We start from the raw sequence: 144179 nt of genomic DNA on the forward strand, positions 1-144179 counted from the left end.
TGGTTGTACTTCTTCCAAGAAAGATTTGTTCATTCTTTTGGCAGTCCATGGTATATTCAATATTCTTTGCCAACACCACAATTCAAAGGCGTCAATTCTTCTTTGGTCTTCCTTGTTCATTGTCCAGCTTTCACATGCATATGATGCAAATGAAAACACCGTGGCTTGGGTCAGGCGCACCTTAGTCTTCTGGGTGACATCTTTGGTCTTCAACACTTTAAAGAGATCCTTTGCAGCAGATTTACCCAATGCAATGCATCTTTTGATTTCTTGACTGCTGCTTCCATGGCTGTTGATTGTGGATCCAAGTAAAATGAAATCCTTGACAACTCCAATCTTTTCTCTGTTTATCATGATGTTGCTTATTGGTCCAGTTGTGAGGATTTTTGTTTTCTTTATGTTGAGGTGCAATTCATACTGAAGGCTTCATTAGTGCTTTAAGTCCTCTTCACTTTCAGCAAGGAAGGTTGTGTCATCTGCATAACACAGGTTGTTAATGAGTCTTCCTCTAATCCTGACGCCCTGTTCTTCTTCATATAGTCCAGCTTCTCGTATTATTTGCTCAGCATACAGATTGAACAGGTATGGTGAAAGAATACAACCCCGACGCATACCTTTCTTGACTTTAAGCCAATCAGTATCCCCTTGTTCTGCCCGAACAACTGCCTCTTGACCTATGTAAAGGTTGCTCATGAGCACAATTAAGTGTTCTGGAATTCCCATTCTTCGCAATGTTATCCATAATTTGTTATGATCCACACAGTCGAATACCTTTGCATAGTCAATAAAACACAGGTAAACATCCTTCTGGTATTCTCTGCTTTCAGCCAGGATCCATCTGACATCAGCAATGATATCCCTGGTTCCACGTCCTCTTCTGAAACCGGCCTGAATTTCTGGCAGTTCTTTGTCGATATAGTGCTGCAGCCGTTTTTGAATGATCTTCAGCAAAATTTTGCTTGCGTGTGATATTAATGATATTGTTCTATAATTTCCACATTCGGTTGGATCACCTTTCTTGGGAAAAGGCATAAATATGGATCTCTTCCAGTCAGTTGGCCAGGAAGCTGTCTTCCATATTTCTTGGCATAGATGAGTGAGCACCTCCAGCACTGCATCTGTTTGTTGAAACATCTCAATTGATATTCCATCAATTCCTGGAGCCTTGTTTTTTGCCAATGCCTTCAGAGCAGCTTAGACTTCTTCCTTTAGTACCATCAGTTCCTGATCATATGCCACCTCTTGAAATGGTTGAACATTGACTAATTCTTTTTTGTATAATGACTCTGTGTACTCCTTGCATCTTTTTTTGATGCTTCCTTCATCGTTTAATATTTTCCCCATAGAATTCTTTACTATTGTAACTCGAGGCTTGAATTTTTTCTTCAGTTCTTTCAGCTTGAGAAATGCTGAGCATGTTCTTCCCTTTTGGTTTTCCATCTCCAGCTCTTTGCACATGTCATTACAATACTTTGTCTTCTCGAGATGCCCTTTGGAATCTTCTGTTCAGTTCTTTTACTTCATCAATTCTTCCTTTTGCTTTAGCTGCTCGACGTTCGAGAGCGAGGTTCAGAGTCTCCTCTGACGTCCATCTTGGTCTTTTCTTTCTTTCCTGTCTTTTCAATGACCTCTTGCTTTCTTCACGGTTGATGTCCTTGATGTCATTCCACAACTCACCTGGTCTTCGGTCACTAGTGTTTAATGTGTCAAATCTATTCTTGAGATGGTCTGTAAATTCGGTTGGGATATACTCAGGGTCATATTTTGGCTCTCGTGGACTTGCTCTGATTTTCTTCAGTTTCATCTTGAACTTGCAGATGAGCAATGGACGGTCTGTTCCACAGTCAGCCCCTGGCCTTGTTCTGACTGATGATATTGAGCTTTTCCATCGTCTCTTTCCACAGACGTAGTCAATTTGATTTCTGTGTGTTCCATCTGGCGAGGTCCATGTATATAGTTGCCGTTTATGCTGGTGAAAGAAGGTTTTTGCAATGACGAAGTTGTTGATCTTGCAAAATTCTATCATTTGATCTCCGGCATTGTTTCTATCACCAAGGCCATATTTTCCAACTACTGATCCTTCTTCTTTGTTTCCAACTTTTGCATTCCAATCACCAGTAATTATCAATGCATCTTGATTGCATGTTCGATCAATTTCAGACTGTGGCAGCTGATAAAAATCTGCTCTTTCTTCATCTTTGGCCCTAGTGGTTGGTGCTTAAATTTGAATAATAGTCATATTAACTGGTCTTCCTTGTAGGTGTATGGATATTGTCCTATCACTGACAGTGTTGTACTTCAGTATAGATCTTGAAATGTTCTTTTTGATGATAAATGCAACACCATTCCTCTTCAAGTTGTCATTCCCAGCATAGTAGACTATATGATTGTCCAATTCAAAATGGCCAATACCAGTCCATTTCAGCTCACTAATGCCTAGGATATCGATGTTTATGCATTCCATTTCATTTTTGATGATTTCCAATTTTCCTAGATTCATACTTTGTACATTCAAGGTTCCGATTATTAATGGATCTTTGCAGCTGTTTCTTCTCATTTTGAGTCATGCCACCTCAGCAAATGAAGGTCCCAAAAGCTTTACTCCACCATCATTAAGGGCGACCCTACTTTGAGGAGTCAGCTCTTCCCCAGTCATCTTTTGACTGTCTTCCAACCTGGGGGACTCATTTCCAGCACTATATCAGACAGTGTCCCGCTGCTATTCATAAGGTTTTCACTGGCTAATGCTTTTCAGAAGTAGACTGCCAGGTCCTTCTTCCTGGTCTATCTTAGTCTGGAGGCTCAGCTGAAACCTGTCCTCTATGGGTGACCTTGCTGGTATCTGAATACCTGTGGCATAGCCTCCAGCATCACAGCAACATGCAAGCCCCCACAGTACGACAAACAGACAGACACGTGGGGGTTTCACAGTTTAGGAGGCTAGAAGTCTGAATTCCGTGCACTGGCACTAGGGTAAGGCTTTCTCTTTCTGTTGGTTTTGGGGGAAGGTCCTTATTCTTTGGCTCCTTGGTGATCTTCATGTGGCATGGAACCTATCTTCTCCTATCTCTGTTTTCTCATTTGCTCATTTAACCTATTTTATATCTCAAAAGAGATTGGTTTAAGACACATCCAACCCTAATACTGTTTCATTAACAAAACAAAGAAAACATATTCCCAAATGGGATTATAACCACAGTTGTAGGGGTTAGGATTTACAACACATATTTTTGGTGGACACAATTCAATCCATAACGTAATTCAATCTGCAGCACTATTCAATCCATAATCTTTAATTAGAGCTGACTATAAATGTTAATCACATCAACAAAATACTTGCAAAGCAAAATTTAGGTTAGTGTTTGACCAAAAAACTGGATACCATAGCCTAAGGAAGTTGACATATGTGATCATTAAGGTTGTGTGTCAAATTGGCTAGGCCATGATTCTCAGTGGTTTGGCAGTTATGATGTAGTTTGGTAGATGCATGATGATGTGGTCAGTTCCATGATGAGATTTGATATAATGTGATCACTTCCATGATGGGATCTGCTGAGAGTAGCCAATCAATTGAAAGGGAAAGTCCTTGGGGTGTGGCCTACACTGAATATAAGTGGACGTTTTTGGCAAAGCTCATGGGCTTTTGCTAGCTCTGGATCCCGCAGCTGGCTCCTGTTCATCTGACCTCTGGTTCTTGGAACTTGAGCTAGCAGTTCACCTGCAGTCTTGCCTGCCAATCTTGAGATTCATTGATCTTAGCAGCCTGTGAGTAAGAACCCTGGTCTTGGACTTGCTGATCTTGGGTTCACAGCACCTGTGGCTACGTGAATCACGAGAAGCTTCTATCCCAACCCATGGACTTGGGAGGTTCCAGCCTCTACAACCTCATGAACCATTTCCTTGGTATAGACCTCTGTCTATACATATTTATATGCTTTACCAGTTTTGCTTCTCTAGAGAACCTAGCCTAAGACAATATACAAAATTAATAATTGCAGTTATTCTGTGACTTTATTCTTCCTTATAAATTTTAGATTCAGTATTTCAAGTTTCATAAGAAATTCTTTTCGTTTGGAAATAAATTGAATTGATAGATTAATATGGAGAAACCCAGCATCTTCAAGAAAATTGCCATGTCTATTTTTTTATCTGGATATTTTTTCCATTTAGCCAAATATTCTTTTATATTCTTGAATAAAATTTCAGAATTTTTTCCGTATAGATTTTGCCTATGTGTTAGGTGCGTTACAAATGCTGCTGTTACTACTACTGTTGCTGCTTCTACTACACAAGTTGAACCAGGTCGCTTTAGGTAATTCACATGTATCATTTAACTTAGTCTTCACATCCATCCTCTGGGAAAAGTACCAATTATTATTCTCATTTTTCAGATGATAAAACTGAAGTCTAGAGAGATTGAGTAACTTTATCAATGTCATGATGCTAGTAATTGAAGGAGCTGACTTGCAACTCAATCAATCTGACTCCATGGCTTCTAGTCATTATGTAAAGCAGTTTCTGGCTTCCTAGTTACTTTATGGAAACCCTGGTCGTGTAGTGGTTAAGTGCTACGGCTGCTAACCAAAGGGTCGCTCCTTGGAAACTCTATGGGGCAGTTCTACTCTGTCCTATAGAGTCACTATGAGTCAGAATCAACTTGACGACACTGGGTGGGTTGGGGGTTACTTTACAGATTTTATGGCTCTTTTAAATAAATTATTTTATATACATTTTTTATTTGGCTATAGTTGATATATAGGAACATTATAAATTGTTTACAGTGGTTTGTATTCAGAAATCTCTCTGGACTCTCAAATTAGTTTTATTAGTTGGCAGTTGATTCTATGGGGTTTCTGTGCTAACAAACATATTGTAAGCAAGTAACAGCTGTTTTGACTTTTTCTTTCCAATTTGTCCACCTCTTTATTCTTTATCTTGTCGTATTGCAAAGGCTGGTATCTCTGGCACAATGTTGAATATTAGGATTGCTGATGGGAATTCTGATTATTCCTAATTTTATTTTGATTTTACCATTAAGTATGATATTAGATATATGCTGGATTCTCTTTGTTGGGCTATTCGAGTTTCTTTCTAGGTTATTTGCTAAGAGATTTTATTATGAATGGACGTGGAATTTTATTTAATGTCTTTTTGGTAGTTTTTTTCCGTTTCAATCTGTCAATGTGGCATTCAGCACAAATCAATTACCTGATGCCAAACTATTCTTGAATCTCTGGGATACATGCTACTTGCTTGCAATATCTTATATTTTAACACATTTTGGAAGTGATTCATAAAAATTTTATTTACTTTATGTGTAAATTTTATTTATTTTATATGTAATTCTATTTTCATACATGAAAAAGTTCTATTATCACTTTTTAAACCAGATTTTACATAAAGCTTATCCTTTATTCAAGACATGCTTTGGGAGTGTTTCTTCTATTTCCATTGTTCGGACCATTTTCTGTTACTTGAAAATTTAGTACAACATTATAATATCATCTATGCATGGCGACTTTCTTGGAGGGAGGTTTTTCTTTAATGTCTATTGGTGTATTTGGGTTTAAAATTTTTTTCTTTAGTGTATTTCTGAATTTTTTTAATTTTCAAGAAAATGGTCAATTTCAGTTGTAAAAAAATTAAAAAATAGTTTTTCTATTTTTTTACATATTTATTGACATAATATTATTCATTGGATTCCTTTTGGAGAAAATATAAAATGTGTCTTTAGTTATGATCTTTCATCTATTCTTAACATTATTTTTTTCTTACTTAGTTTTGCCAGAAGTTTATCTCTCAGTTTATTTTCAAATATCTAGTTTTATGTTTTGCTGCTCATATCCACTATTTTGTGTGTGTATGTGTGTGTTTTCTATTTTTGCTTCATTTTTGTATTTATTTCCTTTTTTCTATTTCTTTGAGTTTTTATTTTCTAGCTTTTTGAGTTGAATGCTTAGCTCATTTATTTTCTAAATTATTATTATTCTCAAAGGAGCCCTGGTGGTGCAGTGGTAAAACATTCAACTGCCAACCAAAAGGTCGGTGATTCGAAACCACCAGCAGCTTCGCAGGAGAAAGATGTAGCAGTCTGCTTCGGTAGAGATTTATAGCCTTGGAAACCTAGTAGGGTTGCTATGAGTCAGAATCAACTCAATGGCAGTGGCTTATTATTATTCTGTCATATGGAAATTTAAAAGTATACATTTATGTCTTTGTATTTCTTTATCTGCATTATGCAAGTTTCAGTACTGTTCAATACTATTTTAGTGTTAAGTTCTAATTATTTTATACTTTTTATTTTGTTTGTAGCTAATGAATTATTTAAAAGCATGTTTTTAGTTTTCTACAATAGCTCTTTTTGAATGAGGGTAATCTATATTTTAGGATACGATTCCCAATTTTATTGCATTATGATTAGAGAAAATGTATATATTAGTTTGGAATTTGTTGAGACTTTCTTTGTGGTTTAGTATTTATTCAATTAAAAGAATTACATGTGGCCTTGACAAATTTTTGTTAAAGTCATTATTCAAATCTACTCTGTCATTTTTTGTCTCCTTGAGAGAGTTAAGTTAAAAATATCCCACTATTTCTGTGGTACCCATTTTTCCTTGTGATTTTGTTATTTTTTGTTTTATTTGTTTTGAGGTTAGTTGTAAATTGTAGCTAAGCTCATGACTGCTATGTCTTCTTGATGGATTTGCCTTTTAATAACATAAACAGTTCCTCTTGGTATCTTTTATTGCTTTTTGCTTAAATTCTGTTTTGTCTGCTTGGAGTTTCTTTAGGTTATTTGCCTTTGTTTTTAATCTTTCTATGTCATTTTTATTTGTGGGACTCTAGTAAACATAGATCGCTTATAGCCTACTAATAATCATGAAAAATCATGTGTACATATGTAAAATTACAGCCATGATAAATGAATGTTATGACACCACAGGGAGATTTGACTCTGTCGAGGAAGTCAGGGAAGGCTTCCCTGAGGAAGTAATGAAGGAGCTGCCATCTAGCAAAAGAGAAGAATTTTAAAAGGTGAAATGAAGAGTGGAAGAAGAGCTTCTGGGAAAGGTTAAAAAAAAAACGTGCAAAATCTCTGGTGATAGAGAGCATGGTGTGCAGAGAAACTGCTGGAAGGCCAGTGTGGCTGGACTGTGGGTAAGGGGAGGAAGCATGCTGCGAGACAAAGCGGGAGAGGCAGAGGGCAAGAGTTACAGGGCGGGGTTGAGCATGCAAAAACATTTTGTCACCATTTCTGTAAAGAGCAAGGGAAAGCATTACATTGTTTCAGTTGTGGAAACAAGAAATGGTTGTGTGACTTCATCAGAATACGCTGTTTTGGAAAGATCCCTCTGGCTGCAATGGAGAGAAATTTGTTCATGGGGTGGAGATTGGGAGATCAGGTAACAGGCATTCAGTTAAGATGGTATTGCAGGGGTGTAGTCATACTATGGTGAGGTGGACTAGGTGATGGTGGTGGAAATGTGAAAAGGACAGGTGTAAACACTCAGAGGTAGACTCTAAAGGGTTTGGGGTCAGCTTGCTTAAGCCAGAAGTTGATTGGGTTCTTGCTAGCTTCCATCTTAAATGACAGTGGTCTCTTTGGTAGAATATTAGATTGGATTGAGAGAGTTGGATTGTAGTCTTGGGTCTGCTTATATCCTTGACAAAGACTTTGATGCTGCTTAAGTTCTCTGAACCCCAGGTTTCTCACAAGTGAGATTGTATTTAAGCTCTCAGAGGGCTAAACTCTTGTAGGGCAGAGCTCATTCCTGTCTTGTTCATTGACATAATCCCACGCCCAGCTCAGGGCCCTTCACAGATATTAAGTGTTTGAATATGTTAGAATTGCAGATAATTCTGCATCTAAAATGTATTACAAGAATCATTAGGGATGGATTTCTTAAAACACAGATGGGTTTTATTACTGAGGAATTGATAGTAACCATTTTTTTTTTTTTATTACGTAGTTTTCAACTATATCCTTTTGTCTCTGTAATTTCCAACACCAAGTTAAATTTTTGGTGTCATTAAACATTGTTTGATGTTGTATGAGTTCAGTTTGCATTTAATTCTATGTGTAGAAAAATCATGTTTCAGAGAAATCTGTGAATGTGAATAACTGAATGTCAAATGTCCCAAAGAAGTAAATTTGGACTAGGGACTATAAGAGTTAAATAGGTAGGCTTCCTTGCCCAGCAGTGAAAATTAGCAACTTTTTATTTAGGCATAATTTGGTGACATATGATGTTTGGCCTAAAATTGTATGCCCCTTTGTTTAAAAATATTTGAAAAGTATTTCTATGGAATATTTCAAATGCAGTATTTTGACATGATATGTCTAAGGTCATGTATATATAGAACCATCTAAAGATTAAGGGCCAAATCGTTTGCAAATAACCTGCAGATAATTGACTTTCTCTCATATTTGAATTGGAACTACTGTTACATTATTCTCCTTCTTTTTAGGATTATGCAAGTGGCTTCTATTCTGTTTGCCACACATGATAAAATGACCGCTGATAAAATGACCTAGCAAAAATGCTGACTGATAAGATGATTGCTTAACTTTCTGTCGTTAGGAAAATCCCTCTTTCTAAATATTCCAGTTCTTCAAGTTTCCATAATTCTTCAAGTTTCTCAGCTATAAACATGGGATTCACATTTCACATTCCTTTTTCCTTCATTCAGGTTTGACACTGTGTCCTTTAAAGTATCTCTTGTATGTGTCTGTATCTGCTTAGTCATACCTCCACCTTGTTTGGATTCACATCAGGCACTTTTTGTTATTGAAAACCTCGACAGAAGTTGACACTCACTGCCCCAGGCTTCACTTCTCCTCTTCCTCCTCCTCGATATTCTCCATTTCATAGACAAGGAATTGAGGACTGAGAGAGTGAGGAATTTTCCAAGGTCATACATTTAGTGAATTGCTAATCTATGATTCAAACCTGAACGGCCAGCCTCCAGGGCCTGCTTTACCAAATTTTCATGTTTTCTTCCCTTGTCATCCAACTTGTATTCCACTGTCCTGTCACTGTTTCTCATTGTGACCCCAACATAATCAATAAGTTGTAATGTCTCTTATCACTGCCTATCACATTGAATTTAAGCTCCACTGCAGCATTTTAAAGGTCCTCTCCAGTTTGGTGCCTACATGTTGCTGTTCGTCTTTGATTCATGGCAATTTTATGTGCAACAGAACAAAATGTTGCCCAGTCCTGTGCCTTCTACACCATCTCTGATGTGTTTGACCCCACTGTTGTGGCTGTTGTGTCAATACATCTCATTGAGGGTTTCCTTCATTTTCACAGTGTTGGTCTTTTCTGATGGTGTGTCGAAGTAAGCAAGATAAAGCCTTGCCATCCTCACTTCTGAGGAACATTCTGGGTGTATTTTTTTAAAGACTGATTTGTTCATTCTTCTGATGGTCCACAATGCCCACGTAGCCACTGTTTATTTCCTAAATGTCCCCAATAGATAATCTCTATTCCAGTGAGTCTAAACTTCTGTTGCCTTCCTGCTCCATTCCTCCACAGCACACAACTTACAGATTCCTTCCTCTCTGTCCTGCAGATTTCCTAAGTTGGATTCATCTAAGTCCTGCTTAACTGACAGATTTTGCTTGCCTTCTTTTAAAATTGTTGTTGTTAGGTGCTGTAGAATAGGTTCTGACTCATAGTGACCCTGTGTACAACAGAACAAAACACTGCCTGGTCAGGTGCTAGGCTCACAATAATTGCTATGTTCGAGCCGATGGTTGCAGCTACTGTGTCAATCCATCTCATGGAGGATCTTCTTTTTCATTGACCTTCTACCAAGAATGATGTCCTTCTCTATGGACCGGTCCATCCTGATTATATGTTCAAAGTATGAGAGACAAAGTCTCTCCACCCTCGCTTCTAAGGAGCATTCTGGCTGTACTTCCAAGACAAATTTGTTTGTTTTTCTGGCAGTCCATGGTATATTCAATATTCCTCATCAACACCATAATCCAAAGGCATCAATTCTTCTTTAGACTTCCTTATTCATTGTCCAGCTTTTGCATGCATATGAGGCAATTTAAAACATCATGGCTTCGGTCAGGCACACCTTAATCTTCAAAGTGACATCTTCGCTTCTTAATACTTTAAAGAGGTCTTTTGCAGCAGATTTGCCCAATGCAATACGTCATTTGATTTCTTGACTGCTGCTTCCATGGGCATTGATTGTGGATCCAAGTAAAATGAAATCCTTGACAACATCAATCTTTTCTCCATTTATCACGATGTTTCTTATTGGTCCAGTTGTGAGAATTTTTGTTTTCTTTATGTTGAGGTGGAATCCATACTGAAGGCTATAGGCTTTGATCTTCATCAATAGGTGCTTCAAGTCCTCTTCACTTTCAGCAAGAAAGGTTGTGTCATCTGCATATTGCAGGTTGTTAATGCATCTTCCTTCAATCCTGATACCCATTCTTCTTCATATAGCCTAGTTTCTGAGATTATTTGCTCAGCATACAGATTGGATAAGTATGGTAAAAGGATACAACCCTGATGTACATTTTTCCTGACTTTAAACCACACAGTATTCCCTTGTTCTGTTTGAATGACTGCCTCTTGATCTAGGTACAGGTTCCCCATGAGCACAATTAAGTGTTCTGGAATTATCATTCTTCTCAATGTTATCCATAATTTGTTATGATCCACACAGTCAAAGACTTTGCATAATCAATAAAACATAGGAAAACACCTTTCTGGTACTCTCTGCTTTCAGGCAAGATCCATCTAACATCAGCAATGATATCCCTGGTTCCACGTCCTCTTCTAAAAAAGGCTTGAACTTCTGACAGTTCCTTGTTGATTTACCGCTGCAACTGATTTCGAATGATCTTCAATAAAACTTTACTTGTGTATGATATTGATATTGTTTGATAATTTCTGCATTCTGTTGGATCACCTTTCTTTGGAATGGGCACAAATATGGATATCCTTCAGTCAGTTGGCCAGGAAGCTGTCTTTCATATTTCTCGACATATTCGAGTGAGCACTTCCAGCACTGCATCCATTTGTTGAAACATCTCAATTGGTATTCCATCAATTCCTGGAGCCTTTTTTTTGCCATTCCCTTCAGCACAGTTTGGACTTCTTCCTTCAGTACCATTGGTTCTTGATCACATGCTACCTCCTGAAATGATTGAATGTCAACCAACTATTTTTAGTACAGTGACTCTGTGTATTCCTTTTATCTTATTTTGATGCTTCCTGCATAGTTGAATATTTTCCCCATAGAATCCTTCAATATTGCAACTTGAGGTTTGAATTTTTTCTTCAGTTCTTTCAGCTGGAGGAGTGCCGACTGTGTTCTTCCCTTTTGGTTTTCTATCTCCAGATCTTTTCCCATTTAATTATAATGCTTTACTCTGTCTTCTTGAGCCTCCCTTTGAAATCTTCTATTCAGTTCTTTTACTTCATCTTCTCTTCTGTTTTCTTTAGCTATTCAACATCCAAAAGCAAGTTTCAGAATGTCTTCTTACCTCCGTTTTTGTCTTTTCTTTTTTTTCTGTCTTTTTGGATGACCTCTTGCTGTCTTCATGTATGATATCTTTGATATTATTCCACAGCTCATCTACTCTTGTCACTTGTGTTCAACGCATTACATCTATTCCTGAGATGGTCTCCAGATTCAGGTGGGATATACTTGAGGTTGTATTTTAGCTCTCGTGGACTTGCTCTAATTTTCTTGAACTTCAACTTGAACTTGCATATGAGCAATTGATGATTTGTTACACAGCCAGTCCCTGATCTTGTTCTGACTGATGATATTGAACTTTTCCATCTTTCCACAGATGCAGTTGATTTGATTCTTGTATTTTCTATCAGATGAAGACTACATGTATGGTTGCCATTTATGCTGTTGAAAAAAGGTATTTCCAATGAGGAATTCATTGGTCTTGTGCTTTATTCATCCCAACTCTTTTATATGCTTCATTACTTGAGTCTTACCACATAAATCAATATTGACAGAATACTAGGTATAGTTGTTTTTTTTTTCATACACGAGGAACAAGAGTACCAAGTGGTTTAGTGCCATTAACAAAATGAGGCATATCATACCAATATGGAGTTTGAATGGAAGACACTAAGCTTGCTGTGGACATGTTAGGCTTTGCCTATCTGTGGGGTACCTAAACTGAAATGTCCAGTAGGTAGGTAGTTGTATAGATCTGCAGATCTGGAGGGATGTGTAGACAGGAGATACTATTTCGGAATTCACCCTGTAGAATGGGCAGCACAGCCATGGAAGTGGCTGAGAGAGCCTAGGAGTATTTAGAAGTAGGGAAGGACCAAGGACTGGACCTTGGGTTTCACTGATGGTTTTCAGGGGAAGCTGGAGGAAGAGGGCCAGCAAAAGGGGCTTAGAAAGCAGACGTGCAGGGAGCTGTGCTGATGCAGGGAGCCCACAGAGGGCTTTTCACAGAGGTCCCCAAACAGCCATGTGGAAGGGAGCTCCGTGTTTCATGTGCCACCCTGTGTTACCGGTCCTTTATTTCCATGCATATGCCCTTGAATTTGCATATTCAGGACCATTCTTCCCTATTGCTGTTCTGCAGTGATAACCATGCTCCCATGGTTTTAGTATGACTTGGCCATACTTCTTCGGTTACAGAGGTTTAGATGGAACCCATGTAAATATCTAGTTGCATCTCCAAATGATAAATTGTGTAAACGATATGAAATTCACTTTAAACATTACAAGTGAAAGGAGTATGTGATCTAAAATGTCATGCTTTGGAGGAGCTGTATGAGCGAAATTCCTATAATCAATCATCCGAAGCAAACTATTATTTAGGAACTATTTGAAAATAGATAAGCTGAAAATATCTTATTTTAAGGACAAGGGAAAAGTGATGGCATATCGAAAATTACTTTTTTATCAACATATTGGGTATTCAGTTAAATTTAGTGTTATTTATGAATCAGAGCAAGTTAGAACTTAAAAATATCTCAAAATACAATAAATATTCGTGAGAACATATCTGACTTACACTTCTCTGAAAATACTAAAATTTCTCTGGAACTTAATGCACTATCAGTTAAAAACCAGAGAAGGATGTTTTTAACATTCAGAAGATTTGGTTTGCTGTTTTAGAATCTGGTGTAAAAAACAAGTTTTGATTGGCTCAACTTTTTTCATTACACATGACACACACACATACAAATATACGCAAGTTATATTGGAAGAATATATCGGGTGCCTGAAATTCTCATACAATATGGTTAGTTTGAAATCTAAAAATATGTGAGAGGTTTAAAATCCTAGAAGTTTATATCTGGAAGGGACATTAAAGGTCATGTTCATTACATAGAAGTGAGAAAACTGAGGCCCAGAGACTTTTTTTTTTGGTAAGATTTAGTAAATAACGATAATAACAAAAGTAGTGGTAATAACTGCTTCTTTTTGCATGATTACTACGTGACAGATAATGTTCTAAGTGTGTTAATACATTATTTTATTCAGCTCTTACTAGCAATATAATTTTTCCTGCTTTTTAGATGAAAAAACTGCACAAAGAGGTTAAATTATTTCCATGTCCCACTTTGGTAAAGCCAGCATAAAGTTCATGTCCTCCTTTTTGTGATTTATGAAACTCAGAATAAATAAATACTATGATTTATGATTAAAAATAATTCAAGAACATAGGAATAATGTTTCTTTGTTTCCAAAACACACTACTTTCCTTCCTAATGGCCCCCACCTGACCCTCAAACATGACTGGACCGTTGCCCTTGTAATCTGTTTTTCTTGTTGTTGTTAGGTGCTGTCGAGTTGGTTCCTGCTCATAACAACTGTTATGTGCGACAGAACGAAACACTGCCTGGCCCTGCCCAGTCCTCAAAATCACTGCTGTGTTTGAGCCCATTGTTGTAGCCACTGTGTCAATGCATCTCGTTGAGGGTCTTCCTCTTTTTCTTGGACCCTCTACCAAGGAAGATGTCCTTTTCCAGGGACTGGTCCCTCCTGATAACATGCCCAAAATGTGTGAGACAAAGCCTTACTATCCTCACTTCCAAGGAGCATTCTGGCTGTACTTCTTCCAAGACAGATTTATTCATTCTTCTGGCAGCCCGTGGTGCATTCAATATTCTTTGCCAACACCATAAATCAAATACATCAAGTCTTTTTTGGTCTTCCTTATTCATTGTCCAGCTTTCACATGCATATGAGGTGATTGAAAATACCATGACTTAGGTCAGGTGCACTTTAGTCCTCAAAATGACATCTTTGCTTTTTAACACTTCAAAGGGGTCTTTTGCAGCAGATTTGCCCCATGCAATGCCTCGTTTGATTTCTCAACTGTGGGTTCCGTGGCTGTTGATTGTGGATCCCAGTAAAATGAAATCCTTGACAACTTCAATATTTTCTTCTATTCTTAGGACTTCTGTTTTGGGAAGTTTGTCTCTTCAATCGATAAAACGGTATTGAACAGTCAAGCCAAACCAGTTGCCGTTAAGTTGATCCCGACTCATGGCGACCCCATGTGTGTCCGAATAGGGCTGTGCTTTGTAAGGTTTTCAGTTGCTGACTTTTCAGAAGTAGATCGCCAGACCTTTCTTCTGAACTGCCTCTGTGTGGATTCCAACTGCTAAATTTGAGGTTAGCAGCTGCGCACATTAACTATTTGTACCATTCAAGGACTCCATTGAGCATCCAGACATAATGATAAGTATTGTAAGCAATATGAAGTTAAAAAGACATGGCCTTACTCTCAGGAAGAACATACTCTGGTAGAGCAGATGAGTTTTCTACAGAGCCCGTGGTGTGGGAAGGACGTACGGGCAGGGCAAACTTGCAAGTGAATGCTCTGAGATGGGCGAGCCCAGGGTAGGTTTGGGGCCTGAGGTTTGCTGTCCAACTGAGTGCAGAGAACAGCGCAGGAGTAATGTGGAGGGAGGATAGGAACACCTTTCCTGTGTATACAGAGAGCTCCCGCATATTGTATAATAACGTATCATTTACTCGTCATAAGAACTTCATCAGGTAGAAAATACAGTGATTATTATTCAGTTTTCCACCACCATCTGTCAGTTTATTTTACTGTGGTGGCTTGTGTGTTGTTGTGATGCTGGAAGCTATGCCACTAGTATTTCAAATACCAGCAGGGTCCCTCATGGTGGACAGGTTTTAATGGTGCTTCCATACTATGGCAGATTAGGAGGAAAGGTCTGGGGATCTACTTCCAAAACTTAGCAAATGTAAACCTATGGATGACAACAGAGTATTGTTCAATACAGTGCTAGAAGATGAGCACCCTAGGTTGGAAGGCACTCAAGGTACACAGTGGCTACAAAAATGGACTAGAGTAAACCAATGATTGTGAAGATGCCCGGGCAAAATTTTGTTCTGTTGTACATGGGGTTGTCATGAGCCGGAGCTGATCTGATGGCAACTAACAGCAACAAAAGGAACCCTGACTAGGCAGTGCTTAAAGCACTTGACTACTAACCAAAAGATTAACAGTTTGAACCCACCAGTGGCTCAGTGGGAGAAAGATGTGGCAGTCTACTCCCACAGAGATTACAGCCTTGGAAATCCTATGATATGAATGAGATATGAAGAAGAACAGGGCATCAAGATTGGAGGAAGACTCATTAAAACCTGCATTATGCAGATGACACAACCTTGCTTGCTGAAAGTGAAAAGGACTTGACCCACTTATTAATGAAGATCAAAGACCACAGCCTTCAGTATGGATTATACCTCAACATAAGAAAACAAAAGTCCTCACAACTGGACCAATAAGCAAGATCATGATAAACGGAGAAAAGATTGAAGTTGTCAAGGATGTCATTTTACCTGGATCCACAATCAACAGCCATGGAAGCAGCAGTCAAGAAATCAAAAGATGCATTGCATTGGGCGAATCTGCTGTAAAGGAACCTCTTTAAAGTGTTGAAGAGCAAAGATGTCACCCTGAAGACTAAGGTGCGCCTGACCCAAGCCATGCTATTTTCAACCACATCATATGCATATAAGAGCTAGGCAATGAATAAGGAAGACCAAAGAAGAATTGATGTCTTTGAATTGTGGTGTTGGTAAAGAATATTGAATATACCATGGACTGCCAAAAGAATGTACAAATCTGTCTTGGAAGAAATACAATTAGGATGTTCCTTAGATGCAAGGATGGCAAGACTGAGTCCTACACACTTTGGACATGTTGTCAGGAGAGATCAGTCCCTGGAAAAGGACATCATGCTTGGTAAAGTACAGGGTGAGCGGAAAAGAAGAAGATCCTCAGTGAGGTGGATTGACACAGTGGCTGCAACAATGAGCTCAAGCATAACAATGATTGTAAGGATGGTGCCGGACCGGGCAGTGTTTGATTCTGTTGTGCATGGGGTCACTATGAGCAGAACCGACTCGATGGCACCTAACAACAAGAACAATAAAATTATTTATTTTTACATCAACCCAAGTTGAGTGTAGTGGAATTTGGGCTCAAACTCAAGCCTCCTTTCAATTCACCTCCCTGTCCCCAGATAATGCTGGGATCTGCCCTTGAATGCAAGACTAAGGTTTAATTAAGTAGGACATGGATGAACACAAAAAAGTTCCAGTGTATTAACTGTTGGGTTAGTCTCGTGTGGGTGGATGGAGAATGAAAAGGGGAAGACCAGGCCAGGAGGAACAAGGCCCTGAACTCTGGGATGACTGCGAAGATAGATATGAGGGCTGGGAGGCCAGAGAGCCTGTAGCAGAGTCAGAATGGACATAACCTGGCAATTGGCTGCCTATGAATTATGAAGAAGAGGAAGGAGTCGGAGGCATTTCCAGGATTTGAAACCTGGGTGACAGTGAGAGTGAGAGTGAGAGTTCCCTTAGCAGAAGTGCAGATGTGCGGGGTAGGATTTGGTTTCAGTTCTGGTTTAAATCTGAGTGTTAGGCTCTGATAACTCTTTCAGGCAGAGGTCTCCGGAAAAGGCCCCTGGAAAATGGTTAAGTGCTCACTACTAGCTGAAAAACTGGTGGTTCAAACCCACTCAGAGGCACTTTGAAACACATACCTGGTGATCTGCTTCTGAAAGGTCACAGCCTTGAAAACTCCACTGAGCAGTTCTACGTTGCACACATGGGATCACCAGGTGTTGGAATCAACTGCATGGCAACTAACAACAAAACTTGAGAGAGAGGTCCTAAGTAAGAATAAAAAATTGACAAATAAGTACAGTTCCTGTATTCAAAGGAGCAAGAAGTTGTTGTGTTACGTATAAGCCCTCAGGTCACCCTGGTGGACAGTTTTCAGCGGAACTTCCAGGCTAAGACAGATCAGGAAGAAAGGCTTGAAGATCTACTTCCAAATATTAGCCGATGAAAGCCTTATGAATCACAACAGAATATTGTCAAGATGCTGCAAGATGAGCCCCCGAGGTTGGAAGCCACTCAAAATACACAGTGGCTACAACAATGGACTCGAGCGGAGCAACATTTGTGATGAACCTTAGTAGGAGGAAATACGCATAGTGTGTTAGGATAGGTTAGATTATGCTGTACTAACATCAACCTTCCTATCTTAGTGACTGAAAAATAATCTAAGAAATGTTTCTCACTTATGCTACATGTCCATTGCAGGTGGCTGAGGGCTTTGCTTTGCATCTTCCTCTCTCCAAGATCTGGGCTGATGGAGCAGCTACACCAGACACATTACCAGTCATTATTGCAGATGAAAATAGCGTTGGAGTTTCTTGTCCTGCAAACAGATGCTTGGCCTGGAATGACACAAGCCACCCTGCCTTCAACTCGCAGGTCACAATCAGTCCTATGACCTAACCCAAAGACAAAGGTCAGGAAGTGCCGTTCTACTGTGTGTCCACAGGAGGGGGATGGAAACATTTGTTGAGCACCACTCAGAGCTAATGAGTATACACTGAAACACAACTATTTTATAATAGTTTTAAAAGTTTCATTGTAATGCAAATGCTATCTTTCTAGCTTAACATATACAGGAGATCTTTAAAATAAGGGTGTGATTGAGGAAAGTAAAATTAAACAGCATATTAATGATATTTGATAATAATAAACACAACAGAGTGTAATGTGCATGTGACCAATAAGCAGACTGATTGTGAAATATACTAGAATGAGCGATCATAATTCCTAAAGAAGCTCCTTAGAGTTGAGTACGCTGGGTTGGCACATTCATAATATCAGGAATGTGTTAATATGAATCAATCAATATCATTTTGGCCTTCCTATTGCCCCCACATTTACAAGCAATAGTGCATGGGCTTTGTCAGCAGACAGAACAGTGCACATACTATGCATATCTAGTTGAGCGACTTTGTAAATTACTGTCTTCTTTAAACCTCAGGTTCTCATCTGCTGTGAGGATTAAATGAGTCAATGCAATCAATGACCATATATATATTCTTCGCCAACATCATAATTTAAATGCATAAATTCTTCTTTGGTCTTTGCTTTCTAACACTTTAAAGAGATCTGTTGCAGCAGATGTGCCCAATGAATACATTCTTTGATTTCTTGACTGCTGCTTCCATGGTTGTTGATTGTGGATCCAAGCAAAATGAAGTCCTTGACAACCTCAATATTTTCATCATTTATCATGGTCCAGTTGTGAGGACTTTTTTTTTATGTTGAGGTGTAATCCATGCTGAAAGCTGTAGTCTTTGATCTTCATCAGTAAGTGCTTCAAGTTCTCTTCACTTTCACCAAATTTTCTGTATCCATCCATCCGTCCGTCCGTCCGTCCGTCCGTCCATCCGTCCGTCCATCCATCCACCCACCCATCCATCCACCCATCCATCCACCTAATCCACCTATCTATCTGAGATATGAGAACTGGTGGCACAGTGGTCAAGTGCTCGGCTGCTAACTGAAAGGTTAACAGTTTGAACCTACCAGCTGCTCTGCAGGAGAAAGATGTGATGGTCTGATTTCTGTAAAAGATCTACAGTTTTGGAAACTCTACGGGACAGTTCTATTCTGTCCTGTAGCGTTGCTATGAGTCAAAATTGATGGCAACGGGTTTATATATACATACATATACATATGTACATGCACACACTCACACACACACATATATATAATATTAATATACATGATATCCTGATGGGAAAAAAGGAATGACAATTTCTTATATTCCATGTTCTAATTTGTGTTTTTTTTTTTTTTTTAATTTGTGCCGCCTAATTTCATTGCACATCTCGTTTAAGTTTGACAAAGATGCGGGAAGCAGGTATGATCCCCACATTACAGAGAAGAAAATGGAGAGCGAAATGTACATTTAAAAAGTGTATGGAGATTGAAATTCCAATATCACTCAGGAACGCCTTCAAATGATTCACGCCTTCATAACCAGTCTGTTCTTCCTGATATAAGACTTAACATTTTTCCTCTGGCAGTGATGCCCTCCAGTTTGATCCTACACTGTTTCTGCAGTGAAAATATAGAATTGTTCCTATTTATTCTTATAGCTTCATATAGATTCTAAAAATAGCCTCCTGTAGAAGTACTGGAAAAACTTCCTCCCTTGGTCAACATTGTCCTGAAAGGCTAAACCAAGGGCCTAGTGATTCAGTCAAGTATTTAAGGTGAACTTAATTCAATTAAAAAAAAATTAAAAAAAAAATTCTGAATCAAATATGTTTGTTTTCAGTGATACCAAATACCTTTCATTCTGGAACCACTGAGTGTATAATATTTCACTCTGGTGTAAATTCCCACATTTTTTTTAAAAAGTAAAATAATGATTATATAAACATCAGGAGACCTTGGGCGGCACAAATGGTTAAGTGCTCAAACACTAGATAAAAGGTTGGTGGTTCAAACTCACCCAGAGGTGCCTAGGAAGACAGACCTAGTAATTTGTTTCCAAAAGGTCACGGCCTTGAATACCACATGGAGCAGTTCTACTCCACATGCATTGGGTCACCATGAATTAGAATCGACTCGACCGCAACTAACAACAACAACATACAAACATCAGTTCTTTTACCTTCTATGTTTAGTAAGATAAAGGTGGAAATAGCTCCAAAATTTTAATTTTGTGAATGTTTCTCTCAGATTTGGGGCCCATTTCCCCATCTCGTTTTTTCCATCTTCACTGAAGAAAAGGCAAAATGTCTCTCTTTTGCAACAACTGCTCCCCCCCTTCAGCATAACGTCAAATTCGTGATGTCAACCATCCATCACTTTGGCTCATACTTGATCATGAGACAGTCATAGTCCGATAAGCATTAATTTCTCAAACTTACTTGTTTTCATGAAGTCATATGAAGAGAAGTGAACTCTTCGATAGCTTTAATTTTTCTTGAAATTCAGCAGAACATTGTAGAAAGAAAGGAAAATGACTTTGAAGTCAAACAAGTCTGGGTTTGAATACTGGCTTTGCCACTTGTTACTGGTATCGATACGGGCAAATTTCATAAGGCCTTTGAAACTGTTTCTTCATTTATTAAGTGAAATAGTGATGCTTCCTAGCTTTGTGGTAAGGATTAAGTGAAATAGCATGTGTCAATTTCTTTGGCAAGTGGTGTCTAAATGTTGGTTGAATTTATGAATGAAACCAGTTGAGTTGGCTGGAAACAACTTTAGAGGCTATCCAAGATGGTAAATTAGAGAGGGACGGCAGTAGGGTAGACTAGAACCAAGCATGATAGCAAAGTTCTTAAATGTTCACAGGAAGAGGAGTCCCAGCTCCTGCAAATGACAAATCTCTGACAGTTGCAAAAGTCCCAGCTGTACCATCAAGCTTAATTTAGGCACAGATCAAATGCTATGGTGCGTGTATCCTCTTCCCAGCTGCTTTTGTCGTGGGCTGGGAAGAGTTATAGCTGTTGTATCTACACAGATCCCCTGCCTGTAACCTGTGAAGCATGGGGGTTGCTTTGTGAGTTACTTCATCTATGCTCAAGCTAATGAGGATATTTAGCACAGCCCTTAGCAATTTGTCAACACCTTGGAATTCTAGAACCATTTCCCAGGGCACTGAGTAAACATTTAAATGTTAGAGACAAAACAAGCTTCTCATTAAGAATAATGTTGTATGTTCTCTGCATGCTTTATTCTGCTATTTCTAAAATGAAGATGCTGTTCTTTTAAGTTGCTGATTTAGTAGAGAGTTGTAGGATATTTTTAGAATTGTTTTAAACAATTTCCTACTGGAGATTTTCTGGGGTCTTCTAGACATCTGTGGTGGGAAAGTCTTTTGCAAATTTACCAGCTCACATCTGTAATTTTACATTTTATTCACACAGAAAAGATTTAGAACATGACAAAATGTGAAAGAAAACAGAGAGGAAGTGAAATATTTTTAGGACATTCTGTTCATGTCATTATCTATTCTGGGTCAATGACACGAATGCATGGCCATAAACTTCATAGATGTCTTAGTGTTTATCGAACGTTAATTTCTTAGCTTTGAGAAATGTATGGTGGTTATGCGAGGTGTTAGCATTAGGGGGAGCTGGGTGAAGGACAGATATGTGTTATTTGGGAGCTCTGTATTATTTTTGTAAATTTTCTGTAAATCTGAAATTATTCTAAAAAGTTTTTCAAAACTTAAAAAATATCCACGGATGTAGCACTTAGGGTGGGATATCTAGTTTTATCCTTGTCTTCTACAGCTTTACATAATTTTCTTATAAAGTACAAAAGTAGGAGATGTATTTATTGAACACCTATTATGTGTTATTATAGGCACTTGGATATATCAATAAGTAAAACAGAAAAAATCCCTATCCCCATAGCACGGATAATAATATGGCATGGAGACTAACGATAAAGAGGGTATATAGAGTGAATGAATGAATTAAGTTAGAACATGGTAAGTGTTACAGGGAAAAAATCCAGAGCTGAGTGGCAGTGATCAGGGATGTCAGGCAGGGAGCATCAGGGTGTAGGCTATAACTTCCAGTGGGGTGGGCCTCATTGAGTAGGCAACGTTTTAGTCAAGGCCTGTAAAGGTGAAGAAGTTAGCTATGTGGAGGTCTGGGGTGAAACACATCCCTGGAAGAGGGAGAGGCAGCCCAAGACCCTGAGGTGGCCAACCTGCTGTGGAGAGGAAGAGCAAAGGGGCCAGAGCAGAGGGAGGAGGAAGGAGAATGAGGGCAGATGAGGTTTTCAGTCTATACGTGGTTATGTTTATTGACTTCACTTTAGCTCACAGTAAATACATTTGGCTCACATAGAAGGAAAGAGAAAGAACATTTATCAAACACCTACCATGTGCCAGGATTTTATGAGCATCATCTTACTTATTCTTCAAAGAAACCCATAAGATGGGAATAACAACTCCTAGTTTATAGGTGAAGAAGCTGAGGCTCAGATCGAGCAGTTTACCCAAGGTCACACAGCTAATAAATAATAGAGCCAAGGTTCTAGCATTTGTGTCTCAGTGTGGAACCCAGGGCTTGTCCATATTCTCCCCTCTGCTGAGCTGCCAACCCTCTGTCACCAATATCAAGCATGGCGGTTTTTTTTTTTTTTTTTTTTTAAATCTCTAAGATATTGCTACCGATTGTGGAATATTGAGGATTAGGAGCGTGTGGTCTTATAAATTACTTTCTTTTTATTTTCAAACATGTATCGACTCTGCAGCTTCTATATGGGTGAATGTGACATCTTGTGCCCCAATTGCTAACTCATTCTAGACAAGAAGAATCCATTTTATTGACAAATATGCTGGAATTTTGTACTTACATTGTAGTGTGAGTTTAGAGACTAGTAATTTCAGCATCCACAGGTTTTCATGGATGCCGAAATTGCCAGTCTATAAATTTATAGTCTTTAGCTCACACTACAACATAAGACAGAATCAGGAGTTACTGCTATTTCTTGATTTAAGGATCTTTTTAGCTTTAAAGAAGAGATGAGTTTGGATTTGTCATCTAACAAAAAATCCTTGCCAGGTCACACTAAAGCCCAGGAGTGATCTGGAGATGAGAAAAATCTTTTAGGTTAGATTTTAGAGGGGAACACTGCAAGTATCAGCGATTCAGTCTTCCACGGAAGGAACCCACAGGGCCTGAGGTCACATTTCTGTCGTTCACACTGAACATTTAGTTACTGAGCAGAAAAAGAAATGTTGAAATTTTGTCATCAAGTGTATGGAACAAAGTCAAGTCTTATAATTTAAAGAAAAATAACGATGTCAACAATAAAGTCATTTAATCGCTAATAAAATAGGAGGAATATAAGACAACTGTACTGTCCTTTGGATAAGGTCAGAAAGAAAATCTCTGAGAGAACACTAGACGTGACCCTAACTAAATAATGTTTAAATCTCAGAAGGGCCAGAGATTGGTCTAGACAAGATAAAATACTTATTTTAAAAAAAAAAAAATCAAGACTCTGCAGATGATTTAAGATTTTGATATAAGCAGTTTTTCTTGTAAAATTGTGTCTACGTTTACAAGCGACTACTGTGGGAAATACCCAGAATAAATATTAATGGTTCAGCACTTTTGATGACACAGTTTCAGATCTGTGGTTTGATAAGGTGGAAGATTCTGTTGCTTCTGTCTTGCAGGTGTCATCATTCGTAGTAGCGAGTGGAGATCTCCTTGTACGAAACGCCAGCATACAGAATGACATCCAACCTGCCAGCTGGAAAAAAATGATTAGGGGATAGAATTACAGCCTCCTTTTCCCCCACTTTCCAATTTTCAGCAGAGTTGTCACTACTCTCCTTTTCGATTTGTTTATTTGGACACAATCCTTTTTTTTTTTTTTTTGCTCAGTCAGTTGGTGCAACCATGGATCTGATCTGATGTTTTCTAATCCTTTTTTGTTGTCTATTTGTGATCAGCTCTATCATCCCATCTCTCAGTATGTGATAAGCAATGACAAAAGAAGGCCCTGTGCTAATCTCTCACAGCACTGTTCTATGGAGGGATGGAGTGAGCTGGTTATAGGGATAATGCTTTTTACAATGCCAGAAGTTTCAGAAGATATGCTTGTGATTCTGTGGCCTTTTCGCTCTTCTTCATTTCTCACAAAAACATGAGAGTAACTTAGCTCAGAACAATGGAACGAAAGAAAAATAAAAACATTAACTTTCTATGCTGAAGAATTATTATTCAAACCATATGAGTTCATTTCGGCATCTCCTTCCATCTTTCCAAGTGCCTGGAAGATGGGAAAGGGCCTGAGCTCTGTGGATATGGACATCGTACCCTTGAGCTTCTCTAGCACATTCTTAGTGCTGTCTTTCCGTCCTATTTTGGGCAAGAGCCTTAGTTCTGATCAAGCAGCATTACGAGGCAGTTGATCCAAAGGGTAGACAATTTCAGCATTCCTAGGCAGGATTTGCCAAATGTGATGAGTCAGCTGGTCTTCAGCTGGGCTATTGCTGGTTTAGCATTATTTTGAAATATTTTTAGCCATTTGTCATCTGTTTCTGATAACACCAGCTAAGGTGGCTTGCTGAAAGTCAAATGGGAACATGGACCCTGCTCAAGGCCAAGATTCTGAACACATGCAGAGAAATGCAATACAACTGCAAATTCTCAGTAGGTCGATTGCTTTTCTTTCCATGGCTCACTCCAGAGTGGATATTATTAAGGAAATTGCATGTATATTTAATGTTTTATTTTTTGTTGTTGAAAGCAATGTCATCAAGGGACTTAGATTTACAGTATTAGGCTCAAATTCTACTTCTTGAGTTACCTTTCTAGTTAGTTAAAGGCTTCTGAAATTCTATATATAATTACTATGTTTTCTGAATCCAATTCATCATTTCATAAAGTAGTCATTGTTGACTGTTTTAATAAATATTTTACTTTGCAAAATAATCTGTCCCTGGGTATTAAAAATAGATAATCACCATGTTAACTAATAAAAATGACTTTCTCCTATTGTTCCTTTTGAAGAAGTCACAGTTAAAGACAATATTTTGAAAAGGAAAAACTTTATTTCCTTAACTACATTCGTAATTGGAGTTTAGTCTTTGTTGGGTAAAAACAGTTCCTTAAAAGAATGGTGGCGCTATATCTACTTCCTTCTTTTTCATACACAGCAACAGAAGTCTGTAGTCTTGCCTCGAGAACTTTCTCGACGACTGTCTACCATCTTCCTTCTTTGTGGACCACAAATCATGTGGTCACACACTTAGAGAGAAAATTTGTCTGTACATTTAGAGTATGATGCAGCCGAAGATTGGAAGATAATCATTCTTCCTTCATTTTAAGAGTTGAACCACATTTCTTCTATATAATAAAGTCAATTTCTTCAGATAAAGTGAGCCATAAGTCATGTGGGAGACAGCCTATGTCTGTAAAAAACTTGAGCTTGTTGCCATATAGACCTGGGTTTAAATCTTTGTTCTGACATTTTCCAGCAGTGTTGCAAACATTTTTTTCACCTCCCAAGCTTCCATTTCCTTCTAATTAAAACTAAGATAATACTTTCTATTGTAAGCAGTAAGTGGTTTAAAGTATGTGACACACTTCATGCTGTGCTTTGTAGATGATGTTGTTGTTGTTAGGTGTCATCAAGTTGGTTCTGACTCACAGTGACCCTATGTACAACAGAATGAAACTCTGCCTGGTTCTGTACCATCCACACAATCATCGCTATGTTTGAAGTCATTGTGTCGATCCATCTCATTGAAGGGCTTCATCTTTTTCACTGGCCCTCTCCTTTACTAAGTATGATGTCCTTCTCCAGAGACTGATCCCTCCTGACAATATGTCCAAAGTATGTGTAATGCAGTCTCACCATCCTTGCTTCCAAGGAGCATTCTGGCTGTATTTCTTCCAAGACACATTTGTTTATTCTTCTGGTAGTCCATGGCATATTCAATAATCTTTGCCAATGCTATAATTCAAATGCATCATTCTTCTTTGGTCTTCCTTATTCATTGTTCAGCTTTCACATGCATATAGGGTGATTGAAAACACCATGGCTTGGGTCAGAAGCACCTTAGTCCTCAAAGTGACATCTTTGCTTTTCAACACTTTAAAGAAGTCTTTTGCAGCATTGTAGATAACAGACATCCCCAAATGATAACTGATTTTTGTGAAGAGTTGCTATAAATTGAATCCCAATACAGCCAGCTACTAGCCAAGTGGCCATGGGCAAGTTAGTTCATTTTTCTAAGCCTTAGTTTGCTGGCCCACTAATTTTATAATAATACAGCTGGTGTGGATTTTTGCCTATATAGTGCCTAGAATAGATAATTGGTATATGCTAATACCACTGTCTGTCATACTGCCGTGGCTTGTGTGTTGATATGGTGCTGGAAGCTATGCCACCAGTATTTCAAATAGCAGCAGAGTCACCCATGGTAGACAGGTTTCATCAGTGCTTCCAGACTATGACAGACTAGGACGAAAGACCTGGCAATCTACTTCTGAAAATTAGCCAGTAAACATTTATGGGTTACACCAGAACATTGTCTGACTCACTTCCTCTGGACATGTAGTCAGGAAGGATCAAATGCTGGAAGAAGACATCACGTTTGGTGAAGTGGAGGGCCAATAAGGGTGCAAGAGACCCTCGGTGAGATGGATTGGCACAATAGCAGCGAGGATGGGCTCGAACATGTTGGCGATTATGATGAAGGCACAGGACTGGGCAACATTTTGTTTTGTTGTGTGTAATGTTGCCATGCTAATATGGGCAATTATTAAAATAATGATGACAGTCATTTGCCCTCTCTATCATGTTTTTGTCTCTGCCCCCTGGGTTACAGCATTGTATCGACCGTCACCTAGTCGTTTTGCATTTCTGCCTCAGATTTGGTCCTGGCTTCCATGCAGATGTTCAGGGCAGGGCTTCTATTTGCCCCGTCATGTGTCCAGGTGGCCTCTCTCTTTCCTGAAGTGTGGGGAGCATTGCATTCTGTCAGGTTTTGGCAGTAGCCTCTGTAATTTCATGTTGTGTTGCTTAAACAGAGATTGCTTTGTTGACACACATTAGTCATATGGGAGCGATTCTGATCGTACTGTTGACAGTCATGTTTACATTGCTGTTGGTGTTTTTCTTTTTTTCCCTAACTCTAAAACAATTCAAGAGTAGAAGATTCTATCTACAGCATAGTAAGTATATTTTTCTTTTTACCCACTGACCTCTTCAAACATAATTTGCTTCTTATTTGTATGTGTAGGCAAATCACTGAGGTGTGCAGAGGAATTGACGATGATGAGTAAATTTCAGAGTCTTCCATCTTAAGGGAAATATATTAAGTTTCCATTGATGTTACTGATTAAAAAAAAAATGTAAGAAAAATAGACTAATAAGATGAGTCAAAGAGAAAATTTTCAAAGTTTAAATAAGGGATTTTTATAATAGAAAGATGGAGGAATGGTCTGAGTGTTTTTGTGGGTAAGTCAGATTAAAAACTTATTAAATTTTAATAAAGAACACAGGACTATTGCATATTTTGATGAATTGCAAAGGCTCCCTATAAATATCTTCTGTCAGAGCAGTGGAAATTTTGATCACATTTTGGAAAGGAAGAGAGAAAAAGTCTTTAGATGATTTGCAATCTATAAATACCTTCTGACAGCATACTAAATTTGGTGGACAATGTTCTCCAAGTTAGACATTTGCAGCAAATGGACTAGATTCTTCAGAAGCAAATCTTAAAGAAAGAATTGCCAAATATGTCTATGAACAACAGCTTCCATGTCATGCAAAATCCTTATTTCAACAACAAAGGTGGGATGGTGGCAGGATTTAATTTATTGTTTTGTAATGAAACAAGAACGAACTTATAGTATTATTCCATTTATATGAAGTACTGTATTGAAACAGACAAAAACTAATCTCCAGAGATTTAAATCAAATCTGTGGTTGTCTGGAGCAGGGGTTAAGAGGAGAGTAACTGAAGAGGGGCAGGAAAGAATTTTCTGGAGGATGGAAATCTTCTATATCGTGATTGGGATGTTGGTTACTTGGATCTATACATTTGTTGACACTCACTGAAATGTACCCTTAACATATGTGCCTTTTATTATGTGTTAATGTACTTCAATAAGAAGCCCTGGTGGCACAGTGGTTAAAGCAATTCACTGCTAACCAAAAGGTCAGTGGTTCAAAACCACCAGTGCCTCTGAGGGAGAAAGATGTTAATTAAACATCAATAAAGTTGACTAACAAATTGAATTTGTCCAAAGACATAGAAAAGAACATAAATATTAGAGTTACTTATTAAGACCTGGAGACAGTTATCATACATATAAAATGTTAGACACTAAACATTTTTCCAGAGAAATAGCACACATGATCCCATGAAAATAAAATCTTTAGTTAGTTATTGATTAAAACTGTACAGTTTTAAACCAAGAACTGCATGTTTATTTCTTGAAGTTATCATTCTTTTAATTGATTCTTGGATCTGAGTCAATATTTTCAGAATCCAGATTTCTAAGAATTTTTCTGTAGGCTTTGAGCACATTATGGCACCATATTTTTGTAAAGGGGAAAAAAGAACCAGTCATCCATTTAGAGGAGCTCTGTTGGCATTGTGGTTAAGAGCTTAGCTTCTAATAAAAAGGATGGCAGTTTGAATCCACCAGCTGCTCCTTGGAAACCCTATTCTGTCCTATAGGGTTGCTATGAGTTGGAATCAACTCTAAGGCAACAGGTTTTTGTATCCATTTAGGTGTCATCAAGCATCCAAAGACTAAAATACACACCTTTGTACAAAATTATAGTTTGTGAATGCTGCAAATCTTTTTTCTGCAAGCTTGATTTCTCTCCTTAGATAGAACTGTTCTACACAGAAGCAGGGGGGCATTGGTGACTCAAGGGTAAAATTCTCACCTTCCATGTAGGAGACCTCGGTTCAATTCTTGGCCAATGCATCTTAAGCTCAACCATCATCCACCTGTCAGTGGATGCTCATGTGTTACTATGATGCTGAACAGGTTTCAGCAGAGCTTCCAGACTAAGGCAGACTAGGGAGAAAGGCCTGGTGACCTACTTCCAAAAAATCAGTCAGTGAAAATCCTATGGATCACAGTTGTTCCATATGTAACTGATCATGGGAATGGAGCAGGACTAGGGAGTGTTCTGTTCAGTTGTGCATGGAATTTCCATGAGTCAGATCCAACTCTACTACAGCTGAAACAGCAATGGCACAGAATTTTAAAGCAAACAAAACTCAGTGCTCTTGGGGTATATTTATGTAATGGGAGTGCTGCCTCCAGTGAAACAGGTGTTGCCATTGGACTGTGTCACTTCCAGAGAAACCTTCACATCAAGTTGGAGAGGTGGCAGGGGCAGAGCCAACAAGGTGCTATAGACAGATGAACCATGCTGTCCCTCTACAGCAAAGATCTGAAAAACTAAGAAAATCAGAGACAAAAACCAATCCTGGAACACTAAGCATCAAATGAAGAGATAAAAAACTTAACCAAGCACTGAATGGGATAAGAAACTGACAGAACAGGGCAAGGAGAGTGGAGGTCCCCTATCAGCTAACATGGCACAGATTTGCCATCTTGGACTCCTCAGCCACCGAGATTGGTGGACAGGGAGTATGGGAAGGCAGCTTCACAGAGCTCTCAGCAGGAGACAGAGCACCTAGTAACCAGTGATGTATGCTTTCCCACCCCCCACCCTTTTTCCCCCTTCTTGGCCTCTGCCACTTCCAGGTGGGCTGCAGTCCCTTGGCTGGGGAGGCGCTGACTCCATGCTGCTTGGATTTGCCCCACCTACACCAGCTGGCTCCTTCAGTGCCATTTTATTTGTGGCTGTTGTTGCTTTTTTCAGCTTCTTTTGGTTTCTTCTCTCTCACTTCCTTCCCTTCCTTTCTCTCGAACACCTGGCTCTGTGTGCCATCTCCACTCCTTCTTGACAGGCTGTGAATCGCTGCTCAGCTGGGGAGCCACTTCACTGGTCTGTGCTGCCACACCAGTGAGCTCTCTTGGGGCATTTGTTCTCTTTACTTTCCTTCTTTTTTTCTCAGCTTCTTGTCTCTCTCTACCTTCCTTCCTTATTGTTTTCCTGATGCCAGGCACAATCTCCACTTCTTCTGATTGGGCTGTGCAGCACCAATCAATTGGAGACCTGCTTCTAGTGGGCTCCCTTGGGGCATTTTTTTTTTCTTTCTTCTTCTTTTTAACTGGTTTCCTGTCTCTCTCTATCTCCCTTCTTTTCCTTCCTCCCAACCACGTGATGTCTTTTTTTTTTTTTTCTTGGCTTCTTATCTCTCTCTACATTCCTTCTGTTCCTTTCTTCTGACCACGTAGCCATGTGTGCCTTTCTTACTCCTTTTCTTTTAAAACAAGATTCTTATCTCTCTCTCCCTTCCTTCCTTTCCTTTCCTTTCTTCCATCCACTTAGCTGCATGTGCTGTATCTGTCCCTTTTTGATGGGCTGTGCCTCACCACCTGGCTAGAAAGGCAGCAGCACATGGCTTTCCTGGCCCTGTGCCACTCCAGCAGCAGGTTCCCTCAACCCTTTTTTAAAAAAATTTTTGGCTCCTGTTTCTCTGTCATCTTTCTCTTCCACACACCACAACCTCCCACCTCTTTCCTGGCTATCTGCACTGTGCAGTGAGCATTGTACCTCCTAGCAGCACAGACATGCTCTACCTGAACCTGCCCCGCACTGACTGCCTGCCCTGCCCTGTCAGCCCTACTACATGCCACAAACGACCCATCCCAGCCCCTCCCCTTCCACTGGACCTGCTCTGCTACACCATAACTGAGTGACTGGCCCTGGCCATTGGACAAGGTGGTGAGAAGCATCATGCCCACAGATGAGCAAATAACAAAGAATTCCCAGCTTGCCTGCTCAGACATAACTAAATAAAACAAAAAAGCAGGATGAACAAACAAATCTACAATCAATAAACAAAGGAAATAACTACTGAATGTCCCAAAGGCAGCAAACAATACCAAGACATATGAAAAAAAAAAAAAAAAAGGATGGTTCCAGTAGACATCTAAAATAAAACACCAGACAACCCACAACAGAAGAAAAGGAACTGGAACTACTTGCTAGGGAATCAAATCTCTAATATTCAGTGCTATCCAAGAGTTGAGGAAAAAGTGCACAAAAATGAGGAAAAAATTGACAAAATCATGGAAAAGACAGACAAAACAGTGGAAGAATTCAGGAAAAAAATGTCAAAATAAGTTGAAAACTAGAAATCTCACAAAAATAGCAATTAGCAATCCAAAAGATAAACAACAAGATTTCAGAAAGGGACAGTGTCATAGAAGGTCTGAGGAGCAGGTTTGAAATGAGGGAAGACAAGATCAGTGAAATTGAAGATAAATACTTGGATACCACATTGTTTGAGGAAAAATCAGAGAACAGGATGAAGAAAAATGAAGATATCCTGAAAATAATCTGAGATACAATCAAGAGCAAAAATTTATTAGTGATTGGATTTCCAGAACAGGGGGAGAAAATGGAAAACAGGAGAGGATCACTGAAGAATTGCTGACAGAGAACATTCCTAATATCATGAAAGATGAAAAGCCGACTATCCAAGAAGCTCAACGAACACCATATAGGGTAGATTCCAAAAGAAAATCACCAGACATATCAAAATCACACTTGCTGAAACCAAAGACAAAGAAAATCCTGAGAGCAGCTTGAGAAAAATAAAAAGTCACATACAGAGGGGAAACAATAAGACCAAGCTCTGATTACCCAGTAGAAACCACACAGGCAAGAAGGAAATGGGATGACATTTATAAAACCTTGAAAAAAAAAAATCACCGACCAAGAATAATATATGCTGCAAAAATCTTGCTGAAATACGATAGTAAAATTAGAACATTTCCAGATAAACAGAAATTAAGAGAATATGTAAAAACCAAACCAAACTTACAAGAATTATTAAAGGGAGTCCTTTGGTTAGAGAACAAACAACATCAGACAACAGCCTGAATCTAAGACACAAGACCACACCAGCCATATACCATCCTAGGTAATGAACTCTCAAGGATTAATCAAAACTAAAAGATTAATGACAAAAAGGTTAATCTGTAAATGAGAACAATGTCAGAACAATAAAAGAAAAAATGATGTAGGTATAGAACTTTCTAATGAAGAGGAAGGAATGGTGATATCAAGTAATAAAAGACTGGTTTAAACTTTGGAAGATAAGTGTAAATTTCAAGGTAACCACAAAGAAAGTTAACAAACTTACTCATCAAAATAAAGAAGAAAAACAAAGTTTCAGTAAAAACAAAATCTACAAAAACAAAAGAAATGGAAAAAAATCCACAAACAAAAGAAATTCAACACAAGAAAGAGGAAAAAAGAAAACGTCAGCACCACAAAATAAAGCACCAGAAAATGACAGCAAGAAACATACACCTATTAATAATTACACTGAATGTAAATGGCCTGAATGCACCCATATAGAAAGTGACAGAATGAATTAAAAAAAACAGGATTCATCAATATGCTGTCTACAAGAGACACACATTAGAAACAAAGACGTAAATTTATTACAAATCAAAGGATGGAAAAAATATTTCAAACAAACAGCTACCAAAAAAGATCAGGAATGGCAATACTAATCTCAGATAAAATAGGCTTTAAAACAAAATCAACCATAAAAAACAAAGAAGTGCATTACATAATGATTAAAGGGACAATCCATCATGAAGACATAACCATAATAAATATCTACTCACCCAATGACAGGGTTTCAAAATGCATAAAACAAACTCTAACAGCACTGAAAAGAGAAAATGACAGTTCCACAATAATAGTCGGAGACTTCAACACACCACTGTCAGTAAAGGACAGAACATCTAGAAAGAAACTCAGCAAAAGTACAGAAGATTTAAGGCCACAATCAGCCAAACTGACCTCATAGACATATATAGAACACTCCACCCAACAGCTGCAAAGTACACATTCTTTTTCAATGCACATGGAACGTTCTCCAGAACAGACCAAATCTTAGGCCACAAGGCAACCTTCAACAAAATCCAAATCATTGAAATAATACAAAGTATCTTCTCTGATCACAATGCCATCAAAGTAGAAATTAAAAACAGGAAGAAAAAAGAAAAAATACATGAAAACTGAATAACACCCTGCTTAAAAACCACTGGGTAAAAGAAGAAATCAAAGACGGAATAAAAAATTCCTAGAATCAAGCAAGAATGAAAACACATCATGCCAAACCTTTGGGACACAGCAAAGGAAGTGCTCAGAGGTCAATTCATAGTAATAAATGCACATATCAAAAAAGAAGAGACAAAGTCAAAACATTAGCTATACATCTTAAAGAAATAGAAATGGAAGAGCAAAGGAAGCCCACAGCCACCAGAAGAAAGGAAATAATGAAGATCAGAGCAGAAATAAATGAAATAGAGAATAGAAAAACAATAGAAAGAATTAACAAAGCCAAAAAGTTGGTTCTTTGAAAGGAGCCACAAAACTGGCAAACCACTGGCCAAGTAGAAAAAGGAAAACAGGACAGGATGCAAATAACCCAAATAAGAAATGAAATGGGGGACATTACTGCAGACTCAACCGAAATAAAAAGGATCATTACAAAATACTATGAAAAACTGTACTCCAACAAATTTGAAAACCTAGTGAATATGGACAAATTTCTAGAAACACACTACATACCCGATCTAACGCAAAATAATGTTAAAAATCTGAACAGACTCATAACAAGATTAGAGATTGAAAAGGTAATAACAACAACAACAAACCTCCCAAACAAAGAGCCCAGGCCCAGATGACTTCACTAGAGAATTCTACCAAACATTCACAGAAGAGCTTCCAGCAGTACTACTCAAACTATTTCAGAACACAGAAAAAGAAGGGCTACTTCTGAATTAATTGTTTGAAGCCAGTATAACCCTGGAACCAAAACCAAGCAAAGACAGCACAAGACAAGAAAATTACAGGCCAATATCACTCATGAATATAGATGCAAAAATTCTCAGCAAAATTCTAGCCAGTAGAATTCAGCATCATATGAAAAATAATTACAATGGTAATACACTACAACCAAGTGGGATTCATACCGTTTATGCAAGGATGGTTCAGCATTAGAAAATCAATCAACATAGTCCGCCACATAAATAAAAGAATCACATGATCATCCCAATCGATGCAGAAAAGGCTTTCAACAAAGTCCAACACCCATTTCTGATAAAATCTCTCAGTAAAGTAGGTATAGAAGGGAAATTTCTCAACATAGTAAAGGGCTTCTATACAAAGCCAACAGCCAACATCATTCTTAACGGAAAGAGGCTGAAAACATTCCCTTTGAAGACAGGAACAAGACAAGGGTGCTCTTTATTTCCACTCCTATTTAACATTGTGCTGGAAGTCCTAGTTACCGTAATAAAGCAAGAAAAAGAAATAAAGGGCATCCAAATTGGTTATGAAGAAATAAAACTGTCCCTTTTTGCGGATTTTTTTTTTTTTTTTTATGATACTATACATAGAAAACCTATGAGAAAACTACAGAAAATAATAGAAAGATTCAGCAGATTAGCAGGACACAATACAAACATAACAAAAATCAGTTGGATTCCTACACACCAATAAAGAGAACTACGAAAAGGAAATCAGGAAAACAATACCATTTATAATAGCCTCTAAAAAAGTGAAATACTTAGGAATAAATCTAACTAAGGATGTAAAAGACCTATAGAAGAAAACTACAAAATGGTACTGCAAGAAACCAAAAGAGATCTACATAAATGGAAAAACATACCATGCTCATGGATAAGTAGACTCAACATTGTGAAAATTTCAATTCTACACATAACAATCTACAAACACAATGCAATCTGATCCAGATACCAACAACATTATTTAAAGAGTCGGAAAAACTAATCATTAACTTATATGGAAAGGGAAGCGGCCCTGGATAAGTAAACCACTATTGAAGAAGAAGAATAAAGTTGGAGGACTCACGCTACCTGACCTCAGAACCAACTGTACAGCTATGGTAGTCAAAACAGCCTGGTACTGGTACAATGACAGTTACATTCACCAATGAAACAGGATTGAGAACCCAGGTGTAAATCCACTCACCTACAGTCACCTGATCTTCAACAAGGGCCCAAAGTCCATCTAATGGGGAAAAGACCACCTTCTTAACAAATAGTGCTGGCAAAACTGATGTCCATCTGCAAAAAAAAGAAAGAAACAGGATCCATACCTCACACCATACACAAAAGCTAATTCAAAATAGATTAAAGACCTAAGTATAAAACCCAAACCATAAAGATCATAGAAGAAAAATAGGATCAACACAAGAGGTTGTAATACATGGCATTAACAGGATACAAAGTATAATTAACAACACACAAAATCAGAAGACAAGCTAGATAACTGCGATCTTCTAAAAATTAGACACTTAACGCTCATCAAAAGACTTCACCAAAAAAAGTAAAAAGAGAGCCTACAGACTGGGAAAATTTTTTTGGCTATGACAAATCCAACAAAGGTCTAATCTCTAAAATCTACAGGAAAATCCAACACCTCTACAACAAAAGGCCAATAATTCAATTAAAAAATGGGCAAAGGAAATGATTAGACACTAAGCCAAAGAAGACATTCAGGTGGGTAACAGAAACATGAGGAAATGCTCGAAATCACTAGTCTTTACAGAAATGCAAATCAAAACCACAGTGAGATACCACCTTACCCCAGCATTCCTGGCACACACACACACACAAAAAACAGAAAATGACAAATGTTGAAAAGGCTTCAAGGAGATTGGAACTCTTTTTTTTTTTAATTAATAATTTTTAATGTGCTTTAAGTGAAAGTTTACAAATCAAGTCAATCTCTCACACAAAAATTTATATACGCCTTGTTACACACTCCCAATTATTCTCCCCCTAATGAGACTGCTCTCTCCCTCCACTCTCTCTTTTTGTGTCCGTTTCGCCAGCTTCTAACCCCCTCTACCTTCTCATCTCCTCTCCAGGCAGGAGATGCCAACATAGTCTTAAGTGTCCACCTGATCCTAGAAGCTCACTCCTCACCAGCATCCCTCTCCAACCCATTGTCCAGTCCAACCCATGCCTGAAGAGTTGGCTTCGGAAATGGTTCCTGTCCTGGGCCAACAGAAGGTCTGGGGGCCATGACCACTGCGGTCCTTCCAGTCTCAGTCAGACCATTAAGTCTGGTCTTATGAGAATTTGGGGTCTGCATCCCACTGATCTCCTGCTCCCTCAGGGGTTCTCTGTTGTTTTCCCTGTCTGGGCAGTCATCGGTTGTAGCCAGGCACCATCTAGTTCTTCTGGTCTCAGGATGATGTAGTCTCTGGTTCATGTGGCCCTTTCTGTCTCTTGGGCTCGTAATTGCCTTGTGTCCTTGATGTTCTTCATTCTCCTTTGATCCAGGTGGGTTGAGACTCATTGATGCATCTTAGATGTTTGCTTGCTGACATTTAAGACTGCAGACGACACTCTTCAAGCGGGATGCAGAATGTTTTCTTAATAGATTTTATTACTCCAATTGACTTATAGGTCCCCTAAAACCATGGTCCCCAAACCCCTGCCCCTGCTACACTGGCCTTTGAAGCATTCAGTTTATTCAGGAATCTTCTTTGCTTTTGGTTTAGTCCAATTGTGCTGACCCCCCCGTATTGTGCGTTGTCTATTCCCTTCACCTAAAGTAGTTCTTATCTGCTATCTAATTAGCAAATACCCTTCTCCTACCCTCCCCCCGCCCCACTCTCATAACCACAAAAGAATGTTTTCTTCTCAGTTTAAACTCTCTCTCAAGTTCTTATAGTAGTGGTCTTATACAATGTTCGTCCTTTTGCAACTGACTGATTTCACTCAGCATAATGCCTTCCAGATTCCTCCATGTTATGAAATGTTTCACAGATTCATCACTGTTTATTAACGATGCATAGTATTCCATTGTGTGAATATACCGTAATTTACTTATCCATTCATCCGTTGATGGGCACCTTGGTTTCTTCCATCTTTTTGCTATTGTAAACAGTGCTGCAGTAAACATGGGTGTGCATATATCTGTTCGTGTAAAGGTTCTTATTTCTCTAGGATATAGTTCGAGGAGTGGGATTGCTGGATTGTATGGTAGCTCTATTACTAGCTTTTTAAGGAAGCACCAAATCGATTTCCAAAGTGGTTGTACCATTTTACATTCCCACCAACAGTGTATAAGTGTTCCAATCTCTCTGGAGCCTCTCCAACATTAATTCTTTTGTGTTTTTTGGATTAATGTCAGCATTGTTGGAGTGAGATGAAATCTCACTGTAGTTTTGATTTGCATTTCTCTAATGGCTAATGATCGTGAGCATTTCCTCATGTATCTGTTAGCTGCCTGAATGTCTTCTTTAGTGAAGTGTCTGTTCATTTTTTTATTTTGTCCATTTTTTAATTGAGTTATTTGTCTTTTTGTAGTTGAGTTTTTGGAGTATTATGTAGGTTTTAGAGAACAAGTGCTGATCGGGAAATGTCATAGCTAAAAACTTTTTCCCAGTCTGTAGGTGGTCTTTTTACTCTTTTGGTGAAGTCTTTGGATGAGCATAGGTGTTTGATTTTTAGGAGCTCCCAGTTATATAGTTTTTCTTCTGCATTCTTAATAATGTTTTGTGTACTCCTTATGCCATGTATTAGGACTCCTAACAGTGTCCCTATTTTTTCCCCCATGATCTTTATTGTTTTAGATTTTATATTTAGGTCTTTGATCCATTTTGAGTTAGTTTTTGTGCATGGAGTGAGGTATGGGTCTTGTTTCATTTTTTTTTGCAAATGGATATCCAGTTATATCAGCACCATTGGTTAAAAAGAGTCTTTTCCCCATTTGACTGTTTTGAGGCCTTTGTCAAATATTAACTGCTCATATGTGGATGGATTTATGTCTGGATTCTCAATTCTGTTCCATTGGCCTATGTATTTGTTGTTGTACCAGTACCAGGCTGTTTTGACTACTGTGGCTGTATAATAGGCTCTAAAATCAGGTAGAGTGAGGCCCCCCACTTTGTTCTTCTTTTTCAGTAATGCTTTACTTATCCAGGGCCTCTTTCCCTTCCATATGAAGTTGGTGATTTTTTTCACCATCTCATTAAAGAATGTTGGTGGAATTTGGATCGGAATTGCGTTAAATGTATAGATTACTTTTGGTAGAATAGACATTTTTATAATGTTAAGTCTTCCTATCCATGAGCAAGGTATGTTTTTCCACTTATGTAGGTCTCTATTGGTTTCTTGCAGAAGTGTTTTGTAGTTTTCTTTGTTTAAGTCTTTTACATGTCTGGTAAGGTTTATTCCTAAGGATTTTATCTTCTTAAAAAAAAAATCTTTATCTTCTTGGGGCACTGTAAATGGTATTGATTTGGTGATTTCCTCTTCGATGTTCTTTTTGTTGGTGTAGAGGAATCCAGCTAATTTTTGTATGTTTATCTTGTATCCCGATACTCTGATGAGCTCTTCTATTAGTTTCAGTAGTTTTCTGGAGGATTCCTTAGGGTTTTCTGTGTTTAAGATCATGTCGTTTGCACATAGAGATACTTTTACTTCTTCCTTGCCAATCTGGATGCCCTTTATTTTTTTGTCTATCCTAATTGCTCTGGCTTGGACCTCCAGCACAATATTGCATAAGAGCGGTGATAAAGGGCATCCTTGTCTGGTTCCCATTCTCAAGGGAAACGCTTTCAGGCTGTCTCCATTTAGGATGATGTTGGCTGTTGGTTTTGTATAAATGCGCTTTATTATGTTGAGGAATTTTCCTTCTATTCCTATCATGCTGAGAGTTTTTATCATGAATGGATGTTGAACTGTGTCAAATGCCTTTTCTGCATCAATTGATAAAATCATGTGATTCTTGTCTTTTGTTTTATTTATGTGATAAAAAAAAAAAAGATGGATTACATTAATTGTTTTTCTAATGCTGAACCATCCCTGCATGCCTGGTATGAATCCCACTTGGTCATGGTGAATTATATTTTTTGACATACTGTTTAATTCTATTGGCTAGAATTTTGTTGAGGATTTTTGTATCAAAGTTCATGAGGGATGTAGGTTTGTAATTTTCTTTTTTTGTGGTGTCTTTATCTGGTTTTGATATCAGGCATATGGTGGCTACATATAATGAGTTTGGTAGTATTCTTTCCTTTTCTATGCTCTGAAATACCTTTAGTAGTAGTGATGTTAACCCTTCTCTGCAAGTTTGGTGGAACCCTGCAGTGCAGCTGTCCCAGCCAGGGCTTATTTTGTTGGGAGGTTTTTTTTTTTTATTACCTTTTCAATCTATTCTTTTGTTATGGGCCTATTTAGTTGTTCTACCTCTGTTTGTGTTAGTGTAGGTATGTAGTGTGTTTCTAGGAATTCATCCATTTCTTCTAGGTTTTCAAATTTGTTCGAGTACAATTTTTCATAGTAATCTGATATGATTCTTTTAATTTCAGTTGGGTCTGTTGTAATATTGCCCATCTCATTTCTTATTCTGGCTATTGCTTCCTCTCCTGTTTTTCTTTTGTCAGTTTGGCCAATGGATTATCGATTTTGTTGATTTTTTCAAAGAACCAGCTTTTGGTCTTGTTAATTCTTTCAATTGTTCTGTTTTCTATTTCATTTAGTTCTGCTATAATTTTTATTATTTGTTTTCTTCTGGTACCTGTGGGTTTCTTTTGTTGCTCTCTTTCTATTTGTTCAAGTTGTAGGGATAATTCTTTGATTTTGGCCCTTTCTTCTTTTTTGGATGTGTGCATTTATTGATATAAATTGGCCTCTGAGCACCGCTTTTCCTGTGTCCCAAAGGTTCTGATAGGAAGTGTTTTCATTCTCATTGGATTCTGTGAATTTCTTTATTCCATCCTTAATGTCTTCTCTAATCCAGTCTTTTTTGAGCAGGGTATTGTTCAGTTTCCAAGTGTTTGATTTCTTTTCCCTGCTTTTGCTGTTATTGATTTCCACTTTTATGGCCTTACGGTCAGAGAAGATGCTTTGCAATATTTCAGTGTTTTGAATTCTGCTAAGGCTTGCTTTATGACCTAATATGTGGTCTATTCTAGAGAATGTTCCATGTGCACTAGAAAAGAAAGTATACTTGGTTGCTGTTGGGTGGAGTGTTCTGTATATGTCTACGAGGTCATGTTGGTTGATTGTGGCATTTAGATCTTCCGTGTCTTCATTGAGCTTCCTTCTAGATGTCCTGTCCTTCACCGAAAGTGGTGTGTTGAAGTCTCCTACTATTATTGTGGAGCTGTCTATCTCACTTTTCAATGCTGATAGAGTTTGTTTTATGTATCTCGCAGCCCTATCATTGGGTGCATAAATATTTAATATGATTATATCTTCTTGGTGTAAATGTATTGTCCCTTTAATCATTATATAGTGTCCTTCCTTATCCTTTCTGATGGATTTAACTTTAAAGTCAATTTTGACTGAAATTAATATTGCTACTCCTGCTCTTTTTTGATTGTTGTTTGCTTGATATATTTTTTTTCATCCTTTGAGTTTTAATTTGTGTCTCTAAGTCTAAGGCGTGTCTCTTGTAGGCAGCATATAGACAGATCTTGTTTTTTAATCCATTCCGCCCTTCTGTCTCTTTATTGGTACATTTAGTCCATTTATATTCAGTGTAATTATGGACAGGTATGAATTTAGTGCTATCATTTTGATGTCTGTTTTTGTGTTGTTGACAGTTTCTTTTTCCCACTTAATTTTTTGTGCTGAGTAGATTATCTTTATATATTGTCCTTTCCTCATATTTGTTGTAGTTTATTTTGTTTCTGCTGAGTCTATTTTTGTCTTGTATTTCATTTCGATGAGTAGGATAGTTTTTCTCCTTTGTGGTTACCTTATTATTTACCCTTATTTTTCTAAATTTAAACCTATCTTTTATTTCTTTGTATCACTGTATCTTCCCCTCCATATGGAAGATCTATCATTACACTTCTTAGTCCCTCTTTATTGCTTTAATGTTGTCTTCTTTTATATAGTAACATTGCTGTTACCCAGTTTTCAGCTTTTTTTTTTTTTTTTTGCAATCTTGCTTTGTTTTTTTGATTTCCCTGTCTGGGTTGACTTTCTGATTACCAGCCCTCCGCCGCTGCCACTCCGGGAATGTTGCCTGAGGGCTCCTCACAATTCAGGTCCAGTAACTCCTCTCCACTTCTGAATGGCCTCTTCCTCCCCCTGCCCCTCAGTTTGTTTTCTAAGCTTGCCTTTAAAGCTCAGGGCTCCCAGCTTGTCACAAATATACTCGTTTTACTTGTTTTTTCTGGTCTTTGTTGTTAAGAGGGCTCTCCGGAAGCGTCTGTCTATTCCACCATCTTGGCTCCACCCCCCTGACTGGAACACTTATGCACTGCTAGTGGGAATGTAAAGTGGTACAACCATTTTGGAAAATGATATGGTGCTTCCTCAGTTAGAAATAGAAATACCATATGATGCAGCAATCCCACTCCTAGGAATATATTCTAGAGAAAGAAGATGCGTCACACAAATAGACATATGCACACCCATAATCATGGCAAAATTGTTTACAGTAGCAAACCTAGAAGCCCATCAACAGATGAATGGATAAACAAACCGTGGTACATACACACAACGGAGTTCTGTGCAATGATAAAGAACGATGATGAATCTGCAAAGTGTCTCTCAGCATGGATGAATCTGCAGGGCATTATGCCGAGTGACATAAGTCAATCACAAAAGGACAAATATTGTATGAGACCACTACTATAAAAACTCATGAAAGGTTTACCTACAAAAAGAAACAATCTTTGATGGTTACGAGGGATGGGAAGGGTGGGACGGAAAAACACTAAATAGACAATAGATAAGCGGTAACTTTGGTGAAGTGTAAGACAGTACACAGTAGTGGGGAAGCCAGCATAACTTGTCCAAGGTAATGCCATGGAGGCTCCATAGATGCATCCAAGGTCCCTGAGGGACCAAATTACTGAGCTGAGGGCTATAGGGGCCATGGTCTGGGAGAATATCTAGCTCAAAAGCATAACATAGTTTATAAAGAAAATGCTGTACATTCTACTTTCGTGAGCAGTATCTGTGGTCTTAAAAGCTTGTGAGTGACCATGTAAGATACTCCACAGGTCTTACCCCGTCTGGAGCAAGGATGAATGAAGAAAACCAAAGACACAAGGGGAAGATTAGTTCAGAGGACTAATGGACCACATCTACCACAGCCTCCGCCAGTCTGAGTCCTGCACAACTAGTTGGTGCCCGGCTACCACCACTGACTTCTCTGACAGGGATCACAATAGAAGGTCCCAGACAGAGCTGGAGAACATTGTAGAACAACATTCTAACTCACACACACAAAAAAAGACCAGACTTACTGGCCTGACAGAGACTGGAGAAAGCCTGAGAGTATGGCCCTCAGACACCCTTTCAGCTCAGTGATGAAGTCACTCTTGTGGTTCACCCTTTAGCCAAAGGTTAGACAGGCCCATAAAACAAAACAAGACTAAAGGGGCACACCAGCCCAGGGTCAAGGACTAGAAGGTGTGGGGGGGGGTTGGGCAGGAAAGCAGGTAATAGTGAACTGAAGATTGAGAAGAGAGGGTGTTGACATGTTGTGGGGTTGGTAACCAATGTTACAAAAGAATATATTTCCCAATTGTTTAAGGAGAAGCTAGTTTGTTCTGTAAACCTTCTTCTAAAAAAAAAAGTACAACTAAAAAAAAACATTGGAGAGGTAGCACAGACAGGGATCCATCTCTGTGCTAAGTGGAAGTCCACCAGGAGTAAACTACCTTATGGAGCAAGCAGAGGGCCTTGCTCATGGTAGGTATTCACACAAAAAAGTTTCGAATATATTCATTGCCTTCAACAGTCAATTCTATTTCCTATTTGAAACACTAAGGATATGTCAACTAGTTATACTTCTCGTCTTCCTAATGCAATGGATTTCTTTATGAGCTGGAACTTTATTAGACAGTTTATTATAGTGTACAGTGCTAATTTACTATCCTAGATAACTAACAATAAAATGGGAGCTTCCTTGGCAAGCATTTCTTATCTTGATGAATTGTTGAATTATTGAGAGGTTGCAGTGTGTTCCTTGGTGATCATGGGATTCTACCTAGTATGCAAATTAAAATGTATCGGGGCTACAGAAAAACTCTCCACATCAATTCAACCCATCCATAAGATTCAATATGATTTGAGTATCTATTTTGGCTTCATTTGTTCTGCTTCAGGTAGTACCAACTTAATGACCTGTTTATGTAATTGTATAACAATAATAAAAATGCCTAACAACCTTAAGACTCAGTGGGTTTCAAAATGTTTTCCATGGACATCTAATATACCCTAACATGGTCTGAGGAAAAAAGAAAAAGAATTTTGTGTCAAATAAGTTTGGAAACAATTTATACAGTTTCATTACACCTATTTAGCAAATGGAAATCTTAGGGAAGCATTGCAGTGAAGAAACATGTTGAATTTCATTTAACTCAGCATCTTTCAATTTTCCTTTTTTTTTTTTTTTGGTAACAGTTTTTGAGATCTCAAGAAATACTGGCCTTGAGAAAAATAGTTTTTCCTCAAAGCAACCGAGTGAACTACTTAAAACCCATTACCATCGAGTTGATTCTAACTCATAGTGACCCTATAGGACAGAGTAGAACTGCCTCATAGTATTTCTAATGCTATAATCTTTATGGAAGCAGACTGCCACATCTTTCTCCCATGCAGTGGCTGGTGGGCTTGAGCTGATGACCTTTTAGTTAGCAGCTGAACATTTTGACCACTGCACCACCAGGGCTCCTTGTGAGGTATTTAAAACCCACCCAGTGCCATCGAGTCGATTCTGACTCATAGCGACCCTATAGGACAGAGTAGAACTGCCCCATAGAGTTTTTTTTCTTTTGTGAGGTATTTAGAAAGCCTAAATTCATTTACAAAATCAACCTAGTAAGTGATGGAAGAGGGATTAAGATCTGTTGTTTTACTCCAGTGCCTTCCATCCATCCATCCATCCATCCATCCATCCATCCATCCATCCATCCATCCATCCATCCATCCATCCATCCATCCATCCATCCATCCATCCATCCATCCATCCATCCATCCATCCATCCACCCACCCACCCACCCACCCACCCACCCACCCACCCACCCATCCATCCATCCATCCATCCATCCATCCTCCTTTCAATAAAATACATGTTTGCCTCTGTTTTATGCTTGTTGGTTCAGTGATAAATCAAACAAAGGTGGTTCTTATCCTCATAGAGCTTATATTCTAGTGGGAGGGGAATACATCTGATAAACAAAGAAGACATTTTCATATAGTGATCTCTACAATGGTGGAAATAGCCTGGTAGATGTTACAGGGAGGGAATGGGGTGTGGCTGGATTGGGCTAATTTAGTTGGGGTAGTGAGGGTGGTCCTCTCGGTGAATGTTAAACCTGCTTGAAACCCGACAGTGGAGAAAAAGGTCTTCCTGCTGAACCATGTTTTTAGTTTAGCTGGAGGACTCAAAGATGGTCCAGCTTCCTGGTTAACAGCACAAGTTCTGGAGTCATGTTACCTAATTTAAATCCTAATCCTTACAGGCTGGGTGACCTTGGGCAAGTAATGTAACCATGCTGTGGTTTTTAGTTTCCTGATCTGTAAAATGAGAGGGTTTTTAGGTATAGTAGTGTCAAGAACGTAAGGCACCACCTGACATGTGGTTTGGGCTCAATAAAGGCTAGCTGTTGTCAATATTATTCCCACATGATTTCCAGTATTTGCTCCAACTGGAGACCAGGGTTCAACCTGGTTGTTGAACTGGCTTTTGGGGCAACATGGATGTGTAAGACATATGGAGTTGGGGTTAAATCAAGCAAGGTGTAATGCTCTGTTTATAATTGTGAAAGTTATGATCTTGAAAAAATCCTGCGATATGATCATTTGTAAACCCTTTAAGACTTTTTGGAAAGTTGGGCTTGTCCAATATGGAAGTGAGTGTATTCTGCTTGAGTGGCAGACATGTTGCTTGGCAAGGCTCAGCTGGTTGGGGCAACAGCAATGCTGATTACCATGTTAATAATTTTGGTCCAGATCGGTACCATCAGGACTAGAGTAGGCCAGACCTTAAACCTCTCCTAGGGCTGAAGGGACTCAGGTTTTAGGCACATCTATAACCCCTTTTTGGAAACCCTGGTGGCGTAGTGGTTAAGTGCTACATCTGCTAACCAAACGGTCAGCAGTTCAAATCCACCAGAAGCTCCCTGGAAACTCTATGGGGCAGTTCTACCCTGTCCTATGGGGTTGCTATGAGTTGGAATCAACTCGATGGCATGGGGTTTGGCTTTGGTTTTTATAACCCTTTTGTGACACATATGTTGGAAAGCTCTGGCATTGTGGTTCCGTGGAGCTAATTAACATCCTGAGATGTTGAGGTGGGGCTTCCTCATGTGGGGCCCAAAAGATTTGTCAGGACAGGATGGATCATGAGCCTTCCATGACCTTCCATGTCCTTTCAGCAAGCGTACCTCACCTCCTAATCACAGCCATCCCAGGCCACAGACTGACTCTGGAAGGAGGCTTTAGGAAGGGAGCCAAGGACAAATCCAGGATTTAATATCCAGAATGTATATAGAACCCCTACGACCCTGTCTAATAAAAAAATGGACAGAGAACCTGAATGGACATTTCATCAAAGAGGATATACAAATGGCCAGCAAGCACACGAAATGATGTTTTACGTCATTAGCTGCGAGATAGCACTTCACCTCCATTATGATGGTTAAGAAAGAAAAAAAAATTAACAGAAAATAACAAATGTTGGTGAGGTTGTGGAGAAACTGAAACCCTCATGCATTGCTGGTGGGAATGCAAAATGGTAAAGATGCTATGGAAAACAGTTTTGTGGTTCTTCAAGAAGTTAAACATAGGGCTATCATATAACCCAGCAATCCAACTCCTAGGCATACACACAAGGAACATGAAAGCTGCGACTCAAACAGACACACGTCACTGCAGCACTATTCACAAGAGTTCAAAAGTAGAAACGACCCAAATGTCCATCAACAGATGAATGCATAAACAAAATGTGGTACATACATAAAATGGAATATTACTCAGCCACATGAGAAAAGAAGTCCTGATACACAATACCTTCAAAACATTGTTAAGTGAAGCAAGTCAATCACAAAAGGACAAATATTGTATGATCTCACTTATATGAAACACTAGAATAGGCAAATGTATAGCGATCAAAGTTTATTAGTTGTTACCAGGTGCAGAAAGGAAGGGGAAAGGAGGAATCAGTGACTTTCTGTTCATAAAAAAATCATGGTAATGGAAAAATTGACAACAGATATTGGTGATGGTTGGGTAATCAGTGTCATTGAATTGTACACAAGAAAAATGTTAAATTGACACATTGTGTTATATACATCTTTACAAAAACCACAAGAAAAACCTTGCTCTCTCTGTTCCCTCTCGCATTCATCTCTGTCTTCCCTGCTGTCTCTGTTTAATCTGTTTCTTTCAGCATTCCTCACTTTACCACTTTTGGTTTGCAATATGACCTGACAGTTTGTGAGGAAACACTTGATGGCCCAGGGAAAAGCCCCACGTCTTTTGTCAATGCAAACCCTCTTTCCCATAGCTTGCTTAGTCTTCCTGAATAATAAGAAGGGCCTGGGCTTAGAAACAATATCTGTTATTTTCCTTAAAAAGGGAAATGCAAAACTCACACATCTACAGATTAAAAAAAAAATTATTCTAATGAGTGCATATGGTCCTTTAAGTTCGGTGAACTGAGTTTGGAAATCACTACTCTGGGCAATGTGATATTTATAGGATCCTTGGTAGTGAGTTTTCCATGTCCTCCCACCTGCTCATCACCCCAAAACATTGATCAGTTCTGGACTTGCGAACTTAAGTAATGTGATAATATATGTTTATTTTGTATATGTATTCATTCATTTATTCATTCAACAATCATCTGGGAACCTCTTACGCCCCAGGTGTTGGGATAGATGTGGATGTTGAGAAGATGAGTAAGTTATATTTATCTCACTTTGAAGAATTACTATTCTAGTGAGACAAATAGATGACACTGACAAATCATAACTGTAAAGTGATTAATTAGAACATATTATGAAAATCACAAAGGTGAAAGAAATGATGAGCAAAGCCCTATGGAGATAGAGATGATGAGTGACCATGTGTGCCTGGGAAACTTGAGAAGTTGTTGAATGAATTGACCACAAAGAATAAGCAGATTCAAGGATTCTCTAGACAGGTGGAAAGAGGACATGCTATGCACGAGGAGGAGCAGGATGTGAAGCGCCAGAATTGTATGGGGTGGCGGTGTTACACTGAGGGTACCTGGAGATCAGATGTGTGGGATGAAGGGCAGTAGGTGAGCTTGGAGCTGCAGAACAGAGAAAGACTGGGATGGGTCTCCTGTGTCAGGTAAGGAAATTTAACTTATGGAGTTGGGGAAAGAAAGTGACATAGCCCTGGTTTTTTTTTTTCCCCCCCTCTAGGCTCTAGGACTTAGCTCTGGAGGAAATGTAGCAATGACCAACAGAGACCAGCAAGAAATGAATCTAGCAAGAAATGATGGCAGGCTCAACTAAGGGTTGAAGAGAAGTGGAGTAAATGGATTGGAAAGACAGGAAGTAGAATACATAGAATTTGGAAATGTGAGGAAGAAAAGAGTTGAAGGTGTTGTCGGTTTCTAACATAGAAATTTATTTATTAAGAAAACAGTTATTGAGGATTTGCTGTGTGCCAGGCACGGTGCTAGATATAGGGGCATAATGGAGTTTCCAGTCCTAGTGCCATTTGTATAGGAAGTGACAATACAGTGTGACAAGTACAAGTACTATATTATGGATGAATACGGAGAGCTGGAAGAATACATAAGAGGGGCATTGTTCAGTTACTAGTGTTGCTTAACAAAGCACCCCTAATGTCCTGGTGAACCAATAACAGTTTTATGGTTTTATTCTGCAGATCATGAATTCAGAAAGGGAGCATAGGGGACAGCTTGTCTCCACTCATGACGTCTGGGGCCTCAGATGGAAAGACATGAAGGCTGGCCCGTTGGCTGTGGGCCGGGATTGTATGAAGGCTCATTCATTCACATGCCTGGGCCTTGGGCTGAGAGGACTCAAGAAGCACACTTGGGTGGTTTCTGCGTGTGTCTCAGCTTCCTCATAGCAGGGCAGCCTCAGCAGGGTTGGACTTTTTTCGTGACAACTCAGGCTGTCAGCATAGGTCTTTCAACGAGCTAGGTGGCAGCTGCATCAGCTTTTCTGACATGGCTGCAAAAATTGTGCAGCGTCACTTTGTCACATTTTATTGGTTACAAGTGAGTCGCAAGCCCACCCAGATTCTAGGGGAGAGGATTTGGGAGGATCACTAACATCACATTGTAGGAAAGTACATTGTACAGGAGATATGACTGTGATAATCTTTGGAAAATGGAATCTGCCAAGGACACCCAACCAAACTTCAGGATAGGCTTTGTGGGGAAGCAATTTTTAAATGCTCAGGCAGAGGACACAGCATGTACAAAGGTCTTCAGGGAGAAAAGTGCATCCCTATAGAGCAAAGCTGAGTGCATACAATGACGCTTCACTAGAGAGGTCAGGAGAAATCAGCCTGGACGTGATGAGGAGTTTGCTCACAAGGGGCCTTTTGAGCACTGGAAAAGAATTTGGACCTTGTTCAAAAGGTGGAGAGAATGCTTGAAGAGTTTTAAGAGGTTAGTGGGGACTTGGCATTTTTAACTTTGTGATTTAAATAGCTCATTCTTTCTGCTGGGCCTTGAATGATGAGCCAGAGTTTGCTAGAGAGAGTGGGGTGATGTAAGGAATGGGATGGACAGTCTTGAAAAACAGCATCCTAGGAGAACGGTGAAAAGTGGGCTGCAGTGTGCAGAGTAGGTGGGAACACCGTGGGGTCATCAGAAACAAGGTGTTCGTGGTAATTTAGTCTGAGAAAAAAAAAAAAAAAATTTTTTTTTTTTTTTTAGACTAGTGACCTAAGTGGCAGAGTTGGAAAGAAATGGACAGATTTGAAAAACAGTACAATGGACTGGACCTAATGACTACTTATAAGTGTGGGATCAGGGAGGAAGAACAAGTGGCGATTCAATTTTATTTCAATAAAGAGTACAGGAGGTGGAGCAGGTTGGGGTGGAAAGAAATAGCAGCTCCTTTTCATTATTGTATTTTAAATCATTAATTTAGCATTTAATTGTGTGTGGTTGACATCTGAATTTTACATGCTGAGACATGGTGGTATTTACTCTTCAGAAAATTCTTTCTTAAAATAAAATACACATTTGCATGTGAAATTAATAAAATACGGCAAAACCTGAGAAAGTTGGAACCTGTGTAAGGTGGAAACCTGTCAGGGAAGGAAAACCAATAGAGAGTGATATAAAGTGCTACGACTGTACCTTATCAAAGGTGGAAAGCTTTTGAGACCTGGAAAAACAAGGCAGTCTCATCATGTTCCAGCTCTTACAGGTTTCACCGTATATTCTTTGTTGTTTACTTTTGATTTGTTTAGTCTTTGCCCACGAAGTGACTACAGACATGATTTTATAGTACCCAAAAAGTGTGTTTGGCCCTCCAAGTATGTCACACCTGGGCCTAAGTTACCTGGGGAAAATTTCGTTGAAAAATCTATCGCAATAAGGGACAGGTGGAGGTCACAACTGAAACTTTGGCCTGTGGTTTTAAAAGTCAAAACTTCCATACAACTCCTTGGGAGGTTCTAGAGGCTTCAAATTGTAATTCCCACAAACTCAAATCAACTACAACCACATTCATTTGCACTTATACTTCCACAAGCAAATACCGTTCTTGGTTATGAAAATACAGTTTCTCCCCCAATGGGCTGCCCTTTCTCTGTGCTCATGGTTGCTTTTATTCTGAAAGAACAAATGCAGTCGGGGTGTAGAATGGGAGCTGCACATTGATTTCAGCCGCGTAAAGAGAGCCTTGTTTAGTATTCATCTTGAGCTTATAGGCAATGCACCCACTTTCAAACAAAATAAGAGTACTATAAAACATATGGAGCCCTGGTGGCACAGTGGTTAAGAACTTGGCTGCTAACTGAAGGGCTGACAGTTTGAATTCACCAGCTGCTCCTTAGAAACCCTATGGGGCAGTTCTACTCTGTCCCTTAGGGTCGCTATGAGTTGAAATTGACTGGACGGCAATGGGTTTGGTTTTTGAAGGGGTTTATTTATAAGACATGTGAAATGATAACTGTGTAAATTTGCTCAAAATTGAAAACCTGTATATAAAATAATTTATATAATTTTAAAATGTGTGTATACTTTGTTATATACCCACACACAAACAACATATAGCCTCATCAATTTATTCACTTAATAAATACTCATTGAGCGTCTACTAAGTACAAGGGGAGCCCATAGGCGGAGCAAATTGTTAGTGCACTCAGCTGCTAACTGTAAGGTGTCTCAGAAGACAGGCCTGGGGATCTACTTCTGAAACAGCCGTTGAAAATCCTATGGATCACAGCTCTTCTCTGACACACATGAGATTGCCATGAGTTGGAGCCAACTGGATGGTAGCTGGTTTGGTTTTGGTTTACTAGGTGCAAAGTACATTTTAGGCTCTGGGGATTCAGTAGTCAACAGAAATGGCACAAAAACCTGCCCTCATGAAGCTCACATTCTACTGAAGGGGAAACTGAAGTTCAAGTGCAAGATGAATTTGGATGAGGATGGTCTTTGTAGGAACATTCAGAAAAAATGAGCCCTTCTAAATACTTGCCATCCTGAACGATCTCCTTTCTAATTTTTCCTGTCAGTTGCTGATACATTAGAGTGTGCAAGGATCACCTGAACAACTTATAGAAACGAAGATTCCCAGACCTAACCTACAGAAGTCCTAATTCACCAAAACCAAACCAAACCCACTGCCATGGAGCCAATCAGTAGGGACCCAGAAATCTGAATTTTAAATATGTAGAGACTACAGTGCAAATGGCCCAAAACCACACTTCGAGAAACCCTGTTATGTGATAAGTTTCCTTTGTTGTCTCTTGTGCTAATTCCTTTTTTTTTTAATTGTCATTGTTAATATCCTGACACACCAGGAGAAATCCCAGAGAACTTTGCATGCCCAGGACTTGAGTGACTGCAAGTATAATGCATCCTTCGTAAGAATAATCTGACTTTATTCATTTACAGAAATGAAAATTTTGAATCAGACATTTCCAGCTGCAGGTTGTAGATCCGCAATCACGGGGTTAATGCAACTTGTATACATTTCTTTATTGCTTACCTAAATCTGGGTATATTTAGTTATGATTATTTCTCTGTGTTAAAATACCCTTGCTTACATTTGCAAATACTTTTCATGTATACTCAAGGAAATATTTAGCATTGCTACTAGAAAAAAAAATAGAACAAACAGGAATACTATATGTGACTCATGATTTATATCCTCTTTTTTTTGTAGAAGGGCAGATTACAAAATGCCTGAGTTTTGTGTTGTTGCTATTGTTACGGGCTGTCAAGTCGATTCTGACTCATAGCTACCCTACATACAACAGAATGAAACATTACCCAGTCCTGAGCCATTCTCACAATTGTGACTATGTTTGAGCCCATTGTTTCAGCCACTGTGTCAATCCATCTAATTGAGGGTCTGCCTCTTTTTTTTGCTGACTTAACCAAGCATGATGTCCTTCTCCAGGGACCAGTCCCTTCTGATAATATGTCCAAAATATGTGTGATGAAGTGTCGTCATCCTTACTGCTAAGAAGCATTCTGGCTGTACTTTTTTTCTAAGACAGAATTGTTTGTTCTTCTGGCAGTCTGTAGTATAGTCAATATTCTTCCGCAACATCGTAATTCAAAGGCATGGATTCTTCTTTGGTCTTTTGTATTCATTGTCCAGCTGTCACATGCATATAAGGCAATTGAAAATGCCATGGGTTGGATCAGGCACACCTTAGTGCTCAAGGTGACATCTTTGCTTTTTCACACTTTAAAGAAGTCATTTGTAGCATATTTGCCCAATGCAATATGTCATTTGGTTTCTTGACTGCTTCCATTGATGCTGACTATACATGGATGTTGACTATACATGGATGTTGACTATAGATGTGATAAACTGAAATCCTTGACAACTTCAATCTTTTCTCCATTTATCATGATGTTGCTTATTGGTCCAGTTGTGAGGATTTTTCTTTTCCTTGTGTTGAGGTGTAATCCATACTGAAGGCTGTAGTCTTTGATCTTCATCAGTAAGTGCTTCAAGTCCTCTTCACTTTCAGCAAGTAAGGTTGTGTCATCTGCATATCACAGGTTGTTGATGAGTCTTCCTCCATTCATGATGCTGAATTTTTCTTCATATAGTCCAATTTATCAGATTGTTTTCTGAGCATACAGATTGAATACGTATAGTGAAAGATACAACCCTGACGCACACCTCTCCGGATTTTAAAACACACAGTATTCTGTTGTTATGTTCAAAGGACTGCCTCTTGGCCTATGTACAAGTTCCTCATGAGCACAGTTAAGTGTTCTGGAACTCCCAGTCTTTGCAATGTTATCCATAATTTGTTATGATCCACACAGTCAAATGCCTTTACATAGTCAATAAAACATAGTTAAACATCTTTCTGGTATTCTCTGCTTTCAGTCAAGATCCATTTGACGTCAGAATGATAGCCCTTGTTCCATGTCCTCTTCTGAATCCATCTTGAATATGTGGCAGTTCCCTGTCGATGTATTTCAGCAACTGCTTTTGAATGACCTTCAGGAGTTTTGTGTTAAGCCCTACCTTTACCTCTGTCACAGCTGGCTAAAGACTGGGCATTAAATCAAACTATCCTACCTTCAAAGCAAATGTGATATTTAAGAAAACTCGTGGTACAGAACATCAAGTGTCTCTCCTACTGGTCTCTTTTCTTCCTCAGGTCCTCCTTCAAATTGCTGCCAATATATTCGACTTCCAAAAACACACTTATTACTCACTCTCCTTAAAGATGTATGAGGGCCCCCAGTTGTCCCTAAGATTTTCACCAATCTCAATGGTGAAGCTAATGATGCATTTCTCTCCCCTTCTTTCCACTCTGTGCATCCTCTTCTTCAGCCAGGGCAGACTTTTTGCCTGGTTCTTTTTTGCCACCAGGTTATGCCACTTTTCCTTTGTTTAAAATATATTCTCTTCTTTTATTTTAGAACCGCTTTATTGAAATATAAATCACATACCATAAAACTCACCTGTTTAAAATGTACAAGTCAATGTTTTTAGTAAATTCACAGGGTTCCGCAAACATTACCAAAATCTAATTTTAGAACATTTCATCCCTGTATAAAGAAATCCGTACCTGTTAGCATTCACTGCCCAGCCCTAAAAAAAAAACCGATGCTGTCAAGTCGATTTTGACTCTATATGTGTCAGAGTAGAACTGTGCTCCGTAAGGTTTTCAGTGGCTGATTTTTCAGAAATAGATTACCAGGCCTTTCTTCCAAGGCACATCTAGGTAAGCTCAAACTGCCAACCTTTGGTTAGCAGCCCAGAGCTTTTCCTTTTCCACCGCCAGGGTCTGTGGCATAGTGGTGAAGAGCTAAGGCTGCTAACCAAAAGGTTGACAGTTTGAATCCACCAGGCTTTCCTTGGAAACCCTCTGGGGCAGTTCTACTCTGTCCTATGGGGTTGCTATGAGCCAGAATTGACTCGATGGCAATGAGTTTGGTTTTTGTTTTTTGGGGCCTCCACTAATCTACATTCTGACTACATATGAAATGTCTGTTCTGGACATTTCATATAAGTGGAATCATCCAATATGTGGTCTTTTATGACTGGCTTCTTTTATTTAGTACAATGTTTTCAAGGTTCATCCATGTTGTATGATGTGTTAGTACTCCATCCCTTTTTGTTGTTAAATAATATCCCATTGTATGGATAGAACACATTTTATTTTAATTTATTTTATTGTTGTTGAGAATATATACAGCAAAACACACCATTTCCACATGTACAACCATTTCCACATGTACAACCATTTCCACATGTACAACCATTTCCACATGTACAATTCAGTGACACTGATTACACTCTTTAAGTTACGCACACATTCTCACCTTCCTTTTCTGAGTTTATTAACATTCTCACTGTCTCCTAATGTTCATATCCAATCATTTGTGTTGCTTTTGTCACTTTGATCCCATACAGATCTCAAAAGAGCAAAATGCTCAAGGCAAACATTCTTTACAAATTAAGCAAGACTACAGTTTTAAGAAGACTTCAGGGGATGTAAAAATTATCTCAGGGCAATAGCTTCAGTTCATTCTACCTTCATGGCTCTAGGAAGTCTGAAGTCCATAAGAATTTGAAACTCTGTTCTGCATTTCCCCCCTTTGGATCAGGATTCTTCTATGGAATCTTTGATCAAAATATTCAGTGATGGTAGCCAGGCACCATCCAGTTCTTCTGGTCTCGTTTCAAAGGAGGCAGCTGTTCATGGAGGCAGTAAGCCGCACATTACATCCTCCACCTCTCCTTCTTCCTTTGTTGTTCCAGGTGAACACAGACTGACCGTTGTGCCTTAGCCGGGCACTTGCAAGCTTTTAAGACTCCAGGCACCACGCAATGAATTGGAGGTAGAACAGAAGCACTAAACATGTTATTGGGTCAATTCACTGGGGTGTCCCATGAAATCATGACCGTAAACTTCCAAACCAAGGAACCAAATCCCAGGAAGTTTTTGGTTGTACATAAGCAGTCCAGCTGCTACCCTTTTTTTTTTTCTGTTGTTGCAAATACATCTATCACACAACTTTGCCAATTAAACTTTTTACAGGTGTACAATTACTGACAGGAATCACAATCAGCTGTAGAACATTATTTATTTATTCATTTATCCATTAATGCACATCTGAATTGTTTCTGGTTTTTGGCTATTATGGATAATGCTGTTATGAACATTCACCTATCTTTTTTTTTTTTTAAATCTGCTTAGTTATATCCTACTCATCTTTCAATACCCAACCCAAATGACAATTCCTCTGTGAAGTTTTCTTTGATCCTTAACAAAGACACTCATCTCTTCCCCCACTGCCCTTTCGTTTAGTACTTTGCCTCTATCTATGTTACCCCTTTGCATTTGATTAATTTTCAATGTGTCTCTGTCCCTGTTTTGACTGTGAGCTTCTCAATAACAGAGGCAGCATCTCACTATTTTTCATATTTGCCCTGTTGACCAGCATAGTTCCTGGTCAACAGTCGGTGTTTGATAAACATCACCTGTGAGAGAGAAGGAAGGAACCAAGTAAGGAAGAGGGGAAGGAAAAGAAGTAAGGTTTTAAAAGAATAAGCTTTTGTTTTCAACTAAAGCATGGTGCTGTATTTTCTGTGATTCTTTTTTTTTTAAAAAAAAAATTTTTATTGTGCTTTAAGTGAAAGTTTACAAATCAAGTCAGTCTCTCACACAAAAACCCATACACACCTTGCTACATACTCCCAATTACTCTCCCCCTAATGAGACAGCCCCCTCTCTCCCTCCACTCTCTCTTTTTGTGTCCATTTCGCCAGCTTCTAACCCCTTCCACCCTCTCATCTCCCCTCCAGGCAGGAGATGCCAACATAGTCTCAAGTGTCCACCTGATCCAAGAAGCTCACTCCTCACCAGCATCCCTCTCCAACCCATTGTCCAGTCCAATCCATGTCTGAAGAGTTGGCTTCGGGAATGGTTCCTGTCCCGGGCCAACAGAAGTTTGGGGGACATGACCACTGGGGTCCTTCCAGTCTCAGTCAGACCATTAAGTCCGGTCTTATGAGAATTTGGGATCTGCATCCCACTGCTCTTCTGCTTCCTCAGGGGTTCTCTGTGTTCCCTGTCAGGGCAGTCATCAGTTGTAGCCAGGCACCATCTAGTTCTTCTGGTCTCAGGATGATGTAGTCTCTGGTTCATGTGGCCCTTTCTGTCTCCTGGCCTTGTAATCACCTTGTGTGCTTGGTGTTCTTCATTCTCCTTTGATCCAGATGGGTTGAGACCAATTGATGCATCTTAAATGGCTGCTTGCTAGCGTTTAAGACCCCAGATGCCACTCTTCAAAGTGGGATGCAGAATGTTTTCTTAATAGATTTTATTATGCCAATTGACTTAGATGTCCCCTGAAACCATGGTCCCCAGACCACTGCCCCTGCTATGCTGGCCTTCGAAGCATTCAGTTTATTCAGGAAACCTCTTTGCTTTTGGTTTAGTCCAATTGTGCTGACCTCCCCTGTATTGTGTGCTGTCTTTCCCGTCACCTAAAGTAGTTCTTATCTACTATCTAATTAGTGAATGCCCCTCTCCCACCCTCTCTCCCTCCCCCCTCTTGTAACCATGAAAGAATGTTTTCTTCTCAGTTTAAACTATTTCTCAAGTTCTTATAATAGTGGTCTTATACAATATTTGTCCTTTTGCAACTGACTAATTTCACTCAGCATAATGCCTTCCAGGTTCCTCCATGTTATGAAATGTTTCACAGATTCCTCACTGTTCTTTATCGATGCGTAGTATTCCATTGTGTGAATATACCGTAATTTATTTATCCATTCACCCGTTGATGGACACCTTGGTTGCTTCCATCTTTTTGCTATTGTACACAGTGCTGCAATAAACATGTGAGTGCATATATCTGTTCATGTAAAGGCTCTTAATTCTCTAGGATATAGTCCGAGGAGTGGGATTGCTGGATTGCATGGTACTTCTATTTCTAGCTTTTTAAGGAAGCGCCAAATCGATTTCCAAAGTGGTTGTACCATTTTATATTCCCACCAGCAGTATATAAGTGTTCCAATCTCTCCACGGCCTCTCCAACATTTATTATTTTGTGTTTTTTGGATTAATGCCAGCCTCATTGGAGTGAACTGAAATCTCGTTGTAGTTTTGATCTGCATTTCTCTAATGGCTAATGATCATGAACATTTCCTCATATATCTGTTAGCTGCCTGAATGTCTTCTTTAGTGAAGTGTCTGTTCATATCTTTTGCCCATTTTTTAAAATTGGGTTATTTGTCTTTTTGCAGTTGAGTTTTTGCAGTATCATGTAGATTTTAGAGATCAGGCGCTCATCAGAAATGTCATAAGCTAAAAACTTTTTCCCAGTCTGTAGGCAGTCTTTTTACTCTTTTGGTGAAGTCTTTGGATGAGCATAGGTGCCTGATTTTTAGAAGCTCCCAGTTATCTGGTTTTTATTCTACATCCTTTATAATGCTTTGTATACTGTTTATGCAGTGTATTACAGCTCCTAACTTTGTCCCTATTTTTTCTTCCATGATCTTTATCATTTTAGATTTTATATTTAGGTCTTTGATCCATTTTGAGCTCATTTTCGTGCATGGAGTGAGGTATGGGCCTTGTTTCATTTTTTTTTTGCAGATGGATATCCAGTTATGCCAGCACCATTGGTTAAAAAGACTATCTTTTCCCCATTTAACTGTTTTGGGGGGCCTTTGTCAAATATCAGCTGCTCATATGTGGATGGATTTATGTCTGGATTCTCAATTCTGTTCCATTGGTCCATGTATCTGTTGTTGTACCAGTACCAGTACCAGGCTGTTTTCACTACTGTGGCCGTATAATAGGTTCTAAAATCAGGTAAAGTAAGGCCTCCCACTTTGTTCTTCTTTTTCAGTAATGCCTTATTTTCTGGGGCCTCTTTCCCTTTCATATGAAGTTGGTGATTTGTTTCTCCATCTCATTCAAGAATGTCATTGGGATTTGGATTGGAATTGCATTAAACATATAGGTCGCTTTTGGTAGAATAGACATTTTTATGATGTTAAGTTTTCCTATCCACGAGCAAGGCATGTTCTTCCACTTATGTAAGTCTCTTTTGGTTTCTTACAGAAGTGTACTGTAGTTTTCTTTGTATAAGTCTTTCACATGTCTGGTAAGATTTATTCCTAAGTATTTTATCTTCTTGGTGGCTAATGTGAATGGCATTGATTTGGCGATTTCCTCTTCGATGTTCTTTTTGTTGGTGTAGAGGAATCCAGCTAATTTTTGTATGTTTATCTTGTATCCCGATACTCTGCTGAACTCTTTATTAGTTTCAGTAGTTTCCTGGAGGATTCCTTAGGGTTTTCTGTGTATAAGATCATGTCATCTGCAAATAGAGATACTTTTACTTCTTCCTTGCCAATCTGGATGCCCTTTATTTCTTTATCTAGCCTAATTGCTCTGGCTAGGACTTCCAGCACAATGTTGAATAAGAGCGGTGATAAAGGGCATCCTTGTCTAGTTCCCGATCTCAAGGGGAATGCTTTCAGGCGCTCTCCATTTATGGTGATGTTGGCTATTGACTTTGTATAAATGCGCTTTATTATATTGAGGAATTTTCCTTCTATTCCTATTTTGCTGAGAGTTTTTATCATGAATGAGTGTTGAACTTTGTCAAATGCCTTTTTTGCATCAATTGATAAAATCATGTGATTCTTTTCTTTTATTTATGTGGTGGATTACATTAATTGTTTTTCTAATGTTGAACCATCTCTGCATACCTGATATGAATCCTGCTTGGTCATGGTGAATTATTTTTTTGATATGTTGTTGAATTCTATTGGCTAGAATTTTGTTGAGGATTTTCGCATCTACATTCATGAGGGATAAAAAAAACCCAGTGCGGTCAATAATTTTCATGTGGTGTCTTTACCTGGTTTTGGTATCAGGGATGTGGTGGCTTCATAGAATGAGTTTGGTAGTATTCCGTCCTTTTCTGTGCTGTGAAATATCTTTAGTAGTAGTGGTGTTAACTCTTCTCTGAAAGTTTGGTAGAACTCTGCAGTCAAGCCCTCCTGACCAGCCCATCTCATTTCTTATTCGGGTTATTTGCTTCCTCTCCTGTTTTTCTTTTGTCAGTTTGGCCAGTGGTTTCTCAATTTTCTTGATATTTTTCAAAAAATCAGCTTTTGGTCTTGTTAATTATTTCAATTATTTTTCTGTTTTCTATTTCATTTAGTTCAGCTCTAATTTTTATTATTTGTTTTCTTCTGGTGCCTGTGGGTTTCTTTTGTTGCTCTCTTTCTATTTGTTCAAGTTGTAGGGATAATTCTTTGATTTCTGCCCTTTCTTCTTTTTTGGATGTGTGCATTTATTGATATAAATTGGCCTCTGAGCACCGCTTTTGCTGTGTCCCAAAGGTTCTGATAGGAAATGTTTTCATTCTCATTGGATTCTCTGAATTTCTTTACTCCATCTTGAATGTCTTCTCTAATCCAGTCTTTTTTGAGCAGGGTATTGTTCAGTTCCCAAGTGTTTGATTTCTTTTCCCTGCTTTTCCTGTTATTGATTTCCACTTTTATGACCTTATGGTCAGAGAAGATGCTTTGTAATATTTCAATGTTTTGGATTCTGCTAAGGCTTGCTTTATGACCTAATATGTGGTCTATTCTAGAGAATGTTCCATGTGCACTAGAAAAGAAAGTATACTTGGTTGCTGTTGGGTGGAGTGTTCTCTATATGTCTATGAGGTCAAGTTGGTTGATTGTGGCATTTAGATCTTCTGTGTCTTCATTGAGCTTCTTTCTGGATGTCCTGTCCTTCATCGTAAGTGGTGTGTTGAAGTCTCCTACTATTTTTTTGGAGCTGTCTATCTCACTTTTCAATGCTGATAGAGTTTGTTTTATGTATCTCGCAGCCCTATCATTGGGTGCATAAATATTTAATATGGTTGTATCTTCTTGGTGTATTGTCCCTTTAATCATTATATAGTGTCCTTCCTTATCCTTTATGATGGATTTAACTTTAAAGCCAATTTTTTGAGAAATTAATATTGCTACTCCTGCTCTTTTTTGATTGTTGTTTGGCTGATTTTTTTTTCCCATCCTTTGAGTTTTAGTTTGTTTTTGTCTCAGTCTAAGGTGTGTCTCTTGTAGGGAGCATATAGACGGATCTTGTTTTCTAATCCATTCTGCCACTCTCTGTCTCTTTATTGGTGCATTTAATCCATTTACATTCAGAGTAATTATGGATAGGTGTGGATTTAGTGCTGTCATTTTGATGTCTTTTTTCGTGTGTTGTCGACAGTTTCTTTTTCCCACTTGATTTTATGTGCTGAGCAGATTTTCTTTATATATTGTCCTTTCCTCATATTCGTTGTTGTTGATTTTGTTTCTGCTGAGTCTGTATTTTTCCCTCGTATTTTATTTTGATGAGTATTTTCTGTGATTCTTGATGACAAAGGCCAAATGAGTTGTTGAAGGAACGAGGAAAGGGGCTTAGGGGACAGAAATAAGCTTATTATGTTGTTAGTACAAAATCAAGGGACTTGAACAGTTTTATCATATTTACAATTTTTATCAGAACAGAAATAAAATGCAAAACTATTGACATCAGTGAGTCAGAAAATTAAATATACACAAGCTGTAAATAGACAACTTTATATTTCTGTGATTAGTCATAATAAAAAAAAATCACCATTTAATTTTTGCTTGAAAAAGATTCCTTTTTCAGTTACAAGAATTTTCTTGGCCAGTTCTTATATCGTTTATTACACAGTTGGAAAATTATTTGTGATACATAAAATAAGTAGAAACATAGTATTTTATATGTCAGAAAGAACATGTAGGAGGCAAAAGGAATTTTTTAACCCTGAGGAGGGAAAATCTGTATTAGAATAGATACATATTGTGTGTCTTTCAAAGTGAATGGATTACCACTTATTTCTGTAAATCCTGAGCACAGATGACAGAGAGTCTGGGATGCTGGAATCTGTGCTGTCTGGTTGGAAGGGCACAGTGGGGCCCTTGCCCAGCAGGGCTAGGAGGAAGCCCCATCTTGCTCTTAGCTGAACCCTTCTCCATCTATTAATTGGCTTTGGAGTTCCTGGATGGGGCAAATGGTTAAGCTCTCAACTACTAACTGAAAGGTCGGACGTTCAAATTGACACAGAGGCACCTGGGAAGAAAGGCCTTGTTGTCTACTATATTCTTTCACAAATAACACACACCTCTGCATTTGTTTGCCAATCATGGCCTTCCTCCATGAGGTATTTTCCTAAGTGCTGCTATAACAATTTTTTTACATGATGCTTACAAAAATACCTCATCTGGGGGAGGGTATGGTTGGCAGACAAAGGTAGAAGGTATGTGTTATTTGCATAAAAATATGGTACTTCTGAAAGATCAAAGCCCAGTTCTACTCGGAAACACATGGGGTCACCATGAGTTAGAATTAACTCCATGGCAACTGGTTTTTGTTTATGGCTGACAAGGGAGAACTGTTGGAGGCAGAACAGAGACAACTGTCAAGTTTCAGGAAAGATTTGGATTTCTCACTTTTGTGCCCTCAAAAAATGACAATAGGGGTGATTTCAAAGCAATAAAGACAAAAGTTCCCTTACTCTTTACTTTCCTTAGGGCAAATGCTAACTATGTCATCCCTTTTCTGTTGTTGTTTTTACTAAAGTACATGAGGTACAGACTCGGGGTTGGTGAAAAATGCAATGGCGTGCTGTTGGCAATAATCATTACCAGTGGGTTGAAAACTAACAGGTGGCTGAAATAACAAGAACAAGGTCTCCTACTCATAAGAACTTATTGTGAGGCCAGGCGCTCTGATAACGGCTTTATATCTGAAATCTCATTTAATAATTTTTGCATGGCCACAATGGGATAGGTATTTCCATCCTTGTTTAATAAAGAAGGAAATGGAGATTCTAAGAGAAAATCCCATTTTTTTCAATCATTTTTAATTCCATCTATTCTTTCAATGATCATTTATTAAGTAGAGTACCTGCTCTATTAAGAGGCACACATTTTGCTTGCGGTTTGGTCATTTCCAAAGCCAGCACCTCCTCCCATGCTCTGGATCCAATGCCCTTGAACCTTCTCAGAGACCTTGTTTTCTCATTTATTTTGTCCACCTGCAGCATCAAAACCTTTTCTATCTGCACTTCTCATTACGTTAAAACCTCTTTAACGGTTACAAAACTGCGTTCTCAATTACATTTGTCCCTCTAGCTATCCCATCTCTCTATTTATCTATGAAGACAGACTTCTTAAAATGATGCACACTCACTTCCACCTGTTCATATATTCACCCCTCAAGCCACTACACCTTATTCTTTTCCCACAGTACCAGGGAAACTTGCTCTGGCCAAAGTCATCATTAACTTTCCAAATGCCAAGTACTGTACCTATTCTTACATGCCTATCTTAATTCTCAGTCTATAACATTTGTTACTGTGGGCCATTATTTCCTGCCTTAAATTTTTCCCTCTCCTGGTGGCCCAGTGGTTAAGGGCTTGGCTGCTATCCAAAAGGTCAGCAGTTTGAATCCACTAGGTGCTCCTTGGAAACCCTGTGGAGCAGTTCTAATCTGTCCTATAGGGTCACTGTGAGTTGGGATCAACTTCACAGCAATGGGTTTCTTTTTTTTTTAACTTCCATGTTATCACCTTCTCCTTGTTTCTGCTGTCCTATGGCATCTCATTCTCATTCCCCTTTGATGCGTTATCTTCTTCAGTTAATCCTGAAAATTAGTGTTTTAGGAGTCAATCTTTGGTTTTCCATTTTTCTTACTCTCCGTACTCAGCATGGGTAACCTTACCTAAACCTGATGATTCCCAAATTTATATCCATGTTCGGACTGCTGTTCTTATCTACAAAGCCCTGTCAGCATTGGCTGGTCTTTCATATTTGGTTGTTCTTCACACATCTCAAAATCAACATGTCAAAAACTGGACTCCATTCCAAATCTGCTCTTTCCTTTATTTTTTCAGTGATGTCACCACATTCGGGCATTGAAACCAGAAACTGGAATTAGCCTAAGCCCCTCTCTCCTCCAACCTTCTTCTCACCTAGACTTAGTCATTAGATCCTGCTGAGTCTACTTCCTATATTGTATCTGGAAAGCATCCCCTCCTCTCTGTCTCTGCTTGTTACTGCTTTAGTTTGTTCCATTATCTCTTTTTGCCTTGATTACTGTAATAACCTCCTGAATATTCTCCCTGCCTTCAGACTTGTTTCTCTGCAATTCATCTTTCACAGAACTAACAGAGGGATATTAAATGCAAACCAAATCAGGGCATTCCCATGATTAAATTCTTTCAGTGGGTTTCCGTAGCCTTCAGCAAAGTCTAAACTGCTGAGCTTGGCAAATGAGGCATTTCCTAATGGGATCCAAGCTTTATCTGTCATGTGCTCCCACAAGCAAGCCTTACTTCACACATCCTGAAGTATGGACTGCTTGCCTTTCCTCCCTCTTCACCACTGTTCTCCCCTTCACCAGTTCTTTTGGATTTGTGACAGGTTAGCCTGACCTCTCCTCTCCTCTGAGATAGGTTATTCTCTTCCTACTTTAAGCCCATGGTTCACTAATTATTCCGTTTTTACCTTTAACATAATGCAACACTTTACTGAAAGTATTAGTAAATTTATTTCTCTCAGAAATTGTTAATTTCTGAGTTTTTATCTTTTTAATTGGTACACAGTAGGGATTCAATTAATATAGGTATTATTTTCAAATGAATAAATGAATGAGTGAGTGAACTTGAGTTTGTGCTTTAAAGTCCCTAATGTAATCATCCTAGGTTTTCTCCAAATGTTATAGCAAAAGGTTCTTTTCATCCTGAGAAACACAATGGAGGAATTAGAGCATTTCATATACCTGACTTTTTTTTTTTAATAGAGGCCATTGATTTGTCTTTGATTTCCTTAAATAATAGTATTTCCTAAATTACTCTATTTCTGATCAAAGTAGACCCTTTATGACAGCCAATTTAGGGAAAGATTTTGAGAAAATTAGCCACAGGGGAATTCTTATTGTTTGGCAAATTAGAAATTGCCCTACAGCAAGCCCAGTTTATGGGATGACCTGCTCCTGCCTGAGGTCAGAGCTTCTGAGGCTGTAGCGTGCTTGCTTGTTTCCTATCATTTCTTTTTAATATCTGGTGTAATACAGGAAATACCTTCATAAAATGGCTTGACTTTATATGAGAACGTTAGTGATCATGTAGGGAGATGATTTAGAGAGTTTTATATAAAATCTAACATTCTGTAGTTAAGAGAAATGATGTTTTCACATGTGCTAACCATGTATCATATTTGCATAACTGGAGAGAGCTTCCCGGTTGAGCCTGGCATATTGCATTAGGACTGAAGGATGTCCTTCCTTCATAAAGTGAAGGACGAAGGCATTTCTCTGTGCCAGCTACCCAATTTTCTCTATTCCCACTTATTTAATGTCCCACGATTGTGTAGTTGTCTACTATTTCCTTCCATTCCCCCCCCCCCCCATGTTTCAATGTAATACTCCCTATCTCCTCTCCTTGATAGACGCTGGACCAATATTTTCTGGAGAAAATGAAATAATCTTTCCTTCATGCTCTACCTTTTTATTTCTCTGAGCATGGTCATACCTTGTTAATTCTAGTCTTTATTAAAAATCGGTATCAATTTATTTTTCTCATTTTTGCTTTAAAAAATACTCACTTGCTCATAATCTTGTGATGGCTTTTCTTGCCCTTGAATTATTCACAATCCATGTGAAAGATTTTGGAGGCTCCACATTAATTCCTTACCCTAATAAGTGCTTATTGAGCACCTACTATGTATCAGCCACTTGAACTGAAACAAAATGGACAAAGATTCCTGCTCCATGTCGTCACGTTCTAGTGAAGAAGGCAGACAACATAAAATAAATGTAAAAAGCCAATACAGATTATTTCAAGATAATGAGTGCTGTTGAACTAAAGTAGGACTAAGGGAATCAGGAGGGTGAGGTGGAAAGAAGCAGATTGCAATTTGAAATAGAATGGTCAGAGTAAGCATCATTGAAAAGATTAAACATGGGCAACGATAAAGTAGGTCAGGAAAATAATCCCAGATATCTGGAAATTTGCTTCCCTGACAGAGAGATCAGTAAGTTCAATGGTGCTGGAGCGTGATGTGCTGGCAAGTGTGAACAAGGAGGCCGTTATAGGTGATGAGGTCACAGGAGTAGCAACGGGCGAGTCATTAGGAGTTAAGAACTTTGGCTTTTATTCAGAGTGAGATGAGAGCCCATTGAAAGGCTTTAATATACTAATATTTCCAAAGGACACTCTTTTGAGTAGATTGAGGAAGGCAAGGGAGAGCCAGGCAGAATGCTAGGAAGTCACTGTAGTAATCTACATGAAATGATGGCAGCTTGGACAGGATGGTAGATACGGAGAGGGTGGAGAGGGGGATAATTAGTAGTCTCTAGGTGTTTTTTTTAAAGGTGATCTGGGTGGTATTTCTTGATGGATTAAATGTGGAATTTGAGAGAGAGAAATCAAAGACAACTTCAAAATTCTTGTTCTGAGTAGCTGGAAAGATGGAGCTGTCTCTGAGATAGGGAAAATTCAGGTGAAGAAGCCTGGGAGAGAGAATCAGAAGTTTAGTCTGGAAAGGTTGAATTTTAGATATCATAAATCCAAGTGAAGATGTCAAGTAGACAGGTGGTTTGATGAATTTGAAGTTCATGGGACAGGTGTGGGTTGGAGAGTTAATTAGAGAGTTTGGTAACAGGTTTGGGTTTTTGTTTTGATATGTTAACAAAACCAAAACCAAAAAGTGTTACCATTGAGTTGATTCCAACCCATAGCAACCCTATAGGACAGGATAGAACTGCCCCATTGTGTTTCCAAGGCTGTAATCTTTATGGAAGCAGACTGCCACATCTTTCTTCTATGGAATGGCTGGTGTGTTTGAACTGTTGACCTTTTGGTTAGCAGTCTAACATTTAACCGTTGCGCCACCAGAGTTCCTTACTGTCAACGTACAGAGGGTATTTACAGTCATGAGACTGGATGAGGCCATCAAGAGAGTGAGTGTACCTGGAGAAGAAAGCCAAGACTCAGTGATCTAGAAGAGGAAGGTGCATAAAAGGAAGCTAGGATGGTGAGTCCCTTGTGAGGTGCCCTGGAAGTCAACTGAAGGAAGAGTGTCAAGAAGTGAGGGGGAAATTTTATCACATGCTGCAGATAAGTCAAACAAGATGAGGATGAAGGTTATTGGAAGGTCAATAAAGAGGCCATTTGTGACCTTGACAAGAGAATACTTTGGTGGAGTTGTGAGGCAAAAGCCTGGCTGAGAAAGTTTTTGAGAGCACACAAGAGGAGAGGAATTAGAGGCAACAAGTATAGGTAACTTTTTCCAGGAGTTGTACTGCAAAGAGAAGTTGAAAAAACAGGGCATTAGCTGGTGGAGGTTATAGGGTTAACCTAATATACTTTTTCAATAGAAGAAATGATTTCTATTTGGATGCTGTTGAAAATGATTCATTAGTGGGAAAAACAATACTATGGGAGAGGCAGGACAAAATGCGTTGAGTGAAATCATTGAGGAGGCAGGAAGGTATGAGCTCTGTACACAAGTGGAGGGGTTGGCCTAATCATTAGTGTTAGGTGGGAAACCAGAGCATATGAGTGCTGTCACTGGGGTGGATTGATGTGGGGTAAGAAGTCTGTGAAAATTCTTTCCTGGCTGCTTTACATTAAAAAAAAAGTTTTTATTGTTAAGAACAATCCACAGAAAAGTGCACCAAATATCAATGCTGTTGATGTTGCTAGGTGCTGTGGAGTCAATTCCAACTCATGGTGACCCCGTGTGTGCAGAGAAGAATCGCTTCAGAGGGTTTTCAAAGCTGTGACCTTTCAGGAGCAGATTGCCAGGCCCGTCTTCTAAGGAGCCTCTAGGTGAGTTTGAAATGCTAACTTTTTGGCTAGTAGTCAAGTACTTAACCACTGGCTCCTCTATGTACAGCTCAATAAATTATTACTGTAAGAAGACAGCATGACTTTGTCTTGGTTGAACAGTAGAAAACTGTAGGCACCCCACAAGCCCTTCACATATTCCTTTACGATCGTTATGACCTTTCTCCTCAAAGGTAGCCATTCTCCTGAATATTGCTCTTACAGTTTAGTTTTGAACTTTGAATAAATATAATAATTCAGTATGTAATTTCTGCATTTGGGTCAACATTATGTTTGTAGAATTCATCAACTTTCTTTCACATACCTGGTGTATATTTTTATTTCTATATAGTATTGCATTGTAAGATTGTACAATTTCATTTTCCATTCTATAGTTGATGGGTGTTTAAATTGTTTCCATTTGGGGACTTTTAGCCTGCCACAGCACGATGCACAAATGCACAAATTTTTGTTGACTATACATCCAGGGGTGGAACTGCTGGATCCATGGGCATGTCCATGTTCACTTTAGGAGGTAACGCCAATCACGATCATTTCCTTGTATTATTTCCACTTCCACTAGCAGTGTATGGGAGTTCTGATTGTCCCAGATTCTCTCCAACACTAGTTTTTAAATAATCTTTTACATTTCGGTCTTTGTAGTGAGTGTACACTTGTATCTCATTGTGGTTTTATTTTGCATTTCTCTGCTAAATAATGCAGTGGAGTACATTTTCCATTTTCATATTTGTATTGGCAGTTTGGATATGCTCTTTTAAAGTGCATATTCAAGTGCCTAGTCCATTTTTCAATTAGACTGTCTATTTTGGTTGCAGTACTACATCGACAGGGAGCTGCCTAAAATTCAAGCTGGATTCAGAAGAGTAAGTAGAATGAGGGATATCGTTGTTGATGTCAGATGGTTCTTGGCTGAAAGCAGAGAATACCTGAAAGGTGTTTACGTGTGTTTTATTGACTATGCAAAGGCATTCAACTGTGTGGATCATAACAAATTGTGGATAACTTTGTGAAGAATGGAAATTCCGGAACTCTTAATTGTGCTCGTGCAGAACCTAGTCATAGACCAAGAGGCAGTCGTTCCAACAGAACAAGGGAATACTGTGCTGTTTAAAGTCAGAAAAGGTGTACATCCTTTCACCATACTTATTCAACCTGTATGCTAAGCAAATAATCTGAGAAGCTGGACTATATAAGGAAGAATGGGGCATCAGGGTCAGAGGAAGAGTCATTAACAACCTTCAAAAAATGACACAACTTGCTTGCTGAAAGTGAAGACAACTTGAAGCACTTATTGATGAAGATCAAAGACTACAGCCTTCAGTATGGATTCCACTTTGACACAAAGAAAAAAAAAATCCTCACAACTGGACCAATAAGAAACATCGTGATAAATGGAGAAAATATTGAAGTTGTAAAGGATTTCATTTTACTTGGGTCCAAAATCAATGCCCATGGAAGCAGCAGTCAAGAAATCAAATGACTCACTGCATTGGGCAAATCTGCTGCAAAAGACCTCTTTAAAGTGTTAAAAAGCAAAGATGTTACTTTGAGGACTAAAGTACACCTGACCCGAGCCATGACAATGAATAAAGAAGACTGAAAAAGTATTGATGTATTTGAATTATGGCATTCGTGAAGAATATTGAATATACTGTGGACTGCCATAAGAACAAATCTCTCTTGGAAGAAGTACAGCCAGAATGCTCCTTAGAAGCAATTATGGCAAGACTTTGTCTCACATACTTTGGACATGTTATCAGGAGGGACTAGTACCCGGAGAAGGACATCAAGCTTGGTAGAGGGTCTGCAAAAACGAGGAAGATCATCAGTGAGATGGATTGACAGTGGCTGAAACAATGGGCTCAAACCTAGCAACAATTGTGAGGATGGCGCAGGACCAGGCAGTTTTTCATTCTGTTGTACATGGGGTCGGAACTGACTTGATGGCGTCTAACAACAACAACAAAAACAACTATTTCTTACCTATATGTGCATGTTCTTTATTTACTCTGTATGTGACTCTTTTGCTGGTTGTATGTGTTGCGACTTCTTTCTTCTCACATTCTGTGATTTGCCTTTTACCTCAACGTGTTTTTGAAGGGCTGAGTTTCTTAATTTTAATATATTTATCAACTTGTTCCTTTATGCTTAGTGCTTTTTATATACTATAAGATACTATTGTATATTATCTTTTAGAAGTTACGTTGATAATTTTTCACATTTAGGTCTATAATGACCTGGAATTCAGTATGACATGAAATAGGGTCAAGATTAATTTTTTTTCATAAAGAAATTGAATGTTCCACTTGAAAAAACTTGCTAAAAACATCTTTCCTTTCCACATCTCTGAAGTACCACATTTTTCTTAAAATGAATATTGAGTATATGCTTGAGTATATTTTTTAAAATCTGTACACCATTTCAGTAGCCTATTCATTTTTTTTAATCAATACCACACAGCCTTGATTAATGACGGATTATAACGAGTCTTTTTTCCCCATGTTCAGTGTTGTTTATTTAACTTCTCTATATCCGTTTCCTCATTTCTAAGTGAATTAATATTTATCAGCTATTATATAATAAAAAATGAATTTTACTTGTATAAGCAAATTTTTACTCTTCAATTGTTTTTAAATACAGTCATGTGCTCCATAACATCCGTTCGGGCAACGTCTGACTGCATGTACGTCGTCTTGCATAATAAGTCTTGACATGCAGTAGAGTTTAGTCCTCCTACCAAGTGCTCCTTTTCTTCTTTAAGTGCCTTGGCTACACATGGCCCTTTGCATTTATCCATGAATTTTAGAAGTAGTTTTCAAATTCCAAAAACTGATGGAATTTTGATGGGAATTAAATTGAAATTATGGGTCAATTTTGGGAAAAAATCGACATCTTTCCAAAACTGTTTTTTCCAAACTTTTTTTTTTTTAATGATCATAGCATATCTCTTCAGTCATTAGGTTTTCTTTAATTTCTTTTGAACTGTTTTATTGTTTTCTCTATAAGGGTTTTGCATATATTTCATTAGATTTACTTCTAGGTGGGAAGTTTTTATTTTACTACCAATGGCATTAAAAAAAAATCTTATTCTGATGGTTTTGCTTTGATATATAGAAATGTATTTATTAAGCCAATTTACAATTTTAGTAGTTGTAAATTGGGTTAATAGATTCTTTTGGACCTTTTTTTTTGGCCTATACAATCACTCATATATTGTGATGAATGACGACAGTTCTCTTTCTTTTCATTGATTGTTCCTTTTACTTTTTTTGTCTTATTGCACTGGCTAGAATCTTCAGTATAATGTTGGATAGAAGTGGCGATAATGGATATCCTACCTTTATGCCAGATCTCAGAAAGAAAGATTTCAGTATTTTACCATCGGTTATTATGTGTCCTGTAGGTTTTTCTTTAACAGATTAAGGAAGTCCCCTTCTAGTCTTAGTTTGTTAAGAGTTTAAATCTTGAATGAGTGTTGAATTTTATCAAATGCGTTTTTTTTTTCATTTTTTGAAGTTATCGAATGCTTTTTCTCTTTTTTTCTATTCATGTGTGAATTACTTTGATTAATTTTTAAAAGCTAAACTGATTTTGTATTTCTGGAATAAACCCACTTGGTTGTGATTGCGTTAATCTTTTTTCTATATTTCTGGATTAGATTTGCCTTTTTTTTTTTTTTTAAAGAATTTTGCATCTGCATCAAAGAGTACTGCTGGCTTGTGATTTTCTTTTCTTGTAATGTCCTTGTCATTTGCTATCAAGGTTACACTGGTCTCCTATAATGAGTTTTGAAGTGTTTTCTTTTTTTATAGTCTCTGAAATAGTTTCTGTGATATGCCTATTATTTCTTTCTTGTGTGTTTGATATAATTTACTGTTGCAGTCATTGAGCTTGGCGATCTTTTGGTGGGAATGTTTGTGAATTTGAATTTAACTCTATTCATAGTTGTAGGACTATCCAGATTTTTAATTTATTCTTGGTCTACTTAGGTAACTTGTATTGTTCTTTGGATTTTTACAATTCCTTAAAATTATTCAAATTTACTCATAAAATTATCCACATTATCCTTTTATGATATTTTCAATTTTATAGAACCCATAATGTTCGCTTTTCACTCCTCATATTATCTGTTTATTCTTTTTATTCTTTTTTAAATCAGTATCACCAGGGTATTATCCATTTTAATACGCTCAGAGAATGAGCTTTGGGGTTTGTTGAGTCTATTTTGTTTCCAATTTTCTGCATTTCTTTCTTCTAAATTTTATCAAGCTTAATAAGCTATTTTCTTTTTAATGTCTCATACTGAATGCTTAATTCAATTAATTTTTGTCTTTTTTTCTAGTGAATGCATTTAATGCTAAATTTTCATCTAAGGGTGGCACATCTGATAAATATTGTTACATAGCATTTTCATTATCATTTAATTCAAAACATTTTCTAGTTTCTGTTGTGATTTCTTCTTTGACCCATGCATTACTTTTACAAATATAGTTCTTGATTTTTAAACTTATGAGAATTTTCCTCTTTTATTTTGTCATTTATTTACAGCATAAGTGTCCTAGAGTCAAAGATTTTGACTCTGAGTCTTTGTAATTTGCTAAGATTTTTACATGAATGAGCTTACAATCAATTTTCATAAATAATTTTTTTATTAGCTGAAAACATGTGTGAGTGCTAGGTTTCTCACTGTTAGTGACATCCAAGGAGCAATGAACACACTCAGCACTCAGGTCTTGGTTTCCAAACACCACTTTCCAGTAAAGGAACCAGAGCTCCTTGGAGAAGTGGTTGATTCTAGGGTTGAGGCCGGGAAAATATAAGATGATCCTGGAGCATCTTACAGTGTTAGGAAGTGAAGAAATGCTCAAAAAACAATATTAAACAAACAAAAAGATAGGGGCATGTCAAAAGGACACGGAATCTAGTCTGAATGACTTCCTGATGGCCAAAGCTGGAACAATTTAGCACAAAATATGTAATGGTAGTATTGGGTTAACCAAGACCAAAAAACCAAACCCAGCGCAGTCGAATCAATTCCGACTCATAGCAACCCTATAGGACAGAGTAGAACTGCCCCATACAGCTTCCAAGGAGCGCCTAGTGGATTCGAACTGTCAACCCTTTGGTAAGCAGCGGTAGCATTTAACCACTACACCACCAGGGTTTCCAGTATTGGGTTATAATCTCTAAAATAGAATAATTACCAATGCATCCATACAGATACACTTTAAAAAACCCACTTTCGTCGAGTCAATTCTGACTCATAGCGACCCTACAGGACAGAGTAGAACTGCCCCACAGGGTTTCCAAGGAGCGCCTGGAGATTTTGAACTGCTGACCTTTTGGTTAGCAGCCATAGCTCTTAAGCACTATGCCACCAGGCTTTCCACGGATACACAAAAAATAGCTTAATTACTCTCCTGTGACGTATGGCCAGGACTTAACGACGTGCTTCCAAATAATAGAATTGGAAAAGGGAAAAACAGTCACTTTGCAGTGAAGAAACCTGGTATCTACCGCTTTAACCAAGTGGACAAGTTTAACTTAAAGAAACCTGGTATTTACCACTTTAACCTAGTGAACCAGTTTAACTTAAAGAAACCTGTTATCTACCACTTTAACCAAGTGAACCAGTTTAACTTAAAGAAACTTGGTATCTATCACTTTAAACAAGTGAACCAGTTTAACTTAAAGAAACCTGGTATCTACCACTTTAACCTAGTGAACCAGTTTAACTTAAAGAAACCTGGTATCTACCACTTTAACCTAGTGAACGAGTTTAACTTAAAGAAACCTGGTATCTACCACTTTAACCTAGTGAACCAGTTTAACTTAAAGAAACCTGGTAGACACCACTTTAAGCTAGTGAACCAGTTTAACTTAAGGAAACCTGTTATCTACCACTTTAACCAAGTGAACCAGTTTAACTTAAAGAAACTTGGTATCTATCACTTTAACCAAGTGAACCAGTTTAACTTAAAGAAACCTGGTATCTACCACTTTATCCAAGTGGACAAGTTTAACTTAGAGAAACCTTGTATCTACCACTTTAACCTAGTGAACAGGTTTAACTTAAAGAAACCTGGTATCTACCACTTTAACCTAGTGAACCAGTTTAACTTAGAGAAACCCGGTATCTACCACTTTAACCTAGTGAACCAGTTTAACTTAAGGAAACCTGGTATCTACCACTTTAACCAAGTGGACAAGTTTAACTTAAAGAAACCTGGTATCTACCATTTTAACCTAGTGGAGAAGTATAACTTAAAGAAACCTGGCATCTACCACTTTAACGAAGTGGACAAGTTTAACTTAGAGAAACCTGGTATCTACCACTTTAACCTAGTGGAGAAGTATAACTTAAAGAAACCTGGTATCTACCACTTTAACCGAGTGAACCAGTATAACCTCCTAAGTCTATAGTTTGTTATTTTTAGGTGCTGTTGAGTCAGTTCCAACTGGTAACGACCCTATAGGACAGAGTAGAACTGCCCTGTGGGGTTTCCAAGGAGTGGCTGGTGGATTGGAACTGCCACCCTTTTGGTTAGCAGCCAAGCTCTTAACCACTGCGCCACCCGGGCTCCAGTCTATCGTTTGATCAATACTATTGTACCAATTTACTGTGGTTGTGTGAGATGTTAACTTTAAAGGAAGCTGAGTGCAGGTTATATTGGACCTCTCTGTATTATCTTTGCAACTTTTCTGTAAATCTCAAATTATTAAAAAATAAAGATTTTTTTTTTTAAGTAAAATACACTCTGTAGCTCCTGGTTGCCATATTCTACATACGTCCTTTAGGTTACATTGTAATAATATAATTCAAATATTCTTTTTTTGGTTTGGTAAGTGTCTTGGAATGTAGAAAGATGACATAGCAATAATTCTATCAAATATATATATGTGCATTTACAACATAGGCTCAATTTACAAAAAGTAAAATTTTATAAAACTGCAAGGAAAAAAGATCGATAGTCACGCCAGTTGACTCTTTCCTTTTGTTTTTATTTTTGTATTAAGACATTTCCCTGCTTAGCAGCTTACAGTTGAGCCTGAGAAACCTTTTTTTTTTTTTTAACATTGTGCCCTAGGTGAAAATTTACAGTTCATGTCAATTTCCCAAATAAAAATTGATACACGCATTGCCATGTGACAACAGTCGCAATTCCTGTAATGTGACAGTACACTCTCCCTTTCCCCCCAGGGCCTCCCGTCCCCATCTAACCACTCCTCTCCCTCTCCGCCTTCTCATTCTGCCTCTGGACAGAAGCTGCTGATTTAGCCTCAAGCCTCCACTTGAATGAGGAAGCACTTTCTTCACAATTATCATCCTATGTTCTACAGTCCAGTCTAATCTTTGCCTGAAGGGCTTCGGGAGTGGTCCTAGTTCTGGGTTAACAGAGAGTCCGGGGCCCACGTCCTCCAGGGTTCCTTCAGTCTCAGTCAGACCACCAAGACCAGTCTTTTCACCAGAACTGATAAATCTTTTTTAAAAAATGTGAACATCTAGTTCATGATGTAATTACTGAAGATTTAAATCCACCATTTTATTATTTGTTTTCTCTCTATTCCAATTATTGTGTGTTCACTTTTTACCTCCTTTCCACCTACCTTTGGATTATTATTTTTAGTATTATTTGTACTTCTGTCAGCTTGATGGATGAGTAGTCTTTTACTTCTCTTTTAGGGGTTATCCTAGAAATTACACCATGCAATCTTGGCATAGCAGGGTTTAATATATTTAGTACTTTTACCCTCTTCCCAGACAATGTAAGAGCCTTAAACACTTTAACTCCTCTTACTCCCTTTGGGGCTGACATACTGTTTTTGCATAGGCATGTGTGTGTGTGCATGTACACACAGATACATAATGCCTTAAACACACATACATTGGTTACGTACTACAATAACTCTATTTTTATTATGTTACACGATGATATTAATTCGAATCTAAACAAATATTTGTCATTTTTATTGATCTTCATTCCTTCATGGAGCCCTGATCTCCCATCTGGTTTCAAGTCCCTTCTGACTGTAAAAAACTTCTTAGTATTTTCTTTAGTACAGGTATATTGGAGGTAAACTTTCTCAGTTTTTATTGTCAGAAAACGTTTTTGTTGTACCTTCACTTTGGAAGAATATTGTCTTTGAGTATAACATTCTAGATTGTCAGCTATTTTCTTTCAATATTTTGAAACTATTAATCTGGGTTTTCTGGCTTTCCTATTTTTCTTGAAAAATATTTTGTAGTATAATTGTTGGTCCTTCCAGAGAAATCTCTTTTTTTTCTCCTCTGTGTGGTGTATGACTTTCTGGTTTGGGTTAGTAAGATGTGTCTATATTTCTGTAATTTTATTCTGCTTGTGGCTCATAGTGCTTCTTCAATTTATGCTTAATAATGTTCATCGATTAAAAAAAAATTCTCAGATCTTTCCAAATATTGCTTCTGCCCTATTTTCCTTTTCTTCTAAAACTTTAATTATATGCATGTTAGATACTTCTGTTTCTTTCTTACTCTCTTGTTTTCATACTTTTTTTCCCTCCTTGTTTTGTTCAGGACATTTTCTTCTGACTATCTTCTAGCTTGGTAAATTTTTTTTTTTTTTTCCAGCTTCGCCTAATCTGTTGCTAAATTTATCTAGTGAATTCCTAATTTTGGTCATTATATTTTTCAGATCTTAAATTTTCTTGTTTTATTTGATAGTTTCCAGTGTTCTGTTGAAACTGTTAATCTTGTCTTTTATATTCTTAAACACATTAAATATAGTCATTTTAATGTTTCATGCCTGATAACGCCATTGTGTTGGTTCTCTATGTGCCTGTTTTTATTTTGTTTTGTTTTCTTTTCTTTCTTTCTTTTTATTCATGTGGTATTGCCTCCTTATATGTAAGCTTATTTTGATTAAATGCTGGACACTGTAACTAAAATTTCTTCTTCTGGAATGATATCTTCCTTTAGGAAGAATATATGTTTTCTCTGGCAGTCAATTAGGGACACTGGCAATCTGGGTCATTTAATCCAATTTCGAAGATTGAAATAATTCAAACCTAATATATTTCTGGTTGTCTTTATTCTTATGGTATGTCTGGTGTTTGTTATTCCAACTCAAAATACTTGTAGTTATCAGAATCCCTCCTTTTTGGCTAGATCTAGACTCCAATATTTGTCTCCCTGGACAAGCAAGGTTGTTGAAAGTGTTATTCAGCTTCTCTGCCTCTCACATGCCTCTTGCTGAATTGTCACATGCCCTTAGGATAAATGCCAGGCTCCATTACCATTTTTTTTTCCTTCTGAATCATAGGCCTCAAATCCTTATCAACTTATTAGCTCTACATTGCCTTCAGAAAGCTTTCATGCATATTTTTTCCAGCTTTCCTTGTTCGTTCCTAATGGTTGAATTGGCCTAGACCCTTTTCACTTGAAATGAAATTACCTATTGCTTTAATTTTCTTAGTCTGTTGGGAAGCAAAGTTATCAGTTTTGCATGAGAATGGGAGAGGAAGTGTTGGAGTTTTGAGGAGGAGAAGAATGTGTGAATTAGTGCAGTGACAGAGTAAACAGACTAAAGAATTGAAGTATGGTTGCAAGATGCTATTAAGAACACACTTGGGTTTTATGATCATTAATTAAAAATGGTGCCAGTCATTGTGTTGTGTTTTCCTTTGCTATGTTTTTCTGTTATGCAGCTTCAGAGGACAGAGATGGTGGTTTTCTCTAGGTTTGTTGTTTTGTCAAAAATGTTCAACAAAACCTGTGAGGGGCAAGGGAACTTAGGGCACATTCTAGGAAGTGGATAAAAGGATTGGTTATGAAATTTAATGTAAGTAAGAGGGAAAAGAGGAGGTCATGGTGGTGTGTGATGTTGAAAAGTGACAAGGTCAACGGAACGAAAGTCCCAATGGACTAGAAAGATGGCTGGCACTGAAGTACTAGGAGGTGTGAGAAGGAAAGAGGTACAGCTCGGACAGAAGGATCCACAGAATTGAGATGTTGGAGATGTTGCAGTTAATGACGATAACAAGGTCTGAGGTAGGTCTGTAGAAGAAGGGACTGAGATAGAGTAGAGGACACATTGGAAAAGAGGAGTTCAGAGATTGAGTGCTAGATTATTGGGAGGATTGTCTATGTGTGTATGAAATGTCCAAGAATTAAGACAGACGTGAGAGTGACGTATGAGAAACGAGAAGGAACTTGGAGGTTTGTGGTTAACAAGAACAGTGAGAAATAGTGGGTAAGATAATCTTCTGAGGTTTTAAGCAGGCAGAATGGTGTGAAAGCATCAGTGAAATGGAATTGTGTAGCATCCCACATCCAGGTTCATTTGGAAAAGGCTAAGAGAAAAAATGCAGGTACCACTTGTGAAGTCTGAGGGGAAAGTACTGTCTGGAGGAGAGAATCAGAATTTAGTTAATACAAGAAAAGGTAAGACATTCCAGAGAAAGGGATGAGGATATGGGATATTTTTGTAATGGATCAAAGATTCCAGTTGATACTCTGGAAGGTTATATATGTCTATGCTGAAATATTATCATTGAGAATAAGGAAGAAAGCTCTTAGAGCACACAAAATATAGCTTCTGTCTTCTAGTATGAATTAATGTTAGAGCTCCTTCAGTGCAGTAAAATTGTCAACTTCATATTGCATAAATTTTTTTTTTTTTTTTAGGATGCATTTAAATCTGTTAAGAGAGAATGAGAGTTTTGGCAATTTATTTTGAGTTCTTGGTAATAAGATCTAACCAAGTGTGTGCTCCTCTGTACATACACTGTACACAATACTATACAGAAACATAAATTAGGATGTCTTCTGCAGCAAATAATGGAAAATACAGCAAAATGGCTCCATTTATTACTTACTAAAAAAAAAAAAAATTTTTTTTTTTTTTTTTTTTTACTAACTCACAGAAAAAAAGTCTTGTGGTAGGGTGACTTCATGTTTTTTGATTTAGAGGTTCAATGACATCATCAAGGTCATAGGGTCATAAGTCATTTTTCTATTCTGCCATGTCAGCATTTACGATTGTTTTCTTATGCTGACTCTTCTTATTGCCCCAAGGTAGCCTGTTCCAATTGCAGCCATCACATCCATATAATGCTACAAGATCAAGAAGGAGTGTTTACTCCTGTGTGTGGCTTTTTAATAGTGAGAAGAACTTTCCACAGACATCTCCTTATGTCTCACTGTTCAGAACTTCATCTCATGCCCATCCCTAAACCAGTTACACAAGGGAATGAGACAATTGTGATTGGCTCAGACAAAGTCAGATCACCCTCTGAAACTCCTTCCTCCTTCCTTGAAGAAATGGCTACGGGCTGAACAAAACCATGGCATTGTTAGCAAGGAGGAGTCTCTGGATGGCGCAAATGGTTAACATGCTCAGCTGCTAACCAAAAAGTTAGAGGTTCAGAGGTTCGAGTTCACCCAGAGGCACCGCAGAAGAAAGGTCTGGCAATCTATCCTAAAAAATCAGTCATCGAAAACCCTATGGATCACAGTTTTTTTCTGACTCATGTGGGGTTGTCATGAGCTGGAAGCGATTCAATGGCAGCTTTTTTTTTTTTTTTTAGTAGCAAAAAAGATAGGACATCCTTCCGACAACTGTTGCTCATATTCCTTGTCACGATAATTACCTCAAGACTCCAAGCTTGCTGATATCTATTATTCTTAGCATTCAGATAATATACAACTATTATATGTTTATAATACAGTGAAACCTGTGAGAGCTCAATAGGACTTGATGGGACTGCCTTGTGTTTCTGGGTCTCACAAGTTTTCTGCCCTTGACAAGGTACAGTCTTACCATTTTTCAATTGCTCTCTATTAATGGAAAATATTTGAACTTTCCTTCTCTGATGGGTTTCCACCTTACACAGGTTCAGGCTTTCACAGGTTTTACTGTGTAACAAAAAACATAATATATATATAAAAAAAATATATAAATTTGTATTAATTTTCTATGCTGTGCAGTGTATATTTACCACAAATTTCCCTTCTTAGAACAACACATATTTATTATCTCACAGTTTCCAGGGGTTAGGAGTCTGGGTAAGCAGGATCTTTCATCAGGATCTCATAAAGATGCCATCAAAGTACAGGCTGTACTGTGGTTCTTATCTGGAGGCCAGACTCCAATTCTAAACTCATTCAGGTTATAGGCAGAATTCAGTTCTTTGTGGTTGTAGGAACGAATGCCTGTTTTCTCATGAGTTGTCAGCTGGGGACTATTCTCAGCTCCTCGAGGCAGCCCACAGTTCCTTGCTGTGTGACCCCTCGAGGCAAATCTCAGTGTGGATGTTTGCTTTCTTTCAGGCCAGCAGGAGTGCTTCTCTCTGATGTCCAATCCCTCTCTAATCTGCTACAAGGAAGCCAAAAGTTTGGTGGTTCAAATCTACCCAAAGGGACTTCAGAAGACAGACCTGATGATCTACTTCTGATAGGTCATAGACTTGAAAACCCTATGGAGCAGTTCTACTCTGCACACACATGGGGTCACCTTGAGTTAGAATTGACTCAATGGCAACCAACAACAGCAATCAAGGAAGTGAATATTCCACGACCATCTGCCATATAACAACATAAATCTAGACAACTACTATCTTATTATATTCACAGGCTCAACTGCACTCAAAGAGAGAATTATAAAAGTTGTATACACAGGAGGCAGGAATCATAGGGGCCACCTCAAAGTTCTGCCTATGAAAATATGTATGTTTTGCGATGGTAATTTTATTAGCTTTTGTTCACATGTACAGGTTTATGTCTTTGAAAGTAGAGTCTTTTTTCACTCTGCATTCAGTACATATATTTCTACGTATACTAGTACAATAAGCATCAGTCATTCATGGAGCACGGAAATAATGCTATATCTTGTTGTAAGCCTGATTCTGGTACACATCTAACTCCATCGGACATCATATTGATATCCAAAAAACAAACAAAAAAAACCTTTCCCATAAGTCAATTCCAACTTATAGTGACCCTAGACCCTAGAGGGCAGAGTAGGCTATAAATCTTTATGGAATCAGACTGCTGCATCTTTCTCCTGTGGGTTTGAACCACCGACTTTGCAGTTAGCAGCAGTGTGCTTTAACCATTGTGCAACAGTTCATCCCAACAGATTGATAAATAGTAGTAGCTAAATGCCCTGAAGTGAACTTAGATTCCAGAAAAAGCTTTTAGAGATATAGTTGAAGTACAGTTGTAAATTTCTTTGCTTGCTTTCTTTTTTTCTTTCTAATTCTTCCTTAAAAAGTATAATTTCTGTTCATAAGTTGAGCCATAGAATACTGTGATTTGTCTCCTTCCTCCTTTTGGCAGTTGTGGAAGATTTTCTCAAGTTGGGCAACTGGACGCCCTGACTTGGGGTCAACTTTTCGAAAGCATGTATGTAAGAACAAGGTCAAGACAATTCTGGGGGTGGGGGGAAGTTCTCTTAGTAGAATAAATAATAGGAAAACTTTCATGTAAACCTTATGAGTCATCACTTAATGTTTTTCTTTTTTAAAATTTTACTGTGCCTTTTTAGGTGAAAGTTTACAGCTCAAGTTCATTTCTCATTCTAAAACTTGTTTTTGCGACATTGATTGCAATCCCCACAATGCGACAACATGCTCTCCCTTTCCACCCCCAGGTTCCCTGTGACCATTCTTCCAGTTCCTGTCCCTCCTAGCTTCGTGTCTTGCTTTTGGACAGGTGTTGCCCATTTGGTCTTGTATATTTGATTGAACTAAGAAACACATTCCTGACTGTGTTGTTGTTTGTTTTATAGGCCTGTCTAGTCTTTGTCTGAAAAGTGGGCTTCATGAATGGTCTCAGTTCCAGGTTAGCAGACTGTCTTGGGGCCATAGTTCAGGAGTTCTTTCAGTCACTCTCAGACCAGTAAGTCTGGTCTTTTTTCAATGAATTTGAATTTTGTTCTACATTTTCTTCCCACTTTCTATTGTGATCCCTGTTGGAGTGGTTGGTGGTGGTAGCCGGGCACCATCCAGTTCTTCTGGGCTCAGGCTTGTGGAGGATCTGGCTCATGTGGTCTTTTAGTCCTTTGGGCTAATATTTTCCTTGTGTCTTTGTTTTTCTTCATTCTCCTTTGCTCTGGATGGGATGGAACAAATAGATGTATTTTAGATTGCTGCTGTCAAGCTTGTAAGGCGCCAGACACTACTCACCAAAGTGGCATGTAGAACATTTCCTTTATGAACTGTGTTATGCCAATTGGCCTAGATGTCTCCCGAGACTATGGTCTCCAGCCCCAGTAAGTCGGTCCCTCAAGGTCTTTGGTTGTGTCTAGGAAACTTCTATGCCTTTGCTTTGGTCAAGTTGCGCTGACTTCCTCTATATTGTGTGTTGTCTTCCCCTTCACCAAAGTTGATACTTGTCTACTATCTCGTTAGTGATTTCCATTCCCTGTCCTTCCCCACTCTCATAACCATCAAAGAATTTTTTTTTCTGTGTGTAAACCTTTTCTTGAGTTCTTATAATAGTGGTCTCATACAATATTTGTCCTTTTGTGACTAACTTATTTCACTCAGCATAAGGCCATCCAGTTTCATCCATGTTGTGAGACATTTCAAAGATTCATTATTGAGGCAGCTGTTAGCTCTAGCAGCCTGCTTGTCCACTTCTCAGCTTCTGTCTTTCTGAATATATGCTGAATAAAACTTCCTTTTTGCTTTACTAAACTTTGTGATGTTTTTCCCCTGCAACATTTAATGGTGTAGCCATCAAGAATATCTTTTTTATGAATCCAGTCGAACTTGAGAAGACCTGGACTGTGGAGGAGATGCTGGCAAAAAGAGATCCTATCTTCTGGACCCAAGTGTTCCCACTCCATATCCCTTCAACACCGATAGGGGGCAGAGCCAAGATGGCGGACTAGGCAGACGCTACCTCGGATCCCTCTTACAACAAAGACACAGAAAAACAAGTGAATCGATCACATACATAACAATCTACGAACCCTGAACAACAAACACAGATTTAGAGACGGAGAACGAACTAATACGGGGAAGCAGCGATTGTTTCCAGAGCCTGGAGCCAGCGTACCAGTCAGGTACGGCACAAGCACAGAGAGCGGCTCCACCCCCCTGAACTAACCCCGGGAGGGGGACCAGCCGGTTCCACGGGCGGCGTGGGACGCAGCCGGTAGGAGAAGTCCCCGGGAGGCAGTGACTGGTCTTGGAGCAGAAAGAGCAGCATCCGAGCCGGGGAACCGTCCCGCAGGGATTTGGACTGGATGCAGTGGATTTTCTGGAAAAACTAGTTTCCCTGTGATGGCTCGGAGACAACAATCCATATCAAACCACTTAAAGAAGCAGACCATGACAGCTTCTCCAACCCCCCAAACAAAAGAATCAAAATCTTTCCCAAATGCAGATACAATCTTGGAATTATCAGATACAGAATATAAAAAACTAATTTACAGAATGCTTAATGATATCACAAATGAAATTAGGATAACTGCAGAAAAAGCCAAGGAACACACTGATAAAACTGTTGAAGAACTCAAAAAGATTATTCAAGAACATACTGGAAAAATTAATAAGTTGCAAGAATCCATAGAGAGACAACATGTACAAATCCAAAAGATTAACAATAAAATAACAGAATTAGACAACGCACTAGGAAGTCAGAGGAGCAGACTCGAGCAATTAGAATGCAGACTGGGACATCTGGAGGACCAGGGAATCGACACCAACATAGCTGAAAAAAAATCAGATAAAAGAATTAAAAAAAATGAAGAAACCCTAAGAATTATGTGGGACTCTATCAAGAAGGATAACCTGCGGGTGACTGGAGTCCCAGAACAGGGAGGGGGGACAGAAAACACAGAGAAAATAGTTGAAGAACTCCTGACACAAAACTTCCCTGACATCATGAAAGACGAAAGGATATCTATCCAAGATGCTCATCGAACCCCATTTAAGATTGATCCAAAAAGAAAAACACCAAGACATATTATCATCAAACTCACCAAAACCAAAGATAAACAGAAAATTTTAAAAGCAGCCAGGGAGAAAAGAAAGGTTTCCTTCAAGGGAGAATCAATAAGAATATGTTCTGACTACTCAGCAGAAACCATGCAGGCAAGAAGGGAATGGGACGACATATACAGAGCACTGAAGGAGAAAAACTGCCAGCCAAGGATCATATATCCAGCAAAACTCTCTCTGAAATATGAAGGCGAAATTAAGATATTTACAGACAAACACAAGTTTAGAGAATTTGCAAAAACCAAACCAAAGCTACAAGAAATACTAAAGGATATTGTTTGGTCAGAGAACCAATAATATCAGATATCAGCACAACACAAGGTCACAAAACAGAATGTCCTGATATCAACTCAAATAGGGAAATCACAAAAACAAACAAATTAAGATTAATTAAAAAAAAAAATACACATAACAGGGAATCATGGAAGTCAATAGGTAAAAGGTCACAATAATCAAAAAGAGGGACTAAATACAGGAGGCATTGAACTGCCATATGGAGAGTGATACAAGGCGATATAGAACAATACAAGTTAGGTTTTTACTTAGAAAAATAGGGGTAAATAATAAGGTAACCACAAAAAGGTATAACAACTCTATAACTCAAGATAAAAACCAAGAAAAACGTTAACAACTCAACTATCATAAAGTCAAGCACGATGAAAATGAGGATCTCACAATTTACTAAGAAAAACGCCTCAGCACAAAAAAGTATGTGGAAAAATGAAATTGTCAAGAACACACATAAAAAGGCATCAAAATGACAGCACTAAAAACTTATTTATCTATAATTACCCTGAATGTAAATGGACTAAATGCACCAATAAAGAGACAGAGAGTCACAGACTGGATAAAGAAACACGATCCATCTATATGCTGCCTACAAGAGACACACCTTAGACTTAGAGACACAAACAAACTAAAACTCAAAGGATGGAAAAAAGTATATCAAGCAAACAATAAGCAAAAAAGAAGAGGAGTAGCAATATTAATTTCTGACAAAATAGACTTTAGACTTAAATCCACCACAAAGGATAAAGAAGGACACTATATAATGATAAAAGGGGACAATTGATCAGGAAGACATAATCATATTAAATATTTATGCACCCAATGACAGGGCTGCAAGATACATAAATCAAATTTTAACAGAATTGAAAAGCGAGATAGATACCTCCACAATTATAGTAGGAGACTTCAACACACCACTTTCGGAGAAGGACAGGACATCCAGTAAGAAGCTCAACAGAGACACGGAAGATCTAATCACAACAATCAACCAACTTGACCTCATTGACTTATACAGAACTCTCCACCCAACTGCTGCAAAATATACTTTTTTTTTCTAGCGCACATGGAACATTCTCTAGAATAGACCACATATTAGGTCATAAAACAAACCTTTGCAGAGTCCAAAACATCGAAATATTACAAAGCATCTTCTCAGACCACAAGGCAATAAAACTAGAGATCAATAACAGAAAAACTAGGGAAAAGAAATCAAATACTTGGAAAATGAACAACACCCTTCTGAAAAAAGACTGGGTTATAGAAGACATTAAGGAGGGAATAAGGAAATTCATAGAAAGCAACAAGAATGAAAATACTTCCTATCAAAACCTCTGGGACACAGCAAAAGCAGTGCTCAGAGGCCAATTTATATCAATAAATGCACACATACAAAAAGAAGAAAGAGCCAAAATCAGAGAACTGTCCCTACAACTTAAACAAATAGAAACTGAGCAACAAAAGAATCCATCAGGCACCAGAAGAAAACAAATAATAAAAATTAGAGCTGAAGTAAATGAATTAGAGAATAGAAAGACAATTGAAAGAATTAACAAAGCCAAAAGCTGGTTCTTTGAAAAAATTAACAAAATTGATAAACCATTGGCTAGACTGACTAAAGAAATACAGGAAAGGAAACAAATAACCCGAATAAGAAATGAGAAGGACCACATCACAACAGAACCAAATGAAATTAAAAGAATCATTTCAGATTATTACGAAAAATTGTACCCTAACAAATTTGCAAACCTAGAAGAAATGGATGAATTCCTGGAAAAACACTACCTACCTAAACTAACACATTCAGAAGTAGAACAACTAAATAGACCCATAACAAAAAAAGAGATTGAAACGGTAATCAAAAAACTCCCCCCAAAAAAAGCCCTGGCCCGGACGGCTTCACTGCACAGTTCTACCAAACTTTCAGAGAAAAGTTAACACCACTACTACTAAAGGTATTCCAAAGCATAGAAAATGACGGAATACTACCCAACTCATTCTATGAAGCCACCATCTCCCTGATACCAAAACCAGGTAAAGACATTACAAAAAAAGAAAATTATAGACCTATATCCCTCATGAACATTGATGCAAAAATCCTCAACAAAATTCTAGCCAATAGAATCCAACAACACATCAAAAAAATAATTCACCCTGATCAAGTGGGATTTATACCAGGTATGCAAGGCTGGTTTAATATCAGAAAAACCATTAATGTAATCCATCACATAAATAAAACAAAAGACAAAAACCACATGATCTTATCAATCGATGCAGAAAAGGCATTTGACAAAGTCCAACACCCATTTATGATAAAAACTCTTACCAAAATAGGAATTGAAGGAAAATTCCTCAACATAATAAAGGGCATCTATGCAAAGCCAACAGCCAATATCACTCTAAATGGAGAGAACCTGAAAGCATTTCCCTTGAGAACGGGAACCAGACAAGGATGCCCTTTATCACCGCTCTTATTCAACATCGTGTTGGAAGTCTTAGCCAGGGCAATTAGGCTAGACAAAGAAATAAAAGGTATCCGGATTGGCAAGGAAGAAGTAAAGTTATCACTATTTGCAGATGACATGATTCTATACACAGAAAACCCTAAGGAATCCTGCAGAAAACTACTGAAACTAATAGAAGAGTTTGGCAGAGTCTCAGGTTATAAAATAAACATACAAAAATCACTTGGATTCCTCTACATCAACAAAAAGAACACCGAAGAGGAAATAACCAAATCAATACCATTCACAATAGCCCCCAAGAAGATAAGATACTTAGGAATAAATCTTACCAAGGATGTAAAAGACCTATACAAAGAAAACTACAAAGCTCTACTACAAGAAATTCAAAAGGACATACTTAAGTGGAAAAACATACCCTGCTCATGGATAGGAAGACTTAACATAGTAAAAATGTCTATTCTACCAAAAGCCATCTATACATTTAACGCACTTCCGATCCAAATTCCAATGTCATATTTTAAGGGGATAGAGAAACAAATCAGCAATTTCATATGGAAGGGAAAGAAGCCCCGGATAAGCAAAGCACTACTGAAAAAGAAGAAGAAAGTGGGAGGCCTCACCTTACCTGACTTCAGAACCTATTATACAGCCACAGTAGTCAAAACAGCCTGGTATTGGTACAACAACAGACACATAGACCAATGGAACAGAATTGAGAACCCAGACATAGATCCAGCCACGTATGAGCAGCTGATATTTGACAAAGGACCAGTGTCAATTAACTGGGGAAAAGATAGCCTTTTTAACAAATGGTGCTGGCATAACTGGATATCCCTTTGCAAAAAAATGAAACAGGACCCATACCTCACACCATGCACAAAAACTAACTCCAAGTGGGTCAAAGACCTAAACATAAAGACTAAAACGATAAAGACCATGGAAGAAAAAATTGGGACAACCCTAGGAGCCCTAATACAAGGCATAAACAGAATACAAAACATTACCAAAAATGATGAAGAGAAACCTGATAACTGGGAGCTCCTAAAAATCAAACACCTATGCTCATCTAAAGACTTCTCCAAAAGAGTAAAAAGACCACCTACAGACTGGGAAAGAATTTTCAGCTATGACATTTCCGACCAGCGCCTGATCTCTAAAATCTACATGATTCTGTCAAAACTCAACCACAAAAAGACAAACAACCCAATCAAGAAGTGGGCAAAGGATATGAACACACATTTCACTAAAGAAGATATTCAGGCAGCCAACAGATACATGAGAAAATGCTCCCTATCGTTAGCCATTAGAGAAATGCAAATTAAAACTACGATGAGATTCCATCTCACACCAGCAAGGCTGGCATTAATCCAAAAAACACAAAATAATAAATGTTGGAGAGGCTGCGGAGAGATTGGAACTCTCATACACTGCTGGTGGGAATGTAAAATGGTACAACCACTTTGGAAATCTATCTGGCGTTATCTTAAACAGTTAGAAATAGAACTACCATACAACCCAGAAATCCCACTCCTAGGAATATACCCTAGAGATACAAGAACCTTCATACAAACAGATACATGCACACCCATGTTTATTGCAGCTCTGTTTACCATAGCAAAAAGTTGGAAGCAACCAAGGTGTCCATCAGCGGATGAATGGGTAAATAAATTGTGGTATATTCACACAATGGAATACTACGCATCGATAAAGAACAGTGACGAATCTTTGAAACATTTCATAACATGGAGGAACCTGGAAGGCATTATGCTGAGCGAAATGAGTCAGAGGCAAAAGGACAAATATTGTATAAGACCACTATTATAAGATCTTGAGAAATAGTAAACCTGAGAAGAACACATACTTTTGTGGTTACGAGGGGGGGAGGGAGGGAGGGTGGGAGAGGGTTTTTTATTGATTAATCTGTAGATAAGAACTGCTTTAGGTGAAAGGAAAGACAACACTCAATACATGGAAGGTCAGCTCAATTGGACTGGACCAAAAGCAAAGAAGTTTCCGGGATAAAATGAATGCTTCAAAGGTCAGCGGAGCAAGTGCGGGGGTCTGGGGAACATGGTTTGCGAGGACTTCTAAGTCAATTGGCAAAATAATTCTATTATGAAAACATTCTGCATCCCACTTTGAAATGTGGTGTCTGGGGTCTTAAATGCTAACAAGCGGCCATCTAAGATGCATCAATTGGTCTCAACCCACCTGGAGCAAAGGAGAATGAAGAACACCAAGGCCACACGACAAGTAAGAGCCCAAGAGACAGAAAGGGCCACATGAACCAGAGACCTACATCATCCTGAGACCAGAAGAACTAGTTGGTGCCCGGCCACAATCGATGACTGCCCTGACAGGGAGCACAGCAGAGGACCCCTGAGGGAGCAGGAGATCAGTGGGATACAGACCCCAAATTCTCATAAAAAGACCAAACTTAATGGTCTGACGGAGACTGGAGGAATCCCGGCGGCCATGCTCCCCAGACCTTCAGTTGACACAGGACAGGAACCATCCCCAAAGACAACTCATCAGAAATGAAAGGGACTGGTCAGCGGGTGGGAGAGAGACGCTGATGAAGAGTGAGCTAATTATATCAGGTGGACACTTGAGATTGTGTTGGCAACTCTTGTCTGGAGGGGGGATGGGAGGATAGAGAGAGAGGGAAGCCGGCAAAATTGTCAAGAAAGGAGAGACTGAAAGGGCTGACTCAAGAGGGGGAGAGCAAGTGGGAGTAGGGAGTGAGATGTATGTAAACTTATATGTGACAGACTGATTGGATTTGTAAACGTTCACTTGAAGCTTAATAAAAGTAGTAAAAAAAACCCAAAAAACAAAAACAAAAACAAAAAAAAAAAAAAAAAAAAAAGATTCATTATTGTTCTTTATCATTGCATAGTATTCCATCGTGTATATATACAATAATTTGTTTATCCATTTGTCTGTTGATGGGCATTTAGATTGTTTATATCCTTTTGCTATTGTAAATTGTGCTGTGACGAACATGGATGGGCATATGACAACTCTTATTTCTCTAGGGTATATTCCTAGGAGTGGGATTTCTGGATCATATTTCTAGCTTTTTAAGGAAGCAACACATCATTTTCCAAAGTGGTTGTACCACTTTACATTCCCAAGAGAAGTGCGTAAAAGTTCCAATTTCCCCACAATTATTCCAACATTTGTTATTTTGTGTTTTTTTTTGGATTAGTGCCAGTATTGTCAGGGTGAGATGGTATCTCAAAGGCGTTTTTTTTTTGTGTGTGTGTGTGTGCTTTAGGTGAAAGTTTACAGCTCACATTAATTTCTTATACAAAAATTTATACACATTGTTATGTGACACTAGTTACAGCCAGCACACTCCCCCTTTCTACCCCAGGTTTCCCGTGTCCATCCAGCCAGCTCCTGTCCCTTCCTACCTTCTCATCCTGCCTCTGGACAGGAGCTGCCTTTTTGGTCAAGTGTATCTGCTTGAACTAAGAACCACACTTTTTTTTTTTCAAGTTGTGGTTTAAGTGAAACTTTACAAATCAAGTCAGTCTTTCATACAAAAACTTATACATACCTTGCTATGTACACTAGCTGCTCTTCCCCTAATAAGACAGCACATTCCTTCTCTCCACCCTGTATTCCCCATGTCCATTCAATAAGTTCCTGTCCCCCTCTGCCTTATCATCTCTCCTCCAGACAGGAGCTGCCGACATAGTCTCATGGGTCTACTTGAGCCAAGAAGCTCAGTCATCACCAGTATCATTTTCTTATAGTCCAATCCAACCCTGTCTGAAGAGTTGGAGAAGAACACTCTTCACAAGTATTATTTTATGTTGTATAGTCCAATCTAACCTTTGTCTGAAGAGTGGTCTTTAGGAATGAATGGTTTTCATTCTGGGTTAACAGAGTGTCTGGGGGCCATGACTTTGGGAGAACCTCCAGTCTTAGTCAGACCATTAAGTCTGGTCTTTTTACGTGAATTTGAGTTCTACTGCACACTTTTCTCCTGCTCCATCAGGGACTCTCTGTTGTGTTCCGTGTCAGGATGGTCATTGGTGCGTTTTATTGTTAGGTACCATGGACTCAGTTCCAACTCATAGCGACCCTATGTACAACAGAAACACTGCCCGATTCTGTGTCATCCTCACAATCTTTGTTATGCTTAAGCCCATTTTTGCAGCCACTGTGTCAATCTGCCTCAATGAGGGTCTTCCTCTTTTTTGCTGACCCACTACTTAACCAAGCATGATGTCTTTCTCAGGGACGCATCCTCCAGATAACAAGTCCAAAGTATGTGAGATGTAGTCTTGCCATCCTTGCTTCTATGGAGCATTCTGGTTGTATGTCTTCCAAAACAGATTTGTTCATTCTTTTGGCAGTCCATGGTATATTCAATATGCTCCAACACCACAATTCAAAGGCATCAATTCTTTTCCAGTCTTCCTGATTTATAGTCCGACTCTCACATGCATAGGAGGTGATTGAAAACAATGTGCCTTGGCTTAGTCAAAAGGAGACATCTTTGCTTTTCAGCACTTTAAAGGGGTCTTTTGCAGCAGATTGCCCAATGCAATGGGTCTTTTAATTTCTTGACTGCTGCTCCCATGGGTGTTGATTGTGGATTGAAGTAAAATGAAATCCTTGACGACTTCAATCTTTTGTCCATTTATCATGATGTTGCTTATTGGTCCAGTCATTGGTGGTAGCTGGGCACAGTCTAGTTCTTCTGGTCTCAAGCTGATGGAGTCTCTGGTGTATGTGGGCCTTTTGGCTCTTGAGCTAATATTTTCTTTGTGTCTTTGGTGTTCTTCATTCTCCTTTGCTCCAGGTGGGTTGGGACCAATTGATGTATCTTTGATGGCCACTTGTAAGCTTTTAAGACCCCAGATACTACTCACCAAAGTGGGATGCAGAACATTTTCTTAATAAACTTTGTTATGCCAATTGACCAGATGTCCTCCAAAACCATAGTCTCCAGACCCCAGCCCCTGCTACTCTGTCCCACAAAGTGTTTGGTTGTGTTCAGGAAACTTCTTAGCTTTTGGTTTAGTTCAGTTGTGCTGACTTCCTCTGTATTGTGTGTTGCCATTCCCTTCACCTAAGATGATTCTTGTCTACTATCTAGTGAGTGAATTCCCCTTCCCTTCCTACCATCATTGTAACCATCAAAGAATTTTTTCTTCTGTGTTTAAGCTTTTTCTTGAGTTCTTATAATAGTGGTCTCATACAATATTTGTACTTTTGTGACTGACTAATGCATTCCAGATTCATCCATGTTGTGTATGGTGTGGGATATGGATCTTGTTTCATTGTTTTACAGGTGGACATCCAGTTATGCCAGCACCATTTGTTAAAGAGACATTTTCCCCAATTTATGGACTTAGACCATTTGTCAAATATTGGCTGCTCATTGGTGGATGAATTTACATCTGGGTTCTCAGTTCTGTTTGATTGGTCTTTGTGTCTGTTGTTGTACCAGTCCCACATTGTTCTGACTACTGTGGCTGTGTAATAGGTTCTAAAGGGAAGAGGCTCCAGGTAAGTAAAGCATTACTGAAGAAGAAGAACAGAGTGGGAGGCCTCAGGTAGTGTGAGGCCTCCCACTCTGTTCTTCTTCTTCAGTAATGCTTTACTTACCTGGAGCCTCTTCCCTTTCCGTACGAAGCTGGTGATTCGTTTCTTCATCTTGCTAAAGAATGTTATTGGAATTTGGGTCAGAATTGCATTGTATCTGTAGATCGCTTTGGGTAGAATTGACATGTTCACAATGTTGAATCTTCCTATCCATGAGCATTGTAATTTTTTCCACTTATGTAGGTCTTTTTTGATTTCTTGCAATAGTGTTTTGTAGTTTACTTTGTATAGGTCTTTTATGTCCCTGGTTAGATTATTCCCAAGTTCTTTATCTTCTTAGGGGCTATTGTAAATGGTATTGATTTGGTGTTTTCCTATTTGAAGTTCTCTTTGTCAGTGTAGAGTAATACAATTTATTTTTGTATGTTAATCTTTTGTTCTGCTACTTTACTGAAATCTATACGTTCCAATAGCTTTCTTGTGGCTTCTTTGTGGTTTTCGGTGTATAAGATCATATCATCTTCAAATAAGGATACTTTACCTCTTCCTTATCAATTTGGATGCCCTTCATTTCTTTTTCTTGTCTTATTGCTCCACCTAGAACTTCCACCACAGTGTTGAATAAGCGTGGTGATAAAAGGCATTCTTGTCTGAATCCCTTTCTCAAGGGGAATCCTTTCAGTCTCTCTCCATTTTGAATGATGTTGGCTGTTGGTTTTGTACAAATATCCTTTATTATGTCAAGGAATTTCCTTTCTATTACTATTTTGCTGAGAGTTTTTATCAGGAATGTGTGCTGGACTTTGTCAAATGCTTCTCCTGTGTCGATTGATAAGATTATGTATTCTTTTTTTTTTGTTTTATTTTTGTGTTGGATTATATTGCTGATTTTCTGATGTTAAACCATTCGTTCATACTGGTATGAATCCCACTTGGTCGTGATGTATTATTTTTTTTGATACGCTGTTTAATTCTATTGGGTAGAATTTTGTTGAGAATTTTTGCATCTACGTTCCCGGTGGTGTAGTGATTAAGTGCAACAGCTAGTAACCAAGAGGTCAGCAGTTCAAATCCACCAGGTACTCCTTGGAAACTCTATGGGGCAGTTCTACTCTGCCTATAGGGTCGCTATGAGTCAGAATCGACTTATCAAGCAGTGGGTTTGGTTTGGTTTTTGTTTTTATGTTCATGAGGAATACTGGTCTGTAGTTTTCCCTTTTTTTGTAATGTCTTTGCCTAGCTTTGGTATCAGGGTTATACTGGCTTCATATAATGAATTTGGGAGTATTCCTTCTTTTTCTATGCCCTGAAATAACTTGAGTAGTATTGGTGTTAACTCTTCTCTGAAAGTTTAGTAGAATTCTCCAGTGAAGCTGTCCAACCCAGGGCTTTTTTTCTTGGGATTTTTTTTTTTTTTTTTACATCTTCAATCTCTTCTTTTGTTATGGGTCTGTTTAATTTTTCTACCTCAGTTTGTGTTAGTTTAGGTGGGTATTGTGTTTCTAAAAATTTGTCCATTTCCTCTAGGATTTCGAATTTGTTGTAATACAATTTTTCATAGTGTTCTGTTAGGTTCCTTTTTATTTTAGTTGGACTTGTTGTGATATCATCCGTCTCATTTCTCATTCAGGTTATTTGTTTCCTGTCCTGTTTTTCTTTGTTAGTTTGGCCAATTGTTGATTTTGTTGATCTTTTCAAAGAATCAACTTTTAGTCCTGTTGATTCTTTAATTGTTTAGTCTCTATTTAATTTATCTACCATGTGTTTGTCAGTTTGTTGTAGTGTGGTGGCTTGCATGTTGCTGTGATACTGGAAGCTTTGCCACTAGTATTTCAAATATCAGCAGGGTCATCCTTGGTAGACAGGGTTCAGTAGAGCTTCCAGACTAAGACAGACTACAACGAAGGACCTGGCAGTATACTTCTGAAAAAATTGGCCAGTGAAAACCTTATGAACAACAATGGAATATTATCCAATATCCTGTCGGAAAATGAGCCCCTCAGGTTGAACGGCACTCAAAGGATGACTGGGGAAGATTGCCTTCTCAAAGTAGAATCAACCTTAATGATGTGGATAGAGTCAATCTTTCAGGACCTCCATTTGCTGATATGGCACGACTCAAAATGAGAAGAAACAGATGTAAACATCCATTAATAATCAGAATGTGGAATGCATGAAGTATGAATCTAGGAAATTATTAGGTTGTTAAAAATAAAATGGAATGGATGAAATCGATATTCTAGGCATTAGTGAGCTGAAAAGGACTGATATTGGTCATTTTGAATCACGCAGTCATATGGTCAACTATGCTCGGAATGACATATCGAAGAGGAATGGCATCGCATTCATCATCAAAAAGAACATTTCAAGATCTAACCTGACTTACGACACTATTAGTGATAGGATAATATCCATACTACTTCAAGGGAGATGAGTTAATATGACTATTATTCAAATTTATGCACCAACCACTAAGGCCAAAGATGAGGAAATTGAAGATTTTTACCAACTTTTGAAGTCTGAAATTGATCAAACATCCAATCAAGATGCATTGATAATTACTGGTGATTAGAATAAAAGAAGTCAAAAACAAAGACAGATTGGTAGTTGGAAAATATGCCATTGGTGATAGAAATGATGCTGGAGATCGCATGATAGAATTTTGTAAGACTAATGAATTTTTCAACAACATAAATAGTGACTACCTCACCAGACAGAATACACAGAAATCAAATTGACTACATCTGTGGAAAGGGACAATGGAGAAACTCAATATCAACAGTCAGAATAAGGTCAGGGCCTGACTCTGGGACAGACCATCAATTGCTCCCATGCAAGTTCAAGTTGAAGTTTGAAAAATATTAGAAAAAGTTGACAAGAGAAAAAGTATGACTGTGAGTCTATCCTACCTGAATTTAGAGACCATCTCAAGAATAGATTTTATGCATTGAACACTAATGACCCAATACCAAACCAGTTGTGGATTGACATCAAAGACATCATACATAAAGGGAGCAAAAGGTCATTAAAGAGGCAGGAAAGAAAGAAAAGACCAAAATGGATGTCAGAAGAGGCTCTGAAAGTTGCTCTTGAATGTAGAGTAGCTAAAGTTAAAGGAAAAAATGATGAAGTAAAATAGCCAAACAGAAGATTTCAAAGGGCAGCCCCAGAAGACAAAGAAAATTACTATAATGAAATGTGTAAAGACCTGGAGATACATCAAAAGAGAAGAACACACTCAGCATTTCTTGAACTGAAATAAGTGAAGAAAAAATTCAAGTCTCGAGTTGCCATACTGAAGGATTCTACAAGAAAAATGTTAAATGACACAGGAAACATCAAAAGAAGATGGAAGGAATACACAGAATCACTGTACCAAAAAGAATTGGTTGACTTTCAACCATTTCAAGAGATAGCATAGGATCAAGAACTGATGGTACTGAAGGAAGAGGTACAAGCTGCACTGAAAGTACTGGCAAAAGACAAGGATCCAGGAATTGAAGGAATACCAATTGAGATGTTTCAACAAACAGATGCAGTACTGGAGGTGCTCACTCTCTATGCCAAGAAATTTGGAAGACCGCTACTGGCCAACCAACTATAAGAGATCCATATTTGTGCCCATTCCAAAGAAAAGTGATCCAACAGAATGTGGGAATTATCGAATGATATCATTAATATCACACTCAAGTAAAATTTTGCTGAAGATCGTTCAAAAGCGGTTGCAGAAGTACATTGACAAGGAACTTCCAGAAACTCAAGCCAATTCAGAAGACGACTCGGAACCAGGGATATCACTGCTGATGTCAGATGGATCATGGCTGAAAGCAGAGAATACCAGAAAGATTTTTACCTATGTTTTATTGACAACGCAAAGGCATTTGACTGTGTGGATCATAACAAATGATGGATAACATTGTGAAGAATGGGAATTCTGGAACACTTGATTGTGCTCATGAGGAACCTGTACGTAGAAAAAGAAGCAGCTGTTCAAAACAGAACAAGGGTGTATTGAGTGGTTTAAAGTCAGGAAAGGTGTGTGTCAGGCTTTTATCTTTTCACAATACTTTTTCTATCTGTACGCTGAGCAAATAATCTAAGGAACTAGACTATATGAAGAACAGGGCATCAGAATTGGAGGAAGACTCATTAACAAACTGTAATATGCAGATGACACAACCTTGCTTGCTGAAAGTGAAGAGGACTTGAAGCACTTAATGAAGAAGATCAAAGACCACAGCCTTTAGTATGGATTGCACCTCAACACAGAGAAAGCAAGTCTTCACAATTGGACCAGTAAACAACATCACGATAAATGAAGAATAATTGAAGCTGTAAAGGATTTCATTTTACTTGGATCTACAATCAACGCCCGTGAAAGCACCAGTCAAGAAATGAAACAATGCATTGTATTGGACAAATCTGCTGCCAAAGACTTCTTTAATATGTTAAAAAGCAAAGGTATCACTTTAAGGACTAAAGTGCACCTGAACCAAGCTATGGTATTCATTTTCAATCTCCTCATATGCATGTGAAAGCTGGACAATGAGTAAGGAAGGTGGAAGAATTTATGCCTTTGAATTATGGTGTTGGTGAAGAGTATCGATTATACCATGGACTGCCAGAAGAATGAACAAATCTGTCCTGCAAAGGTACAACCAGAATGCTCTTTAGAAGCAAGGATGGAGAGACTTCATCTCATATACTTTGGACATTTTATCAGAAGGGATTAATGCCTGGAGAAGGACGTCATGCTTGGTAGAGTGGAAGGTCAGCAAAAACAAGAGAACCTTAAGAAGATGGATTGACATGGTGCTGAAACAGTGGGCTCAAGCATAGCGTTGATTATGAGGATGTCGCAGGACCAGGCAGTGTTTTTTTCTGTTGTACATAGGGTCCTTATGAGTCAGAACCGACTCTATGGCATCTAACAACAACAACAACAACAACATTTCATTCATTTCTGCTTTATTATTTCTTCTGATGCCTGAGCTTCTTTTGCTGCTCTATTTCTATTTGTTCAGGTTGTAGGGTTAACGTTTTGATTTGGGCCCTTCTTTTTTGATGTGACATCTGAGCACTGCTTTTGCTGTGTCCCAAAGGTTTGGTAAGGTGGGTTTCCATTTTCATTTGATTCTATGAATTTTTTTTTTTTATCCAATCCTTGATTTCTTCTATTAGTTGTTTTTGAGCAAGGTGTTATCCAATTTCCATGTATTTGATTTTTTTTTCCTTGCTGTTTCTGTTATCGCTTTCCACTTTTATGGTGCTATGTTCAGAGAAGATGCTTTGTATTATTTCAGTGTTTTGGATTTTGTTAAGACTTGCTTTGTGGCCAAAAATATGGTCTATTCTGGAGAATGTTCCATGTGCTTCAGAAAGGAATGTATACTTTTCTGTTTTTGGGTGGAACGGTCTGTATACGTCTATGAGGTCAAGTTGGTTGATTGTGGCGTTTCGATCTTCTGTATCTTTATTGAGTTTCTTTCTAGATATCCTGACTATCACTGAAACTCGTGTGTTGAAGACTCTTACTATCATTGTGGAAGTGTCTATTTCTCTTTTTAATGCTATTAGAGTTCGTTTTTATGTACTTTGAGGCCCTGTCATTGGGTGTGTATATATTTATTATGGGTATGTCCTCCTGGTATATTCACCCTTTAATCATTATATAGTGTCCTTTTTTATACTTTATTGTGGATTTTGCTTTAAATCTATTTTGTTGGAGATTAATATTATTACTCCTCTTCTTTTTTGGTTATTGTTTACTTGATTATTTTCTTCCATTCTTTCAGTTTTAGTTTGTTTAGTCTTTTTGTCTAAAGTATGTCTCTTGTAGACAGCATACAGATGGATCATGTTTCTTATCTATCCCGCCACTCTCTGACTCTTTACTGGTACATTTAGTCCATTACATTCAGTGTAAGTATTAATAGATATGAGTCTACTACTGTTATTTAGTTCGAATCCACCAGGTGCTCCTTGGAAACTCTATGGGGCATTCCTAGTCTGTCCTACAGGGTTGCTATGAGTTGGAATCGGCTAGACGGCACTGGGTTTACTGTTATTTTATTATTATTATTTTAGTATTGACAGTGTCTTTGTTCAGCTTAATTTTCTGTGCTGAGTTTTTTAATGTATTTTCATTTCTTTCATTACTGTTGGTTTTGCATTTGCTGAGTCTATGTTTTTCTTCTTTTTTATTTTGATGGGTAGGTTTGTTAGCTTCCTTTTTGGTTACCTTGAAATTTACCTTTATCTTTCTAAGTTTAAGCCTGGCTTTTATTTCTTGATATTACCTTGACTTCATCTCCATATGGAAGTTCTATGACTATACCTTTTATTCCCTCTTTTTTGTTTTGAAGTTATTGCCATTTATATATCGATGTCTCTGATTCTGTCTTTTCATTCTTTTATCTTTTGATTTGTTTTTGTGAACTCCCTATCTGGGTTTATACTTGGTTGACGTGTTCTGTGTTCTAGTCTTGGATTATTGTCTGATGTTGTTGGTTCTCTAACTGGAGGGCTCCCTTTAATATTTCTTGTAGTTTTGGTCTTCAGAAATTCTTTTAATTTCTGTTTATCTGGAAATGACCTAATTTCACCATAGTATTTGAGAGACAATTTTGCTGGATATGCAATTCTAGGCTAGCAATTTTTTCCATCAAAGCTTTATATATATGTCATCTCACTGCCTTCTTGCCTGCATGGTTTCTACTGAGTAATCAAAAAAATCAAAGCTTAGTCTTATTGGTTCTCCTTTGTAGGTGATTTTTCATTTATCCCTAGCCACTCTTAGGATTCTTTGTCTTTGGTTTTGACATGTTTGATTATGATATGTCTTGTGGCTTTCTTTTGGAATCTATCCTGTATGGGGTTCATTAAGCTGTATGGGATTTGTTGAACTATATGGGATTCCTTGAGATATCTTCCTGTCTTTCATGATATTAGTGAAGTTCCCTGCCTGGCAAATCTTCAATAATTCTCTCTATGCTTTCCATTTTCCTCCCCTCCGTTCCCCCCCACTCCCATTCTGGTACTCCAGTCACACATAGGTTTTTCCTCTTGAAAGTATCCCACATAATTCTTAGGCTTTCTTCAGTTTTTTCATTCTTTTTTTTCCTGATTTTTCCTCAAACAAATTGGTGTCAAGGGATACATCTTCAATTTCACTAATTCTTACTTCCATTGTCTCAATTCTGCTCCTATGGCCTTATATTGAGTTGTTTAATTCTGAAATTTTATTATTAATCTTTTGGATTTCTAGTTGCTTTTTCTGTATCATTTCTAACAGCCTGTTTATTCTGTGATTTCATTCTTGTGTTGTTTTCCTGAGTTCTTCTGTTGCTTTGCCTGTACGTTTCCTGGTTTGGTGTGTGTTTTTCCTGCTCTCTTAGAATGCTCTGTATGTTACTCTTTTGAATTCTTTATCAGCTAATGTCATTGTTTTATCTTCCTCCGGAAGGTTTTCTTGTTCTTTATTTCAGTCGCTTGCTGGAGCCATCTTGTCCTTCTTCTTTATGAGATTTGATATTGACTATTGTCTCCATGGCATCCGTAAGTTATGATATTTATTTATTGTATTTTTGTTTATTGTGTCCTGTATTTTTGTTTTGTTTTTTACATGTTCGAGTAGGCTGGGCTTGTGTGTTACTCTGTTAGCTGGCATCGTTGAAGCTCTCAGCTCTTGTCTCCAAGTGGTCAGAGCAGCTACTAAGTTTGTGAGCCTGGGAGCCTGTTCACCTTTCTTGTGGGGGTGTGGTTGTGTTCGGGGTGCAGGTGCCAGAGTCTTTGGTCACTGAGTGTATGGTGCAGAAACTCTCACCTACAGTCCTGGGTGAGCAGGGCTGCTTGGGGTGTTTGGAGCAGACCCAGGTCTCCAGTTGCAGTGGGGGGTGATTTATGGGACAAGGCAAGGGGCATTTGGCTACTCCTGGGTGCCTGGATGGAGGGTATCCCCCTGCCCACTAGAGCATGTAGTGGTAGGGGAGGAGTACAGCTAGTCCTTGCATGCCTAGTGCTGTTGGCTAGAGGGATTGAGAGGCATCGCTAATTCTCAGACACCTGTCATAGGTGGCTAGATGGAGTGGGTGGTACTGTCAACCCTCAGGCCTCCAGTGTGGGTTCGGGAGGCCCCTTCTTAGCAGGTGGAACCTTGTCAAATGTCACAAATCTGCAGCTCTCATTTGGCTGCTATAAGTGAAGGTGGGCTTCAGGTGGATGCCCTGCCCATGTTGTCCTAACGAGAGTGTGTGGTGTTGCATTGGCCCACAAAGCACTGGGAAGGTAGTGAAGGGAGGGGTTGAAGGGTGCTGCAAGTCTATTAACCCCTTATGCCAGTTGCTAGATGAAGGAGCTGGTGTCTCTGGACCTAGCTGTGAGTTTCTGGCTTAGGGGGTATGGTGCTGTTGAATACTGCAGTACTGGTGTCAGAGTGGGGAAGGTGATGTGTTTGGGGAAGGGAGTGCACCTTGGCCATGGAGTTCTGCTAGGGGAAGGGTGCATGGAGGATTGTAAGCTTGCACTTAACTTTTGCAGGTCTGCTTGTCACTCCTGTTGGGTTCTTCAAGTCAGATTTGCTGCTGCTTGGCTGCAGATGGGGTGTTTTGGCTTGGGATGTTACTGCTTGCCCCAGCCTGTGTACACAGCACAAATTCAGCCAGCAGGACACAGGGATCCCATGAAGCATAATTCCGTTTCTGCTATTTTTGAATTGTCTTTCACCTACCACTCAGTCTGATTCTTCAGCTTTGTCTTTGATGATTAGGGTTCCTAGATTATCATATATATCTGATTCATTTTTTTTTTTTTTCGGTTCTTTGTTGTTAGAAGGATGACACAAAGTGCCTGACTGTTCCACCATCTTGGCCTCACCTCCTGATTTGCATTTCTGTAATGGCTAATGATCGCGAACATTTCAAGTGTCTGTTAGCCACCTAAATGTCTTCTTTGGTGACGTTCCTGTTCATATCTTTGCCCATTTGTAACTGGATTGTTTGTCTTTTTGTTATTGAGGTGTTGCAGTATTTCATAGATTTTAAAGATTAGAACCTTGTTACATGTGTCGTAGCCAAAATTTTTTTTCCCAGGCCACAGGTTCTCTTTTCACTCTTTTGTGAAGTCTTTTGATGAGCATAAGTGTTTAATTTTTAGGAGCTCCCAGTTATCTAGTTTCTGTTCTGGTGTTTGTGCATTGTTAGTTATGGTTTGTATGGTATTTATGTCACATATTAGTGCCACTAGCATTGTCCCTATTTTTTTTCCATGATCTTTATCACTTTAGATTTTATATTTAGATCTTTGATTTTAATTTGGTTTTTTAAAAACATTTAATGAATTTAACAAGTGGTTATTATGTGAGGAACTTACTCAGATTCTGATTTAAACCAAACAACTATAAAATACATTTGGAGACAACGTGGGAAGTTTGAATATGTATTAGATGATACTAAGGAATTATTGTTATTTGGTTAGGTGGTAACAGCATTGAAGGCTGTAAGAAAATGTTTATAATTTTTAGAGACAATTCAGTACTATGTAGGGGTGAATGGCTGGTATTTGAATTAAATAATTCAGAGAGAGACACACACACAGAGAGAAGAGAGAGAGTGCACATACAATAGATGAAGTAAATATGTCAACTTCTTGATAATTATTGAATCTGGTAATAAATATATATGGAATAAGTATGTATGGAAAGTATATAATTACATGGAAGTATATATCTTGTCCCATTTTCATATGTTTAAAAATTCCATAATAAAACATTTTAAAATAGGAGTTTTCAGTTGGTGTTAAAATTTAATGATTTTAGGCATGTATTCAGTTGAACAACCTTGCACAAACTAAAAGGATGATATAGTACTATGCTTACTTTCCTTCTATATTTTTGGTAAGAAGAGGCCTAAATAATAAAATGATAAATGTATTTAAAATATAAACTATATCAATTTTAAAGTCATCTTCCAATATTTTGAAAGTCAAATCTGAATTGTTATTAAGTCCACAGTCTTGGGATTAGTGTTGAATCAAAATTTATTTTTCTTTCAATGCTTTCAGAATATTGTTTGAATTCATTTGGCAAGGTATCTGAAAGTCTCTCTTTATTTATTCATAAATCCCTGGGTTTTGCCTGCACATTTGGCGGTAAAACCATTACGGAGCCAACTTTCTGAGTAGATCCTGTCCTTCTATACACTGGCGTATTTACAGAGACCCAGACATAAAGGGTGTTATAGGGACAACCTTTGTAAATAGATTGTGGTAGGTAGAGGGGCTGAAAGGTAATAGAAGAATGCTTCTGTGCTGGCTCTTTCACAAGTAGGGAAACATTGACACCGTCTGCTTTTACCACCACTCACCCTATCCAAATGCTTCAGTGCTTTATCTCAGCCCCACTTTTGCTTTCTGGTTCACTAACTCCTCTGCTTTGTCTGGTGGAACACTACTTCATCCCAATCAGTGAACAAGGGAATGACCAGCTCTCTTGAATGTAAGGTTCTTTGGTTTGTTTTTAGGCAATACAATTGATGAGACTACAGACAAATATTAGCTATCTTTTTATTTACATTGCCATTGTTGACTCTATTTTTTTTGCCTGTGTCTGGACTTCAGGTATTCTTAATATATGTATAAATAAAATATAGGCCTTGTTTATTTAGAGTGTGTCTACAAGAACCAAAAGAAGTGAAATATTCATTACTTTTGACTTGTCCATAATCAGCTCCAACTAAGGAGAGAGAACAATCCAGTTATAGTACCAAAACATCTGTCTTGACTCTCTTAATTGACCTTCTCTGCTTTGACAGTTTTTGCCCTCGCTTATTCCAATTCATTTGTTTCCTTTTTTTTTTTAATGTGGGGAGTAGAGGGTGTGGCAAGGACTACTGAATGCAAGATTATAATGGTTTTATTTGAATTATTATGTTTACATAATAATATTGCATTCTTTGATTAAATTATACCTCTAAAGCCTAATGGGGAGAATAAAATAGGCAGGAAAGAACTTCACCAGGCAATACAGAGATAATAAGAAGTTTGCTTTGTAGTGTGAGTCTTTTTCCACGATATGTCACTTGCATAATCTTGGGTGAGTCCCTGAACTGTTCCGAATTGCAATTTACTCACATACCAAATAGGCTATTAATTTATAAGAATCTTTAAAAGATCAAGGAAGATGATAGTCTATGCACATGCTTTGAGAATATAAAACACTATGGAAATGGTAAGACATTAGCAATCGTTAGGTCTTATAAAGGCAGTCTTCATCTTACGTTGTTATAAACAAATATTCTTGTAACACTTCCTAGCATATTGTTCTACATATGGAGAAATCTGCATGCTTGTGAAACTGAGATGATTATTGAAAATATTTGGAGGATGGGTGTTTTTAATAATTCATCCTTCCTCCAGATGTTAGCTATGGTTAAACACAATATCATTTTATTATCGGTGGTGGTGGTGGATTGTATCGTCCAAAGATGCCCCTGCCAATACATTTATCCCATCTTCTTATAATGTGACTGGCATTCTTCCCACGGAAAGATAGGGTCTATGTTCCCTCCCCTCGTGACTGTCCTGACCAATGGAGTATGGGGTATCTTCTGAGACGAAGCAATTAAAAAAAAAAAAGTTGCAGCTTCTTCTAACTCCCTTTCTTTCTCCACGCTTGCCTTTGGAAGCCAGCCAACAGGCTCTGAGGGAGCCTAGGCCACATACAGAGGCCATATGTAGATGCTCCAGTCAATAGTCCAGCTAAGGTCTCCACCTATGTTACCTTTGAGACACGTGAGTGAACAAGCCTTTGGTGGATTCCAGTCCACAGCTTTCAAGTCTTCCTGTTGAGGCCCCACACATCATGACAAAGACACATGCCAACCTCACTGTACCCTTTCAGATATCCTGACTCGGAAGCTGTGAGAAATTATAAATGATTATTGTGTTTCAAGATGCCAAGTTTTGAGGTGATTTGTTATGCAGCAGGATGACTAATACATTGCTAAAGCTAGATTGGAGACAGGAGAGTCCTTGTATTCCACCCTGAATTAACAAGTTACACACTAAGGTCTGGATAGGGGAGTTCCAGAAAGGCCCTGTCTCCCCTGGGTTTCCTCATGAATGAAAGAGGAGTGGGAGCTTCTGTGAGGGGTTCATGGGAGGAAGAAGCAGAGCGTCATGGTTCCCATGGAGTGATGCCTCCCATGGTGATCACACTTCATTGGACCTCAGGCCGTCTCCCATTTCAAATCACATAAGTCATTCCTCCAACCACAGAGAGGAGGGTGTGCAGAAGCCAAAAAAGAACCAAGAAGTGTTTACTTCCAGGAATTTGAACTGCTATAAAAATATCAAAATGGAATAAGGGCTCCCCAACAGTGAAAATGTATCATTAAAAAAAAAACAAAAAAAAAACAAAACATTGTCATTGAGTTGATTCCCACTTATAGTGGCCCTATAGGACAGACTAGAACTGCCCCACAGGGTTTCCAAGGCTGTAAATCATTATGGAAGCAAACTGCCACATCTTCCTCCTATGGAACAGCTAGTAGATATGAACCTCCAACCTTTAGGCTAGCAGCCAAGCACTTAACCACTGCACCACCAGGGCTCCTCCTAATGTATCATTAAGAAGTCACAAAAGGGAAAACATAATTTTTAACCCTAATTTAAGAGACATTTAAAAAATAGAATGATCAATGTGTGAATGTGTGTATATGTATATGTATGTGTGTAGTGTGTGCATGTGTGGTGTGTGTACATAAGCGTATGTGTGTATGTGTGTGCATGAATATATGTGTTTGTGTGCTGTGTATGTTTGTGTGTGGTTTATGTATGTGTGCCTGTATGTGTGTGCATGTGTGGCGTGTGTACATATGTGTATGTGTGTATATGTGTGTATGGGGTATATGGGGTGTGTGGGTATGTGTGTGTGTCTGCGTTTAGAATTTCTGATACACACTGACCCACCCCCTGTTACAACGTTTTCCTCTCTTGCCTGACCTACTTTAAATATCTCTATGGTTAAGAAAATGAGGGACCTGATTAGCATCAATAGTGGTCACTGGACCACTGAGTACACATGCAGTGGTTTCAAAGGAAGAAACTGGGGACAGAACTAATAATACTGAAATACTGAAAGGTGGAATCTGGTTCTGAGTAACGAGGATGTGGTTTCTGAAACCATCTGATCTGCCCAACCAGAGCTGATACAACTTTTCTTCATGGAAAAAAAAAGCATGAAAGCACTCAGTTGTTCTTTTAAGTCCTGTGCTATTTGAAAATTGAATGGCAGCAGTAATATTTGCTCTTTCCTTTCAATTGAGTTTCTCAGCAATTCGATCCATAGTTTCCTTTTTATTTTTAGCCCCAAAAGAATATTTATTTTTCATCTAGAGTCTGTGTTGCTAAATTGTCAATGTTTTTCAGTACTTTCTGATGAAAGGGGATGCTATCTTGTCCTAGATTTGTTTTGTTTTGTTTTTTATTCAAAACTTCTGTAGTTTAGAATCATCATTTCATGTACGAAAATACTGACATCTTCCAAACTATTGTGAAAATGGGTGGACATGCGATTCAGGCACTTGCTGAGGTTCTGTAATTAACCTTCTCCTAGATCTGCTCACCTGATAAAGCTGCAGTAAAACAAACAAGAAACTCAGATGCCGAATATTTTTCCAAACCCTCCACTGTTGTTTTCTTCGGTAAACAAAAAGAAGTCCAAGAGAATCTTACATGACAGGTAGTCCCTGGGTTACGATCGAGGCCCGTTCCTAAGGCTGTCTTTAAGTAGACTTTGTAAGGTAAGTTGGAACAGGTACACACAGTTTTTATTTGGTGTCAGTTAGTCAAATGTTTGTCTTAGAATATAGTGTGTATTTGACCTTTCTATACATATGACATATGAAACACTTCCAAACCATGCGATGTTTTCATCAGCATCACAAAGTAATGTGTGCATTTGTTATTGAGAACCATTGTCTTTAATTCGAATTTTTACTATAAAAGGCTTTATGGCAGTCCGTTCCTAAGTGTGAGTTGTCTATAAGTCAGACTTTAATAACCCCGGGACTGCCTGTATATCAAAGAAGTACAGCAACCCCTCTAGTGAAGAGTGCTGGTGTCTGTCACTGACTTCCCTGCCTTGCTGAGCCTGAGATGCCCCAGTGTGTTTTCTTGCATTTACCCTACTCCAAGCCTGTCTCTCTGAGTCAAAACTCACACTGGCCACTTCAAATTATAGAGACACAACTTATCTGCTGAAGATTACTGACAAATTATAAGCAAGTTCAGCTGCCTATAAATGTTTCCTGTGTATCGTTTCCACTGACCTTGAGATCAACCTTCAGAAAGCTGAGTATTTGCCTTTCGTATACTTCCCTGATGGGTGTGAATATCACTTGCATTAAAAATGATGGATGGCGGCAGTTTCCTATTAATTGCCACAAGAAAAAAAGCCCTAACACTTTTGAGGTGTAGCACTGACCAGAGTGAGAGAGAGGTACTATATTCCAGGCAAATATTTTCCCTGGCGATATTTGTGTATATCAGCTTTGAATGGTACCTTAGAATAGTTGAGAAAAATGTGTCATTGGCAATTGTCCTAGAATTGCAAAAGTGCAAGAAAATGATGAAGTCACCTATTCAGCTAAAGTAATCTCCAGGCCCAGGAAAGAAAATAGGACATTTATTCTTTCTCACACTTCCCTTGGATCTGTGGCAGAGGAACTGAATCTCAGCAGCTTCTAAAAACACTTGATTTGTGCTTATTCTTCCTTATTTCTGGTAGAATTTCTCTTATAACAGACCTAGCATTTATCACTATATAACGTGCATGCTCCCCAGACAGATGTTTCAAATTAATTAAAGACACTTTAAAAAATGTTTTAAGAATTCAGTTCTGACTACTTGAGTGTGTTTTAAAAATTGGAATATTTGGCCTACTGGAAAGCCCTGCTGCTTGGGTGTGTGCCTGTGTGTGTGTGTTAACATAGTGGGCATTTCTTTTACTATGTGTTGAAAGAAACTTGGCAAAGTAATTTTCTTCTAAAAAGGGATATGTGTATTATGTTTAGTTAAATTGCATCTGATAGAACTAACAGAGGTGAGTTATTGTTTGCTCATCCAAGCAGAGTATTTTCTATTTCAGTAAAAGTCCTATTTCAATATATTAATTTTTTTCTTTCTGTCAAGCATATTCTCTGCCCTTTGCTTTCCTTTGAGAGTCTCAGCAGAAGATGGTAGAGCTCTGGGCACCGGACTTGCTGTAAGTATGAGGTGGACCGAGGGTCACGATGATGATGTGTGCGGTACGTGATACTCTAGACTGGACATGAGTTAAATAATGAGTCAGCCACGATCACTTCAGATGACAGGAGGGGAGTTTTCTTCTTTATATTATACTTTTTGTGTGCACAAACAGGAAATGAATCTACCCTGCACAATTATTACAAACTGCAGGCCCAAGGCATTATGAATTGAAAGCACAAGCACAGGCCTTGTAGCTCGAGATTATTATGAAACTACAGAGAATGGTTCTGATGGAGCATTTTTAAGACCAATCTTAATTGAGACAAACACGTTGGGTGGTTAGGAGTGAAAAAGTCTCCATTGCAAGAAAAGATGTGTACGCACCCACAATTCTATTGAACTGATCTGATTGAGAAATTTGCTGCTTTTTGTTGTGTGACACTTGAAATACCTCTTTTGGCCCCAAATTTCTACCCTTCATGTCACCAAGTAGATTTGTGATAAGAAAAGGATCCTGGAATATTTCACTGGTGTAGGTTTGTCCACAATAGTGGTAGATCTAATCCAATGAAAAGACAAACATGTCAATTTTCTTCATAAACTATGGGCTAAAAAATGGGTAATTAGGTGTTTTTAAGCTTTCTTGGAGTCCCTAGGTGGTGCAAACAGTTAAGCACTCAGTTGTTTACTGGTGTTAACTGGTTCTGATTAGCTGGTTGTGACCTGGTTCTGGTGGTTGAAATCTACCCAGAAGCACCTTGGAAGAAAGACCTGACAATCTACTGAAAAATCAGCCATCGAACACCTTATGGAACACGGTTCTATCCGGACATATATAGGTCACCGTGATTCAGAGATAACTCAAAGGCAATTGTCGTTGTTGTTTTTTTAAGATTTCATAATGATAAAATCAGATCGGCTGTTTGAGAAACCCAATCAGTGGCTAAGGAGGTAAAAACACAGCCTCACACCCGTTAATTAGAAAAACATCATCGATTTAAAGGTTGTGGAATAGAACTTCAACAATGCTTGAATTAGAGAAAGCAGGATGGAATATTCTCAAATAAGCTCCCAGCTCATCACAAGGAACCGGCAAAATAGGTCCCACTGATTCTTTGCAAAGAATTTCTACTCTAAACAGATTCAGATGGGCAGGAATATCATTACTTTAATGATGTCTACTGTTTCATTTTCTTGAAAATTTCATTTTAAGAGTCTCCATACTTTAGTTTTTAAGTATATCATGACTAAGAGATTGCATAATTTCCATTATACACACAGTTAATTTAAAGAAATGATAAAAGAAGAGTTAGAGAAAGAGGTGACTTGAATTAAGATGTGGGGAATTTTAATCAAGACATGCTCTATTCAGTAAACTCCGTAAGATCAGTGAAGGGAGAAAATGTATTAAGGTTAATCAGTTTTGAAGAAATGCAACTAGTGGATAATGGTCCCTGATTTTTTTTTTCCACCATGACAGGTATAATAAGCATAATCACTGTTCATCTGTATTTCAACCGGGCATACATGCAAATTTCACATTTTCACAGAAGAGAGGATTTTATTACATTATATTGATTTAGAAATAATTCATTAACTTTTACTCCTTCTTTTTTTTTTTTTTTTTACATATCAATCTGTCTCTATTTGAGGCTTTATCTTCGCTTTTCAACTGGTCACCATGAAATGTCTTATATTGCAGGCTGTTTTTTATACATTCAGCTTTGTCTTCTTGGCACAAGACTGGCATTTATTTTCTATACATATTTGGATATTGTTTTGATGTTCAGGAATGATTATTATGTTTCCTTGAAGGACATCATTTTGATAGTCTCATATAATGCAGAATATTTGCTCAGGTATTAAAAGTACCTCCACGAGTTTTTGTAAATGAGGTGTTTACCTGCCGATCATTTCTTCCTGCTCCAAAATCCTGTCTCTATAAATACAGATGCATGTAATGGAACTGAGGCCTATTAGATTGGATCAGTGGCTTCCAACTGGGGGTGACTTTGTCCCCTGCAGATATTTGACAACATCTGCAGACATTTTTGATTATCACGACTGAGTGGACGGGGGTTTCTGTTGGCAACCAGTGGGTGGAGGTCAGGAATGTTGCTAGACATCTTACAATGCACAGGATCACAACAAAGGGAGCTGGCCTAAAAATGTAAATCGGGCCCAAAATGTCAACAGTGCAGAGGCTGAGAAATTCTGCATTAGATGCTTTGCATTGAAGTCCATTACTTCCCAGAGTGTGAAACTGGACATAGCATAACACCTCTGTGTCTCTTTTTCATTTTCCATAAAAATTGGAAATTAGGTACCAAATAAACAATCAGAGATACACAAAAATATTTATGCACAAGGCTGCTTATCAAAATTTTATTGATAATAGTAAAAAATAGAAAACAATGTGACTGTAACAAGGCAAGATTTCTGGAATTATTTATGATTAGTTCTAAGTTGGAATATTGCATAGCCATAAAAATTGCATTTTCTGTGCATGTTGGGATAACAGAAAAATGTACAGGATGAACACAATGAAGGAATAAGTTTATTGTGGGACATATACAGGTTGATCTAATAGTAAAAAAATATATGCATATATGTGTGTACACATGAGTAGATGTATTAATATGTAAATATATATTTAAATTTATTTATTTATTTATTTATGCTCACAGAAAAAGGCTTGAGAGCAAAAATGTTAATTGATTATCTCTGGGCAAGTAGAATTGTAGTTCAATTCTTCAGGTAATAGTACTTCTTTTTTTTGTTATAAAAGTAGGAAGGACACTTTAAAAAGCGTAGATAATAATACTTGCTGTAAGGGTTGTTATGAGAGCCAAGGCAATCTGATGTGGTTGAAAGAGCAGGGCTTCTGGGTTTGTGGGTTTGTGTCCTTACTCAGCTAGTCTCTTGCTGTGCGACTCTGGGTCTCAGATTTTTGTTCGTAAAGGCAGTACTCCTTTGGTTGTTTTGAAGATTAAGTGGTACTGTGTGCGATGTTTGCTCTCTTCATAGTCTTTAAGTGAGATAGTCTAAGGCATTATTGTGAAGATTCTTAAAGGCATTTGCCTTGTTATGTACTCTCTACAATGACAAATACAGGTCTCAGTTCTTAGCCGGCCCCAGAGATGCTAACTGATTTGTGGCTGCACTGGAGAACTTTGTCTGATGGCACATGCCCATCATCCAGCTTCCAGTTTCAATTCAATTCATTTCAATTTGATTCAGTTCACGACTATTAATGGGGCACTTGTCAGCTTATAAGATAAAATATAAATGCGAATAAGACAAGATTCCTTTTCATGATAGCCTACTGTCTGGGAGGCAAGGCAGATGGGTGTACAAGAAACTCTAATACAAAGTTGCAAAAGAGGTACAAGCCAGTGAAGTGGGTGGAAAGATAAGACAGAGACGGGAACATTTTGAAAAACTGGGGCAGATACCTGATACAGCCTTTATAGGTAGGGAAAAGCTGATGGCAAGAAAGCAGAACATTCAAGGTGTTCCCTTCATACAGCACAGACAACGTGAGGTATAAAATTTGAGGCACCCTCAAGAATAGTAAAACTTCAGATGTCACTGGTATGCAGTGGATAATGCAAAAAGAAACAACAGCAAAACAAACAAACAGACTCATTGCCATAGAGTGGATTCTGACTCACAGTGGCTCTGAAGGACAGAGCAGAACTGGCCCTTAGGGTTTCCAAGGAGCAGCTGGTGGATTCCAACTGCTAACCTTTTGGTTAGCAGCTGTAACGCCACCAGGGATAATGGGACCCAAAGACCCACTGCTGTCGAGTGGATTCCAGCTTATAGTGACAGGGTACACTGCTCCACGGGGATTCCGAGGCTGTAATCTTTACAGAAGCAGACTGCCACATTGTTCTCCCAGGAAGTGGCTGATGGGTCCGAACTGTCGACCTAGTGGTTAGCAGGCTAGTACTTTAGCCACTGAGCCACTAGGGCTCCTGTGACAGATTAGAGAAGTCCTTGATGACTGGGCTAAGGAAACCTGATTTTATTTTGTTTGCAGTGGGGAGTCACTGTAAGTCCTTAATGAGGGGAACGGCATGAAGATAAATTCTGATTAATGACTGAGCAAGTAGCTAAATTTCAAACCTATTTCTTCTTACATAAAAGTAGGCTAGCTGATGACCATAATAAACTCCTCCAGGCAAATCACGTGCTTGGTGGGTGTTTTTGTAAAAAATTAGAATTAAGAAATTTTGGACAAAATTGTTGAGGGCAAAGATAACATTTTATGCTATAAAAAAATATACTCATGATAAATACTGACTGAAGATATAACGATAATGATTGATTCCCCAGTAAAATTATTATTTCTATCTTTAAAATGATCAGATAGAAATAATCTGAGGAATTCATCCAGTATCCAGTTGAGAAATAAATTAACATCAGTGCTTCAATTATTAATTCCAAATTTCCCAACAGAAGAACTATGATTTGGAGACACTCTTTTGAGTATTTCCTGTGGCCAATCTGTAGGATTTGTTTTTTGAGATAGTTAGGCTTTTGGTTTATAACATTGTTAGTAAATTGATTTTCAGAGAGAAGAAAATCCTTCTTAAACTGTCAGAAAAATTAGGCTTTACCAATTCTAACTTCAGTGCTCATGTTTCTAATTTTAAAGAATGACCTGAAGAAGCAAACAAAAGGAGAGTTTGCTGATCTGAGGAAGAATATACTGGGCCAGAGGACCTATCCACTTTCTTTTTAGATGATTCTGTGGAATATGTTGGCACATTACCAGGACACATATTTTAAGAATTATACTTCTTTCTAAGCAGTGGGCTGCAGTCCATTTCCAAGTCTAAGGTGATTTAAATTACATGATTTCTCTGTGCATTTCAAATAAGGTTTTTAATATTTTAGTTTTAAGTAATAAAATGCCATTCAAGTGTGTAATTTATTACTAAACTCATTAATATTTATAACCAAAAAACGATTTTCCTGAAAGGGGGGGGGACTCTCAATATCGTTTCTTGCCTTGAAAAAAAAAAAGCAAGACCAATGAAGAGTTCTGTGGCAGAAATATAGTTAACATACACTTTTTTTCAGACCAAGAAAATAAACTTTTTGATCAAATCATTTCTCTAGGATTTCTTCAGTCTTGGTATTCTAAGTTAAGTTTCATTGGTAAACTAAGTACACAGAGATGTTTAACCAGTTGTGTAGCACTTTGTAAACTCCACTTTTGAAATATTTCTTTTGGAATTGACTACTAAATTCAATGAACATAGCATTTTACCTGTTTATGTAAGGATTCATCACGGATTGAATTGTGTTCCCCAAAATATGTGTCAATTTGGTTAGGCCATGATTCCCAGTATTATGTGGTTGTCCTCCATTTTGTGACTGTAATTGTACGCTGAGAGGACGAGGGTGGGATTGTAATACCACCCTTACTCAGGTTGTCTCTCTGATCCAAGGTGAAGGGAATTTCCCTGGGGTGTGGTCTACACCACCTTTTATCTCTCAAGAGATAAAAGGAAAGAGAAGCAAGTAGAGAGTTGGGGACCTCATACCACCAAGAAAGCAGCACCAGGAGCAGAGTACATCTTTTGGACCCGGGGTCCCTGCACCCGAGAAGCTCCTGTACCAGGGGAAGATTGAGGACAAGGATCTTTCTTCAGAGCCGACAAAGAGAGAAAGCCTTCCCCTGGAGCTGATGCCCTGAATTTAGACTTCTGGCCTACTAGAGTGTGAGAAAATAAATTTGTGATGTCTACTGACATTAATCATTAATTCACCACTTAACAGGTATTTATTCAGACCCTAACATGTGCCAGGCACTGTTATAGGCACTGAAGTGTAACAATGGCAAGACAAATCCCCAGCTTCCATGGCTTTAGACAGCTAACATTTCAATAGAAATTAGGAAGTATTTCCTTTTGTTTCAATTTCTACTAATGAATGAAAAGTAAAATTCATCTTTTATGAGTATCGTTCATTTGTATGGTGCAATGGAAGCTTTGTGAAGATGAACACCAGGGTCATGACTTTGAAGAGTTGATGATCATTTCTTTATTTCTGCCTCCATCCTTGGGATCAACCCATCTCACACTTGGATTACCAGGAACACCTACCTGGTCCTGTCCCTGCCTTCAGTTTCTGACTCTTAATATGTCCTGAACACCACTGCTAGAGGAGTCTCCCTGAAGACCATGTCTACCATGTTACTCCCTGCTTGAGCATCTCTAATTTTCAATTAGTTTCTGTGACTTCAAAGCTTAATTCTAAAATCTGGAGTAAGCCAGTGCCAATCAGGGAAGCAAAACTGCCATGTGTATCACACCATAAGGTATTCATTTATTATAGAAATAGGCCTAATTGAGAAATCTAGGGAAGTGAAGGTCTTGAAAGGCGAATTGGAGCATGAGAGACGTCCATTGGCAGCCCCCTAGAAGTCAGACGTGTCCCTGCTGGAGGGCAACCATGGGAGAGAGCTGCTAGAGGGCTCTAGGGAAGGCTGGGCCTCTGCATCAGGGGGTCTGTCTGATGTCACTGTGGGTTAAGAGAGCTGGCAGGTGGGAAGAAGAGCTGGACACAGAGTGGAGAAAAGTAAAAACTCCCTAGTTCCTCTCTGTTCACCCTCTCCAATCATAACATTGGTCAGAAGTGTAGTAGCTGTCGTCTCATATCTGCCCTCCAAACTTCATGCAAATTCCTCTTTTGGCCAGCTCTAAGTGGTGCAGTGGTTAAGAGCTCAGCTGTTAACCAAGAGATCGGCAGTTCCAATCCACCAGTGTTCCTTGGAAACCCTATGGAGCAGTTCTACTCTGTCCTATAGGGTTGCTATGAGTCGGAATCGACTGGATGGCAAAGGGATTTTATTTTTTCTAACCTGTAATTATAGAAGAAAGGGATTTTTGGGAAGCATAGTTCCAGCCTTGCTAAAATGACACAGGCTTACAGAGGACTGGATAATCTACGTATGGGAAAAGAAAAAGTAAGCTGGGTAAAGGTATTATATACATAGACAGAGAGAGAGAGATTTTCTATACATTTATATATATATGTATGTGTAAAAAAAATAGTGGTATGTATGTATGTATTTTTTCAATTTGGTGGGTCTAGACAGAGAAGAACAAACAAATCTGTCTCAGAAGTACAGTCAGAAGGCTTCTTAGAAGACAGGATGGCAAGACTTCATCTTATGTACTTTGGACATGTTATCAGGAGGGACCAGTCCCTGGAGAAAGACATCATGCTTGCTAAAGTAGAAGGTCAGCGAAAAAGAGGAAAATCCTCCATGAAATGGATTGACACAGTGGCTGCAACAATGGGTTCAAACGTGGTAATGATTGTGAGGATGGTGCAGGATAGGACAGTGTTTCATTCTGTTGTATGTAGGGTCACTGTGAGTTAGAACTGACTCAATGGCACCTAAAAGCAACAACAGACAGGGGGAGCCTTGGTGGCCTAGTGGTTAAGTGCTTAGTTGTTAACTGAAAGATGGACAGTTCAAACCCATCAGTTGATCTGAGGGAAAAAGATGTAGCAATCTGCTTCCATAAAGATTACAGTCTTGGAAGCCTTATGGGACAGTTCTACTCTGTCCTGTAGGGTCACTATGAGTCAGAATCAATCTGACACATCATCAAGTTGCAAGAAAAAAAGGAACAAAGTTTCGATCCAAGTTTACCAGAAACTCAGAAGAATTTTGAGAAAAACAGCAAGTTGAAAAATTCTCTTTTCACTTTTGAAAACATTGACCATGATTTGATATCTGTGAAAACCAACAAAGATAATAAAGTGGCAGATGTAATGCCTGACTTATGCCAGGCCTTGTTCTAAGTACTTTTCCTTTGTTAACTCAGTAATCCTACATGCCGAGAGGAAAGTACTCTTAATACGTCCATTCTACACAAAAGGAAATGTGGCATAAAGAGTTTATTTATTTACCTATTTTTTTGCCAATAGCATCATAGCTAATAAAGCATGGAGACAAAATTTGAACTCAGCCCAAATCTCTGATTTTTCCAATTACACTATACTACCTCTCTAAAAAAATAGGCATTTAATTTGGAGCTTAAATGCAACTTACTTACCTCCTGACTAAGATACCCCACAAACAGAGAATATTAAAATTATAAATATTCAGCAACATTGACCCATCAACTTGGAAATCAGAGGAGTTTTCTCTACCTTCCTACTCTTAACTCCTTAATTTTTATATGTGCCTTTTAACTTGTCAACTCATCATGCTGGAGAAGCAAAATATAGTCCATGGACCTTCTGAGAGCTTGTTAGAAATGCAGAATAATCTCATGCCCCATCCCCTACAGAGCCAGAATATGCATTTAAGCAGGACATTTCTAGGCACATTAAAGGTTGAGAAAAACGGCTTTAGATGATCTTTTAGAGACTAGGCCTTCATAGACCAGGCCCAGCACATCTTCAGAGCATTTTTCACCAGTGATATCCACCTCCTACCCAAGTCATTGTATTAACAGCACACTGATCCTCAAGTAAAATCACCTGGGGAGCCTTGAAAAAAATAGATTCTTGGATCCCATCTTAGATCTATTGAATCAAAACTTCTTGGGAAAGGGGTGGGGAACAGAATTTCTTTCTAAAGGTTTTTTGAATTATTCTGATGTGGAGTAAGATTTGAATCATTGGGTCTAGACTCTAATGCCTCTGAGTACAGCGAAATCCATGATGAAGTCCCATTCATTCATCAAGACCTAGACCAAAGACTGCCTGTCTCAGTGGCTTTGCTCAGCTCTTCTCATGAAAATGTTGTATTTCTCATCATATGAAACATGCTTCTGTTTTTGTACCTGTTACATCATATTAATCTGTTTTCATTACTATCTCACTTCCTGGGTAGAGATCCTAACAGGTACTCCATAAGTTTTTATTGAATCAATGAATACATGATGGGTAGACATGTGTTATAAGCATCTAGTAATACCATAGACCCCGGCTGTTGGTTTACTTTTTACTAACCCCCAGTGGTAGAGTTTTCATGGCCACATTCTTGGAGTTGCTTGTAGAGGAGAGGCCTATAAATCATTTTAATAGCATCATATTGGATCATCATTTTTGTGACAGATTTGTCATAAAATTGATGATCTAACATGATGCTACTAAAATTTGTATTAATTATTTGTAATTATTTATCAGTGACAAATATATAAACACTGAATTATCACTTTAAATAATTTCCATAAATAGCTCATAAATAGTTCCATGTTAGAAACTAGCTAATACATTTAGTTTATTCTTAATTTATTTAAAAATGTGACAAAGATAGGTTTACTTCCTAATTCCCAAAGACTTTTTTTTTCTTCTTAGAGCTCTGAGAATAACTTATTGTTCAAGGTAATCAAAAATATGTTTTGGGAATATTCTAAAGAAGGATTGCTCTTTTTTTAATTTGGTATATTCAAAGAATTCTGGGCTTTAGAAGCTTCAAAAAGTGACTCATAGGAACTACATTTCAACTTCTACTTCTAAGTCCTAAATTGAGTTCTTCCCAATGGAAGTCAGAAATTGAGTTTTCTGGGCATGCAGGCAGTCTCCTGATTATTTAATTTATAATTGCTACAGCTATTTAGCATAACAAAGTTAGCTAAAGTAACCTGGAAATTAGGCCATGTGGCTGCTCGATGACATCGAAACAAAAATGAATGAAAATTTCCCTTGCCACATAAAGTATAACTTCCTTGTTCTTAGAAACATGCTTTGCTAGAGGATTATTAAAGAGACATTTATACCATTTGGAATCAAATGGAATATCTGATACCTTATTTAGATTCTATTATCCTAGTGTTCACCTTAATTACCTTTCACTAGCTCAATTGTTCCAATTATAAAACACAGCTGTCAGTTTTAGACAACATGATCAAAGACATACTTATAGGAAAATATATGTAAGCATAATATACACTTTTTCTAAAATAATCAGAGTAAATGTTTCTTCTTCCTTAGCAACGAATATATCTACTCATTGAACCCAAGACAAGAGAGCTTGGTAAAGGCATACCTTTCCAATCACTGAATGTAACAGAGTTTATGTCCCCAAACCTCCATTACTAAGTGTAGGAGGAAGGTTTGTATAAGGATGATACTGAAAAATAAAAATTAAACTCAAATGTATTCAGAAAATGCATAAACTTCTAGCTGTAGTATTTATGTGTGTGTGTGTAAGTGTATGTACACACACATATATCAGCACCTTATTTGAGTAGAAGATCACGTTCAGAAATGTGGAAGTCAAGAAAAATGTGGGGAAGTTAGAGAAACTCCAGATATGAAAATGATCTTATAGGATTAAAAATAGAACCAATGAAAAAAGACCTAATGACCAGATATTATTTTAGAGAGGAGAAGTACAGCTCTATTCTGCAGTCAAATCAATAGGTTAAAAACTGAAAAACTCACTGCAATTGATGAATAGCATAAATAAGTTTCTCACCTATTGAATTGATGGGTAGTTTGAATCAACCAAATTTGTTTAACATCATCTGAAGGAGAGGGCTTGTTTTTCCAGTAAGAGCTATACAGCTTATATGCCTGAATAAAATTGTTCCAATGAAATAACCCCTCTATTAATTGCTAACCAACCTCTTTCTAATTTCCCACAGTAGCTATTTCAAAACTTACTCCTTAAAATGATCAAGGTTCTACCTGTTTTCTTTTTTCTATCTTTGTTTGCTCTTCCCAGGTGATCCATTTTGTCCCACCCTTTCAAAAACCACCCATGTATATGCCAGTGACTCGTAAGTCAGTCTATTTCTCCACAAGATTTCTCTTCTGAGCTCTAGATTCCTATAAACGATAGCCCTTAAGACATCCCTAATTAGTTCTCCCACAGTCACTATATTCTCAATAAACCCAAAGCAGAAATGACTTCTCCTCACCCTCCCATCCCAAATATGCTTTCCTCTTTGTTTCCTTATCATTGTGAGTAACACAATCCTTCCAGTAGATCATCTAGGAACTCCTGGAGTCAAACCTAATCCCTCCTTTTCTCTTAGTCTTCACATGCAATCAAGAACCAAGTCATATAGCTTCTACCTCCTGTCTATTACATTGATTCCCTCTCTTCCTTTTTCCTCTAGTTAGCTCTGATAAGGTCCTAGCACAGAGCTTTATTCTACCTCACCTCATCGTGACTGCTGCAGTGGTTTTCTTCTAAGCGCCCTCGTGTATAATTGTTCCTCTTCCCTCCAATCTATTTCCCAGAGTGCCAACAACGTAAACTTTTTGTTGCAAATTCAGACATAGGCTTTCCTTTCTAAAATTTCCCCTTTCCTGGGCAACAGGATAAAGTCTATGCTCCATAGCATGACATTTCAAGCCCTTCTGGATCCGGCCTCTACAGTGACTGTAGCCCCAGTTCTTAGGATTCTCATCTCAGAGTTAAGTTCCACCAACTCCTTAAACATGCTATGATCACGTGTGCCCCTGTGCCTTTGCTGTAATGCCCTCCCTTGCCTTGCTGCTCTTACGAGCACAACGTTTAAAGCCCAGGCTAGCACTGCCTCCCCTAGGAGACCTCCATGGGGTTTCCTCGAGGAGGAAATACTTCTGAAGTGCCAATTTGGTAGCTGAGAAATAGGCCTCATTTTTTTAAATTTAGACTTCTTTAATTACTACTAAGTTTAAACATTTTTTGCCATGTTCATTGACGATTTCCTGGTAAGCTTTAAAATTATGATTTGCTTGTGTTCCTGGTAGACTGTGACCTCCTTAAAATGAGGAACTGTTGTCATATTATCTTGGGGGCTGAATTCACTCAGATGTTTGCTTTAGGGACACCTGGGGCCAATGAGGGTTTTGAAACAAGAAGAAGAAGAGAGTAGAAAAAATAAAGAATAACTGGAAGCTTTATTAGTCTTAATTACTGCATTAATGAATTAATTAATCACACAAATACTTAAATGCACTCACTACATATTTGTCATTGTAGTTGCTCTATCAAATCGATTATTTTATTTCTAAGTACCGTTAAGACATAACTTCAGAGGCTTTGTTGTGTTGCTGTTTGCTTTTTAACACCCCTCCACCCAAGGCAGTGGTGTGTTTCTAGTAGACACCTAACATCTGTCCATAAAGTGGGCCAGTCCCTCCATAAATAATCCAGAGCATTTCTGTGAAACATAAAACCATTTTACATTTTTAGGCCCAGGTCTACTGCATATTCCTGGAGCCTTTGCTTCTATCCTTGTTGATGTCAGACAAGTCTTCAAAGGTGGGCCTTTGCCACTTTTATTGTCTTTTCTGGGTGCCTTAATTTATTCAAACCATTTACATTTCTACACAGCTTTTAAAGAGAGAATCACTTGGTTAGGAAATATTTTGGAATATCTCTTATAAATTAAAAAAAATATATATATAAAACAGTGAAACCAATATTTAATTCTTTAGGGAGAGGCAAAACTCACTGACTGGAAAGCTAAAGAGACGTGTTTAGCAAGTATATTAGTTTTCTATTGCTGCCATGGCAAATTACCACAAATTTGGTGGCTTAAAACAACACAAATCGATTATTTTACAGTCCTAGAGGTCAGAAGTGCAAAGCCATTCTCACCGGACTAAAATCAAGGTGTTGGCAGATTGGTTCCTTCTGGAGGTTCTGAGGGGAATCTCTCTATTCCTTGCCTTTTTCAGCCTCTAAAGGCTGCCTTCATTCCTTGGCTCCTGGCCCCTTCCTCCATCTTCAGAGCCAGCAGCACAAAAATCTTCATATCTGTCTCTGTCTCCACTTCCATGGTCACATCTCCTTCTGCAATTCCAATCCTCCCACCTCCTCTCAGAAGGACCCTTGTGATTACATTGGGCCCACTGGATAATCCAGAATAGTCTCCCCATCTCAAGATTGTTAATTCAATTATATATGTCAAGTTCCTTTTGCCATATAAGGCAACATATTCTCGGGTTCTGTGGATTAGAACGTAGATATCTTTGGGGGCTATTATTCAGCCAGGAGCCCTGGTGGTGCAATTGTTAAACACTTGGCTGCTAACCAAAAGGTTGACAGTTTGAACCCACCAGCCACTCCATAGGCAAAAAGACCTGGCAACCTGCTCCCGTAAAGATTACAGCCTAGGAAACCCTGTGGGGAAGTTCTACTCTGTCCTATGAGTTCGCTATGAGTTGGAATCGTCTCGACACACATAACAACAATATTATTCAGCCAACCACAACAAGTGTTTGATGATCATGTCTGTTTAGTGATAAAATACTGAAAATTCTAAATGCTAGGAATCAGAATATTAATTGAGATTAAGTTTACTAGTGGTTACCAGTGGCAACAGGTTGGAGGAAAGAGGAGCCACTGCCTAGAAGGCACTGACTCTTTGATAAGGGTGATGGAAACGTTTGAAAATGAATATTGGTGATGCTTGTACAATATGATGAATGTAATTAATGTAACTGGACTTGCAAAAAATGTTGAAATAGTAAATGTTTTGTTATATATATACCACAATAAAAACAAAGCTAAAAAAGATCTTGAGAAAGAAGAGAAAAGAGCTATCTTTTCAATTACGATTTGACTTCAGAGGGCCAAATATGGAATTATTTTGCAGTGCAAACCAGAAAGGGTCAGAGATCAAAAGAGAGAATTTGGGCATGAGATTCACAAATTGAAGAAGGAAAATCCAAGCAGGAGATTGAGAACTGAAAGTTATCCAGTACAGTGGTTGTCATGGAAATAAGGCAGATGGACCCTTGGTGGCCTCAGATTGACACTAATTGATTCTGTGAAATTTATACTTGAACGTGTGATGTGGCTGTGCTACTAGTTGAACAAACAAAAGAAATCCAAGTGAGTCCTTAATGTACCAGTGTGACCCTACCATGCCAGTACCATGGTGGTTCCACATGTTTGGCCTATAAGGATTCCAGAAGTTTGCAAACCCTAGAAACTTGAATTAGCATTCCTATGACCTTTCAGAGGACTATGTTCGATCAACACAAGTTCAACTTGACAAAGCTGTTCCTGCCGTGTGTGTGTTTAGGGACAGTGGCTTCTCACCTTGCCATTTTTTGTATTAGTAAACTAGTGTTAGCTGCAGAAAGAGATGAGCAACCTGGGAAAATATTAATGAGTATTGCACAGACAATCACAGAATTTGTCAGCAAGGACAGCTGCATCTTAAACTTGTAAGGACTTGAGTGTAAGGGGCCATTTGCATAGGGAGAAGAACATCTACTGATCCTATCCAGCACGTCAATCAATACTTGCTTGTTTTTCTTATTTTAAACTCCAAAGGGCCAAAGTTTAAATGGAATGAAAAATTATCCAATTCATAATCCAATAAAAATGGAAAGGTTCAAAAAAAATCTCCCAGTGTATTACGCTCTGCAATGTTCTAAATGTCAACAGCCAGCATCAGTCATTTTTAAGTGTAATCTTAAGCAACTCTTTTCAAATGAAGGTTCTTTCTCTCATAGAAAATTTGTATCTTATTGAAAAGGTGAACCCATTATCCTTGGCTTTGTAATTCCTTTAAATAGTAGGCTCTTTAATTTTTTTTTAAATGCATAATGTATATTTAACATTATATAATAATGAAATGGTTTCCCCAAAATGTATTTCAGGTATGAATTCTAGAGATATAGATTTTTATGAATATAAAATGTAACCTGAAATTTCAATAAATAGAATAAAAACATCATGAAAGCTATTACAGGTGGAATTCCTAAATTTTGGTTTCACGAGCTGAATTTGAGACACCCATTGGGCTTGAACAAGGAGAGAGAACATAGGGACACACACACACAGCAAGTACTTTGAAAATATCCATAAATTATAGAATCAGAGAATTTTAGAGATGTAAACAAAAACAAAACCTGTTGTCATTGAGTCGATTCCAACTCCCAGTGACTGTATAGGACAGAGTAGAAGTGCCCCATAGGATTTCCAAGGGGCAGCTGGTGGATTCAAACTGCCAACCTTTTGGTTAGCAGCCAAGCTCTTAATCACTGCACCAGGGCTCCTTAGAGACGTAAAGGAATTAAAAAAGAGTCTAAGTTCTTTATTTCCAAACAAAGAAACTAACGATTGTTAACATTTGGTATTGTTAATTGCTGTGGAATTAGCTCAGACTCATGGTGACCCCGTGTCCTTAAGTCCATTGTTGCAGTCACTGTGTATTTTGAGTGTCTTCCAACTTTGAGGGCTCATTGTTCAGCACTAAATCGGCCAGTATTCTGTTGTGATCCACACGGTTTTCATGGGCTAATTTTGCAAGTAGATTCTCAGGACTTTCTTCCTAGTCTGCCTTAGTTTGGAAGTTTTGTTGAAATGTGTCCACCATGGGTGACCCTACTGGTATTTTAAATACTGTTGGCATAGTTTCCAGCATCATAGCGACATGTGAGCCACACAGTACAATACACTAACAGATGGGTGTGTTAACATTGTATTATTGCTAATAGAATCTTCAGAAAATTGGAGCAACATGTGAAATGACAATACTTTACTAAAAAAAAAATGTTTAATAGTGCAAATAAGGAAGTAAATTTTAAAAGGTTCTTGTTAAATTTTAAGAAAAGCTTGGAGATGAGGGAAGATAAAAGTTAGCAGGGCAAGTACAGCCTGAGTTTTACTTTGTAAGATTTACATAACTTTTGATGAGTCATTTAGCTTTTTCTAAGGTTTCCTGCCCTGCCTACCATGAAGTTCTGTGATACTTGGTGAATATATTCACCATTCATCTAGTGAGCCTAACCAGTATTCTCTCCCATCAACGACAGCTCAGTTTGCCAAATAGTCATCTTAAACCCAAGTCAATATTGTCATTATTTTTACATATTTGCAAATTTAATGGGTAAAAAAAGTTCTCTTAATTTGCATTTTCCTGCTTCTCAGTGAGTTGAGCACTATTCTTACATATTTGTTGTTTTATTCTGTGACTTGTGCATTCATATTCTTTATTTTTCTATTGGGTTAGTTGCTTATTAATTTGGAATGGTTTTCTATACGTGAAAAAAAGATACTACTTTTTTATGTTACGTACCCTACACATATCTTATTACAGTCTTCCGTTTCTTTGTTAACTTTCTTGATGGTATTTTTGGCTTTACAGAATTTAAAAGTTCTGTGAGGTCAAATTTGTCAATGAAATTTTCTAGTAATACTGAATCGTACGTCTTATCAGAAAGGCTTTTCATATCCTTAATATAATAAATTTGTTCTCTAGTATTTTCTTCTAATATAGTTAAGGTTTTTAACATGTTTGATTCTTTATTTCATCTGGAATTTGGCTTTGTTTTTAGAACATTGTAAGTTAAAGATTCAAGTTTACTTCTATTTTAATCAATAATCAATTTTCCCCTACATTATTTATTTGAAAAAGTCATTTGTTTCTTTCCCTGATGATTCGAAATGAAAGTTTTATGTGTATAATAAACCAATGTTGCCATAGGCCTGGTTTGGATGATTCTTTTTCACCGATTTCTTCTGCTTGTTCACCAGCATCTCATCGTTTTGGTTAATGTGTCCTTATACCGTATTTGGTTATCTGGTGCGAAGAGAATGCCTCGCTAGTCTCCACTAAACTGTTTATTCTTGTCTATTTATTCTTAATAATTTTTCTTCTTGATTAATTTGAGAATCAGCTTGCTAAATTCTCTTAATCTCATTAGGATAGAGAATGCTTTGAACGTATAGATTAATTCAGGAGAATAACAACATTGAGTGAATATTCTTCATTTCTTTTGGACTTCCTTTTTTTGTGTATACAATATAGTACTTTTCTATAATTTGGAGAATCGTCTTCATTTCTGTAGTTATCTCCTTTCCAATGTTACTTGTTTATATAGTTGACACAGTGCTGTTTAATTTATTGGTCTTTTTGAAGAATAAATTTTTGGGTTTTAAGATCCAAATTTACTTTTATGTTTGTGTTTATTTGATTACTTTGATCCTTTTAAAAAATTTTAGTTGATTTCCCCTTCCCTATTCTTTGATTTCTTGAATTGGACGCTTAGTTCACTTATTCTCTTTTTTAGTTGCAATGCTTCTTCTGAAAGCAATGAGTGTTCCACTCTGATTGATTACTACTGACCTGCTCCCAGATTTTTACACAAATGCTTTCACATTCTCATATCTACATGGTTTATCATTTCTCTTAACTCAGTCTCTAAGTATTATTTAAGACACTTATTTTTAATTTAGGTGACAGGTTTCGTTTTCAAGGGCACAGACTCTCTTATTGTAGTTAAATTCTAATTTTGTCTCATTTTGGTAAAAAAATTACTTTGGGGAAATAATTATGCATGTAGGAATGGAACTGCTGCATTAGCTAGTGTGCTTAATATTCAAAAGTATAAGATAAAATCGAGCCAATGATATTTTCAGAAATTAAAACTTGGAAATACCAAACATAATGTTGATAGGAAGAGAGACTGTGGGCGACAGCTGTGTCTGGTTTATAGTGGAGGCTAGAGTGAGGTTCATAAAGCTGTGATAGATCCAGATCCATGGAAATCTCAGTGTCCCTGAGATTTGGCTATACCTCCAAGCTAAGCGGTTTTAAGTGGCTTTCTGTTTGTCACGGCCAAAAATACCTAATAAAAACCTTCTATATATATTTTTTTATATAGGTATTTTTTTTTTTTTTTAGCAGTGGCTAGGGATTCTAAGGCGTGGCTCCGTGATGCCCTGGAAGGCCCACTGAGCTTAGGGTCTAAGGACCTGTGCTTGAATCCTGGCTCTATGTGACTTTGGACAAGATGTGTTCCACATCCACCCAGGACCCAGTTTCTCCTGTAAATGGGGAATAACACTACCAGGCTTATTCCCTTTGAGAGTGATTAAAAAAAAAAAATTATACGTAATGTAAGAATATTATTTTTATTGTAGTTATCCAAAGTAAACTTAGTGTCTACATAGGATAAAAATTTATCAGAAATGGGGTATTTGTCTTAGAAAACTATGAGTGATGATAGGACAACTATGTTCCAGAACTGACACAGTTAGAAACACACTGTGTGACCCTGGGTAGATAACTTAACCTCTCTGAGCCTCAATTTGCTCATCTGTAAAATGAGGGGATGAGACCAGATGCCCCAGGCTCTTTCTAGCCCTGAAATCCTATGGCTTTATCATTTCCATGGTTCACCTTTTACAACCTCTCCAAATATAATAGTTCAAATTCCTCTTACTAGCTCTTTCCTGTCACCCAGCCTTGTGGGTACGGCACAGTCATCTGACTTTGAGCCTTAGAAACAGGAGACTGGAGACTTTTCCCTGTGTTTCAGACACTTAAGTGTTGGTTTTATGCTGCTACTTACTGCCTATCTCTTAGTTTTAGCATAGTGACTAGGATAGATTGGTAAATGGTTAACAGTATGATATACAGTCAAATCATTTAGAAGTATGGTATTAGAAACAAACGCAGTGACACTGCCTTGGCCTTATAAAGACGTGACATCTCTGCTTTGTACTCCCTTTTTTTTTTTTTTGTGAGGACACTCACTTGCTTTTTACCAAGATGTGAAAAGGTCTGCCTGTTTTGTTTTTCTAGTTGATCCTAGAATATTGGGAAACATTATGGTTAAGGGGCTGTTTTTAAATCTGCATTTAGCTTATCTGTGTTCAATATTTACATTAGCATTGAATTAGATTTCCCATAAGACAAAAATTGAGGAGGTTATGAGGATAAGCATATAGATGTGCATAAACGTTTAAGCAGGTATTAATTGTTTCTGTGCGACTTGCTCCATCTTTCAAGAGACCCCCGGGGCGCTCTGCAGCACTCCTATTAGAATGTGAGTCCCTGAACCTCACCTGACGGATTCTATTGGCAGAAATGGATTCAGCTTCACCACGGCAGGTACAAGGAGCTAGACATTCATGCATTAACACCTGGATGGAGTCATACTGAAAACATGGTTTTTTTACTTTAATAACATGCTTGCTTCCTGAGATAAGGAACCTAGACTCAATCTTGCTAAATGTGGAATTTAAAATCTGAGAATTTGGAAGCAGGGAGAATTTTCTACTTGTGAAGAAGTTCAGAGTTGCAGGAGGGAAAAGCTTCTCTAGAGGAAGGAGCATAAAGATGACTTAAAAGAGTGAAGCCTGTGGCCCAAAAGAATTGGGAGGCCCACTGGGCGATTCACAGTAGGCACCCAGGAAATGCTCATTAAATGTTAAAGAATAACTTTTCTACACTCTTGTGGGAAAGAGAAAACTGAAAAGATAGTTTTTACTTTTAATGATAAAGGTAAAAAGATAGATCAATTGACCAGCTATGAAGGAAAAATTATTTTGACATTTAACACAAGTCATTAAGTTCTCAGATCAGGGATGTCTATGTTTGGAGCCACTTCTGTTGTTCTGGTTCTTAGATGGTGGGTATTTTCTAAGATTGTCTTGGTTCCTGATGATGCCTGGCATAAGGTGTTCACTTACACCCTGTCTGAGATCATGTAGGCTGAAGAGGAGCATAGCCTTGCATACACTCAAGGAGAACATGGAGGGGGCACAGGTGCAGCAAAAGATTATCCTGAGACTCCTCAGCTCCTGATCAGAGAGACTTATTTATTTAAATATTGTTGCCTTAAAAGGGAGTAATAGGGGTATATTCCTAAAATTGTTGTTATTAGGTGCCATTGGATCTGTTCTGACTCATAGTAACCCTATGTACAGCTGAAACAAACACTGCCTGGACTGAACCGTCCTTACAATCGTTATTATGCTTGAGCCGTGTTGCAGCCACTGTGTCAATCCACTTGTTGACGGTCTTCCTCTTTTTTGCTGACCCTCCACTTTACCAAGCAGGATGTCTTTCTCCAGGGACTGATCCCTTCTGACAACATGTCCAAAGTATGTGAGACATAGTCTCACCATCCATGCTTCTACGGAGCATTCTGGTTGTACTGCTTCCAAGATAGATTTGTTCATTCTTTTGGCAGTCCATGGTATATTCAATATTCTTCACCAACACCACAATTCAAAGGCATCAATTTTTCTTTAGTTTTCCTTATTCATCATCCAGCTTTCACATGCATAGGAGGTGACTGATAACACCATGGCTTGGGTCATGCACACCTTACTCTTCAAGGTGACATCTTTGCTTTTCAAAACTCTAAAGAGGTCTTTTGCAGCAGATTTCATAAAACTAATTTGGTTTAATATGTACCTGGACTTGGGCCAAAACCAAAGTAAAATTTGGATAGTTGGATCTCAACTCAGAGAATTCGTAAGCTAAGTGAACATAGAGTACATACAATAAACCCTGTGCAAGAATATGAAAAGTCTTCCTGCTTTACACAATGAAAACACATGCAAAACGTTGACCCAGCTCATCATGTCAACTCCGTGTGCACTCACTAGGATTTGATGTTTGTCTGGAAATGCAAGACAAACGTCTTATTGGATGCTCCTTGCAACACCAATCTCATTGTTTTGTTATTTGGCTTTCTGGCACCTGTCTTTAACGTGGTATGTGTGGATTAAGGCATACATCTGAGTTCTTACTATAACGATATACTGATACCCTGTGTCTAGTTATAAAGAATGGCAATGCAGCAGAGCTGGTGTATCTGCTCTTCTTTGTGACACCGAGTGATTTATAGCAAAGTGACATGCTGAGCATATGCTTTATCTAACAAGGACGGTTATTATTGTTTAACTGAACCCTGCTAGATCAAATTGCAGGGGAAGCTTAGAAAACTTTAATTAAATTCTATAGGATAATGCTTATTTCAGCTTCCATTCTACTCAATCGTGTGTTTGCTAATGACACACAATAAATGATCATCAGACTAGAAATAAACTTTACTATTGAAATTTATCCTTCAAAATATTTCTCTGACACTTCGTAGTTCTTCCCTTTGCCTTTTCTTTCTTGTCTTTTTTCTTCCCTTTTTGCCCCCACTGTCCCTACATTTTGATTGGTTGACTGATTCATTTACTTTAGATTGCAATCACCCCTGCAAAGGGCCCGTGAAGAAAAGTTTTAAGCATATCACCTTGATTTTAATTTAAAAACTGGACAGGAATAATTTCAATAACAACAATAAACCAGGCAGTGACAATAGTATTAAAAAATAGTATGTGGTATTTGTGTAGCATGCAGGCCCTTACAAAGTCCTTGTGTATGGGTAATCTCATTTAATCCTCATGGCTCTTTTAATGAGAGTCAGATTATTTATTGCTTTTTGAGTGGTCTTATTTTAGTTTCCATAATTTCAGGTTGTGTTTTACTAATTGATAAACATGGGAACCAAGTGCACTGTAAAAAAACAAATTCAGAGTGACTCACAGCTGAAGTCAGCGTGTGATTATTTTTCTTCAAAGTGATATGAATGGCTGTGTCAGATGGAGTGTTTACCCAATAAATTAATGGGTGGAGAATTATCATATACTTCCCCCTCTTGGCAATGCACGGCACACCGACAAAGACCCCGCCTGTGCTTCCGTTCAGCAAAATGCCTCCATCTAATCTCACTCCACCCGCATGCATCACACCACAGCCAGCACATGCACCCTGCTTCTGTTGGCAAGCAAACATCATGGAGGGACGTGCCTTTTTTTTTTTTTTTTTTTGACAATAACTAAATTTGTCTTAGGAGCGAATATAATACAGGAGAAAAGAAAAACACTAATCAGGGTATTGTTATTTTGACAGGTTTAGTTACCTTCTAGAGAATGCCCTCGTAATTTTCAGCTTGACATGATCTCAACATCCAGTAGAAAGCGGCAGATTTTTCATCCCATTGACAGGGATCCATTAATAAAACAACAATCTTTTGTGTGTAGTAATCTTTAATCTTATTTTGTTACACACTTCTCAGTAGCATTCCCACTCATTTTACAGTATAATTTATAGCACTGAAACAACTCCTGCCCTGGGAAAGGTCAGTCTGTCAAGGTTTGCTTGTCTTTGAAGAAAAGTAATAGAGCATTATTTACGAACCAAAGAATACACTTCACTCCTTTAATCAATCAGGAAGATGCTTGTATCATTGTATGTTTTGTCACAACCCCACCTTCAAAAAAAAAAGGAAGCAAAGGATACGCCAATCTTGCTTTCTCTTTTATGTTGCAAAAGACTCTTACCTTTTATGTCTCTTCTGCTTTGGTGTTCATGGCACTATGAAAATAACAAGTCTGATGATGGTTGATACTAGGTACAATTTGTAAATTATGGGCAAGGGGCTGATCTTTCCTAAAGATCACAGAAACTCTAGACAGATTAACCAGCCCTATCCAATATGCTCATCATATGAAAGTCATCTGATAAAACAGAAGGGGGTTTGCAGTTGAAAACCTTGTGAATAAAGGAAAAGTTGAAGAGGTTCAAAACAGTCTTAGACAGTAATCAGCAAAACAAAAGCAATTACCATGTTTTGTACAGAAGATCCCAAAACATAATCACAGTTGGTCCCCATATGTTTCTGGAAACCAACATAAGCACAAATTAGAACATGCTGTGTGGGGAAATGAATTGGTAGTTCATTAGAGAAAACAGTTACACTTTGAATAAATGTCTCCAATAAGGATTTAATTTAGGCTTACAAAGGGTGTTGGTGTGAATTAAATACCAGTAGATACTGACGTCATCTTATTAATGTTTAAAAAGTATGTATGTGTATATATATATACACACATATATATAAAATAGTGTGTATATAATACACATATATATAAAATAGTTAAATATAGGTCCATGTAATTTTTGTAATCTATTTCATAATGTGTGGATATAATGAAGAATATGCAAAAATACATACAAAACAATTGACAATGATTCTTTAGAATGTAATGGAAAAAACAAACAAAAACCACAGAACTGGAAAATCATGTAAGTGTTGGAAATGTTTGGTTTTAAATGTCACATCAATCAAAGCACCAAACACAATATTGAAGGTATTGTAGAGATTTCCAAATAGATTTAGAATGGGTCAAATAAGTTTAAATGATTAAGTTTATGTATTTAAACACACCACAAAATGTCCGAGGTTTCTCAACTTCAATTAAGACTATAATCACTTGAAACAAAAACAACTGTTAATTCAGTCAAAACTTTAAAAAATAACCTCTGTCCCTCGAATTGATAGAACTAGTTTCAGTCCCAATTGAGTGAGCTAGTTTTTAAATACGTAAAAATTTTAGTAGTGGTTAAAAAAAATTGCCTTTATATAAGAGAGATAATTTGAACTCCAGAATGGGGATAATAAAAAGGAGTGTTCTCTCAAGGCTCCATGGGGTGGGCCTTACAGTTAGGCCTAATGTGTAGGTGAAACCTAGAGGAAGGAAATATGAAAAGGTGGAGGGGTATTCCTTAGAGTATGGGGCCAGCCATTTAATGGCATCAGGGTCACCTCCCTGTTACAAACTTTCCCAGCTTCCCAGTAAGATACTTATGAGTATCTGAAGACATATGATAAAGAGATGACAATTCACAATGTCAAAATATGAGGCTGACTATTGCAAGTGCCTGAGAAGACATGAGAGTAAAGTGGAATGACAATGAAGTATGAAGCCACACCTAAAATAGAGCATTCTGTCCACTGGAAAGAATATAGAGATATATCAAAATCCTTCCTGTGGTTGGGCTATACCACAGCTGCTTCCAGTGTCCATTCACTGGCTCATTCATCCTCAGCTAGCCCTCTCATGCACATGAACACTTTCTCTTTCATGTCACCTCCATGTCAAAATGGTACCTCCTTTTGGTTATCATTTGTATCTTACAATTCTCACAGATATAAAGGAAGAGATTGACAATGGTTCTGTATGCTGGAGGTAAGAGTATAACAAGGAAAAAAAGGGATAGGAATCGAGGTTGGAGACAGCAAGAGCTCTCATAGTTAGACATATAAGAGAAAAAAAGTTTTATTAACTTTCATTAGTTCAGAGCATCAGAAAATCAGAAGGTGAAGGTAGGAGAGCATACCACCTTAATCCAGCACAGTGGTCTAGAGCATTGGGTTGAGGGCACATTGTTGGGTCAAGTGATAGTTCTACAACTAATTTCATTTCTAAGTCTGTTTCCTCATCTGAAAAATGGAGATGGCAATAGTAACTCCCTCAGAGAATTATTCTGAAAATTAGATGAGCAATTCTGGTAAATTATTTAACTATGCCTGGCACATAGTTAACACTGAAACATATGAGCAATTTAATTGTTGTTGTTGTTAGGTGCCATCAAGTAGGTTCCAACTCATAGTGACCATATAGGACAGAGTAGAACTGCCCCCTAGGGCTTCCAAGGAGCGGCTGGTGGATTCAAACTGTTGGCCTTTTGGTTAGCAGCCAAGCTCTTAATTACTATGCTACCAGGGCTCCCAATTTTAATTAGGAAATAGAAAATGATTGACCAAGAAAAAAAAATTCGAAGCAGTTTAATACAAGAAAAGCCAAAGGCAAAATCAATCCATAGGGAACAAATTTTCTATGCTGGGGGGCAAAACTCCTGTATTCCCGGGGCAGTATAAAATTTTATCAACACCTACTTAACATTCCAGGACAAAGAACAAGCCACCTACTGATGCTTTTACAGTGTCCCTTGGGTTGACCATTTGAATAAACATGGCTTCATTTCCACCTCCTTGGTGGAGGAGATTCTCTAAAGTCACTCTGCTTATGCCTAATGTGCTGAGGAATTTACACTCCCCCCAGGAGCCCTCATCCAATGACTAACAGAGATGAATCTTAAGTCCCTCTCCTTCAGACAGCTATACAGTTTCTCAAAATTTCCCCTCCAGATTCAATTCTTTTGTATTCCCTTCCTTGACTCTTGTTCCCATTTCACTACTGTGGTTCCTTCACCAACCACATATACAACTTGTCTTTGTATTCTTGTCTCGGGGTCTTCTTTTGGGGACCCACCAGGAGACACTGCACATATTCTAATTGTCAAACACTGTCCCTGCCTAGATCTCACTTAAAGATTTGTAAACGGAAAACAACAACATCATGAGACCTATTTAAAATGGAGCACAATTTTGGTACTTATTGAACATGACTTCTCAAAGTTAATGGCAAAGACTAGAGTATTCCCTTTGACATATTTCACCAAACACTCATTTCTAATGAGAAAAATACCTACTAAATACTGGCTCATGAAATAGATATTTCTAATTAATAAAATGTCTACTAGGCAGAGACCTGTGCTACCTACAAAGAAACAAAAATCAGATTGATTTCAGGCTTTTCCTCTACAATATTTAATGCCAAAAGATAGTGTTCTTTACTACTTAAGAATTTCATATACAGCTAAGTTGATGTGTATACTTTAAGGCCACAAAATGTATTTCAGGTATGCAAAGACTTCAAAAATATATTAAAGTACTAAAAGTATGTTCCAATTAAGGGAGAGTTGGATCAAAATTAAGAAATCAAGAACTATGAAGGGATGAAAAGACAGTAATGATTATGAAATCATTTAAAATATAATTGTATAAATAGCTATTTTAAATTAATTATTTAAACCATTGTTTTAGGCAATCCAGTTACAAAATTTAATGAAAATATTAAAAACTATTATTGAAAAAGAAAACACATAATGTAAAAATAATTATGAAATAAAGATAATCATCTGCTCAAAGTTTAAGATTGCATCAGCAAATATCAAAATTTAATGTGTGAGTAAAGTGAGCTATATTTGTAGTCTTACATAAAAAAGAGTCAAAATATGAAATTCTATTTTCTAGTGTCTTTTAAATTCGAAAATGGGAGATGTAACTTCCAAATCCTGGAAAAAACAAAAGTAAATGAATACATCCATGTATAAACAATAAAGATAAAGGAAGGAGAAAAGACTGTAAGAAGCCAGAAAGCATGATGCCCATGTTGTTTGTCTCACCTGAATACTAGAAATTCTCAAGGCCAAGGATCTTGCTTGTCTTACTTACCAACATTGCACCAGCATCAAGAAGGCAGCCTGATACGTAACAGAAATTCAATAGTTATTTGTTTCCTGAATGAAGACAGAACATATTATCACTAAAATAAGCATAAATGTGAGAATCTTCCCTAATAAAAAACAAAGTCTCTTAGAATTGGTTTTAAAAAAATTCAATTGCTTTAAGGATTGTGCCTAATCAAAAATGAAATGAAATATCCGATTTTAATAGCATATCATTGGAATATATTTTTTAAATTACAATAAAATATAAGGAAATGCTAAAATAAACAGAATTGTTAGCAATATTATTTGACATCTTCATTTTTTTTTAAGTCTTACATAAAAAACCCATCGTGGCTGAGTTGATTCCGACACACAGCTAAGCGATAGGGCAGAGTAGAACTGCCCCATAGAGTTTCCAAGGAGTCCCTGGTGGATTCCAGGTGCTGACCTTTTGGTTAGCAGCAGTACCTCTTAACCACTATGCCACCAGGGTTTCCAAGCCTTACATATTAAGTGTAAAAACATAAAATAAGAATATCAAGGATTTAATATAAATTAATAAGTCTGAATCAAATTTCACATATAACGGAATACACTTTTTTTTTTTAAAGTAGAATTTACCCTTGAAATACAAAGTGCATATAAAATCCTCAATAATTTTAAAAATATAACCCTGATATGGGAATAGAGAGATCAACTTATCATATACATATTTGAAGTATAGCATTAAGTTTATGATAAAGTTATAACAAACTAAAAAGGAATAAATGCATTACATAATAATTTTAAAATTGGACTCTTTGGGTGAGGAGCCAAATTAGGTATTTGTCTTAAACTTTCAGTCAGTTGAATTAAAAAAGAGAGAGAGAAAATCTAGATGAAAATAATCATGAAAATTTATTCCCTCCTGGAAAAGGATGTGTATGCCTCCAAAGCGATGAAGAAACTACATAGATCAAATTGTCCTTTTAGAACTCACAGCAATTTGTGTATTATAAGTTACCACAAAAATTTAACAAATGAAGAACTCAGCATTATATCTGCCACAAATATAACCTGTAATATTATACTTGAAATATTATATTTGTATATCTATATATTATATTAATAACATCATAAATATAATATATAAATATAACTTGTAAATTGTATTTACATTTAATTGCCATTATCTTACATGTAAAGATCTCTTATGAACAAATAAGAGAAAGTCTAAGTCTTCATTTATAAACATGCATGAGTTATGAACAATTTACAAAGAATTACAAATATGAAAATAAATATGCAAAAATGTTCAATTTCACAAGACTTAAAGAAATGCAAATAGAAAAGAATGTGATATTTTTTAATCGTCAAATTAGAAAGGATATCTTTCAAAACTATATAATTGATGCTGATGAGGGTCCAGGGAAAACAATATTCTTAAGCATTGCTCATAGCAAAGTAAAGGAATACCGCATGTTATGGATTGAATTGTGTTCTCCAAAAATGTGTGTCAACTTGGCTAGTCTGTGATTTCTGGTATTGTGTGATTATCCACTATTTTGTGATCTGATGTGATTTTCCTACACGTTGTAAATCCTACATCTATGATGTTAATGAGGTGGGATTAGCAGCAGTTATGTTAATGAAGCAGGACTCAATCTACAAGATTAGGTGTGTCTTAAATCACTTTTTTGAGATATAAAAGAGAGAAGTAAACAGAGAGACAGGGGAACCTCATACCTCCAAGAAACAAGAGCCAGAATAGCTCATCCTTTGGACCTGGAGTCCCTGTGCTGAGAAGCTCCTCGATCAGGGAAGATTGATCAAAAAAGTCTTCTCTTGGCGCTGGCACCCTGAATTCGGACTTCTAGCCTACTAGAGTGTGAGAGAATAAGTACCTATTTGTTAAAGCCATCCCCTTGAGGTATTCCTGTTATAGCAGCACTAAATGACTAAGACATCACATTTCTGGGAGGGAATTGGCATTAGGTTTCAAAGCCTTTAAGAAGTTCATATTGTTTCACCCAGTAACACTAACTTTACCTTAATTAGAGCTGTAGACAAATGTTCATGAAGAATGCTTATCATGCAATTTATATAGGTATGCATAATTTATATATTCAGTTAAAAAAAAAAAGACCTAGCTCTATAAAGGAAAGGAGATAAAAGAAAATGATGCACTAAGATGAGATGAACAGTACTGCTGTATATAGAGTGAATGATCTGTCCTGGGGAAAGAAACTCGTGTTTTCCTAGGGTAGAAATGAGTTGACACCAGCCCCGGACCAAGTTAATGCAGGAAACATCACAAAAGGCCAATGTATTTGATTAACCTGAGTCCCAAGAAAGAAAGGGCCTTTGTAGTCACAGACCCAAAATGAGATTAAAAGTAGTAAATAGTCTGGAACTGGATGTGGTATTGACTAGTCATCAGGAGCATAACCCCAGGACTCAAGGTCTTCAGAACACTGAAGGTGAGGGCCAGCAAGTGGCATCTGGGAGCACCAGGCGAGCCGAGCTCCAAGGACAGTAGAAACCTTCTTTGTGATTTACCTTTGGGGACAAACAGCTCTTGGTGCACATTCCTCACCACTTCTTGTATGCAGGTGTGCCTTGGGCTTTGCACCTTTGGGTGCTGAACCGTAATAGGGGACAGGTTGCACGGTAATTTAGAATTTGGGCTCTGAAGAAGGCAGATGTGAGTTTGAATCCTGGCTCTGCTACTTAATAACTGGTATCATAGTTAAGTTATTTGACCACCAACTCTCTGTTTCCTCATCTGTATAATGGTGTGTATACATGTCTATATATATATACAGAGAGAGAGAAACAGTTGATATATATATTCTCTCTCTGTTAAGAAGAGAAGAAAATCCAGCATTCCAGGTCTGAGAGGTCTTTAATGGAGACATCACCCCTCCTTTCCCAGTTTATTGGTGGCAGCCCATTTTATTGGAGACAGGAATAAGCCAAAGAGGTAGAGTACTTGGCCCAAGTTTTCACATTAAAATTTGAGAAATCTCCAGAATTCTGGTAAAGATTGTAACTCCCACAAGGCTATTAAGTGCCCCATTTGAGGTGTTCTGCTCAGGAAAGCTTTTCGTTATGTAAAATATTTAGTTGATCAAAACTCTTTTTTGTTTCTCGGAAATGATCCCAAGATTTGTCCACTATCAGATACAAATTCTTGAGTTATTTAGGAATCATAGTTTATTTATTTCAACCTTACCCCCTACTTTTTCCTTAAGATGTAACCTAATGGCACAGACAAAAATTTCTAGCTTTTTATAAAAGACTTCCAAAAAAGACTCAACATCTCTTATCTGGTCATTCAAGTTTTAAAGATCACTCTATCTTATTTTCATAATTGCTCTAATGCTTTGTGTATATATTTCAGACTAATAACCCCTACCCCCTTTCGTCTGTAGAGATAAACTCATATTCAACTAACACTTACTAGAGGCTTGGCATTTTTCTAAGCAAATATTCATTTTGCTTTTACAATAACCACCAAAAGTAGACCCTGTTAAAGACCAACGAAAGTGAAAGTCAGAGGGCAAATGATTATGAACTAGTGAGAGACAGAGCAGGGATTAGCATGAAGTTATCGTGACTCCAAGGAAACACTGGTGGTTCAGTGGTAGGATTCTTGCCTTCCACGAGGAAGACCCAGGTTTGATTCCCGACTGGTGAACCTCATGCCTTGCCAACGCCTGTCTGTCAGTGGAGGCTTACTTGTTGCTATGATGCTGAACAGGTTTCAGTGGAGCTTCCGGACTAAGATGGACTAGGAAGAAAGGCCTGGTGACCTGCTCTTGGGAATCAGCCCACGAAAACTCTGCGGGATTTGACCAGCAACCGAACGCAGAGGGAGCAGGGCTGAGCAGCATTTTGTCGACAAGGGTCATGACTCCAAAGTCCAGTGTGCTCTTCACTGCTTCCCTGCCCCTCAACGTGCCCTCCAGTCCAAGAAGTTGGACACATGGCGTCTGGGCCTCTGTCTTCATCTCCTGTAGCCCTGGCAGACGTCACTGTTAAACGCGGAGCTCTGTGTTGCTGTGGAGTCCCCAAGCGGTTAGTATACTCGGGCAAACTGTTGGAGGCTTGAGTCCACCCAGAGGTGTCTTGGAAGAAAGGCCTGGCAATCTACTTCCAAAAATCAGCCATTGATTTGGAACTGATTGAATGGCAACAGTTTTCTTTTTTCTGTGTGGCTGCACAAGGCATGGTTGCAGAGGCCTTCTCTGCACAGACGTCCACCCAGACCCTACCGCATGATGAGAGTCATCATCAGCGTTTCAAACTATTTGCCGTCTCAGATTTACTAGAAGATAATTATAAAATCACAACTGCCATTTGTTAACTCTAACACTTTCTTTTAGGACATTAATAACCACTTAGGTGATTTGCATTGCTTTTGCATGAAAGGACCCAGAATAGAAGCCAGAATATTCCTATTTTATCCAAACCTAGGAAAATCAAGCTGTATTTTAGAATCCCTCTGTGTTCTAATGTTTAATCCCCAATTCATTGTACTTGCTGATTTATGTTAGGCTCTGTGATTTTCTAAAATTCTATGTTTCTTTTATGATTGTACAATATCATATTCTAGTTCCTAATGGGTTAGATACAATGGCATTGAAATGATAAAGTATAGTTTCAAAAGAATGTGGCCGAGTCGTACACGTCCTTTTCTTTCTCAACTAGAAAAAAAAAAAATGTTTAAAGAACAGAAAATGGAAATACATTTTAAAGCCTATAAACTAGGAAGACACAGTATTCTAAGGAATGATAATTAAAGCTACGGAGATTATAATGCAGCCAAGAATGGTTATAGCACTTGTTTGTGTGCTGGAATTGAAGGGATGTGGGTCCAAATTCTACAGAAAATATGATTGCTAATATCAGAGGTGGCATAAATGAAGCTGGATTTTAAAGAGGAAAGAAAATGGAATGACTCTTGAAGTCTGTGTAATTTGTTCAACTCCGAGCTAAATACATTACCTAAAATGTATACAAACTGACGCGCTCATTGTCCTACAGCACCACAGCGTTAGTGGATTATCAGCAAAGATTCGTTAGAGCTGACAAACGACCGGCATTTCCAGCAGAAAGCAAGGAGGGGGATGGAGTTTTCTTCAGCCAGGGCTACTGTTTATTTTGTGGCCGAGTCTCCCACACACTGGAATGTTGAAGTTACACATATTTGTGATGATTTACAAGTAGTCTCTGTATTTGCAGCGTGTAATGAGCAGCTAACTGAATGTCAAGATTTCACCATGGTTTAAATCCATCTGACATTCTGCTGGGGAATGTCCTGAAAATTATAATCTATCCTCGCTTAATTAAAGGCAATGCCTGTGAATGTAGAAACTGAACTCTTTGGAAAGGATGGGGGGCAGAAGCAGGGAATAATATTTATTAGTATATGAAGAAGATGCTTTTTGTTATTGCTGAATTTTTCTTACTGATGCTATTTTCTTTTTTTGTCCATAACACAAAGTCTTTGTCAACCACTGCCTATCCTTTGGGTCTGAAGAGGAACAGGCGACACCCCCAATCCCCCACCAGCAAAGGAATCTCCCCTGTTTCCTCGCCTGGAGTTTTCAGCAGTATCAGTAGTTAAAGGTCTTTGCCACAAGGCTGATGTGTTAACTGGTCAAAGCACTGCGTACAGAGAAGGTGGACCTGGCTTCTCCTGCCACTTTGTGGATAGCTTCCTCCTGCCTGCACCTTGGGTAGGGAATAGGAGAGGCATTTCTAGTCTTGTAAAAGTTCTGCCCCCCTTTTCACTTATCCCCCCAAATATCCCCTGCAACCCTGCATTTCTGTAAGTCTGTGTGGGGCTCTGGTGGTACAGTGGCTAAGTGTTTGACTGCTAACCAAAAGGTCCATCAGTTCAAATCCACCAGCTGCCTCTTGAAAATCCTACGGGGCAGATCTACTCTGTCCTATATGGTTCTGTGAGTCAGAATTGACTCGATGACAACGGGTTTGTTTTTTTTTTCTGTCTGTCTGTCGATATGTATGAATTTATCATTTCTTCATACATACATTTGCAGAATGTTACCTAAATATGTTCTTGGTGCCTGTTGAGCTATTGCTGGGAGTACGAAGCTAAGGATGATTTGAATTCACACTATGTTTGAAGTCAGAAAAATTTGAACTAAAAGTTTTACTCAACCCCTTATTATCTGTATAACTTCAGGAAAAGTGGCCTAGACTCTCATTTGTAAAATGGGGATAACATCTAACTCCTAGAGTTGCTTGAGATATCCACAATTGCTGTGTAAACAAAGCACATAACTCTCTGCCTTATAGTACACCTCTATCCCTGTCGAGTATATGTTGTTGTTAGCTGTCGTCAAGTTGGCTGTGACTCCTGGCGACCCGATGTACAGTGGAATGAAACATTGCCCAGTGCTGCACCATCTTCATGATCATAGGTATGCCCGATTCCCTTGTTGCAGCCTCTGTGTATTTTGAGTGTCTTCCTACTAGTGGACTCATCTTCCTGTACCATATTGAACAATGTTGTGCTGTGATCCACAGGGTTTTCTTTGGCTAGTTTTCAGAAGTAGATCAGCAGGTCTTTCTTGTCAGTCTGAAAACTTGTCACTGAAACTTGTCCACCATGGGTGATCCTGCTGGTATTTGAAATACCAGTGGCATAGCTTCCAGCATTACAGCAACATGTAAGCCACCCAATAAAACAAACTGACAGACAGGTGGTAGGACAAATACAGAGTAATGACTAAATTTTTTTCTATCAAAACATTATTTTCTCCTTCTCTATCAATTTTTTCTCTCTCTCGGATCATTCCTATTAACATACAAACATATTACTATTTTATTCTTTAAAGAAAATCCTCCTGATCCCACTTCCCTCTCTACTTACAGCCCCATTTCTCTGCCCCTCTTTACAGCAAAGCTCTGAGTTGTCTATACATTCTCCTCAGTTCCTCTCTTCCCATTTTCCCTTAAATTACGTCCTCCCCATTGCAACTCCACCAAACCTGCTGTTATGAAGGCCCCGGCAGATTTCCATTGTGCTAAATCTAAAGGAAAGTATTTCTGTCCTTATCTTAGTTGATTCTCAGCATCTCTTGACCAAGTTAATGGCCCCCTTCCCTTTGAAACATTTTCTTTACTAGGCTTCCAAGATCAGTAGTTTCTTCCAGTATACTTTGCACTTTCTTCATCATCTCTCCAATCTTTAAATTTCGAATGCCCCAGTGCTCAGTTCTTCGATTTTTTCTCTCTCTACGTTTACTCCCTTGGCTACCTCTTCTAGTTTCATAACTCTATATGGCAATGACTCTAACCTAGACCCCTCCCCTGAATTCCAGGTTCACATTACCAACTCCTTACTTGATAGCTTTCACTGGACGTGTAACTGACATCTTGAAATGAATGGTCTTGATCTTCCCTCATGGCTTGCTCCTCCTGCAGTCTTTTTGATCATAAAACCAGTCGCCATAGAGTCAACTCCGACTCATGGAGACCCCATGTGGGTCAGAGTAGAACTGTGCCTCAAAAGGTTTTCAATGATTGATGATTTTTTCAGAAGTAGATCCCCAGGCCTTTCTTTCGAGGCCTCTCTTGGTGGTCTTGAACTGCCAACCTTTTGGTTAGCAGCCAAACACATTAGCTGTTTGCATAACCCAGGGAGTCCTTTTTGATCATAGTGAATTACAGCTCCATCCTTCCTGTTGTTTACACCAATGGCCAAAAGTCACCTTTGACTTTCCTTTTCCTCTCGTATATTACCTCATTTATCAAATCTGTTGTCATTGCCTTCAAAATAGATCCCAGACCTGACCACTTCTCCCCAGCATCTCTTGAATGAATCAGTGGTCTCCTAACTAGTCTTCCTGCTTCTGCCCTTGCCTAGGCACAACCTGGCAGCTAGAGTAGTCCTTCTAAACTATAAATCAGCTCATGGCATGCCTTTGTTCAAAATCCTCTAATTGCCTGCCGTCTCACTTTCGGTAAAAACCATAATAAAATGGTCCACCAGGGTAGCCCTGTAAGATTTGCCTTCTACATCCATCTTAGTTCCTCTCTGACTTTGTCTTTTACTATGTATGCCTCGCTCTGACCCCCTTGCTGTCCCTTAAGCATACCAGCCACACTCCAGGCTCAGGGCTTTGGCACCTCTGTCTCCCTCTTCCCCAGCTATCCACAGGGCTCCCTCTCTCACCTTCCCTGGTCCTCGCTTAGATGTCACCTTCTTTTCAGGGCTGCACTGAGATGACTCTTAAAAATTGAAACTATACCCTACCCCGGTATGTCCCATCCTCCTTTTCTTGTCTTATTTTTCTCCATACTACTTATCACCTTCTCATATGCTATTTACACTACTTATGTATTTTATTTTTTGGGTGTTCCCCATACTAGAATATAAGCTCCATGAAGAAAGTATTTTTATTTTGTTTGTTACTGTGCCCAGAGTTAGATCCAGGTTTTGAGGGGCCAGAAGTGTCAGCAATTTGGGACTACCTCTTAAAACCATACAATTAGGTATGAAAATTGGCGCACATTTAGGAAGAGAAGAAAAATTACAATGAAATTATAATTTTTAAAAATCTTACAAATGCGAACACCACACAATTTAAAAAACATATGTTCAAAAAATTAATTGCTCAACATACTTCAATACATTTCTTCCAAACTTTTTTTGCTGTATGCTCTTTAATCAGTATTAAGCAACAACTTTGTAATATAATTTTCAATAGAGAAAAATGAAACCCTCTAGCATGGCTAATTGGAATTTATATTTTAACTCTGGGATAGTTTAGAAGAGTTACTTTTTGCTTCATAACTATTATTGGTAAAGTCATGTAAAATTTTTCTAGAGTTGTTATCAAATCTGGGGGAAAATCCAATCAAGTTTGATTTATATAAAAGTTCCCTGATTTGGACGAATTTTTTGCATACTAGCTTCTGGCTCTGTGCATGTTAATTAAGCCTTGTTTCTCCTCCTCTGTACACCTATATCCAGCATGAAGAACCATAGACTCCCAGATCATGAGAAAAATTCTCTCTGGGTGAACCAACACAGTGGGTAACGGTATCCCTGGACGATATAGACACATTTAGATGGCTAAAAATAACGTACTTCTACTCTCAGTGGCTGCAAGTCAGTAAAATATATCCCACTAAGCAAAAACTAAATGTATCTCCAAGTGAACATTCCCTTAGTAGAACCACAACAATATTTGTGTTTACACCACCAAGGAATTAAAAGCTCAGTGGTAGAAAATTTTCCCCTTCCGTGTAGGAGACCCAGGTTCGAGTCCAGGCCAATGCACCTCATGCACAGCCACCGCCTGTCAGTGGAAGCTTGTGTGTTGCTATGTGTTGAACGGGTTTCAGCAGAGCTTCCGGGCTAAGACAAACTAAGAATAATGGCCTGGCGATCTATGTCCAAAAATAAGCCAGTGAAAACCCTGTGGAACACAACGGTCCAATTTGCAAGCATTCATGGGGATGACACAGGACCGGGCAGCACTTTTTTCCATTGTGTATGGGGTCGCCATGAATCAGGGGTCAACTGGATGACAGCTAACAACAACAACACTATACCACCACCATATATGAGTATTATGAAAGGAAAGTCAGAGAAAAGAGGGTGTGGTCTGAGGTCATTGCAACCAAAAATATGTCACTATATAGATTTTACAAAAACATATGACAACCCCCCCTCCACGTGTCTGTCAGTTTGTCGTACTGTGGGGGCTTGTGTGTTGCTGTGATGCTGGAAGCTATGCCACCGGTATTCAGGTACCAGCAGGGTCACCCATGGAGAACGGGTTTCAGCTGAGCTGAATATTGAATATACCACGGACTGCCAAAAGAACGAACGAATCTGTCTTGGAAGAAGTGCGGCCAGAATGCTCCTTAGAGGCAAGGATGGAGAGACTGTGTCTTACATACTTTGGACATGTTGTCAGGAGGGATCAGTCCCTGGAGAAGGACATCATGCTTGGCAGAGTACAGGGTCAGTAGAAAAGAGGAAGACCCTCAACGAGGTGAATTGATACCGTGGCTGCAACAATGAGCTCAAGCATAACAACGATTATAAGGATGGCGCAGGACCGGGCAGTGTTTCATTCTGTTGTGCATAGGGTCGCTATGACTCGGAGCTGACTCCACAGCACCTAACAAAAACAACAATGACAACCCCCCTAATGGCCTTGGAAAGAACCTGTGCAAGTGAAGGCCATGGAAGCCTAAGCTTCCTCAGCTTCATGGTGAACCTGCCTCTGTCTCAATGCCTCGAACCATGCTGGACATAGTCGGGGCCCAATGAGGACTCACTGAATGAGACAGAGGTTCACCGTGTAGACTGTGTCATATTAGTGGGGTTGCCAGATAAAATATAGGACACCCAGTTATTTGAATTTCAGATGAACAATAATTTTGAGTATAAATATGCTCATGCATATTTGGGATACACTTATACTAAAATATTTTTTATTATTTATCTAAAATTTAAATTGAAGTGAGTGTCCTCCATTTTTATTTGCTAAGCCTGGCAACCCTATTGTTAGGTTTTATAGAGTTCTTCCCAACATTCATGTAAAATAAAAATGTACCTGTACTTCTACTATTGGTTTTTCATTTTGGTTTTCAAAGTAATTTTATTTTGTTCATTTAAATATTTATACCAATGGTAATTTATTTTGATATTTAATAGAAGGCTTTATGTTTATAATTATTTAGGATTTATTATTATTTAATAATAATAATGTTTATTTTGTCTAAGTGGTTTCTTACCACACTGTGTATTGCCAAGGGCAGACGTATTTTCCTTGCAGCTTGCACTGGGGTCTAGGTGAATCATCTGCAGAGATGAACAGGAAGAACAGTGACTGGAAGCTGGTTAACTTTGTATTATCATCATGCCTGGGCAATTATCGACAAAGTCAATGATACAGTCCTTTTCCCTGTAGGGGTGAACTGCTACCACTGCCCCCACTTGTTGGAACCTCACCACTCGGAATGCCTGGCCCCCAGCTCTGCCTGCCAGTGTTACCAAGCACAGAGCCATCATTCTGTAAATGTTTGTGAGTCTAACTGAAGTCTCGTAGAGTGCCTGATCTACAGCAGCAATTCATTAGGTTTCCTTTTAAACTCAGTTTCTCTACAAATCCCATTCTTCTTCCAGCTCCTCTGCTAAATTTTACCAACTCAGTCGATTTCCAGGGCTTGCATTTTATCTCCCCGTTCTACTTTAATATGGTCTCAAACAGTGGCACGCCATGCTTCAAAACTTTCCGTATCTATACCAAACCCCTACCCCGGGGGAAATCATTTTTTGTCTTTTGTTACCAATGCGTGGCCTGTTGACTGGCAAGGGTGGCTTTATTTCGGCACATCTGTTATCCATAGCTATTGAATGTGAGACCTTTAGGATACTGGATAAAATAAGACCACATCTTCATTATGTGCCAGCCACTACTCTAAGCACTTTATTAACAAACAAACAAAAATCAACTCTCCTAACTAAACTCTGAGAGGCAGATGTTTTTATTGTTTTCCTCACACAGGAAGTGACTCCCGGCTGAGTCTCACAGTTGCTAAGTGGGAGAGCCAGAGTTTGAACCCCAGCACACCATCTCCAGGTTCTATTCTTATTAACCAACCTTTGCCTGGTGCCGTGAATATGCGATTTGATCTCGTGCTCAAAAAATGATTTGCTGTAAGTTTTATTATTGCCATTTTACAGATGAGAAAACTGTGGCTTGGAGGGGCAAAGCAACGTGTCCAAATTCACCCAGTTAGTCGGTGGTGGGGTCAGAACATAAGCCCAGGCATGTCTGATGTAGATCCATGCTCTTCCCAAAGCGTCCTTCCCCAATATCAAGCTCTGTGGTGACAGATCTCATTGACAGACCCACCCCCCCCCGGGGACTCATGAATCACACAGGGAATGGCCATTGTAGGGGCAAACCACTGAAAGAAGGGTGGGGGATCCCAGAGACTGCACTCCCTATTCTTTAATTGTAACCTGGGGCCACAGGGATTTGTTGTTGCTGTCGTGATCCATGGAGTTGATTCCAACTCACAGCAACCCTATATGACAGTAAAACTGCTGCATAGAATTTCCTAGGCTATAATCTTTACAAGAGCAGAGAGCCACGTTTTTTCTTCTACCCAGCCGCTGATGGGTTTGAACTGCTGAACTTTTGCTTAGCA

Source organism: Elephas maximus, chromosome 15 (genome assembly GCF_024166365.1).
Source record: "Elephas maximus indicus isolate mEleMax1 chromosome 15, mEleMax1 primary haplotype, whole genome shotgun sequence".
In the NCBI taxonomy this organism is placed as follows: domain Eukaryota; kingdom Metazoa; phylum Chordata; class Mammalia; order Proboscidea; family Elephantidae; genus Elephas; species Elephas maximus.